Source organism: Nycticebus coucang, chromosome 15, assembly GCF_027406575.1.
Source record: "Nycticebus coucang isolate mNycCou1 chromosome 15, mNycCou1.pri, whole genome shotgun sequence".
Lineage (NCBI taxonomy): Eukaryota > Metazoa > Chordata > Mammalia > Primates > Lorisidae > Nycticebus > Nycticebus coucang.
In genome coordinates this window covers 1,554,643-1,698,821 of record NC_069794.1, presented here as the reverse complement: position 1 = coordinate 1,698,821, position 144,179 = coordinate 1,554,643, and the positions used below count along the sequence as shown (strand labels likewise).

The following is a 144,179-nucleotide window of genomic DNA, read 5'->3' as shown; positions in this document are numbered from 1 at the left end:
GGGCTGGGTGGACAGAGCTCAGACAGGTGGGGTGGGGGTGGCTTTGTTTCTTGAGGTGTCTCCCCCATCATTCCTCTTAGCCTAAAGTCAGCAAGGTCAGACCCCCCTTCTGCCACCTCATGTGTGCCTGTTAGTACACTCTGTGGTCCTCTGCAACTCCTGGACTGCACCCGACAGGCATTGCTTTGCCGTCTCTCTTTATGGCTGGCTGTGCTCTTAGACGCAGAGCCTGGATGTTCTGCCTGGGACGATGCTATCCATTACACTGTCAGCAAAGCGGATGCCGCGCGTGGGCCAAGTGTCAACAGAAGGTGAGGGAGAAAATCAGCCACAATCTAAAGCTAATTACCCTGCCTGAAAGTTAATTAAATACTTGTTAGGAGCAGCAGGGTAGATCCTAATTAAACTTGTCTAATAACAGTGCCCTGACATTTCCTGACACTGGGAATTCCTCCCGGGCTTAAGTAATTCTACAGAGGGCAATAATACCTGTCACGTCGCCGTGTGTGTGTATGGGGGGTGGGGTGGGCAGAGAGACGCAGGCCCAAGTGTTTCCTGCACTGATTTGCCCATGTTGAGCCACCACATGTGTTTACTGTGCACACATGTTGATTTGGGGAAGCCGGGGTCGCTCCTAATGATTTTGTCGTTTTTCTCTTTTGCAAGAGGAAAAGAAAAGGAACAAAACTACCCAGACGCTCCGTGGAAGCCCGACGGTCCACAGAAGCGGTCTGCAGCATTGTCCTGTGTGCTGTGGTATCAGGAGCCTGATTAATGCTTGTTTGTGGTTATGCCTCTTGTGTTATGTAAATAAAGCTGTGGCCCTCTCCTGCCCATTTCTGGGTGGTGGGAGCTGGTGGAGGGAGGGCTGGGGACCCTTCAGCCTGCTGCATGTGCTCTGGGAACATGGGTGCGCTGGGCCCTGCTGGGCAGTGCCCACCTGGAGTCACAAGCTGGGGGTAGGAGCACCCCCCCCTTCCTTCTGCTTGGGCTGTCCTAGGAGTGCAGGGAGTAACAACCCCCTGGAGTGTGGCCAGACACCAGCCAGTGGGAAGGTGAGGAGGCCACTGCCCCCAACTCCTAGGAAAGGGGGGGTGTTTCTGCTTTTAAGCATGAGTGGAAGAAATGGGGGCTGTGGAAAGGGGCCCGGGTCCTGTGTGTGCTAAGCGTGGGAGCCAGAACAGCCGGGGCCCATCGCTGTGCCAGGAACAGGCCACATGGCCCCGAGGAGCTTCAGCTGACACAGGGCCTTCCTCTTGCTGGGAAGCACCCAGCTTGTCCCTTTTTTTAGAAAACACATTTACACTGACACAATTTCAATGCCTAATTTTTTTAAACCCTGACTTTCAGCCAGGTTCTGCTGTTCAGCTGATGGGCTGTGGCACTGTTTTATATAACAGGGGGACGCCCCTTTGGTCTGGCTGTGGCAATCGTGTGAGTAGACCCTGTCCTTCCCAGAAAGCCCAAGCAGCACACTTGCGGCCGTGGAGGAGCCCCAGAGGGCAGGCTGAGAGAGGGGCATGAATGCCCACTCCAGGACACAAGTCACTCGGGAGGTGTGGGAGGATGGAGCCAATTCGTTTCATCTGCACACAGGGCTGTGTTTTGACCCAGCACTGTGAGCTCCAGACCTGTCTCCATCTGCCTTTAAAGGCTGGGACATGAAAGGGTTAAAGCAAGGAGCACTTTCTTATTTTTTGCCTTCTCACCAAACAGTGTGAATTAATGAAAAGATGTAAGCACTCAGATCTTTTCTGGCAAGAATGCTTGTTGAAATAATCAATTAACCTTGGAAGATCAAATTGACAGGGCTTAAGTGCAAAGTTATTTAAGATGCCAGATTATCTAGCCAGATGATTACATTTGTTGCAATGCAAGAAAGCAGCAAGAATGCTTTTGAGAAATTTCAAGGCTTCAGAAAGATTTAATGTTATTTCCCCACAGAATTAATCTGCCCATTAGAACATACTTTAACCTCTTACAAGTAATATCTGGATAACTTCAATTTACCTCTTTCTCTTATTCATACAGTGAAAATGATCCAAAGACAGCAAACATATAAATTAGTTTCAAGCATTTGCTTGCATTTATTTTAAATGGGGTTTGATATTTTTATTTTTCAAATTAAATCAAACCTCGATTTGAATCACATTTTTATTTTAATTCTGATATTCTAATTTTACCAAACTGCCACTTGAACATCCTTAATTTTGCAGTGGACTATACTTGCTGTTGTAGAATCAAGTTGAGGTCATTTTATTCTGGCAATGCCTCTGTGATGAAAGCTATCATTTTAATAACTCCTGGTGCAGTCTGATCATTTTTACAGAAATTAATTGTATCCTGCCCAGGGAAAAAATACGCGCTGAGAAATGCCTTCAGTGGTTACAGCCTTGGTTCAATGGCACTGTCCTGGCTAAGGAGATGTGACACCAGCCAGGGATACCAGCCACCCTCAGGCATGAGGCAGACTGTTTTCTGTTGTATTTACCTTACAAAATGATGTTGGGAGCAGTCAGTTTTTACATGGTGTTTTAACTTACCCCCTTTAAAAAGTCACTGACGAGCTGTAAGTATTGCTCTAATTTGGAACAGTAACTCTGCATAGGACACAATTCCGACTGTATGTGCTCCGATCCTGGGTGGCTCCCTGACAACTTCTTATGAAGGCAGCCGGCTTATTGGTGATTCCTTTAAATAAAGGAATTATTTTCCTAAGCAATTTGTTTTGATTGTGTTACGTTCTAGCTCATCCTCCTCCGCTGTGCTGTAAGAAAAGCTAATCTGCTGGTTTACTATCTCGCCTCACATAAAAGACAAGTGGAAAATGAAATTTTCGAAAAGCTAAACTCCTAATTTTTGTGACAAAATGTGAATGAAAATGATGAACTTATTCATAGGAGATGAGAATTTTGAAATGAATGATTTATGGGTATAAGCATTAAAATATATTAATTTAGCACAGAGGCAAAGGATTTAAATGTTATTTGGTAGCTGAGCCAAGAGGACATGCACAGCCACGCTGTGGTCTAAGGATGTGCTCACCGTGGTGCTGTCGGAGGGAGGCCGAGCGGGCAGCTCTAGGGGCAGATGAGCCCGTTGGCTGTGGGTACCAGCAGAACGCAGGCAGGGGTCCCATCTTGGTAGCATCCACCATTGCGAGTGTACCCCCAAGCCCCATTTGGAGCAGCCCAGGTGGGGCTCATCATTCAGTGTTCTGCATCTGTGAGAACACATCTCCTGCTGCGGTTCTGGGCTCCCCACTGGCACTAGTGACCTCTGGGTTGGGTAGTTCTTTGTTCGGGGACTGCTCTGGCTTCCACCCACTAGATGCCACCCCTCTGTCCCCAGTCGGGACAATCAAAACTGTCCTCAGGTAGTCCCAAATATCTGCTGGGGAAGAAAATAGCCTCTGAACTGAGAACCCCTACTGGAGCCTACAAAAGCCCAGGACCCTGGGTGGTGAGCTGCAAGGAAGCTATGGAAGCACTGGGTCAGGGCCAGTGCCAGGGCTCTGAGCCTAATTTGCATTTATATTTTATGTTTGCAATTTGTATTAAAGGGAACATCCAAAATTCTAAAAGTTCAGGCCCATAAAATCTGGACCTATGTGAAGTCTCAGCACAGTTTCTATCAAGGAAGTTATTTGTCGGAACAAGAACCTGCCCAGCAGGGCCTCGTGCATATGTGCTTGGTTCCCGTGTGCTGGGTAACTGTTCCTCGTGGAGCCCAGAAGATTTGAGCGGAAGAATCAAGCCCACTCACCCACCCCCCATTTGCTTCCTGTGCTCAGAGAGCACCTTTGCAGGATAAAATTTGTGCTGTCACGGAAGTGGCAGGATCCTGTTTTCCTGAATGTAAGGATTTCACACAAATAAAGATTGCCAACAAAAAGCTCTACTTTTTTTTTTTATAAAGCTACCTTTTAGATTAAAAATTCTTGGAGAAATAATCCCAGTCCCTTCCAACATTTTCTTAACTCATAATGAGGAGAGTTGAAACTATATACTTAGGTATTCTGCTGGATCAATGGACAAATAGACAGATGGATGATGGCTGGAGGGAGGGAGGGAGAGATGGATGATGGACAGATGGGTGGGTGGCTGGCTGGATGAACATTTGGAAGAACGAGTGGATGGACGGATGGGTGAATAGTGGATGTTTGGATGGCTGAAAAATGGGTGGATAAAACAAAAAAGAGTCTGCCTTTTCCTTTTTATTTTTTCCTAAAAGAGAATAAGCACACAAAAATCTGTCATCAGCGGTCAGCTATTGTCAGAGGAACAAATCGGGGCTTTGAAAGAGTTTCGCTTCTCATTCTGTACTTTTCTGTGATGTTTGCAACCCCCTTGCTGTGAATGTGAATTGTTTGTGTAGAGTCGGGGTTATCTGGTTGACACGATGATATGCTATTTGTTTTCTTCTTTATACTTTCAATATATTTATGACGAAACTTTGAGAAACAGACTCCCCCCGCCCCAGGCTTCCTGTTGTGTGATGTGGCTCACGCGCTCGCCTTGTTTTTGACCAGCCTGGTGGGCACATCCCCATCCTCATCTGTGCTCACCTACGCCCACTCCTGGATTTCTCTGAGACACTGGGTTTCCTCCTGGTCTCTGGCTGTGCCTTGTCACCCTCCCTGTGCTTGTCCTGCTGGGTCCAAGCCTGCCCTTCTCCTCAACCTCCTGCCTCTTCCTCTACACATAGCTTTAGCTACATCGCCGACTCCGGTGACCTCCAAGCTCTCTCTCAGGCCAGACCTTCCTCCTGAGCTGGGGACCCACCCACACAGGACATATAGGGCTGGTGTGAGAAACATGAGGTGAGGCCTCTGTCCAGCCGTCCCCACGTGGGCACACTTCCACCCCACATTCACCACGCTCTCCTCCTGCCACAAGGGGACGTCCCTCTTGCCAGGACAGGCCCCTCCACACGTCCACTTGCTCCGGCCAGGAAACACAGCACTCACGGCTCAGCCCCAAAGAGTAGCTCACTGCGGACAGGACCAAGGAATCGGATGTCGGTTCCAGTTTCCCTGCCCTTCCCTGGGCACAGAGGGTTGGGATCAGGCTACATGTATAGTATTATGGAATGTGATTCTTACAGTCTTCTTTACATACAATTCACACAAAGAAGGACACTGGAGTTTATGTTTGTAAATAAATGGCAGCGTCTGTGACACGAGTCCCTTGAAGCATCTGCTCCATTCCCTTTGCATATTCATCTTGGTGACTGAATAGCGTGTGACAAAGTTGGAAATGGTGGGCACGATGTTGTCTCTCCAGTTGTTTCTGGGGGGTCTCATGTGTGGCCGGGGCTCGCCCTCTGCACCCTCTGGTCTGGCTCGCCCATTGGCATTCAAGCCCAAGATGCCACAGAAGGTGGGACTCAGTGCTACCAGCACTCCCGAAGGTGGGCTCAGGACCAGGTGTGTGGAAGGTCGGGGTCTGGCGTTGCAGCCTGGCCTCCTGGGCGCTCCCTCAGGCACTGCCATGGGGCCCTCCCAGGTCATGCCTGTAACCTCCAGGGTTAGGAACCATGTGAGAACAGAGTACCCCAAGGACTCCTGTGCAGCCTTTGGGGGCAGGGCGGGGAAACCAGGAGAGGCTGTCTTGGCCCACTGCAGGGATGGGACTCTCAGCACCTGATGGCCTGTGTGGTCTTGATGAGCTGCATGGCCTCTCTGAGCCCCTGTGTCACCTCCGTTGGCCGAGCCTGATGTGTCCCCTTGGGTCATTCTGACAAGTAAGTGGCACACCAGAGAAAGCTCTGGGAGCCCACTTGCCCAGGGAGAGACTCTGTTGGTGACAGCCTTGCTTCCCGCATATAGCTGAGCAGTCTTCTTTGTTCTCCGTGGCTGCGTCCACATTTGCCTATGGACCAAGCAACTTAAGGCGGGGCTTCTGCACCAACCCCCAGGGCTGCTGTGTGGGGCCCTGCAGGGCAGCCCGCGGCTGTCACACACGGTGCTGAGAGGCTTGTCTTTGCACTGGGGACATCTCGCTTCTGTTCGTCATCTGTATCTCTCACCAATACAGCAACACCGGTCAACACTGGCCCATCTGAAATTACCAGGGCTCACTTAGTGCAATTTCCTGGGCCAAATTCCCCAAATAATTTCTCTCTCGTGGCTTTTTTAGTTCTTTAACCTCACTCTCTAACCCACAGTTAATATATGGGCCTGTTGCTGATGGCAAAACAAGGTGCCTCAGGCCCCATTATCCTCTGTGGGCCCAGAGAGCAGGTTGAGGAGCAGAGCATGGCTGTGCAGGGACAGAAAGTGTCTGAGTCTTCAGACAGGCCTGAGCACAGAGCTCCCACCATCCAGGCTGCTGACCAGACAGCTCCCAGCTGCTCAGAAAAATCTCGTCCTTTCTGAGTACACCTGTGCTCCTATGTGCTGTTGCATCCAGCCATCATTTAAAGCCATTTTTGCTTTAAATGTATCCCTGAGCTGGGTAGGCCACGCACGTGGGTATAGCCTTGTGTGGGGACTGAGCTGGGTGGGCCACGCACGTGGGTATAGCCTTGTGTGGGGGCTCAGCTGGGATGCTGTCTGCTCACCAGCTCAGCCCACAGAGGTTCCAGGGGTCTCAGTCTGGTGGGCCCTCAGTCCTGGGCCCAAGTCCCTCAGACATGCAGAAGATGGTACAAATGGAGAGTTTCCCCAGCTCTTCCCGTCACTGGCTATGAGCCAGGCACCATCCCCACATGTGGAGGTGGGTTGAAGCCACAGGCCCTGGGGTTTACCTCTGTGACCACTCCCAGTACAGAGGAAGAAGCTGAGCGAGAATGTTGAGTGACCTGGGCCAGGGTCACGTAGCAGGGGAGGAGCACAGTGAAGGTTTGAACCGAAGGATCAGGCTCCCTCGTCCACCCTGGGACCTTGTCAGTAAACATCAAACCCAGTGTGGTGTTTGCTGAACGGCTGAGCCCAGGTGCCCCCGCTGTCTGGGCATAACTGTAATTCACAGTGTGCTCCTGTTGGGAAGCGGAGGCACCTGGACCAGCCTGCCGAAGACCCACCGTGCGTCCTGCTGCCTGGGACCTGCCCAGACTCTCCTTTCTCTGCCAGCTTCAGCACATCTCTCCTCCGAGCCTCACTTGCCATGATTAGTCACTGGCCACTCAGCTCTGGTCCACTGGAAATGGCACAGCAGAAACAGAGTTATAACAGAGTTAGAACTCAGCCTGGGCAGTGCGGCCAGCTGGTGCTCTAGAGATCCGAGTCTGGTCCCACTTGCTCCCGCAGGTGCCCTCATGAGGCTATGGACTCGAGGAAATGTCCAGAGCAGCAGCAGGGGCCGCGGCCTGCTCTGCCTACGGGGGTGAAGGGCAGCACTGTCCTTGTCCACACTGAGCTCGTGTGTCCTGGGGACAGTGCCACAGTCAGACGCCACCACGAGGTGTCCCCCTGAGGAACAGCAGGGAACCGGCTGCAGCAAGAGGAGAAGGGTGGAAGCTGACCCACCGCGCCCAGGCCTGGGTATATTGGGGAAGCACCTCCGTCACAAGCTCACACTGGCAGCGTTTATCAAGCCCTTATTTTATTCTACCTAACTTATCTTAATTTCGAGCCCCCAAACTTGTTTCCCAGTGAGGAAATCTTGAACCTGAGTCTTCTTGGGCAATTCCAAAATCTTTTGTAAGGTTTTCCCTGTTCTTTGCAGGCCTTTGCTGGGGTAGGGCCTGCGGTCTGGCTGCCCGGTCCAGGTGCTGGGCCCTGGCACAAGGCCTTTTCCAAGGGGTCCCAGGGGTTGCCGGCCCAGCACCATCAGGGCTGTGATGCAGGCCACATATGTGAGTTTGAATTTTCTGGTAGCCACATTTTTTAAAGTAAAATAAGTAAAAGGGATTTAAATAATGTGTTTTATTTAATACCATATATTAAAAATGCATTCTTTTCAATCAAGTAACCGCACCCCTCAATATTGCCCAAGCGACTTAAAAACTCATATCCACACAAAATATTCACAACAGCTTTGTTCACGATTCTCCAAATTTGGAAGCGGCCAGGGTGTCCTTGGTAGGTGAAGAGAGAGACCAACGGGGCACATCGGATGCCAGGGCGCAGTTCAGTGCAGTGCCGTGGAGGGACCGTTAGTGTGTGCTGCCAAGGGAAAGTAGCCGACTGGACACAGCTCCCTACTCCGTCAGCTGCTGGCAGCCCTCTCACCTGTGGGTTCCACATCTGGGAATTCAAACAACCAGAGATCCAAATGCTCTTTTTTTTTTTTTTTTTAAGAAAAGAGTTTATTTAATAGCAAAAGTTTCCCAAGTTTGCTTTTCACACAATGCACCTTGGAGACAATGTGTGGTTAAGAAACAACCTTGTGGAATTCATTTGGTAGGAGCCATAGGTCATGCTAACGGAGAGCGTGATCAGAGGCGGACACCAGGCGTCCATCCCTCCAGGACCTGGCTGGTAGACTCTCCGGATCCTCTCCTGGGAGCACAGTCTCTGGTTTTCATACACACTGCAGGTTGGGTTGTTTATTTTCTTCTAAAAATGCAGCACTTGAACAGGATGAGTAAAATCGTGCTCAGAACCAGAAAGCCACCAGCACTGTTTCCAGGATAACAAGCAAAGAGTGGCACACTCTGTCTCTCAGGAAGCGACGGGGATCTTAATTCCGAGGCCCTTGGCATTTGGCCCCGAGACAGAGATCTGTGAGAAGCCTTTCACCCACCCAGGGTCACAGCTCAGTTGTACCTCTTAGTAACTGCTTGGCGTGACTGAGGAGACCTCTGCAGCCACGGTATGTTCTCTTCACCAGAAGTGGCGGCGTAGCTCCCTGAACACTATTCATCCACGCGCTGAACCAGACTGTTCCCACCAGCCAGCACCTGACTCCAGCTCACAGTGTACCAGGGGTCCTCAAACTTTTTAAACGGGGGGCCAGTTCACTGTCCCTCAGACCGTTGGAGGGCTGGACTGTAGTTTAAAAAAAAACTATGAACAAATTCCTATGCACACTGCACATATCTTATTTTGAAGTAAAAAAAAAACAAAACAGGAACAAATACAATCACACCACCGCATGTGGCCCATGGGCCGTAATTTGAGGACCCCTGCGTAGGCCTTAGATGAGAGCTGTTCCCATGTTGAACTTGAGCAAACCAAACCACCGTGGTTTTCTGCCAAAAATATTCTTTTAAAAAGAAGTTTTATCTGTACTAAACATGTACAGATGTTATTTTTGTCATTATCCCTTAAACAATACAGTGTGACACCTATTTATAAAACATTCACATTGTATTATGGTAGATAATGTAGAGATGATTCAAAGTATAAGAAAAAATAAAAACAAATAACACATAAAGGATGATGTTCACGGGTTTTATGTGAATTCTAGGCCATTTTATTATCAGAGATTTGAGTATCTGCTGACTCTGGTATTGGAGGGTCCTGGAAGCAATCTCCCAGAGATACCAAGGCACGGCTATGTGGCGTCCGGGAGAAACTACAAACACAGCACAGAGTCTAGTGGTCACCCCGGGTGGAGGAGGGAGGCACCGAGTTGTTTATAAGTTCCTACTGTGGGATGAACATGTCACTTTCCACTTGTCAAATCCCATGGAGTACAGCACTCCAGGAGCGGCCCTTGACGTGAACTGTGACTGAGTGACAGTGACTGCCAGCACAGGTCTGTCCTCTGCAGTAACGGACCTGCACCCTGGTGGGGGGGCTTGATAGCGGGGGGGCACACGTGTTTGGATGCAAAGAGGGCTTCTGAGAAAGCTCCCCACTGTAGGGAAAAACAAGCAAACTTGTAAAGCAGTGCAGCTGGCTTTATCCAGAAGCCCTTCTGAGGCCTGTGCTCCGAGAGCTCCATCGGACTGCTCAGCACCCACGTTCAACTCAGTCTGCGCACCAGGTGCAGGATTTGGGTTTGGGTGTAAGAGCACATCTGGTTATAGATTACAGAGGCATAGGCACAAACACAGACACTGTCAGACATTATCGTATGTATAAAAAAACAGGGTAAGGGTCATTTATCTCTTAAAGAGCATAGTGCCTCAGGCAAGAGACTCAGCCAGCCGTTTACCCTGCCCTGTCTTGTCTTCAAAGCATCTTTGGAGAGCCGCCTGTCTCCAGGAGGCCAGGGCCCGTGAGACTCAGCTTCTTTTTCCTGTGAACCTAAAACTCCTCGAAAAGATAGTCTGTTAATGACAGTTATTTAAATCACATTCTTTTCTCACCACACACCCAGTTCAGAGCAGCCCCCAGTGAGGCCAGCGCCCACCTGCCTGGCCTGCTCTGACCCACAGGCTGGTAGTGACCGGAAAGGAAGCCTCCGGCTAGGGGACGAAGCAGAAGGAATGAGCTCTCAAGGCCTGAAATACTGAGTCATCCTCGTCACAGCGGCCCTGGCAGCGGCACTGCACCTAGTTATTCCAGAATCTCACTTCATATGCCAAATCCCTAATGCTGGAGACAGCAGCAGCCAAAGCATGAGCTCCGGGCACAGCTCGCCGCCAGTGCAAGCCAGGCAGGAGGGCAGGTATCTAGTCCTGATTTTGCTTTGTCTTTTTTAAACTCACCAGTGGGCAAACCATTCGCTTCTGAGCATTCAGACCTTTCCACTATGACATTTAGAGTCTCAGAGTCTTTCCCATGGTTTTATTTCATGATAGAATCCACCCCCAGCACCGGATGTGAGGTGCCTCGGGTGTTAGGTATATACTCACTGAACTGAGCGGAACTGTTACTTTAGAAAAGCCCTGTGTTTTTAGGGCAATTAAATAAATAGGTAATAGAAATTCTCTTACTTTGCTATTTAATGTGAGGAGTTAGTTTTAAAAATAGAGCTTTAGAAAAAACACGGATCATAAAACATCAATTACTTTATGTTAGAATAGACAGCTTCACATCTAAAAGCCCTTTATGCAGCAATCTATCAACTGCTTTGTTGAAAATTAAGGTTGTTACTAATGAATAAACCTGACATGGGCCAAAACAGTCAGTGTGCGGATGAGCTGAGCTGAGCAGTGGTGATCCTCACTGCAGCTTCCACACTCAGGTGGGGCTGTCCACGTCCTGGATGAGGCTACAGGTTCTAATCCCAGCTCAGTGTCTGTCAGCATGCCAGAGCCATTCCTCCTCCTATCTCATATGCAGCTAGCAACAGCCTTTTCTTACAGAGTTCTAGAGGCTTCTATGAGAAAGTCCACAGGGTGGAACGCAGCCCTGGGCGTGGGGGGAGGTACACAGTGAGTGCTCAGCAGACGCTAGGAACCGAGGCCATTCTTCCTAGGCACCGAGAGCTCACCTTCCGGGCAGCACGAAAAGACGGAGCCAGCCAGCCATGATCTTCATGGACTACGTGAAAAAGCAAGTAGAATTTTAGGAGGTTGAGAGAAAGAAAATAAAATGGAGAATTTGAAAAAAAAAAAAAAAGTCAAGAAGGAGACTGAGAAGTCCCCATAATAAGAAAGTGTAGACAGCAAAAGAGAAAAGGAGAAACCCCGGCTCGGAGGAGGCAGAGGACGGGCGAGCTCGCCGCGCGCGGAGGGCGGGATGCCAAGGTCTGTAATAAAGAAGTGATTAATTAAGGCAGCCTGGGAGAGGATTAGAACAGAGAGCTTTTGATATTGTGCAGTTAGGAAGGAAGACGGCAAAGAATTTTAAAGCATATGGGAAAAAAGGAAAAAAAAAACGAGAAAGAAGAGCTGGGGAAAAAAGACTGGAGAGCTGATTTTTTAATGAGCCGCTATGTAATTCAGAGAAGCGGGCGGCACTTTGCTAACAATGTGAATTCCTCTTTCTTCTTCTTTGGTTACTTTTCCTAGAGAAACATAAATCCTTGTTTGGAAATCTAAACATACCAGAATGAAATAATGTGAAACAAAATTCAAGAAATACAGTGTGAAACAGCCATGCGTCTTAAGCTCTTGAAGGACTTCAAAATCCAAATGATGATTGCTAAATTCTGTTTGTCATAAAAATTCAGATTCTTGTATAACATATGTGAAAATTCAGACTAAAATGGATAGACTTCTAACAGTCTCTGCTCAACCTTAGTAAGGCTAGTGAACGAGAGATTCTGAGGTTCAGGGTGATGGGGCTTAGGTGGGTGGAGGGTGGAGGGTGGAGTGGGTGAAGTGTTCCTAGCTTCAGGTGTAGACCAGAATTACCCTGCAATTTATACAATATTGTATTTCTAAGTACATATTTCTAAGTGGTCTTCACCAAGGTTTCTGTTGAAGAAGTGGTTGTAGGGACACAGATTTGAGGGTGTGTAAGTAGATGTTTGTAAATCACCACAAGATAACTTCCTGTGGGCCCCCAAAACCTGAAGTGAGATCTAGATTCATGTCCTCCCCCTGCCCCGGCCACTGATCCATCCTTAGAATCTCGGACTGACCCACTAATCACTTACCAAGTAATCAAAAAAGTTAAAAGTATGCGTTTTGTAGACCACTTAAGTTAGATTTATTTGGATCTCAATTTTTCTCTCTGGGAAATGGGAATACTATCAGACCAAGCAATTTGGTCTAAATATTCTACTCTTCCTGGAATCAAGTACTACCTGAGCTCCTGTGGTCTGCACCTGGGTTGAGCATCCCTCACTGTAACATGGGGAGGGTGAGCAGATAGCCCTAAGGCCTCCAGCCTCCCAGGTCAACCCAGGACAGTGGATTTAAGCTGCCTGCCATTCCAGTCATGTAGACCTTGCTGCAGTAATTTTTACTAAAACTGAGAGTGTCCAGACTTCTATTAAGACCAGGAATAGTCATCCCCTTGGCACTACAGCCTGAATCTAGTGTGCTTGGTCACCAGTGCTCAGAGGGTGGCCAGGCACAGGAGGCTGGATACAGTGATTAAGGTGAGGAGCGTCTGCTTCTCTCCCTACAAGAGAAAAGCCTCAGAATAGCTGAGAATGGTTAGGAAAAGACACTGCCCTGATTCCTGCAGGTCCTCAGCTCTGGCTCAACAGCCCGACTCTCTTCACGCTGAGCAGCTTCGTCACCCCACAGGGCAACTCTGTTTCTAGAGACAGAAGCTCTGCGAGGCTGAGCACGAGGTCCTGTCCAGGGCCTGGCCTGGCTTCCCCTGTGTTTCCTCATCTGCTTCCACTGCACCAACAAATTGTAGGACTTTTGTATGTTTTCCTGAATGTAAATTTAGAGGATATCATCACTAAAACCTCAGTCTCATAATCTTTGTGCATGTAGAACTCTTCGGAATTTGTCAAAATGTCAGCTTTCATGCCATTCAAAGAATCCCAATTTTAAAATCGATGCACTGGTATTGATTTCTATTTTCATCATGGGAAGCAAAGAAAAAAAAATTAAAGAAGATTTTTGCAAATGCCCCATGATAAAATATAAATCATGGAAGAATGATTTAGAAAACAGAAATCCTAGATTTCTTTTCATTAGAAAATACAAACAGCACAACCAGTGACCACGTCCGTCTTTTATGAAATTCACATGGTTTCTTGGTGCTGCAGAGGTAAGGCTCCCTGGGATATGAATGGTCAGCCCAGGCCAAGGACAGCCTTGGAGCCACACTCCTGACTCAGACATGTCTGCCTTTCTGGTGGGGAGGGGACACAGGCGAGGTGGGGAAGGTCTGATGTGCACCGTCATGCCAGCACAGCGAGGGGCCGCTGGGCTTTCTCAGTCTGTGTCAAGGAACGCTGACTTGCTGCTGTGGGATGGACGTCAAAACAAGATGCCAGACACCTGGAGAAATTAAGCACAGTGTTCAAGACCCCTGCTGAGTCCCGGCTGCGTGAACACGGCCACTGGTTGTGTTTTCTCTCTGCATGACCAAAACCTCCATTTTGTGCCGTAAAACAGCAACTCGGATCCCCCCAAATATGTTCCTTCTTTGGTATATTTCCAAATGTCAGCCAGTTCTCAGCAGGCCAACAGTCACATGTTAGGTGTGGTTCATCCCTCCACTGTTATGGGGTCAGAGGGCATGGGCTCAGTCAGGAACACGGGAACTGTCTGAGATGTCCCTTTAGAATTTCAACACTGCCCCTTCAGGGAGAGACAACCATCTCTGCATTTCCCCATAACAGGGCCAGAATCATACTTTTGAAGCACAAGCTTCTAAAACATTCTAAAAATGTTTTATCAGGAGAGGGCTTTTACCTCAAGTTGATAAGGGAAATGGAAGTTTACACTTGGTAAACAGCAGGGCCCTTTTCCCAGAACCAAAATGGTGCACATTACTAAAGCAACACTTACCTCTGAATATGATAGTTGAAACAGAAAAAGCACTGTGCACCCACAGGTGGCATGGCCAAGGGGTCTCCACCCTGGGACCAGGGCTGAGGGCCTGTCATCTGCAGCCTCAGCAGCAGCATGAGGAATAATTGGCTCCTGCCAGGGCTGCAGAATCCATACCCAGCCCCCACATGTGGCACATTGAGGCCATGTCAGTTTGCTGTAATTTACGGAAACTGCTCTCAGTGGAGAAGACTGATGCACGTTTCATAGAAGATTCTTGAAATATTTGGGTTAGGCCACACTCCCTCTCCTCCCAGGCAGTGTAGGGGGGAGGGTGATTTGCTGGCCAGTGCTTCCCAAGAGAACCTTCTAGTGGTCTTCCAGGCCTAGATCAAGTTTGCAGGGTGAAGAGGAGAAAGTGGGGCATGCCTGGCCAGGGCCCCAGCTGGCCTCGGCCTCCCTTTCCAAGCTGGGGACAGCTGGGTCCCCACGCCTGGTCAGGGCCCTGGCCGGCCTCGGCCTCCCTCTCCTGAGCTGGGGACTGCTGGGTCCCCATGGCCTTGCTGCTGCCTGCCATTCAGCCCGGCTGCCTTTTTGTTTACACTGCGTGCACAATGGGAGCGCCAGTCCTCCCAATACATCATTTATAAGTGTATTCTACCTCTGAATGTACAGGCAGGACTGGCTGTGGGTGAATAAGCTCTGTGAATATTGCCAAGACACTGTGCTTTGTTCAGCATTATTCTTCACAATGGATACCACACTTTGGAAGTAATTTTAAAAAGGGAATCAAAATAGTGGTACTTTTAGCCTTTGTTTCTTTTATACCACACTGCATTCTCTGTCTCTCATTCAGCCGCTCCCATTATACTGACAAATTAAATAAACCACTCCATTGCAGAAAGGCTCGGGCAGGCAGGGCTTCACTCCACTGCAGCCCCGGGAAGTCGAAATAAACATTGAGGTGGTTTCTGCTAGTAATTCCGGCTAACTTTAGTCATGGAGGAAAAAACCGGGGGGGACTTCAGAACCCGAGTCGGTCAGCGGACCCGAGATCTGGCCTCTGCAGCAGGTCACGGACCACTGCTGGGAGGCCACAGTCCCTGAAGCACTGGAAGCCTCTTCCTGCTGCGTGGCCCTGGAGCATGAATGGTAAGTTCCAGGAGGCCTGGGCGCCAGGGGCTGGTCGGTGGGGGCAGATGGTGGACACCTGCAAAGCCAAGCACCAGGATGTCCTGGACACCCAGAGGCGCCCTTCTGCCGGCAGCACGGCCTCGGCCTCCTCCCAGGCCAGCTGTGCTTGCTGAACTGCTACTCAGGAAGGGGCGAGGCCCGGAGAAGGACAGTGTCTGTCTCTGTCCCTGATCTCTCTTTTAAGCTCTACTTGGCTTTGAGAAGTTTTTGACTCATGCAAGTCACGATCTATTTTTGAAATTCAGTCACAGAGAGAATAAAAGAGGAAAAGGAAAATTAGATGGATAGAATATTTCAGGGTGGTGTTGTGCTTGGTCTCTTTAAGGTCCAAAGATGCCCTAGAACCTTGAACAAAAAGGGTGACGCCCTTAGCTAGTGACCTGAAAGCACTTTTATTTGTTCAAATGAAAATACAAAAAGTTTGTATTTGGGAAGGAAGTGCTTTTGAACTAATAACTAATTATTTTAAAAAGGTAAACTTTCTTTCAAAAGGAATATAGATAGAAGTCATGTTGGTTAAAAATCTGGGTTTGTAACTGTTAGTAAGGTGGGACATGTGGCGTGGGCCTTTCTCGGGGAGCACGTCTGTCTTGATTTGCAGAGATTTTTGGGAACGTTGTAAGAGTGATTCTCCAGTGTCTGTGCTGGAACCCCACGCGCCTTCAGTTCCTTTTCTCACTCCCACTCTTTAAAAAGCAGGTGGAATTGGTGGAAAGAGGGTGGAGAGAGCTTGCTGTCAGGGATCTCAGAGGCAGCCTGATTTCCTTATGAAAACCAGCCCGGGTAAGTGCCAGCCCTGAGGGCGCTTTGAAGACGCCAGCCCCCAGCTAAGATGGCCTCATCTAAAATGCAGGCGTCTCAGGCACGGAGGGGGCTCTGTGTTCCAGCAGAGGCGTCCCCTGGCTGCCGAGTCGGAGGGCACCACAGGCCAAGGGAAATATTGAGCCAAAGTGGTTTGAACAGCGCCATCAGGGTTCATCTTTTATTACCAAAGAAAGACTTGAAAAAGCCCAGGTGAAATTTTCTTCCATTGTCTAGGAAAATTCGCTGCAATTTGCCCCCAGGGAAGTCCAAGTGCCTGTGGCCTGGGCCCCCTCCTTAGCTCCCCTCTGTCCATCTCTCTCCTCCTCTCTCTGCTAAATGTCTCCGGGGTCTCTGGAGAACCGAGGGGCCAAGCAGGGAACGCTGAAGGTCAGGGTTGCCCACTGTGGCCTGACTTTTAAGCTAAAGAGGTTTTTCTTTCTCTTGTTACCGTGTCAGGCCTAATTTGGTGGCATTATGCTAAGGGGTGGGCCTGCTCCTGACAGGAGGGGGTTAAATGAGATTACACGCTTTGGAGGCTGTCAGCGGCCACTGCTGCCTGGGGATGTTAAATTGCGATTTAATGGTCAGCTTTATCTGTATAGTATCAGTGGAAATCTGCTGTTTTCAGCAACTTAATTGGCGCTGTGTTTGCAGGAGTTTTTCGGGGAGGCAGGGGAGCTGAGCAGATTTTAGAGCTGAATTATTCAGAGTTCAAACTGGCAGGATGTCAGTGGAAATCTGTGGCCTGTTTTGTTTTCCTGAAGCACAGAAAGCTTATGAATGGGCAAGATGCTGAATTCTGCTGTGATACCCGAAACTTTCTAAAAATATTCATAGGGTCTGTTGTAGCTCCAAGTTTATTTATAGATGGAATAAACAAAGAGTAACAGTTGCTATCACAACATATGTGCCTGTCGGATTTGTGAGGGGCAGTGAGAGCACAGGGAGGCGGCGGCTCTCCAGTTTTAGCGGATGACTCAGAGAATGGAGCGCGTTCCTGGAGTGAATTTCAGGTGACCGAGGCGGTCAGGCCCAGCACCTCGCTCACTGCAGGGCAGACGGTGCGTGGTGCGCATGCGTGTGTGTGCACATGTGTGGGGCATGCGCATGGGCACACATGTAGGTATGTGGTGCGCATGCGTGTGCGTGCACGTGTGTGAGGCATGGGCACATGTGGGTGCGTGGTGTGCATGCGTGTGCGTGCACGTGCGTGAAGCGTGCACATGGGCACACGTGTTGGTGCGTGGTACGCGTGCATGTGTGTGTGTGGCGTGCACGTGGGCACCCACGTTTGCATGTGCACTGTGTAGTGGGAGCTCCTGCACCTGTGTGCATAGGGGGGCGTGGGTGTATGTGAGCCTGTGTGAGGTGTGAGTGGGTGTGTGTGCACCGGTGGGATGGGCGTGCGCGCCTGTGGGGTGCTCTGGGGCGTGCACATGTGTATACATATGTGGGGGTGGACGCGCACGCGTGCGTGGAGGATGAAGTGCAGTCTTGCTGGTGGCCTCCAAGTGGCAGGGCCGTGCGAGGCGAGGTTGAGCCGCACGAGCCTGTCAACACACTGTCCGGGTCACCCTGCAAGCGGGTCCCGCAGGAAGGGCTTCATCCGGCTGCGGAGCCCGGCGGGCGAGGCCCTGGGCGGGCGGCGCGGCTTCCCTGGTCCCCTCCGCAGAGGCCATGTGGCCGGGTGCGCACAGGTGCTGTGGCCGTGTGACCCCAGGGAGGCCAGGGCACCTGCGCAGAGTCCCTGGAGAAAAAGAAGGAGGAAAGAAAAGAGCAAGTGTGTCCTCAGCAGACATCAGCATTGTCTGTTCCCAGTTAGGGGTCAGTCCGGAAAGTTCAGGATTAGTAAATTTAATATCCTGTCAAAATTCCCATGATAATGAATCCCGCTGGCCGGCTGGCCCGGCAGCCTTGCGGAGATAGCGGCTGATTGATGAGCAGGCGCGCGGGCGGAGGGCGTGCAGGGCTGGGGTGCCCGGCCTCAGTGTCAGGAGCCTCGGAAACGGCTGTAAAAATTGGAAACCTGAGACAGGCTTTTCCCAGCCTCGTGGGGAGGTTTCTTGGCAACATTTTCCACCCGACTAGAATGCAGAGGAGGGAGCGAGGTGCCGCGCAGGAAGAGAGGGTGGGTCTGAGGAAGGGTCCCAGAGGCCGCAGCCCGGCCTGGGAGCGCGCTCCGGGGGTTCCAGGCAGCAGGGGCGATGCAAAATACGACACTCCTGGGTGAGGAACATAAAAACGAGAGGCTTCCTGTGCAATTTGTCCGAGGCTCTGCACCTCTCTAAGCAGCTGTCAGATCTGTACATTATGGTACATTGAATCTGAATGAGGCTCTCAACATCAAAACCTTGCATCCATTATGATATCATCTCCCGCTCTAAGCTGTAATGCTTATTAATTCTGCACCCATACTCTCCGGCTCCAGCAAATATATTCCATCAGCCTAGCATTTAATTTAATTAGTACAGCTGGGCTCTCATTCTCCTTTCTGTGTCAGAGGTATTGTCAGCACGTTCTGCTGTAACACAATTACTGATTGCTTTTAGATAGGCAGAAATATGATTAGGGTATTGGGTGACTGTATCATAAGCCTTATTAGATTCATTTGAAATCTGGAGATAAATAGGAAACTTTTATTTGCAGTGTAATGAGATTATGCTTATTAGGCCAAGGCCTCACAACCTTTTGCAAAGAACACAGTGTATCAGCCGGATTATACTCTGGAACCACACTTTCTGCTCACAGCATCCCAGTTGCGTCTCTGTGCCTTGCAGACTTGCAGACTTAACTGTTGTTGCACTGTGTATGTTTTAGGATTATGGCCGCCTGAGTGTCTCCATCATCAGGAGGACATGGGTGTCCCTTTTCTTTCTCAAAGTCTGATGGAAGATACACATCGTTAAATGGGGTTTCATTTTAAAAGAAAAATTTGGAAAAATCAGTGTGCAGGCTAAAAGAAATTATTCTTTTAAATGTATTTATTTGCTTTTAAATATGTTTGCATTCACTAGATGCCGCTTACAGAGACTGGAATATAACAAACGTCTTCAAAATCCCGACCGCTCAGTCTCTGCTTCAATGTTTAGTGATAAACATTCATCACTGCTGTTATTGTTTTGGTAACAGCTAGCACAAATCCAGGGAATTTATACTTTTTATTGGCATTGACTTGATACTCATAAATTTCTAATATTTGTGGAGGGTTCATGCAGGAACCCTCCCTAACCCAGAAAGAATCAGTTTTGAGCAGTGCAGAGCTGGTGCAAAGAGCTGGAATGATTTCAGATCTTCTGAAAATGGGGTTTAGGAGGGAAATACATTTAACTGAGCTGACCTTGGTCAAGTATACTTAATATTTATGAAATACTGTACTTTTATATAGGAAAATGGTAACACTTTCTCCAGGGTATAAAAGTTTTGGAATGATATATGAATCTTACTTTAGGAAAGATCCAAAATATAAAATATGAATTTGCAGAATACATGCAATTTTTTATACTATAAATTATCTCCTATATTGCTCCCACTCCATTGTATCAGGTTATTTATAGCATTATTTGATTTCAGTAAACCTAAGTAAATTATTTTACTTACTGAATTGATCTGTTGCATAATGCAAGTCCCACTTAAAAAAGGAATGTGTTTTAGTGTTAACACAAAATAAGGAACATTTATTTCTCAATTAAATATATAGACAAATTGGGCGGCACCTGTGGCTCAAGGAGTAGGGCGCCGGTCCCATATGCCGGAGGTGGCGGGTTCAAACCTAGCCCCAGCCAAAAAAATAAATAAATAAATAAATAGTCAAATCAAGATATGTTAAAAGACAAACCTGAGCTGGCTCACCAAAACACGAAGTGAAAAAGGAGATGGAGGAAGGGAAGGGAGCCTGGGGGGTTGCTTAATGAATACAGAGTTTCCCTTGGAGGCAACGGAAAAGTTTTGGAAACAAATACTGGTGATGTGTGTACAACATATGAATATAATTAATGCTACTGAATTGTACATATAAACTTTTTTTAATGGAAAGCTCTGTATTGTATATAATTTACCACAATACAATAAAAAGAAAGGGAAAGAAGAGTCTGGGGGTCAGTGTAAATTACAGGTTCTGGGCCCCCTTGTGGTCTGTGACTTCACACTTTAGCCTGTAAATTTCCCAGAAGTGGTGAGAGCACCTTACACTTGATTGCAAGTCCCATTTTAGTGAGATGTTCACTCATTCCTCCATGTCTGAGTTTCCTACCAAATCAAATATGAAAAACTCCAATGAGGATGTTTATTCTTTCCCCAAAATGGTACATTACAAACATCTTGCTTAACCTTGGCAAGAAGTCTTGGTGGCACAAATTGCATCCAGAATTGAAACCACCTGGCTCCGACCAAGTGCTGCTGCTTAAAGAAGGACAAGACAATTAATAAAAAAAAATAATAATAAATAAATGGAAAAAAAAGGACAAGATGAGTAAGGAATGAATAAAACAAGAAACAGCCAAATGTTCCGATGGCTTTTTATTGCTTGCCTGCACTCAAGGTAATCAAGAGCCCTGCTGTCCACTGCACCTTTAAATGGGACAAGTCAGAGGGGAAGCAGGAGCCAGGGCACAGCGTGGACATGGAGGAGAAGAGCCCGGGGCACAGCGTGGACATGGAGGAGAGGAGCCCGGGGCACAGCGTGGACATGGAGGAGAGGAGCCCGGGGCAAAGCGTGGACATGGAGGAGAGGAGCCCGGGGCACAGCGTGGACATGGAGGAGAGGAGCCCGGGGCACAGCGTGGACATGGAGGAGAGGGGCCCGGGGCACAGCGTGGACATGGAGGAGAGGGGCCCGGGGCACAGCGTGGACATGGAGGAGAGGGGCCCGGGGCACAGCGTGGACATGGCAGGAGAGGAGCCCGGGGCACAGCGTGGACATGGAGGAGAGGAGCCCGGGGCACAGCGTGGACATGGAGGAGAGGGGCCCGGGGCACAGCGTGGACATGGAGGAGAGGAGCCCGGGGCACAGCGTGGACATGGAGGAGAGGGGCCCGGGGCACAGCGTGGACATGGAGGAGAGGAGCCCGGGGCACAGCGTGGACATGGAGGAGAGGGGCCCGGGGCACAGCGTGGACATGGAGGAGAGGAGCCCGGGGCACAGCGTGGACATGGAGGAGAGGAGCCCGGGGCACAGCGTGGACATGGAGCAGAGGGGCCCGGGGCACAGCGTGGACATGGAGGAGAGGGGCCCGGGGCACAGCGTGGACATGGCAGGAGAGGAGCCCGGGGCACAGCGTGGACATGGAGGAGAGGGGCCCGGGGCACAGCGTGGACATGGAGGAGAGGAGCCCGGGGCACAGCGTGGACATGGAGGAGAGGGGCCCGGGGCACAGCGTGGACATGGAGGAGAGGAGCCCGGGGCACAGCGTGGACATGGCAGGAGAGGAGCCCGGGGCACAGCGTGGACATGGAGGAAAGGAGCCCGGGGCACAGCGTGGACATGGAGGAAAGGAGCCCGGGGCACAGCGTGGACATGGAGGAGAGGGGCCCGGGGCACAGCGTGGACATGGAGGAGAGGAGCCCGGGGCACAGCGTGGACATGGAGGAGAGGGGCCCGGGGCACAGCGTGGACATGGAGGAGAGGAGCCCGGGGCACAGCGTGGACATGGCAGGAGAGGAGCCCGGGGCACAGCGTGGACATGGAGGAGAGGAGCCCGGGGCAAAGTGTGGACATGGAGGAGAGGAGCCCGGGGCACAGCGTGGACATGGCAGGAGAGGAGCCCGGGGCACAGCGTGGACATGGAGGAGAGGGGCCCGGGGCACAGCGTGGACATGGAGGAGAGGGGCCCGGGGCACAGCGTGGACATGGAGGAGAGGAGCCCGGGGCACAGCGTGGACATGGAGGAGAGGGGCCCGGGGCACAGCGTGGACATGGAGGAGAGGAGCCCGGGGCACAGCGTGGACATGGCAGGAGAGGAGCCCGGGGCACAGCGTGGACATGGAGGAGAGGAGCCCGGGGCACAGCGTGGACATGGAGGAGAGGAGCCCGGGGCACAGCGTGGACATGGAGGAGAGGGGCCCGGGGCACAGCGTGGACATGGAGGAGAGGAGCCCGGGGCACAGCGTGGACATGGCAGGAGAGGAGCCCGGGGCACAGCGTGGACATGGCAGGAGAGGAGCCCGGGGCACAGCGTGGACATGGAGGAAAGGAGCCCGGGGCACAGCGTGGACATGGAGGAAAGGAGCCCGGGGCACAGCGTGGACATGGAGGAGAGGGGCCCGGGGCACAGCGTGGACATGGAGGAGAGGGGCCCGGGGCACAGCGTGGACATGGAGGAGAGGAGCCCGGGGCACAGCGTGGACATGGCAGGAGAGGAGCCCGGGGCACAGCGTGGACATGGAGGAGAGGAGCCCGGGGCACAGCGTGGACATGGAGGAGAGGGGCCCGGGGCACAGCGTGGACATGGAGGAGAGGAGCCCGGGGCACAGCATGGACATGGCAGGAGAGGAGCCCGGGGCACAGCGTGGACATGGAGGAGAGGAGCCCGGGGCACAGCGTGGACATGGAGGAGAGGGGCCCGGGGCACAGCGTGGACATGGAGGAGAGGAGCCCGGGGCACAGCGTGGACATGGCAGGAGAGGAGCCCGGGGCACAGCGTGGACATGGAGGAGAGGGGCCCGGGGCACAGCGTGGACATGGAGGAGAGGAGCCCGGGGCACAGCGTGGACATGGCAGGAGAGGAGCCCGGGGCACAGCGTGGACATGGAGGAGAGGAGCCCGGGGCACAGCGTGGACATGGAGGAGAGGGGCCCGGGGCACAGCGTGGACATGGAGGAGAGGAGCCCGGGGCACAGCGTGGACATGAAGGAGAGGGGCCCGGGGCACAGCGTGGACATGGAGGAGAGGAGCCCGGGGCACAGCGTGGACATGGAGGAGAGGAGCCCGGGGCACAGCGTGGACATGGAGGAGAGGAGCCCGGGGCACAGCGTGGACATGGAGGAGAGGAGCCCGGGGCACAGCATGGACATGGAGGAGAGGAGCCCGGGGCACAGCGTGGACATGGAGGAGAGGAGCCCGGGGCACAGCCTGGACATGGAGGAGAGGAACTCGGGGCATCCCAGGGAGAGCCTCCTCCACTGCCTGGTGCAGAAAGATTTGGGCTTCACTCCATTGCAGAAAGGCTGGACATGGGAAATGGAAGGGGCCCTGCAAGCACACGTGTGTGTGCCCCAAAGCCTTTTATGTGCCATTTGCAAGTGCTATTGCAATTTCATAATTTAAATATTATGTGAACCACTGAAATACGGGTGCAAAAAGAAAAGAAAAAGAAAGATTTGGCTTTTTCTATGAAAACTATGTTGAGCATTTTGAAAAGACTAGATAAAATCGAATTGCTGTTTAAAATATAGAATTAGTCCAGGGTAAATTATGGGGGGAATCATTGAAATCTAAGACTCTACATTCAGATTGCCTCACAAGTGGTTTTAAATAATCATTCCACTTTAACGAAACTCAGAAGACGCTTCATGGATAGTTGTTTGTGCAGGAAAGAGGCTTCTCTGTAAGACAGTCAGCAGCCCTGAGTTCCAGGCCCTACATCATTTTCCTTTTAGCCTAACCTGGGAGTCATGGAGCAATGGACACACCCAGGAGCCAACGCTACGGCACCAGCTTTCAAGGAAAGAAAAGGCTTTACTGCGTATCATGTGGTGAGGACACAGGAGGCAGCTCTAAAACCTGTGTCTCTGTCTGGGGGAGTCCTGTTCTAGGGCCCTCCCAACTAGTCCCAGGTGATGGCCAGGCAGCTGGGCTGTCGGGGCAGGTGGTAACAATTAGGAGGTCAGAGCCTGCCCCACTGTGTGAGCCTGGGCCGCATGGCTTCAGCCTTTGCTCTCACCATCTGCGCCAACTTATGTGACAGTTAGTGGGTTTGAGCAGGTCCTCTGGTTACAAGGTCAGATGGGTCATGTGTGTAGTGACAGCATCAGACTTCCCTCCCTTTTGTTTTGGCCAAAAGGGAAAGATTTGATAAAAAGGAAATAAAGATAGGTAGTGGGTGATACTCTGTGGGTTTTCTAGTTTGCCATCACAAAGCACCATAGACTGGGTGGCTTACACAGCAGAAATGTATTCTCTCACAGTTCCTGAGGCTGGAGGGCTGAGACGGGTGAGCAGCCGGGCTCTTTCTGAGGCTCTGAGGGAGCCCCTGTTCCAGCCTCCCCAGCTCCCAGTGGTCTGCTCGGGCTCTTTGCCACTCCTGGGCTCACAGAGCATCATCCCAGCTCCAGCCTGTGTGCCCTCACGGTCCTCTCTGTGTATGGTGTCTGCATCCAAATGGTCCTTTCTTATAAGAACATGATCAGATTGCATTGGGATCCACATTAACCCAATATGACTTTATCGTAACTAATTGCATCTTCAAAGACCCATTTCCAAATAAGGTCACATTCTAAGGTGTTTAGGGTTAGTATTCCAACATAGGAATTTGGGGGGGGGATGCAATTCAACCCATAAAACAGCAGAAAATATTTTTTCACAGAGACGCTGAATTTTAGAAAGAAATGTAACAAGAAAAATCACCACACATTACAGTTCTTTGGCTCCTTTAGAACAATGTGACCAAAAGTGACTAAGCCCAAGGCTTTTCTTTTAAACATGGTGACTGTGAATGCCATGTTAGCCTTCTGTTTACCACGAATATACTTCATATGTTCTTTTTTCCTGAAGTAAGCTGGCAAACTCACTATTTCTCACTACAAAAATCAGCATTGGGCTTAAAAGGAAAGGATGATTGGATAGCGTTGGGAAGGAGACATCAGTAGCCACATGGAACCCAGGTCACTCAGAGGACAGGGCAGAACTTGAGAGCTTTGTCAGCAACTGTGAAGTTTGCATTTCCTACAGAGGCCAGGGCTGGGGCTCTCCACCTGGTGAACTCCTCAACACAGCTTCCAAGCTTGGGGAACATAGGTTAAAGTGTGCAAAGTTTCAGTTGTGCAAGAAATCTAAGCCCAGGTGACATACTATGCAGCACAGTGCTCACTGTTAGCAGTCCTGTCCTTCATACTTCAAATTTTGCTAAGAGAGTAGAGTAGATCTTATGTGAAGTGTTTTATCACAACAACAACAACAATGATAATACCAGTAAGAGTAGGGGAAACTTGTAGGTGATGAACTGGTTTGTGGTCTATACTTTTCTCCAAACTCATCAAGTTGCATTAAATATGTAAAGCTTTTTATGTTAAAAAAATTAAGAAGAATACTAAAGCACTTCCCCTGTTTTCTTCTAATAGTTTTGTCATTTCATTTAATGTATAGGTCTTACATTTAAGTCTCTAATCCATTTTAAGTACACTTTTATAGATAGTGAAATGTAAATATCTTAAAAAAAAAAAAAAGTTGCTGAAAATAAATTTACCCTAGCTTGCACTCATTCCCTCAGGGACAAATACCCCACTGCAGATGAACAGAGGATTGTGTAGGTTACCCAGCTCCCCCTCTGTGGTTATGAATGGTTAGTGAGCCAAGCATGTATTCATTTTAGTGGACTCCCAACTCTGCTGAGACCTTACTGTGGTGAGTACCTTACTTCTCTCTTATATCTTGGGTCTAGAATTGTTCTGTGTTGCTTGTTAAACATACAGGTTCCCACCCTTCCTACACTAAGACCCTCTAAATTAACATCCCTAGGGGAAGGGCTGGAAACTATTTATTTTTAAAAAGCATCTTTGTTGTTTGTAACAATTTAGCAAGTTGGGGAAATACCATATTCTCTCCCTTAATTCTCACCACAACTCTTAGGAGGAGGTATTATTAATATTACTCTTGGATACTGATGAAGGAACTTGGTTTAGGGAAGTAATTTGCCCACCATCATATAGATAGTAAACTAGGGAGGCTGTTTTAGGCACCAGCAGCCATTTTAGACACAGTGGCAAAATGAATGGAAGCAATATTTTGGGAGCAGAAGGAGGTTCAGGGTCTCTTATATTTTTTGGTTCACATTCATACACACATACATCCATCATTGTTTAGCTCTGGTGAAGAACAATAACCTTAAGCTATTTTCTACAAGAAATCTCTGAAAGTAGGCCAGACCACAAGGCAGCTGTCATGACATCATGGATGGGGTCAGGGGAGTACTGAATTATGGGAAATTCTCCATCACTGTTACCTATGGGTAACATAGGTTATAAACATCAAGGCAGGCAGCATAACTGTGGTTTTCCTTAATAGTCAGTATAAAAAAAAAATGTGTGTAAAAAGAAATTGCATTATTAGGGACAAAATACGTGTTTACCTCTGAGTAAAATAGTTTTTATCTCTGCCCTTGTTTTACAAGCAAAAGTGTCTAAGAAGGAAATAATAACAGTTTTTTTCTAGAATAGTAGATTAAATGGAAGTGTAATAATTGCCGAATGTTTGATGTAAATTCAAAGGTAGAATCAGAACAGAAGTAACTAGAGTAATTATTAAAGTCTGGATTTCCAAACCCCCCAGGGAATGTTACATGGTCATTCATCTGAGCCTGATGTGTTTCCCATTAAAAACATGTGCTGCCTCTGGAATCTTCCGCTGGTGAGTGCCAGTGTGGGATGACGTCTCTGCCTTGGGGTGGCGTCTCACAGTGATGCTCTGTCTGAAACGACCTGAGGGCACCACCCCAGGAAGCTGGATGTGATAGGATAAGACACAAATGCCGCTAGGATTACCTTCTCTGGTGTTAATGACAACCGTGTATCTTCTTGAATTTTGTACTGAGGTTAGAATGTGAGAGGCAAAGCCTCCTTCAGGACAGGGTACTTAAGTTCAGCCCATGATGGACCTTTATAATTATCTTCTAGAACCCACACTTACTTCTGCCTGAAAATAACTGGTAAAAGATAATCCCCAAACCACATAGGTTGCAAGTTACTCTTAGCTTATTGATTTTCAATCATTTTATGTGAACCCTTAGGCTTTGGTTAAAAAAGGGTCATTGTTTTCTCCATCAGGAATTGAAACGGACAAAGCAATCTACCCTTGGTGGTCTGTAGATACTGAAGCACGCCATCCAGAGTCATGCTTTGATGTTCCCACTTGTGTTCACACCACCACTCTGTGATGAAACTATGTTTATGATCTTTAATTATATCCTTATTTACATACCATAGAAATCAATTCAATAGAAGATCAAATAGGGTCATTTCAGAGTTCATTCATTAATTTATTCATTAATTAACACACCAGTAGAGATTTGAGGGCCAAGATGGCAGACCAGAGGCAGCCCACACATGCTGGCAACTGAGAGTGGTGAGTGGACACTCACCTTTGGCTTGACTGTCCAAGAGAGCATTAGCAGCCTCAAAGAGGCAGCAGGAGGCACCCAGAGTGAAGGTGAGGCATGTGGGGCAGCCTGCTCAGCAGGATCAGAGGTGCCTGGAAAAGGCACCTACATGTGAGGAAGGGACAGGGAAGAGAGAAGCCCAGGGCACCTCACATCCCTCACAAACATTGCAATCTGGCTGCAGGAGAGCCCCCTCCACTATAGCAGGCCTCTGGGCTGACACAGGGAGCTTATTGGAGACTGTGCAGTGGCACTGCTCTTAGGAGAAAGACCAGCAGGGTTCCACCTGCCTCCAAACCCTGGAAATTGTGACTGGTGCTATTTTGGGGTCCCAGCCTCAGAGTACTTCATCTACCTTGGGGTTAGATCCATTGCTGCCACCTCCCCATCACCCCTTTTGGGAGGGGTGCAAGGAGAGAGCAGGGAGGTTGGGTACTCTTGTGATCCCTGTGAGTGAGTGCTATGCACCCTTACTACTTCTGGGACACCCAGAAAGAGAAGGCACCCACATACCTGACACCTGCTGCTACCACCTGTGCAGCCCCACCCAGCCATAGCTCCCATGGAGCCAGCAGAGCACACTTGTAGCCCAAGGTACTGCCACTGCTGTCTTGGTAGCACAGCTGCTGTTGCTGCCAACTGGGCCATGCTGCCACTGATGGAGCTCAATGTGGTGAGTGTCCATGCTGCCACAACCACTGCCACTACTGCCACCAGCCCTGGGCAGGGGGAATGCTCATGTTGCATGCACCAACTACCCACTGTACTCCTGCAACTCCAACCACCTGTGACAACTATGGGGAAATGAGGCAACACAGGAGGACATCAGTGTTACAGTCTCTCAGAATAGGACTCAAGCAAAACCGCCCAGAGACTTTTCCCTCTCTTCACTGAGCATGGCGAGAGGGAAAAGTCCAGGAGAGGAGAAAAGGTGCACCACAAAGCTATCTGTCTTGAGCTGAGAAAGGAGGCTCCAGATGAGAAAGAACCGCACAAGAACTCTTGCAACATGAACAAACAAGCCATTTTGACACCCCAGTGGGTCACACGAGCTTTCCAGCAATGGACTCCAACCAAAAGGAAATCGTTGAAATGTCATATATGGAATTCAGAATTGTACATAGAAGTAAGATCAAGAAATTGATGAGAAAGTTGAAAACCAACACAAAGAAACCAAAAAAATAAAAATAAAAATTCCAGGGCATGAATGAAAAATTCATGAAGAAATAGATAATATAACAGATAATAGATAATATGATAAAAAATAAAACAGAACTAGAAATGAAAGAGACATTTAGGAAATTTTAAAATACAATAAAAACCTTTAACAATAGACAAAGCAGAAAAATGAATTTCAGAGCTTGAAGACAAGGCTTTCAAATTAACCTAGTTAGTCAAAAAAAAAAAAAATCAAGAAAATAAACAATCTCACCAAGAAATATGGGATTGTGTAAGAATCAACGGTATTCCTGTAGAAGGGAAAAAATGGCAAAAAGCTTGGAAAAGCTATTGGAGGAAATAATTGAGGAAAACATTCCTGGTATTGCTAGAGATTTAGGCATCCAGATACAAGAAAGTCAGCGAACACCTAGAAGATTCGTGGCAAATCAGAGTTTATCAAGGCACAGAGTCAAAATGAAGGGAAAAATCTTACAGGATGTAAGATGAAAGAATTAAGTAACTTATAAAGAAAGTTATAGTTCTTTCATCAGACTAGCAACCATCTTCTCAGAGGAAACCTTACAAACCAGAAGGGATTGGGGTCCCATTTTCAGTATTCTTAAATGGACTAACTGCCAACTAAGAATTTTGTATCCTGCAAAACTAAGCTTCATAGATGAAGAAAATATAAAGTTTTTTTTTCCCCAAACAAAAAAACACTAAGGGAATTTGTTATCATTAGACCTGGTCTACAAGTACTTTACATATGGAAGAAAACAATGGATTGCCACCAGTGTAAAAACACCCGAAAGTTACAGCTCACAGTTCTTATAAAATAGCAACACAAGAGAGAAAACAAAACAACTAGGTAACAATTAACATCATGAGCAGAACAATGTCTTACATACCTGTGCTAGCCTTTGATGTAAATGGTCTTAATGCCCCACTTAAAAGGTATAGATTGGCTGAATGGATTAAAAGAAACACAACCTAAATATATGTTGTCTCTAAGAAACCCATTTAAGTCTCAAAGACTTTCATAGACTCAAGAAAAAAAGAGTGGAAAATAATAGTCTGTGCAAACAGATACCAAAAGTGAGCAGCCATTCTCATCTCAGATAAAATAGACCTTAAATCAAAAATGGAAAAACAAAAGAGACAAAGATGGTCATTATATAATGATAAAGGAATCAGTTCATCACAAAGATGTAATAATCCTAAATATACATGCATCTAACACAGGAGCTCCCAGATTCACAACACAAATTCTACTAGATCTAAGGAAAGAAATACACAGTGACATTATAATTGGCGGAGACTTCAATACTCCACTGACAGAACTAGACAGATCATCAAGGCAGAAGATCAACAATAACAATGAAAAAGAAAACATTGTACTTAAGCAGAACTCTAGAACAAATGGACCTAACAGACATTTAAGGACTATTTTACCCCCAAACTTTATAAGATACATTCTTTTCATCAGTACATGGGACATCTTCCAAGATAGATCATATGTTAGGCCCTAAAACTTCTCAGCAAATCGAAAAGTATCAAAATCATTCCGTATGATTCTCAGGCCACAGTGGAATAAAACTAGAAATCAAATCAAAGAGGAACTCTCAAATTTACACAAATACATGGAGATTAAACAATCTGCTGAAGAATGATCCTTGGATAAATGATGAAATCAAGATGGAAATGTAAAAACATTCAAATTGAATGAAAAAGGCAACTCAAGCCTATAAAAATCTCTGGGATAAAGAAAAGGGGGTGCTAAGAGGGAGTTTAAAAGCCCACATCAAAAAGGCAGAAACAACCTAATGTCATACCCCAAGGAACTAGGGGGGGAAAAGAACAAATTAAACCCAAAGCTAGAAGAAAAAAGACATAAGAAAGATCAGAACATAACTAACCAAAATGGAAACAAATTAAAAAAAAAAATACAAAGGATCAATGAAACAGAAAAATGTTGTTTATCTTCTCAGATACCAAAGGAATCTGACCAGTAGCTAGACTAACCACAAGTAGAAGAGAAAGGACTCAAACCAGCTCAATAAGAAATAAAATAGGGACATTACAAATGATAGCACAGAAATATAAAATATCTCTGTGACTACTGTGAAAACTTCTACACACACAAAATAGAGAATCTAGAGGAAATGGATAATTTCTGGAAACAGATAAACTCCCAAGCTTGAATCAGGAAGAAATAGAAATCCTGAACAGACCAATAACAAATATCATGAGAAGCAGAATTGAAACAGCAATAAAAAATCACCCAACAGGAAAAAGGCCCCAGACCAGACAGATCCACAGCAAAATTCTTCCATGCCTATAAAGAAGAAACAGCACGTATTCTTCTGAATCAGATCCATAACGTCAAGAAGGAAGGACTCCTCTCTAACTCATTCTATGAAGCCAGCATCACCCTGATACCAAAGCCAGGAAAGGATGCCACACAAAAAAAAGGAAAAACTACAAATTAACATCCCTTATGAACATCGAGGCAAAAATCCTCAAAATGCTAGCCATCCAAATCCAACAGCACATCAAAAAGGTAATTTATCATAATCAAGTGGATTTCATCCCAGGGATGCAAGGATGGTTCAATATATGCAAGTCAATAAAAGTGATTCACCACATAAACAGAATTAAAAACTAAAACCATACGATCATCTCAATAGATACAGAAAAGGCATTTGATAAAATCCAACAACGCTTCATTATAAAAACCCTCAACAAACTAGGCATAGAAAGAATATACCTCAAAATAATAAAAGCCATATATGATAAACCCACCACAAACATCATATTGAATGAGGTAAAGTTGAAAGCATTCACCAAAGAACTGGAACGAGTCAGGGCTGCCCACTGTCACCACTTCCATCCAGCATAGTACTGGCGGTCCTAGCCAGAGCTGTCAGTCAAGAGAAAGAGATAGAGGGCATTCAGATCAGGAAAGAGAAGATAGAAATATCCCTGTTGCCAATGATATGATCTTGTATCTAGAAAACGCTAAAGACTTCATCAGGACACCTAGAACTGATAAATTCAGTAAAGTCTCACGTTACAAAATTAATGTACACAAATCAGTAACATTTCTGCATACTAAAAACAGTGAAGTGGAGAGTCAAATCAAGAACTCTGTACCATTCACAACAGCTGCAAAGAAAATAAAATGCCTAGAAATGGACTTACCCAAGAAAGGGAAAGATCTCTACAAGGAGAACTATGGAACACTGAGGAAAGAAATCAGAGATGTCACATACACATGGAAAAACATCCAGGCTCAGAGATTGGGACCATCCACGTTGTTAAAACATCCAGAGTGGTTTGTAGATTCAAAGCAATCCCCGTCAGAACACCAAGGTCATTTTTCACAGATGTAGAAAAATAATCCTAAACATCATATAGAACCAAAAGAGAGCTCAAGTAGCCCAAGTGATCCTCAGCAAAAAGAACAAGTGTGAGAGATCACATTACCTGACTTCCAATAATACTATCAATGTTAATATTATGCAAGGTGGTAGTAGCCAAACAAGAGTGATGCTGCGGTAAGGCAGACACCCAGACCCAGGAACAGAGCAGAGAGCACCAACAGAGAGGCGCATGGCTCAACGAAGCAGGCAAAAACATGCCCTGGGGCAGGATGCCTGCTCAGTAAGTGGTGCTGGGAAAATTGGATAGCCACACACAGAAGGGTGAAGCGGAATCCCTCTCTCTCACAATGCACAACACTTAAATAAAGATGAATTAAAGAGTTAAATGCAAGACTTGAAACTGTCAGAATTCTAAAAGAAAATGTAGGAAAATCTCTTCTGAACATTGGCCTGTGCAGAGAATCTGTGGCTAAGACCACAGAAACAAACAGCAACAGCAGACATAAATAAATGAGACTCACTCAGACTAAAAGTTTTCTTCATGGGAAAAGGAGTGATCAGCAGTGTGAATGGAGAGCCCACAGAATGGGAGAAAATATTTCTAGACTATACATCTGACAAAAGGGCTAATATCCAGTACTCAAAGCAGCAAGAGAAAACAACAAATAACCTCATCAAAAAGTGGGTTAAAAGACATAAACAGACATCTCCATCAAAAGGAGATAGAGAAATGGCAAAAATAAATAAATAAAATATGCTCAACGTAACTGATTATCAGGGAAATGTAAATTAAAACTACAATGAAATATCACCTTTCCCCTGTCAGAATAGCTATTAAAAAAGTCAATAAACAATAGATGTTGTCACAAATGTGATGAAAAGGGAACAGTGACACCCTGTCAGTGTTGATGTAAACTAACACTGCCTCTATGGAAAACATTACGGAGATTCCTCAAAGAACTAAAAATAGACCTACCGTTGGATCCCGCAGTCCCACTACTGGGTATCTATCTCTCACCCTCCAAAAAAATTGCTTTATTTAAAAAAGAGACCTGAAAAAATAGGGAATCAATCTAAGTACCCATCAATTGATGAGTGGGAACAAGCACACACACATTGTCCATCCCTAAAAGGGAAGGAGATAACTGTAACGTCTTCTGCAACAACTGGGATGGAATTGGAGACCATTGTCCTAAGAGAAGTATCTCAGTAATAGAAAAACACATAACACTATATGATCATAAAGTGGTGTGTTGGACACCGAAATCCGAGAAGGGAGGAGGATGGGAGGGGATCCAGGTCAGTGTAGGCTATTCTGGCGATGGGTACACTAAAAGTCCTGACTCAGCATATGTAATTCATCCATCTTACAAAAAAAATTGTACCCCCTACATCTATTGAAATTTTTTTAAATAATCCTATCTAGATAACATGTATGTGAAGACTGCATACTTTATAACCAAATTCAGGTAAAACAGTGTAGGTGCACAAGCACCAGCGCAAAGGTCGATCTTGCCTCCCGCCACACAGCCTGGAATTGCAGTTCTGTTCTTTCCTGGTCCCACATTCTGAGGCATGTTAGTTAACCTCCTACTTCCCATTTTCGCATCAGTGAACTGGGGATAAAATTGTACTTGTGTCCCAGGCGTACGGAGCCGAGTCATGGCAGGCATATGATGAGCGCGATACAGCCCTTGCGTGTCCCAAGTCCTCGGCAAATGTGAGCATGGCTGTTAGTGCAGCTGGTTGTACTAATGATCCCAGTCTCTGCTCCATATCATCAGTATGAGAATGTCTCTCTGATCAACAGAGGACATTCTTTCTCTTTTTCTCTTAAAAAGAAGGCGAGCCTCCAGGCACTGCACTAGGAAACGCTGTGAAGGAGTCCCATCCTTTCTGCCCACCTGTGCACTGCGCAGTCCACTGCCACCCAAGGGCAGCTCAGCCCCAGCTTCCCAACCCTGTCTCTGGAGCAGTTGTTGTCAGATCAGCTGGCTGAGGGCACCAGCAGAGAAACTACAGTACATGAATCTTTTAAATAAAAGGAAAAATCGGATTGTATAACTCAGTGAGCACTGACCTTGTCTCAGTATAAACCAACCTGACAATTCAGGTTTACACAGCAGCTGTCGGTAAAACAGATATTTTCCTTCCTTCATATCCAAACTGCAAGAAAATTAAATATGTATCTTTATCCAGCACACTGGATTGGCTGAACCCACAAAAGCATTGGAAATCATTAGCAAGCATAGAGTCTAGCAGGTACTGAAAGCAAAGTAGGCTGCCCCATGCCAATAAACTCCAGGGTTAACAGTTGCTTCAAGTTAATTGGTCCCTAGGTAACTGGTTCTGGGATCAAGTGACAAGCAGAAAGTTCACAAGATGGTCATCTCGGCAGCTGAGAGGTGCCCACAGCAGGCATCAGGTCCAGCTCCTGAAGCCATTTTTATCTTCATTGCTTATATAAACCCCTGAATACTAGTAAATGGCAAAGGAAAAAAGTCACCACCCAAAGGCTCTTGGAAAGTAACACCAGCTCTGCAGCACACTCACCACTCCACCAATGTATGCAGGGGAGCGATGGGGAGGGACGTGCCCTGGTGAATGTAGCTGTGCTGTGCGGTACTTCAGTGAGGAAGACTGCAGAATCCAGAGAAACACAGGGGCAGAGCTCCAGCCTGGAGTTCAGGGGTTCAGAGGATGGAGACAGCATTCTGTGGAGAAGAGTTTGTGATCAGTTGTGAGTCTGAGAGGTTCAATCTCCTAAAGGACAGACTACCCAGCTGTGGCTTCAGATGTGTCTGAAGCTCTGTGTGGCAGAGTAGAAGGGCGACCTCTGGATGTCCTTGGACTGTGCACCAGCATTGCCTTTCAATACGCATGGGTGAGCCACACTGCAAAGGCTTACTGAACACCTATGGCTGAGTGGTCAAGAAAAAGAAAGTGTGGACACAGTTGCTGCCCTGAAGAGAATAGTAAGAAAGTGGGGGTTGGGATACACACTCACGAGAAATAAAACTGAAGTATGTGGGGTGGACGGACAGGAGGACCTTGTGACTGGGACTCAGCACCCAAGGACTGAAGAAAATGCCAGCAATTTATCCTTCATTCCTTCCTTTGGGCTGCAAGAGCTTCCCTGGATCTACAGAGGTAGTTATCTGTGTTTGTGTGAGATCAACAGTCATAGAGATGTGGGACCTCAGTGAAGAGGTGACATCTCCCGTGCAGGGAGCACAGGGCACTCTTCCAAATCCTTCCACACAGCCATTCAGTAAGCCCCTCCTAAGTTGTTTCAAGTGTGATCTGAGTCCAGGCTTTCACCTAAGAATCAAACGCCCTGAGTGACAGCTCTCTGGAAAGAGCATGAAAAGCCGGTGGGAACAGATGGTTGGTCAGTGAGTCTTGTTGTCTTTGCCAATATGATGTTGGCATGATAAGTTCAGATGCTGTTTCAAAAAAAGATGTTGAACTGTTATAATCATATAAAGTACAAGAGCACAGTGATCTGCTTAATTAAACAAAGCTGTGGACTTACGGAGGCTTTGACGTGAACTGTGGCTGATGCTGGTTACATTTCTTATTTCACTCCACATCTTCTAGACACTGACTGCAGAGCGATGGGCTGTCCTTCAGATGTGCTACCAAGAGTTCATAACTCATTTTCCCGGCGACAAGTAACTGAGGAACACTTAGAATGAACCCCTCACCATAGTCCATCCGTACAGGGACTTTAAACATGCCAATATCTAAATTTATCAGCCCTTGAAACCTCAGTAAAATCTGCAATAGTGAGAATGGGGGTAAAACCCAATTGGCTCCCATTGCCTGCCGGGCCACCACCCTCACACTGAGATGGGGTAGCCTGTGGAGGGCAACAGAAGGCTCACCCCTGCCACAGCCACCTGGCCCAGCCTCCCCAGACAGGCCGAGAAATGGGCGCATTTCCCCCGAGCTTCCAGGACGCTGCCCTGTTTGAAAGTTCTCACGGGAACTTCCCGCAGATGGAGCTGCTACTAGCGGGGCATGATGTTCCTTTAACATCTCAGTGATTGGTCCTCTCATTCTAGTACCTTTTCTGATTCAACTTAGTTTTTTGCACCTGGCAGGGATTGGCCAACTGAGGAGATGAAAATGCCCAGATGCGAGCAGGTGGATTTGAGGTCACACCCACTCATGTTGGTGTGTGGCACTGGAGCAAGATGAAGGTCCTGGGTAGTGAAGGAGATCAGCCAATCAGAGATCAGAAATGGGAATGAGCCAATGGGAGGTAGGAATGTGAGTGACCAATGGGAGTTCAGAAACACGAATGGGCCAATCAGAGGTTAGAAATATGAATGGGCCAATGGGAGTTCAGAAAAACAAATGGACCAAGAGGAGGTCAGAAACATGAATGAGTCAATCAGAGCTCATAAATGTGAATGGGCCAATCAGAGATCAGAAATGCAAATGAGCCAGTGGGAGATCAGAAAAGCCAGTGGGTTGGGGGAGTCAGAAAGGCGAATGGGCCAATGGATGGTCAGAAGAGTGAATGGGCCCCGAGAAGGATGAAATGGAATGCAGCAACCACAGACAGCCCCTTCTCAGACAATGCCTAGTGGCTACCACACAGTCTACATTAGGACAGCGTCCAGTGGAGCTGTTGGGGTGGGCCTGCCCCCAGGGCCTTAGAACTATCAGCCTCAGAGAGATGCAGGCAGGAGACTCCACCCTACAGGAGCTGCAGGGGGGACAAGAGCCCAACAAATCCACAGGGGCAGGCGTGCCCAAGGCCTTGGAGGAAACCGCCACCCCATATGCTCAGGATGTAGAGCGTGGAGTCCAACGAGATGGTCCTGGAGCTTTAGGACTTGATGTTGTTTTCCATGTTGGGTTTGGGACTTCCTTGGGGCCAGTTACCCTTCTCCTCTTATCAGTTTCTCCCTTTTGCAGTGAGGCTGTCCTTCCTATGTCCGACCCTCCACTGTATTTTAGAAGCACATAACTTGCTAATTTCACAGGCTCCCAGCTGGAGAGGAATTTTCCTCAGGACAAATTATGCCTCGAGTCTCACCCATATCCACTTCAGATGAGACTCTGAAAGGGGGGCTTCTGAGTTGATTCCAGCATGAGACTTGGTGGCATCTACCAGGATGAAATCAATGTGCATATGAGGACGCGAATGTTGTGGACCATATCTATATTTGAATGTGCATCCCCAACGTGTGTTGGAAGCTTAATCCCCAGTGTAACAGTGTCAGGAGGTGAAGCCTGACGAGAGGTCATTAGGTCAGGAGGCCTCTGCCCTCACGAGTGCATTAGAGCTGTTTTCTGGGGGATTGGGTGCTCTCCTCACCTCCCCGACTTTCTGCGAGGACCCTGGAGCGTGCTCACATAGGCACAGACCGTGTTGTTCAGACAGCACAGCGTGTGGCCCAGGGGAGGAGGGGGTGATGTCAGTTTCCCTGTAATGCTGGTTCTGAACACAGGAATATATTCCAGGGCAATTGATAGATTAGGCAGAAGGTAAATTTGGTGTTTATGTGCGATTTCCTCTGCAGGAAACATTAGATGAGCACAAAGAAAGAAAATGCAACCAGCTGAAAAGAACCACATAGGAACTACACAGCATAGCGCACAGAGGGGGCAGCCCTCTGGGCCCTGGCTCCGCGCCCACTGCACCCAGGGGCAGCCCTCCAAGCCCCAGCTCTGTGCCTACTGCGCCCAGAGGCAGCCCCACCAGCCCCAGCTCCGCACCCACCATGCCCACTGTGTCCAGGGGCAGCCCTCCAAGCCCCAGCTCTGTGCCCACTGTGTCCAGGGGCAGCCCTCCAAGCCCCAGCTCTGTGCCCACTGCGCCCAGGGGCAGCCCCACCAGCCCCAGCTCTGTGCCCACCACGCCCACTGTGTCCAGGGGCAGCCCTCCAAGCCCCAGCTCTGTGCCCACTGCGCCCAGGGGCAGCCCCACCAGCCCCAGCTCTGCACCCACTGCACCCACTGTGTCCAGGGGCAGCCCTCCAAGCCCCAGCTCCATGCCCACTGCGCCCAGGGGCAGCCCTCCAAGCCCCAGCTCTGTGCCCACTGCGCCCAGGGGCAGCCCCACCACCCCCAGCTCTGTGCCCACCACGCCCACGGTGTCCAGGGGCAGCCCTCCAAGCCCCAGCTCTGTGCCCACTGCACCCAGGGGCAGCCCTCCAAGCCCCAGCTCTGTGCCTACTGCGCCCAGGGGCAGCCCCACCAGCCCCAGCTCTGTGCCCACCACGCCCACTGTGTCCAGGGGTAGCCCTCCAAGCCCCAGCTCTGTGCCCACTGCACCCAGGGGCAGCCCTCCAAGCCCCAGCTCTGTGCCTACTGCACCTAGGGCAGCCCCACCAGCCCCAGCTCTGTGCCCACCACACCCACTGTGTCCAGGGGTAGCCCTCCAAGCCCCAGCTCCATGCCCAGTGCGCCCAGGGGCAGCCCCACCAGCCCCAGCTCCACGCCCACCACACCCACTGCACCCACGGTGCATCAGGTCAGTTCCCAGCAAGTCCACACATGGCGGTAACAGGCAGCTGAGACGCTCCCCCAACCGCTGGGGAAGTCTTAGGTGAAATGCGTGGAGGCCGCAGCATCTGTGCTTCCTGACTGTGTGACTGGGTAGAGCTGGGAACGTGCTGTTAAGTTCTGCGGTTTTGCTGCTGTGTCACTGCGGGAGTGTGGAGTGCTGTGTCCCTGGCCTCCGTCCCTCGGTGAAGCTGGAGCGCTGTGCCTTTCCTGAGTGACTTTCACACATGCTCGGGCCAAGTCACAGCATGTGGGGTCAACTAGACCTGGTTCAAATCACCATCTTACACAGCCAAAAAACAAGAACGGTTGGTTCCCTTGTCACACAGGAGCTTGGCAGGATGAGAGCAGATGGCACAGAAGTCCCGTCGCCGGGTGTGTGAGGCTGGGGTGCTGTGCTGCAGCGACAGGCAGCCGCCTGGGCCTGCATCCTGAACGAAGCTTGGAGACGTCTTTGTTGGAGTCTGTTTGCAGCTGGAAGAAAGGAGGGAAGACCAAGCCTATGGTCCCTCAGAGGATGACAGCTGCAAAAGGAAATTTGCTGCTTCAGATATGTGTGTTTTTAGTTTGACCAGATACCTCGGAGGTGGGCTCAGAAGTCCAGATGTACAACAGATGAGTTGCTCTAGGGTGAATTCAGTAAAATTTCTACACTTCAGTGTTCAAGGATTAGGAAATGCCCTACAAAAATGTGGAACGTTATCATGCATAGTACAGTTCCAAAAAGATTTATCTTTTTCTGAATTTATCCAATGACAGATTCCCATATTAATTCAACACATATTTTTGTTTTTCCTATTTCTGTGAAAGCTGCAAGGTAAGCTCTAAGAATACACACCTTATTAACTTACGCAACTTATTTTCAAGGAAATTGTAGTCAAAAGAAAAGACATAAATACCAAATGACAGTAATGAAATCACAAAGGAAAAACACCCGAGGGGCTGTGAGGGTTCCGAGGAAGCAGACACAAGTCACAGCTGCTGTCCGGAGGCAGCGCGGACAGCGAGGAGGGCCTGTGCACCCCAAGGCAGCGTGCTGCCCATTGGTGTAGGACAGAGACCACAGCCAAAGACTGTCCAACTTGAATGCTGCGTGCGGATTCGAAGGCCTTTCCCCGAGGTGTCCAACACCTGATTCTGTTTGTTCAGTTCAAAAATATACGTGAGAAAGACTAGGGAAAGAATAGCAAAAACCTAAAAATACTCCAAATGTACTGTCAACACATGGGTCCAAATTCCCCACACTCCATAAGACTCTCCTCATTCCCCACGCTCCATGGGACACCCGTCCCCACACTCCACCTGACCCTGCTCCCTACAGTTCACAAGTCCCCCGTTCCCCACACTCCCCCTGACCACCCCCCCAACCCCACAGTCCATGTGATTCCTTCCATTCTCTGTACTCGGTGTGACACTCAGCAGTATTTCAAGGTTCATTTCATTTTCACCCACTTTTTTCAAATGCCTCATCTTTATTAATTTACAGTCGATCCTTGCTGTAGATGAGGGAATTTTCCCCCTATTACTGTTAATTTCATGATGTGACATCCAGGTTTCTAGTGTTATTTTGTTGTAAGAGCAACAGGGCAATTTAAATTCACGAAATTTCTTCCATAGGTGCCACATTTACATTGCCTGAGTAATGTCAGTGAATAGAGTTTATCCCTCCCTCCTGACTGAGAGCAGCAGCAGCACAGGTGGCCCTGAATTCTTCAGTGTCGCCCCCAGGCCACCACATAGCAACCGCCAGGCTTCCAAGGGCAAATAGCTCCTTCCAACCCTAAGCAATTGGATGAGGACATCAAAACATGCCTTGTACAACATCTCTAATAGCCATTAGTGTTCAGGCCTCTTACCTCAATCATGAGTGACAGAGCCCTAATTATTAAGGTAATTAGAAGTTATAACACTGGCAATATTAAAGAGAGAACTTCTAGAGCCCATTAACAATGTTACTTTAAGTGATCTGGCTGTGAACTGTTCAAATCTCTAATTACATTATACGTCTAGCTTAAAGGGTGATGTAATTAACTGATGGGAGAGGGGATTAATGTATAGTGGCTACTGGGTAATAGTTGTAAGCACTATTTTCCCAGGAATGGGCTTCAGTAATGTCACTTATTTTTCTTTTACTTTACTATATACAGTATGTAGCTAAAAAATTCCTAGCCTTAATATACTTGTGTGGGTTATATGCACAAATATTTTTTTTGTTTCTTTTCTCTATTTAATTCATTTCTTTATATTTATATATATTCACCTAAATCTGCTTAATGTTAAAGAGAAACACACTTAGTTTATATATAAAGTTAGATTCTCTCTCTTTCTTTTTTTTTTTTTGTAGAGACAGAGTCTCACTTATTGCCATGGTGTCACACAGCTCACAGCAACCTCCAACTCCTGGGCTCAGGCGATTCTCTTGCCTCAGCCTCCTAAGCAGCTGGGACCACAGGCGCCCACCACAATGCCTGGCTTTTTTTTTGTTGCAGTTTAGCCGGGGCTGGGCTTGAACCCGACGCCTTGGGTATATGGGGCTGGCACCCTACCCACTAAGCCACAGGTGCCACTCAAAGTTAGATTCTCTTTTTAGCACATATAAACTTTTAAACGTTATATCTTTCTGTCTACTGTAGGATCAATTTATTATGGTCATGTGAAATTATAAAGGAAATTTTTGGAATATTTTGGTACATAATTGATATACCACTGAAATTTTTTCTTCTGAGAAAAATATTTTCACAAAAGAAAAAATTTGTGACTTGAGTGAGAAATTTTCTATTGTACATATCATTACGTCTTGTAAAGCAATTTATTATTAAATCCATACTTCTTTTTATTTCAGACTCATATTTATTATAAGCCACATTTTACTACAGTGTCTAAATGTGGTGTGTTTAAAAAATTGTGCTTCCAGAAAGGACAATATTTTAAGTTACCTTTATAGAGAGCTTTGCTTTATATTTTACGAGTCATCTTTCATTTGAAAATCATCTACTAATTCATCATACTACATGTAATTTATGAAAATTGAAAATGACATTTCCTTCATTTAAAATCAGTTATCTCCCTATGCCATTCCTGCTGGATTAAGGTTAATGTTGCAATTTCTCTTTCTTCTGGAAATCAGTGATGCCCTTTCCTCCGGCTCTACAGTCTGCCACGCCAGGGCCTTCTTGCTCATTTCCTCTGCAGCCAGTGCTGAGGGTAAGGGAGCCACCCAGAGGGAGGAGCCTTCACCCTTCCTTCCATCGGGCCACAGCTGGGCCCCCTGCCTGGGTGCCCCCCACCTCCAGTAGGGTCCCCTTTCCATACCTGCTTACAGGACAACACATTCTCTACTAATACAGGAGGTTGAGCTGGATCCTGAACTCAGCTGTTGAAAGTGCTCCAGGTTAGCAGGATCAGCTCTGCAGTGATCTATGAGGGGAAGGCAGGAAAAGGAACATGGAACCCACTTTTAGCATCTTGTTAAATTCGTGCTAAAGGACCACGTGAAACCCTGGGCCTCCTTCCCAAAGTCTCCGCCTTCCCTGACACCTCAGGTCTGAGGCACCAATGGAAGCCTCTGAAGTAATGATTCATCAGTGAGGAAAGAGAACAGAGACTTATTTGGGGGACTGGAAGACACTGGTGGTGCAGAATCTAATACATGGAGGACAACTGTGTATGTACCCGATATTTCTGGCAGAGGGACTTGCCCAAATTAGAAAGAGCAGCAGCTGATACGGGACCTGCCTGCTTCCTCCCCACAGCAGACCCTACAGTCACTCACCCAGAAGCCATTCACACACCTTTTGCTCCTTTCTAATGAAAAAAAAAAAAAACTGTTTTTCTGAGTATCCACTCTCCTCCCTGTGATCAGGAACTTCAGGGAAAGAGGCCATCCCAACTCCAAAGGGGGCCTAAATTGCTATGGGGCTTTGTTCCCAGACAGACACAAATGCAGATGTCTGTGTGGAGGCAACTCCAGCTGAGGGAAGCCAAGGGGAGGTCTGTGAAGGGCTCCTGCTTGTGACTTTTTTTGCTCATAAGATGGAACACATGGAAACATACTTCCTGCTCTTCCCTTCAACACCATCATGAGAGAACCTGGGTGCCTGGGGTGGGTGAGCTAATGAGAACACCTCAGCTGAGGCCCAGGCCTGAGGATGGCAGGAAGGAAGAAGAGAAAGAATCCAAGTCCACATTCACTGAATTAAAAGCCCTGGAGCCAGACTTGTTTGGGGCTTCTTGGTGTTTGAGATTAAACAAATAATTTCCTTCACTGTTCAAGACAGTTGGATTGGAGTTTCCGTTCCCTGCAGCCCAAAGCATTCCATTGCAATTTGTGTTTCTTGTTACAGATCATTGCAAGGGGAAAGAAGAGCAGAAAAAGCAATATTGGGCGATTTGTTCAGGATACAGAGCAGAGTAGCACTGCTAATTTCATAAAGCAAGCAGACTTGCGTGTTGATGTCCCATGCTGATGTTCCTCAACTCTAGCAGAGCGCCAGGCGCCTGAGAAGCAGGTGGAGAATGAACGAGTGGGTGAAGAATGCTCAGAGACATAGGAGGAGCGAAGGCTCCGCCATAGCACAAGCTGTCTGGGGAGAGCTTTTCTGGTACAAAACACTCGGTCTTTAGATTATTATTTGCCAGAGAGGGGCAACCTCACAGGTTCCCTGATGTTCAGATGAGATCTTTTCTTCATGAGCAACTGGGCTATGCATCTTGCCCCACTAAGAACCACAATCAATCTTCAGACTAAAATCTTCTAACGATTCAAGTGTCTTCTTCCCACACATAGAGAACGTGTCAGCACGTAACTGCAGCATCAGGAAAACCACTGTGTCACCGTGATTGGCTGTGGAAGAGAATGAGCCCAGACAGGTTGGCACTGTCCCTAGTGACTGATGAACTTCCCGACACATGGAGGGCATTCACTCACCACCACACGCCTGAATGAGTGAGCACCTCTCACTGTGGCCATCTCTGTATTTTGCCATTTCATTCGATCCTCACATCAACCCCAGAAACAGGGATCACTAATACAGATGACTGTGCTGAGCCACAGTTCTTTGGTAACTTGCCCGCGGTTACACCGTGAACAATTCCAGATTTCCAAGTCATGTCTTTCTGACTTTATAGCCAAGCCTTTGTCGTGGCCTTTGGAAATGCATGACAAGAAATTTCGGGATTTGTTTAATTTTTAGACGTTGTCCTCCATTATGCATTTGTTGGCTTTTCTTTTTATAGCACAAGTTGCAATTGGATAAAATATAAATGCCAGCTAATTTTGGATTTTGAAATTAGCTGTCACCAAAATATACAGAACTGAACAAACAAAAACTAAAATTTCTTCAAGTCTTCCCTATGTGGTACATAGACCATGAGCATCCATTCCAGATACTGTTTCAAGAGGAAGGCTGGACCCTCTCTCTCTCTCTCCCTCTCTCTCTGTGAAAGATCGCAGGGCTCTTCCCTGGATTACCAGCACCAGTGAACAGGTGCAAAGTAGGGTCAGCTCTCTACTTTGCAGCCTTTGCCTGCAGCTCATGGAAACTGTTCAGTCCAGCCTGGGCCTTCTGGATGATTTTAAACATGAAAGAAAGGACCCAAATAGTCTGTAGTTCTTTGCTATCAAAGACAAAGCTCTGCAGACAGATGCATGTGGACCTAGAGAAAGCGCCCGTCTTTCTTTGTGGGCTCAGGACTGACTGTCCCTGTGTGGAGTGTCTGTCCTGGCCTGCTATGTGCCTGGGCTTGAAAAAGCAGCTCCATTTCCTCCATGATCTTTACTTCATCAAGGCCATTGCCCCTTTAGATCTGAAAACTTAGATTTTGTCTTGCCCTGGGTGAGAAGCATGGTGGCAACACGCTTCCCGATAAATCTTAACCTCTATTTGCTTTACATGTCTGAGGATAAAATTATTGCGTTATTTCTTAATGACTATAAAACATCAGATAATTAACTGAGAACCCATGAGAAGACCTTGGTGAAAAAGGAAATCCTATGAAGTGTAAAGCATCTTCAAGCTAAAATTAATGAGATTATCGACATTTGAAAATTATGAACTCAGCAGGAGCACTACAACATTTTCATTCCTAAGAGCCTTCTCTCAGCTCTAGCGTTCTGTGTGGGTCTTTGTTTCTGATGGATTCATTCTGAAACACGCCCTGAAAACAGGGGCAGAGCTCAGGACCTGCATGAAGAGCAGAACTGAAATTGAAGGAAGTCACTTGTGCCCTCAGGAGTTGTTTTTTACCTTTTAATATTGCTTTTTTACCTCTTGCAAATAAGTATTGAGTTCAAATGGTATTCCTTCCAAACTAACTCATGCAGAATTGCGTGCTTCCATAACAATTCTAAATTGCCTAAGTGATGTTAAGTGTGTCTGTGACACACAAGTGCGTGTGCGCGCGCTCAGAGGCTCAGGCAAATAATAATGTTATTGAAGGACACGCAGCTTTGATTCCAACAGTTTTTAGCTGTTGTGGGTTGTTTTGCTTTGCTCTGTTCCTTAATTGTTGACAGTCCGAAGCGTCATTCTTTCAAGAAGCCAGTGTTCATCGGTTTTTAGCTTTTCAGTAAGTGAAGTCAAGACAAGGGCCTGAACTACTCAAACTCATGGGCAACCTACCTGGTTAATATTACTGGGAAATAGTCTGGGGGTCACAGGCCAGATCTAGAAACCCAGTACCAGCGCAAGGGAAGAGTAAGATAGAGTTTCTCTTTTCCAGACAGGATACCAGCACCCCAGGGCATCCCGCCCGGATACCGACTTCAGACTCTGACTGTTGAATGTCAGTAGCTTCCTCTCTCCCGACTGACTTAAGTGATCCGTTAATACAGAGTCCAGTAAAGTTCATTTTAATCTCACACACACCCCTGTCTAACAGAGAGAGTCCTGGCAACTTTTTTGTCGGCCAATCTAGGATAAAACAGAGCTGCTGTCATCCTGATAAATTCTATGACATAACAAAATAGAATGTTTGGAACACTTTTTTTCTGATCTGAAAGTACAGGAAATTGAAATTGGCCCCCAATTAAATTAATTTCTTCATCAGCCTCACTGTCCTAAGAGTGATATTCCGACTTTGGCCACCAGGTACTCTGCAAAACTCTGAGGCCCCACAGAGCTTTTGTGTGAACGTCTATAAATATTTACCATGTTAGAAATTAAACCTGATAAAGTCTGAGAATACTGTTAATTCGTTTGAAAATAACAATGACAGAGCCGGGCATGGTGGTTCACACCTGTAACCCCAGCACTCTGGGAGGCCAAGGCAGGTGGATTGCCTGAGTTTACAAGTTCAAGACCAGCCTGAGCCAGAGTGAGACCTGTTCTCTAAAAGTAGCCAGGTGTTGTGGTGAGCGCCTGTAGTCAGTCCCAGCTACTCAGGAGCCTGAGACAAGGGGATCAGTTGAGCCCAAGAGTTTGAAGTTACTATGAGTTAGGAGGCCACAGCACTCTACTGAGAGTGACAAAGTGAGACTCTGTCTCAAGAAAAAAGAATAGTAACATGACAAATTATCACTTTTTATCGCTTTTATGAGAAATAACTCCTTTTTCCAGGAAAAAAAATGCATTTTAGTGAGAAGAGTGGTGTTATTTTAAACTTGGTTTATTAGATGATAGCTAGACTCTCATGCTGCTTTTGTATGAAATCCGTCACTATTATCTCAATCGGTTCAACCATAGGAAGAAAATAAGGCTTACACAGCCACGTAGCCGGAAGAGGAAAGAGCCTGCCAGTAGCACTTTTAGATAATTGTGTGTGTCCCTCTCTGATACAATGTCAAAGTGTAGCAGTGTTAGTGTGGTAAATATTACCTGCAGTGTGGAACCTAAAACCACGTCAGGGAATGTCTGGTGGCTCACTTGGTGTCTCGCACTTTGAATCTTCTATCCGTTCTTGATTGAGGGACATCGTGCACTGGTCATCTGGAAAATATAGCTTCACTGAGTCCCGCAGGACACATTTTGTCATGCAATATTCAAAAGTTACATTCATCAATATCATCACCAATTTCCTCAGAAAGTCCTGTAATTGGGAAGTTGTTAAGGTCATTGTGGCAGATGCAAGTTTTTAAAAATTCAAAGTTTTACTTGAAAAATCAAATGATGTCATTGACAAAAAAAAAAAAATTCTGCCAGTTGTTTTCTATGAAGTGACAACCCATGTCTCCCACTTTGAAGAAAAGCTTTGCCAAACACCGTCACCACGACAGCCAGAGTAAGTCTGTCAGGTGTCTTCAAGTGGAGACGGCGTCCCATCAGAAGGACAGCAGCTGCTTTAGTTTATGACTCAGACGCTCTCATGAGGGCTCTCGGGAGACACTTTGCCCTCCTGTGTGGGTACCCTGGAATGGCACCGCAAAGCACACTGCAAAGCACGTTCTCGCAGGGAGATCATGAATTAATACCCCTTACTGCAGGGCTGATTCTTCAGTCTGATGGCCGCTCTTAACTGCAGGGCTGATTCTGAGGTCTGACGGCCCCTCTCACTGCAGGGCTGATTCTTCGGTCTGATGGCCGCTCTTAACTGCAGGGCTGATTCTGAGGTCTGACGGCCCCTCTCACTGCAGGGCTGATTCTTCAGTCTGATGGCCGCTCTTAACTGCAGGGCTGATTCTGAGGTCCGACGGCCACTCTTACTGCTTTCGCTGTGACTGTGCTGTAATCACTCACATAGGTGGTATCACTGCGTTGACTTGGGCTCAGGTGTGCACACCTTACCCACCAATGATTCTGCACCATTGGTGCAAAAGTCAACATAATAGAAGGACAATAATGTCTTGGTGTGATTATGAAAGCAGTTTTGATCGTGGGACCCCTTGTAAACATTTTGGGTTCCCTCAGTTGCCTACAGAGTACATTTTGAGAATTGCTAATCATGGGTAAAGGTTAAAAAAAAGCAGTTGCATTGATGAAATCATTCAGAACTTCAAGGAAAATGAAAATAACTCAGGCATAGGCCCTACTGGTGGGGAGGGATCTCCAGATGTTGAAAGAGCTGAAACGTGGGATGTGTTTGAGAGCTTTGCCTGGAAAGAACTGGTATGTTCATACAAAGGGCTAAATGGCACCTCAACTGGAGGGCGGATCTAGCATACTGCAGGCTGAGACAGGAAGAGAGCTGGATCTGAGCTGATGCTGTGCACCCTGGTGCCCTGAGGCAATATGTCTGCTCAGCTACAAGGACTGGACTTGCACCTCTGACCTTCAAGGCCTCAGCCCCCTGGGTGGGGTAAGAAAGACCACATACTTCTCCACAAATTTCGAATTGTACTTTCAATAAAAGCCATTATTTCACGTAAGACAAAACTAGGACTATAACTTGCATCCTATAGAAAGTAAGATAGCTTAATAAAAAATCTTAGTAAGAAAAATGTCATATGGGCAAACGAGTAAAATCTACAAAATGGTAACATGCAGGAAATACACATCTCAGACCATAAATCCATTTTTTTAACAGCAAAGACAATAAGAACTAACAATGGCCTGCTCTGCAGTTAATCTTTAGAATTCAATTTACACCTTGGAGGTTTACGCTGTTTTGGGTGAATACAGGCTTTTAAAAGCGTTTTGGCTTTAATTCAGGCAAAAGCCAAACCAGGCTGAGACTGTACGGTGCTGTGAGACCCTCAGACTCATGCCAGAGACAGCATTCTGGTCGCATTTGTTTTAAAGGTTGTGTGTCTGATTATACATCTCTAACACACTTTTTTTTTTTTAATTGAGACAGAGTCTCACTTTGTCACCCTGGGTAAAGTGCTGTGGTGTCATAGCGCACAGCAACCTCAAACTCTGGGGCTCAAGCAATTCTCTTGCCTCAGCTTCCCAAGTAGCTGGGACTACAGGTGCCCAACAGCCACATCACCCAGATTTTTGGTGTCGTCGTTGTTGTTGTAATTGTTGTTTAGCAGGCCCTGGCTATGTTTGAACCCACCAGCCCTGGTGCATGTGGCCAGCACCCTAATCACTGAGCTATGGGCACCCCTGTAACACACTTTCGTGAGACAGAGCAGAGTGGGCCTAAAAAGGGAAAGTAAATTTGTTGCTAATTGTATCAATATGTAAGAATATTGACATTTCTTAATGAGTTTATTCAGAAAATACCTTACACATGATTCAGAAGGTATTTTAAGTCCTGTTTGGCCAGTCTGTGATTACTTTATTCCCATCTTATTCGCCGTCATGGAGACCACACAACTGCAATATAATTACTTATTAAAACTCCTACATTGAAATGAATACTTAGAACTGTCTCAGCTTTGTCTGAACCAATAATTATAATGTATTTACCGTGTTTTTTTATGTCACTGATGCATGGTAAATTGTATGCATGGTGGCTTCACATTTTATCCATCAGGGTGGTTAGTTTACAAATGTGCTAAATCTAATTAGAATATACACAGCCAAGAACACCACCACCCTGGGCACTGCGCCACCCAGAGCCGCCGTCTGATTCCCATTACCCAGACCAGACACAGTGCGTTGGGTCAGCAGACTGGGCAGTGGATCCAGAACAGAAAAGACCCTCTTCCCTGGGAAGTGGCTGGTGAGGAAATTCAGGCACCTGCTGCCAGACGTTTCCCAGGATCCAGGGCCCTGCCGGCTGCCAGCTTCCTGGTGCTGTGTTTGCAGTCCTTGGGGTACAAATCGGGGCTTCTGCAGAGAGGCTTCCTAGGGCCACACATGGGAGCAGGCTGGTCCAACTGGTCGTATGGTGAGCCCACTTCTCAGTGTGGTGTGCACACGTCAGCAAGAGGGAAGACGTGGATGGGACAGGCGAGTGAGACCCGGAGCTTTCACAGAGTGTATATTTCACGTCTAAAGATTGAAGGGTCCCTTCAGAACTCAGCAGATGCCAGAGGAGACTCATGACCTAAAGCCAGGCATTCAGACAGAACCAGAGCAAGCTGGGCTTCCATCCCAGCTCTGCCATTGACAGGATGTGTGACTGGGGGAGATACTCAGTTCCTCTGAGCCTCTGCTTTCCTGTCTGTGAAGTGCGGATAGGGGGAGGCCTGCCTCCCAGGGCTCTCGTGAGGAGGCGCAGAATGATTCGGCCATGAGCAGAGTCACGAGGAGAGTCACTCAGCCCCACCCTGGTGTGGTATGATGACAAGTGCTTACTTAAGTGTGGCAGCTGTCCTCACCGCTGCCCTTTGCGAACGTGATGTGTGAACCCCAACTTGCCCTTTGGAAACCACTATGCTACAAAGCGGGGTGAGCTGACAGCTCAGTTCCCGGTAGGGCCAGGGAGGGGAGAAGTCTCGTGGGCCCACCGTCACGCGACAGGCCCTGCCACCCCACCTGGCCCCTTCACCCTGTGGCCTGGAGAGACACACCCCAGAGACTGGGTCCCAAACCCTTCGTCATGGTGATGGGGCCAGCGCTGAGGAAGAGGATCTGTGAAGCAAGGCATTTCCTAAGGATCACTCTTTCTTCTCTCCTTTGGACTTTGAAAGAACTGATAAATCTAATATTCTATTGAGAAGGTCACTAATCCGGGCGGCAAGGAAGGGTTGCTGTTGGTCCTTTCACTCCGATTCTGGAGGCCAGACCTGCGCTCCAGGATCCTGGGCACCTTTTCCAGGCACATATGGGACCACTCTGCAAGGAGTATGTGCACCATATCTTTCTTAAAAATGTCTTCATTGTGGAAATAAAGCATGTCCTAGAGTAAAAAGACTGCTACAATGAACCCCCCGGAGCCCCTCACTCAAGACAATGAGAAACATTTGGCCCATCACGCTTCCTGTAGAGCCCCCTCCCACTTTCTCCCCCCACTGGCTTATACTCATCCCTGGGATCATTGTTCATCAGTAATAATATTTGAGGATGCGTCTCTGGAAGATAAGGATTTTTAGAAAATATAAGCAATATCATTATTACACCTAAAACTTAACAGAATTCGATAAGTGAGTTCTTTGGACATGACACCAAAAACACAGGTGACAAGAGAAAAAATAGAAAAACTGGACTACACCAAAATTAGACACTTCTGTGCATCAAAGGACACTGTCAGCAGAGTGAAAGGGTCATCTATAGAATGGGAGAAAATATTTATAAGTCATATAACTGCTGAGTGGTTAATAGCCTGTGTACAATTAAGTTCAAGAACTTGCCACCATGCACGTATGTTGACAGCGCTGCACAAACAGCTGGGTGAGGTTTCAGAGCCTTGGTTCATCAGCGTCTCAGACCGGGTTTCAGAGCCTTGGTTCATCAGTGTTCTGTCAACATGTGGTAGCTTCTTCCTGAGAGACATTCATTATTGTTGCCTGTTTTTGTATGTGGTTGCAAGAATGTTAGAGTTTGAATTACAGCAATGAACAAACATTATACTTCTCATTAAACTTGACAAAAGGGGAAGTAAAGTCATGGATGTGTTAGTCCAAGTTTATGGGGATAAGGCCATGAAGAAAACAGCAGTGTGCACATGGATTAAATGCTTCTATGTGGGGAGAGACAGTGTCACTGATGAAGAAAAGTCAGGGCAGCCAGTAATGGGCAGAACTGATGAAAACATTGCAAAAATTCATTGGATTATTTGTCAAAATCATCAGCTGACTGTGAGAGACATAGAAGACCAAGTAAATATCAATAAACAATTAGGAAGGCTTGGCTCCTGTAGCTCAGCAGCGAGGGCGCCAGCCACATACACCCGGGCTGGCAGGTTCGAACCCGGCCCAGGCCAGCAAAACAACAATGACAACTGCAACAGAAAAATAGCCCAGCGTTGTGGTGGGCACCTATAGTCTCGGCTATCCAAGAGGCTGAGGCAAGAGAATCGCTTAAGCCCAAGAATTTGAGGTTGCTGTGAGCTGTGACACCATGGTGCTCTACCAACAGTAACATAGTGAAACTCTGTCTCAAAAAAAAAAAAAAAAATTAGGAAAATCTTAACTGGAAATCTTGGCCAATTCATGGCTCTTGCATCACGACAATGCACCAGCTCACTCAGCACTGACTATGAGGGAGTTTTTAGCCGGTAAACAAATAACTATATTAGAACACCCTCCCATTCCTCTGATCTGGCCTCCAGTGACCTTTTTCTTTACCAAAAGATAAAGGACATGTTGAAAGGAAGATATTTTGATGACATTCAGGACACTGAAAGTAATCCAATGACAGCTTTGATGGCCATTCCAGAAAAAGAGCTCCAAACTGCTTGAAGGGTGGACTAGGCAGTGGCCTTGGTGCACAGCTTCCCAACAGGAACACTTCAGAGCCTTGTGATGTTCAGTAAGGAGGGAGGTATCATTGTTCCTAGGATGGAGTCATGAACCTGATTGTTCAACCTCATGTATGAGAAATTCCTACAACGTAACAGCAAAAAACAAACAACTGATTTTGTTTTTAAATGGGCAAAGGACTTGAATAGACATTTCTCCAAAGAAAGTACACAAATTACTAATCAGTAATCATTAGAGAAGTGCAAATCAAAACCACAGCAAGACACCCCTTCCCATCCGCTAAGATGACTCATATCAGGAAAAGGAATTACAGGACACACGCGTTGGTGAGGATGTGGAGAGATTGGAATATGTGGATACTCTTGCTGGGAGTGTAAAATAACGTAGCAGCTACAGAGCGCAGTGTGGCAATTCCCCCCAAAATTAAAACTCGAATTAGCACATGACACAGTCTATGCCTGAAAGAACTGAAAGTAGGGACTTGAAGAGATACCTGTACACCATGTTCACAGCAGCGGAAGATTCACAGTAGCCAAAAGATAGACGTTATCCAGAGTTCATCAATGGATGAATGGAGGGTATAAACAAAACAAAACAGAATATTATTCAGCCCTGAAAAGGAAGGAAATTCTGACATGTGCTATAAGACGTAACATCACGCTACGTGAAATGAACCAGACACAAGCCGACGAGCATTGTGTGATGTACTTGCGCGCAGTCCCTGGAGCATCGATCCACAGACAGAGGTGGAATCACAGGTGCCGGGGCTGGCGGACGGGGTGGTCGGGGTTTGAAGGGGACAGTTTTAATTTGGTAGCCAAAGTTCTGGAAATGGCTGGATCATACAAGAACCTGAATGTGCTTAATGCTACTAAACCGTACATGTAAAATGGGCTCATGGTGAATTTATGTTACATATATTACCACAATTTGTAAAAGGAAAACAATTGACAAAATTCGCTAATATTATCAAACATCCAGTCAATGTTCACAGTTTCCCAGCTGTCTCACAAATGCCTGTTCCTTTTTTTACCAATATTTGTTCACATCATGATGCAGCCAGGTCTGCACTTCACCCACAGCCAAGGACTTGGGCAGTCAGAGGACACACGGACGCAGTGGGCCTCTGACACCCCTTCTCGCCTCTCATGCTCTTCCCACCCATTTGTTAAAGAAACAAAGCCCTTTCTCCCAGGCCAGACTCCGCACTCTGCCTTCTGCATGACATACTCTTTTGTCCTGTGTATCTTCTCTGATTCATCCTATTTCCAGAGCAGTGTTGTTTTCAGCAATGGTGGAAACTCCCACATCCCTGTCTGATGCAGTGGCCACCAGCCACATGCAGCTACTGAGCCCTCGAAATGTGGCAGGCTGAGTTTTAATTTAATCTCATTTTAAATACCCTTTAAAAGCCAGTTCTAGTGCAGCAAGGTGTTAGAGATGTGATCAGATTTGGGCTCCCTTTTTCCCCACCTGCGCAGCAAGGAGGTAGCACCACCTCACTTCACAGGTAAGCGGACCTCACGGGGAAACGTCAGTGACACTCAGACTCCCAGCCACAGAGTGGTCAGGGACCATGTGGCAGAGGAGAAATGCCGGATGAGGGAGGGCATGCTTCAGTGAAAGGGCCACTGCCTGTAAGCTGAGCCCTACTTAAACAATGAAGAGACCTACTCTTCCTACACCCATCTGAATTAGCAATTAACAAGGTATTGGCTCAGCGCCCATAGCGCAGTGGTTAGGGCACCGGCCATGTGCACCAGGGCTGGTGGGTTCAAACCCGGCCCAGGCCTGCTAAACAACAATGACAACAACAACAACAACAAATATACATATAATATATATAGCCAGGTATTGTATAGCAGGCACCTATAGTCCCAGCTACGTGGGAGGCTGAAGCAAGAGAATCACTTAAGCCCAAGAGTTTGAAGTTGCTGTGAGCTGTGAGCACTCTACCAAGGGTGACATAGTGAGATTCTATCTCAAAGGAAAAAAAAAAAGGCATTAATTAGTGCCCTGCAGGTACTAACCCAAGTCAAGGTAACAGGAATACCTGCTGTGTCCCTGAAGTGGTGCCCTTGGAACCCACCCTCCCTCGCACCTCAGGGCTCCCTCCCACCCTGAAGCTCATTGGTACAACAGCCAGAATCCCACTCACCATGACCGGCCCCCTCCTTTTCCTCTCTGAAATTCTCTTCACAAGAATTCCATTAAAATAAAAAAGCAAAGCTGGGAACCATTTCTAATGTTCTCATTGCAAATGGGGACAGACCGGCTCTGGCACATGAGCCAAGCCTGCCTGGCGAAACCAGTTGGCCCAGGGACGTGTATGCACTGCACCTCAGGCCTGCTCCTCAAGCCCCTGGGAATGCCCCTCTTCCTGGGAGTGGAAGGCGGCTTTGTGGCCCAGTGCTCTGCTGGGAAGCAGCCTCTGGCACTCAATCCCGTCCATCACTGGCACGTGGGTTTCTCTGTTCCTGAATCACCCAGGCAGGGCTCACAACTTGCTATCTCCTGTTGATGTAAAGCACTTCTGCCATGGGGCCCCAGGTACTCAGAGTAAATGTTAACTTTTGCCTTTTCTATTTTTGGTCATTACTTACCAGGTGAAGAAGTCTGTTGACCTTAGAAAGAAACCTGTTGGCTGGATGGAGCTGTCAGTCTACGTTTGAGTGTTGCATTTGAAATCTGAGCAGTTACTGCCCTATAATTGTATATATTTTAGGGCTTGGGGAGTTATATGTACCTTGGCAGCTGTGCCTGGGATCCAGGCAAATCAGGCACTTGCACAAAGCAGCACCACAGGTGGCTGCCATCTCCCCAGGACCGCCCAAGCCACAGGATAGGCCCCTGGTATGTGCAGCCATTGTGGCCCCTGCTGCCTGGCCCCCACCAAAGGTTGTATGTGGGAAGAGACCTGGCCCACAGGGGAAGTGCTGGGAGAGGCAGGAAGCAGGGATGCAAACGGCTGCTGATGGAGGTCCTGCGAAACTGGAACCATTTCCAGAATAAATGGAGGGGACCCCCACCCTCAACCCTGGTCTCTGCCCAGTGGCCCACTGTGTATCTCAGTAATTTTTCTAACTTACAGGGCAGAGAGCGAGTTATGGATCACAGATCCCAAATATTTATGTCTTACAAAGAAGTAATCAAATGAAATAAGGCTCCCGGGTAGCCCTGGTCCAGTAGGACCAATGTCCTTGTAAGACACAGAAATCAACGTGCACGCCAGGAGCACACCCCGTGTGGATGGAGACGGGTCCTGCAGGCTGGGAGGGAGGCGAGGCTCAGACTTCCAGCCTCCAGAGCTGGCCCTGAATTCCTGCTGCCGAAGCCACCCAGCCTGTGGCACTTGCTGCGGGGGTCCCAGAGGACTAATTCAGGGGTGTCTTACCTGTCATCCCCAGTGAGCCCATGTCCTAAAGATGCCCTGCTGACCATCTCCTCTTGGTACCTTCCCTGCCCACATCCTGGGACAGCAATTCTGACAGCCCTATTGCAAAGCCAAGCAGCTCTCATGCACATACACACAGACACACATATACACACAGACACGCACACAGATACAACACACACAGACTCACATATACACACAGACACACAGACTCGTACACAGACACACATATATACATGGACATATATACACACACGTGCATGAGGCTCCCCTGAAAGGTCCTGCATGGGGTGTTTTCACTGCCATGAACCTTCTCAGCTCTTCCCCACCAAGCATCTGGCCCTCTGTAGAAAAGGACACTGCTCCCGGTGCCCTCTGGGCTGCTCCCGGCCACTGCTGTGAGCAGGTGCTGCTGCACGTGGTTCTCACCTGTGCAGAGCGAGGCTTCACGCACTTTCACAGCCCTGGGAATCCAAGTGCGTCTTTCTCTGTTTTCTATGACCATCTCCAGCCCCAGCCCACCCACAGCTGAAGACAGTCTATCAGAGTCCAAGTTTTCTCAGCCATCCCAGCAAGATTTCTGTGTTTTCAGGCTTCTTCCTCCACTGTCCGACCCAGTGCTGCAGGCCCCAGGACCTGTGTTCCTGGGGTTTACTCTGTTTCTCCACCACCACACCTCAGGTGCAGGGAAGGCAGAGCCTGCCCCACTGCTCAGGGCAGGCTGGGCACAGCATTCAGCCCTGCAGACCCCCCCACCCACCTCGCCCTTCTCCATGCTTTTCAACCCCTCTCTTGACCTCTCCCTGTGCTTGTAATTCCCTCTGAGAAGAACTGGCAGTTGCCTGGAGCTCTAGAAAAGAGAGAAGTCGGGGCCTGCATCCTCCAGCCTCTCCCTGGAGCTGTGGATCTGCAGTGCTGTGTGCCTACCAGGGCTGCAGGCCAGTCAGTGGGTGCCTGAGTTTCATCCCCTTCCCGTTGTGGCTGGGGTGGGGGGCATAGCTTTCTAGGCCCCTTACTCCTGCCCACATTCATATGTGCCCCTCACTTACGCCCTCGCCTTGCCCCCTGTCTGGCAGGTGCCCACACCGCCCCCTTTTCCCACCTGGCAGTAGAGTCAATATCAAGTCTAAGGTAGGACATTCTTCCCAAATTTACCAGTCACGGATTATACAGGGCATAACAGTTCTCTCAATCTTTTGTTTCTGCTGGGATCCAAAAAACTACTGGAAAACCAAAAGGTAGACTACACCTAGGGTAAAATGTGTGAGTCTGTACCTGATCACTTCTCCACACTGCTGTCAGTCCTGTGATCATCTGACATCACGTCCTGGGTTTCTCGTTAGTTGAGAATATCCTAGAAAGGGGGAAGATTGGTCTTCCATTTCCATATGTGCTTCTGCAGAAAGGTGTGGCCACGCTACTCTAGCTGTGGCCAAACAAACAAGCAGACGAGGACTGTGAACAGCGGTTAAGTTCAGGCAGGGCAGGGCAGGCTCTGGCAACAGAAAAGTCCTACCAATGGGCGAGCCGAGCAGCCAGGGCTGCAAGGTGGACCATTCAGGAAGCCCCAGCAATTGCACCAGCATCACTCTGTTTACACCAGCAGACCACCTGACTTGATGTGCGGGCTTGATCGTCCGGCTCTGTCTCTGGCAGGTGCAACGCTTTTCTGTGTATGATACAGTCACTGTGGTCAGGACCACAGAAACAGCCCTTGTCATTTGTGAAGCCATTCTGGGGAATGGCTGGTATTTTCCAAGGCCAATTTGATACTGAAAAAGTTTTCTCTTAGTGCAGCGGTTCTCAACCTGTGGGTCATGCCCAAAGGAACTGTATTAAAGGGTCACGGCATTAGGAAGGTTGAGAACCACTGTCTTAGTATCAGAGACAAAATGGAACAGATACAGAAACAGATGTTTCTGTTTGGAAATGTCTTGAAATTTTCTGGAAAGGAAAATTTAAATTTAGCATTTTTAAATTTTTTAAAAGAGGGCTCTGGGACTTTTTCTTAATAGTCAGCAAAATTTTATCTGGATCAAATGTAACTTTTGGGGTAAAAGTGAGACCATCTCCAGAGTTTTCCAGGCATTTACTCTGCATGACTCTCTGAGATCCGGGCTTACTGGCAAATGCTTCTCCTTCATTTTTCAGTTATGTTCAAAGATGTGTCTAAAAAGATGAATACTGATCAGCGATCAGCGTATGTTTCAAATGAGGAAAAGGTCCCAGAAATCCTAATTCAGTCATTGACATAGAGTGAGTGTACATCTGTACATTGAGCCGAGTGCTTGCTAATCACATTTGAGTGAGTCCAACGATTCCAGGCAGATGGTGTCACGTTTGCAGACTGTCCCAGTATGAGAATGACAGAGCTCCAGTTGTCCCTCTTTGTTTGAAACCTCCCCATCATATCTTCCCATTCTCTGTTGAATCCAGCAAAGTCCTCTTGGACGGCACTTGCCCAGGTCAACAGGATGACTTCACTCTGTGGACCCCGTGGTCAGCTCTCAGCCTTCATCCGCCTTGACCTGTCAGGAGCCCCGGGCAAAGTGATGCTTCCTTTCTTCCTGAAGCACAATTGTCACTGGCTTCCTGCTTCCCTGCCACCTCAGTCCCCTCTGCAGGGCCATCCTCCCTTTTCTGACCTGTAAATACCTGGCTTGCCTGAGCCATCCCCATGTTCCCAGGTGGGCTCTGCCTTGCAGCCTGGGAGCTTCCAAGCAGCCAGCCCCCCACCAGTTCCCACATCCCAGGCTAGAGCCCCTTCACTTAGCTGCATGAGCGTGGCAGCTCGGGCATCTGTGCTCAGCTGCAGAGCCAGCATCTCAGCATTCACTTAGCCAGAACATGCCCCCAGCAGGATACCCCAACCTGGATTCCCCTCCTAGGTGAACAGCCATCCTGGTCTTCAGGATTCTGAGTCTGAAAATCCTGCAGTCATTAGCGTCCCCTTTTCCCTGATGCCTCCTTCTCAGTCCATCAGCACAACTGAGAATCCTCACCAAGTCCCATGAGGGCCGCCCTCCACACGGCCTCACCAATCCTACCCCTTGCCATGATCCTTTCCCCTTTCCTTTCTCTGCTCTGAGTTTTCCACCTGGCTTCCTCCTTCCTGGGACTCCAAGCCTCTTGGAGCTTTAGTTTCTGATGTCCATCCCTGTCCAGAAAGCTCTTCACTCAGCACCAGAGCATGTCTTCTTGTGCTCTGTGAGTCACGTATCACATACCTGCGTTCCCTCCCTGACCCCGCTCTGTTTCCACTTGAAGCACCTGTCACTGGTGACACACAGCATTCTCTTTCTCCCCACAGCATGTCAGCTCCAGAGCAGGAGCCTTAACTATCCACCCTTGGCCTCCACACTGCAAGCCACAGACTCAGCAAAGAGAATGTGGAAAACTAACAAAAAAAAATTGAGTTACGTTCACTCCTGCCACCATCAGCTGAGAAAAGTAAGTCTATCCATCCTCCTGCACCCTAAGCCAGTCTTGGAACCCCTCACTTCACTGGTCTCTGCTGTAAAGCGGGCAGGGCATTACAAGTTACAAATGCACATTTTCTTCCCGACATAATGGTTATGAGAAGTGCTTTAGATATTGCTTTGGAGGAAATCTAAGGTGTGTTTTTCCCAGGTAAGGAACCCTGTTAGAAAGTTGTGTGAGCAGACCAGCCTCAAAGTGTCTACTCCCGCCAAGTTCAGGGTGGCCGTTCAACATGACTCTTTAGATTTAAATAGAATAAAGGTTAAAATTCGCTCCTTCTCTTGCCACAACAGTGGACAGTCCAGATAACAGAACTTTCTCATCATCTCAGAAAGTTTTTTAGAAAGATCAACTCTAAACCCTGATTACCTTGAATTATTCTGTCTCCAATTATTTGGGGGATAAATTGGGGCTATTTAATGCAGAGAGAAAAAATAATTCATCGTTTTGAAATACTGTTTCATAGTAACAAAAATGAGCAGATTCATAAAAAATTATTTCAATACCCCATCTCACCATCTGGTAACATGAATGTGTACAGTGTAACAAAACTATACCAACTGATGCCAGCCTCACATCTGGAGCTCACATCCAATCCTTCCTCTGAGCTTGCTGCCGGGAGTCACCACTTCCAACCGACTGTGGGCAACGGTGATGTGCGCTGGTGTCAGCCTGTCACACAGATGCCGCCTGCAGGGCGGGATCCCAAGCCCAGACCTGGCATCACAGACAGACGCAGAACACAGCTACCAAAGGTAGATTGGCTTTTATCTTTCTCCCTTCTCTGTTTTTACCTAAAAATATATGGGAACGTCCTATTCTGTAGTTCTCACATCTAAGTGGCCTTCAAGATGTGGGACGGATGCGCCCCAGGCCCCCTGGATATGCGGCCCCAGCCTCTGGCCTTGTGCCAGAGGCTTCAGAGCCCCACGCCCCTCAGCTGTACCCAGAGCTGCGCGTCCGCCCCTGGCTCAGGCTCAGCCTAAAACCACAGGTGCCGCGTGCTGACATTACAGGGAGGAGCGCGCTCCCTGCACCGGAGGCTGGGTCTCTCTAGTGCCCCTGGCCCTATTTGCACTTGACTCTACCCAGCGTGGGGCATCAGAGGAAGGATAAATCAGTTCCGCTTCCAGTCCTGCTCTGAGGGAGGGTCCCTCCATTCTCGGGGCTGGGAGCATGTTCCCGTCCCACCCACTCCCACCTCCTCAGGGCCCAGCGTGGGCGCCCAGATGTCCATCCTCTTCACCCAACGCTGTGCACGCCAGACCCCGTCACCGCCACCCCTGCTGGTCTCTCCGCTATCCCTTCTGCCTTCCTGGGTCTGTTTTCCACCTAGCGGCACGAGGACCCCCGGTCTGTGCACCGCTCACACCACTCTGCTGTGAGGCCCCCCAGGTCTTCCCAGGGGCTTCTGACCGGAGCACACGCAGAAGCACTGGTCCCCAGGGTGCGGCCTGTCCCAAGGGTGCGGCGGGTCCCCAGGGCGCAGCTGGCGCAGCTCGGAAAGCCGCGCCCCCACCCCCCCAACCCCTTCCCAGGCCTTGGCGCCCTTCCCGGGGGCGGCTCGTCTGTACGGCCTGCACTCTTTGGTTGGCTTGTCCTGTTGGACACCACGTTTCACGTCCACTCGCCTAGGGCGCCCCGCGTTTTGCTCTGCGCGCTCTGGGATGGTACTCAGCCGGTGGTTTTCAGCCCGTGTGCTGCGGCACCCTGCTGCGCCGCAAGAAACTTTAAAGATCATTAATTAGATTATTTTCAAAAGAATTTCAAAGCACAATAAGTACATCCTTTACCCTTTTTTTTTTTTTTTTTTGGATCGACATAATTTATGTGGGCCGTGGAAGTTTAACTATAGGTTGAAGTGTGAGGAGAGATGAAAAGGTCCAGAAGCGCCATCCCTGGGTTGACAGTGGAAGCCCCAGGTGAGCGAGGACTGAGGAAGGGGACCGGTGACTCTCAGACGGGGCCTGTGCCCTCAGGACTCTCCAGAGTGAGTTGAAGCCATCACTTTGATCCACTCTGCATTATTTATGTATTTATTTATTTATTTGTGAGACAGAGGCTGGTTAGAGTAGAGTGTTGAGGTGTCACAGTTCACAGCAACCGCAGCCTACTGGGCTCCAGTGATCCTCCTGCCTCAGCCTCCTGAGTAGCTGGGACTGCAGGTGCCCACCAGGATGTTGGCCGCTAGTTTAGAGATGGGGTGTCACTCTTGCTCAGGCGTATCTTGAACCCCTGCACTCAAACAATCCACCGCCTGGGCCTCCCAGAGCGTGAGGATGGCAGGCGGCCTCCGCCCTGGCTGACATTTCAGTTTAAAGCACCTGTGCCAGGGCTGGAGGCTGGTCCCTCGGCCAACGCAGCAGGAAGTCATCAAGGAACGGAGACACCTGGTTCCCTTCGGCTCTGCTGTGGGAACCCAAGTTTCTGAACAGGGATCCTTTAGATTTGGATCCCTCCTTCTCTGCTTATCTCTCAGAAAGTTGAACAGCCTCATTTATGACAACGGCCTTGTGCTCCTCAGAGAGAAACTTCATAGGCTGAGATTACCTGACACAAACTCGACCCCATTAAGCAGAAGACTAAGCACTGGAGAGGACGGGAGAAGCTGCCTTCCCTGCATCCCACAAGGGCATCGGTGGTCTGCTGAGCCAGATCATGGCAGCCCTCCCTGGGAAACTGTCAAGTGCTCACTTTCATACACAAAAAATATAAGTCGGAAATAAAGGATAGAATGTGTGTATAACGTAGACCACACTGCCTTTCACTAGACTGTGCAACTATTCCTTGGAAAGAGGTTTAATTTTCTGCTATGTTAATATTTTTAATATCTTTTAGGAAAGACCAAATCATTGTCTTTTTAAGACCAGTGACATTCTCAGAAAATACGTGGGATTCAGTTTAATATATGTGAAAACTCTGCCCCGATTGAAAGTCTCCCTGGACCCTTAGAATGCCCAACATGGACGATTTAGGCTGATGTGAGGGTGGGGGTGGAAGGGTGATACTATCTGTTGGAAAAACAATGAATTGAACCAAAATATGGGACTGAGACAGTTTCCTATGAAATTAGCATGCTTTATTTCCTTAGAAGATGAACTGTTAAAATCTGGCTTAAGAGTAAAAAAAAATCTGCAGCCCAACAAGATGTTGTATTAAAGTGAGGGAAGAAAGACTCCTACGTGTTCCACCTTGGGAGGTACAGGAGGGCGGGAGAAGGCGTCAGGCAGCCCCTCACCTCAGCCATGGCACCCGGCCTCCGTCCTCACTGCCTTATCCAATTCATGTCTCTGTGAGGGGGTGAATTGCCCCCAGTGGGAAGAGAGTTCACTTGGAAATAGGGTTTGTACAGTTGTAGTTGGCTAAGATGAGGCCCTACTGGCTTAGGAAGGATGCTTAGTCCAGTATGACTGTGACCTTGTACAAGAAGAAAGACCCAGGAGGGAGGTGGCTGTGAAGACAGACCCTCAGGGAGAAGGGCACAGGATAACAGAGGCAGAGCGTGGAGTGCCACAGGTGCAGGCCAGGGGCACAGGCATGGGGAGGCCAGGAAGGACTCTACACCCTCAGAGGGACCGGCCCTGCCCACAGCTTGATTCTACACTTCCAACTCCAGACTGATGGGGAGTAAACCTCTGTTGTCTGAAGCCACCAGGAAAACCTGTGCCATCCATGGGGCCCCCTCCCCAGGGGAGGGAAGGAATCTGTTCCCAGCTCACAGAACACAGACAGCAGGAACAGTCGTCCTCCACTGCACAGGCCCCACTTCCAGCCGGTGTCCCCTTGGCCCTACGAGGCCCCAGAAGTGCCGTGCAGGTTCCAGCCACCTCTCTGGCCCCTGAGAACCAAAGTGGCCCCAGGTGCTGCGTTCCTGTCTCTGGTTCTAGTCCTCTACCGGATCGGGGGCCTGTGATTGATTACTACCCTCTTAATCTTTGATGCTTTAAAAATCGATTTTGTTTAGTTTACAGTGTGCCTCATCTTTTGGGTTATCCTCTGTGGAAGGGTTATTGCCAATACCTGGTCTGCAAGTACTGGAAATAGCAATTCCTTCAGTAAGAAATTCCAGTGCAGATAAAACTGTGTTCAATTTTTTTCATTTAAAAAAATCCTCTTACAGCCCTTTAAAACTTTACTGAGTGATAGGGATTCATATTATTGACTTACTTAATCCTCACTGCAACTATTTCAGATGGTATACTATTATCCATATTTTAAAAACGAAGAATTGTGGCCCAACGACATGAAATAGGCCCGGTGCGGTGGCTCATGCCTACAATCTCAGCTGGTGTCTAAGGTGGGAGGATTGCCTGAGCTCAGGAGTTCAAGACCAGCCTGAGCAAGAAGGAGTGAGATCCTATCTCTAAAAATAGCCAGGCTTTGTAGCGGTAGTTGTGCCTGTAGTCCCAGCTACTTGGAAGGCTCAGGCAGGAGGATCACTTGAGCCCAGGAGTTTGAGTTTGCTGTGAGCTATCAAGCCATAGCACTCTACCCAGGGCCACAGAGTGAGACTCTGCAAAAAAAAAAAAAAAAGACATACACTAGCTTGACCCAAAACACACAATGATTAAGGAACAGAGCTATAATTTAAACACAGCCCTGGCTAACTTCAAAATCCATTCTCTTTAGCTCTGCATTAGAGACAGGATTGAAGACTGATATTTTAATCTGTGTTTTGTGCAAGCAAAAAGGTATTCTTCATGAGATGAGTGGCAACCAGGAACAGTCGAGAAATCAATGAGTATGTTTTCACTGCATATTTCGTATAAATTACTCCAACCATAAAATTTGACTGCTTATAAATAAAAGCTTAAGAAAGCCAGAGAGAAGAGAAGTAAAATTAATGTAGAGGCTGTGTCTGGTCTTTAGCCTAAGCCCCCGTCCTTGCTTCCCAGCCCATAACAGCATCTCACAGGTTTCACTTGGTCCAGTTCTTCACTCTCCTCAGTGTCTGCATGACAGGAGAGTTGCAACCCAGCTGTCCAGTTATTTCAGGAAGTACGTAGGATTAAAGCAAGTTTGCATTTTTTTTGAGACAAAGCCTCTAGCTGTCGCCCTGGGTAGAATGCTATAGTGTCACAGCTCACAGCAACCTCCAACTCCTAGGCTCAAGTGAGTCTCCTGCCTCAGCCTCCCCAGTAGCTGGGACTACAGGCGCCCGCCACAATGCCCAGCTATTTTTTAGTTGCAGCCATCGTTGTTTGGGGGGCCCAGGCTGTATTCGAATCCACCAGCTCAGGTATCTGTGGCTGGTGCCTTAGCTGCTTGAGCCACAGGCGCCAAGCCACAATTTTTTTTTTTTTTTTTTTTTAGTTGCAGCTGTCATTGTTTTTTAGCAGGCCTGGGCCGGACTTGAACCCACCAGCCTCAGTGTATGTGGCCAGCGCCCTACTCACTGAGATATAGGCACCATGCCAAGTTTACATTTTTAAATCAGTAAAACTAGTTTATACTTTAGCCAAGATGAAGCAGCACAAGACGATAGTAATTAATATACATTAAATAATCCCTGCGCTGATATGCTAAACTAACATCCAACGCAGTCAGACCCCAAAATAACTCATGAATTTGTCTTAGATAGTGAACTTGGAAGAAACTCATAATGCATTTTTTATCATTATTGTAAAACATAAAACAATCTTTGTGTGTGAAACTGAGTATAAACTCACATTCCAAAAGAGTATCAAAGACAGTATAAAAATTCTCATTTCTCTTTTTGGATTCATTGCCTGAGCCTGCCACAAAGAAGTACACACGCTGTTTCTCTAAAACTACTTCCCAAAACTACTCTATTCAGTCTCAGAGGCTGGTTGAAAAGCCTGTGTGTGCAGCAGCTCTTCCCAGGGCCCTTTCCATGCACCCCAGTTCACCTCCACCTCCCCAGCCCACCCCCCATGCCTATCTTCTGCTCTGGAAAAGCTCCCAGGTGGTGCTCGGGTGTGGGCACAGAGGGTTTCATTTTCAAGAAACAAAGTTTTGATGGGCAGCCCTTGGATAATATGGAGATATCAGTAATGGTACTAATAAAAAAGAATGTTTAATCATACTCCATTATTTGCTTACGTGTAAGTAAATCCGTCACTATAAGTTAGAGAACATTTTTAGTTCAGTCTGACCTTTCGATAACATTTTCCATCACTGTAAATGACTGTCCAGCTGGTACATGAAACACATTTTTCAGATTTTTTTATTGGTACATAGAACTTCAGTTTTTGAGAATACATCTCATGGAAGGCTGGAAGAAAAGTAGAGATCATGGCCTCAAGGAAAAGACCTTGGTAAGTGTATCTCTCATCAGAAGAGAATGAGAGAGCTCTGTGTGTGTGTATATATGGGATACCGCTAAACTTATGAGGATGGTAAAGCAAAATTGTGTTTTAATTGTTAAGTAGCAAAAAAAAAAAAAATAGAGAAAGAGGAACGAAAAGAAAGAAGGAAGAAAGAAAAATAGAAAGAAAGAGCAAAAGGAAAGTGGATGTCCCCATGAACAATAGTGTATTTATTCTAATGTTGTATTTCTTTTTTTCCAAGTACAGAATTCAACGATATAGCATGCTTTCTTTCATTCCATATTGTAACTCATTTGAAATGGAGACCTCATAACCAAAAATAGTCAATTATCCAGAGAAGATGGGAACAGAAGGGAGGGGAGGAAGAAAGAAAAAACAGCTTCCACTGCCCTTACTTACAGTGGGTGTTTGGCTACTATTTTTTTATTCTTGAAAGAAATGCATCTTTATTTTCTCATTGTACATAGAGGTCCAGAGTCAAGTAACTATTCAGTTCTAATGTCTTTTTCATGAACTTCTTTTGAGGAGAAATGATTTCAAATGCCCTTGGGCAGCAATATGAAAGATAACACTCAGTTTATGTTGCAAACAGATGTCAGTCTGTAAATATGGGCCAGATTCTTCATTCAACATTTCTTCCCCTCGTCTTTAATGCATTCAAGGACTCTTAGGAAGATTGGGGAGTCCATCAGTAGAGAAACAACTTATTAAGACAAAGAAGGTAGAATATGTATTGTAACTTGGAAGAATACTATCATTCTCAAACATAGCCCAGTTTCAGACTGAAAGGTCATAGGCATTTCATCTTCATGAAATGTGATAAGATAGAGTTCGGACATTCAGAAAGTTCACTAAGTGCTTCAGCTCACAGTGTTATCACACATGATCAGTATCAACTCCATGTTGCCTCTCTCTCTTTCATCATTGCTTTCTCTGTAAATAAACATTCCTTGTGCTGGAATTAGCAAAGCCAAACTCTGTTCTATCTCCATGACCATCTGTCAAGGCTACACTAATTTATCTTTTAAGCAAATTACAGGAAGAAAGACACAGAGTCGTACTTGACACCGTTGTGGCTCCTCACTTCCCTGTGGATGCTGGCACCCCCGTGCCCTTTCTTCCTGATGGGCAGCCTTTAGGATTTGTTGTGGTGCAGGCCTGCTGGCTACAAATCCTGTCAGCTTTCACTGATGGAAAGTTGTCAATTTTCAGCTTTCCTGTGGAGGAGATGCTTGTTTCATGTAGAACTGACGTGGGTGGACGGGCTTCTGACTTTGTTCTTCTCTCACTGTAAAAACAGCTTCCACTGCCCTCTGGCCTCCCATCGTATTTCATGAGAAGTCAGCTGTGCCCTGCACATGTGTCTTTTTCTCTGGTTAATTTTAAGATTTTCCCTTTATCTTTGTTTTTGGCAGTTTAACTACAATGTGCCTAGGTGTGTTTGTACTACATTTTATGCATTCCTATTGCAGTTTGATTTAGTTCTTAAATCTCTAAGTCATGTTTTTCATCAAATTAAGCAACTATCTGGCTACTATTTTCTCATAAAAAATGTATGCCTCAATTTCACTTGTTTCTCCTTAATAGGCTTCCAGTTACCCATATGTCCCTGAAACTCTATTCAATTTTTCCTTTATTTTTATCTCTGTTTTTCATGTTGGATGTTATCTGTTGATATATTCAAATTAACTACTGTCGAGCCTACCTAGTTATTTTTTATTGCAGTTGCTGTACTTTTTAAGTTTCATCACTTCCCATTGTTTCTTTATCATATCTATTTCTTTGCTAAGATTCTCTTCTGTTCACTTAGGATTGTAGTCTCTCTTAATTCTTTGAATATGTTACAATAGCTGCAGTAAGATCTTTGCAAGTGCGACATCTAGCCTGTCTCAGGATCAGTTTCTGTTGACTGCTTTTTCTCTTGACCATGGATCTCATTTTCCTATTTCTAAAATTCCTGGTGATTTTTTTAATTTGATACTGGACTTTGTGGATAGTATATTGTAGAGACTCTGGATTCTATTCTTCTCTTCTTTTCGGTTTTGCCTCTTATAATAACAAATAGCTTAATGACTGAATGATCACTGTGAACTTGGTGTTATGCTTTGTTAGTGCCTATCTGTGAGAGGCCAAAGTGTTTCCCAAGCCCCTCTAACTTGGGCAGACTTAACTTCACTCTCTGTATACCTTGTGTATCTTTACAGGCATTGGTATTTGATTTTGTTGTGGCAGGACTAAAACACGTCTGCCTTACGCTAGCTTGTGATCCAACTCCCAAGGACTCTGTCTGGTATCACACCTGGATGCCACAGGTGTTCAAGTCATGTTAACTACTAGAAGATCGCTCCTCCCTGCAGGACTGGAACTCTGATAGCATTCCACTGTTCAGCCTCAAGTTTTCCGGTTTCACTCTCAATCCCCTCCAGCTTCTACCTGACAAGTCTTGGTCAGCATCTGACAACCTGGCCAAAAGCCACAAACCTCTTGTCACATGGCTCTCCTCTTTCTACTGTTACACTCTATAAACTGCACCACTTAAGGTACACAGAATTTTGATTTCTGCTTTCTCAACCTAAAAGGACCACCATGTTCTGCTTATATCCCATCTGTCTGCACCATGGCCAGGAAATTGGTCTCAGGCAGAACCCAGGGCATGGGACACACCTCATGCATTTTCCTCGTTTTAGAGGACATGTGTGAATGCCTATTGTCCACTGTGGGAAGACAATGGCTTCATATACTATGTCAGATTTTATAGTTGTTCATAGCTGTATTCCAGTACCAGTTTTCTCTGTCCCAGACAGCTGCCCTTTAACTACTTATCTGCATCTATCCAACAAATACTTATGGAGTGATTACAAGGTGGTAGGCACTAGGAACATAGTGTTGAACAAACATCATTATCCTTGCCCTCGGGAAGCTTATAGTCTATGGGGGAAATATCAGATATTAAACAACCACAGAAATAAATCTGGGTTTAAAATTCTGATAGATGTTATGTGTTAAAAGTAAGCAGTACTTTTACCCTAATTTAGACGGGGGAGAGAATGTCTTTGGACAAGTAACTTGAGAGATGACTAGGTGAGACAAAAAGCTGTAAGAGATAAAGAGCGTCTGACACCCAGACAAGGGATTAGGGTTGGGGTCAGAGGAGCCCCTGAGGCAGGGATGGAAGTGTGTTGGGCTGGAGTCTGGTGCCTAGAGTTGGAAGGCCAAAGTGAGGTGAGAAAGGTAGGCAGACTGCTAAGAACCTGGATTGTACCCTCAGAGGAAGGGAACAGCACTGAAATGTCTCCACCAAGATCAAGTTCAGAAAACTGTCAGGTGCAGGTGTCACAACTCTGACTGCTGATAACACATCTGTTGTGTCTGAGTCTTCCAGGAAAACAAGAATAGATAACCCTTTCAGAGAACATCAAGACTAGTTGAGGACATTTACCGTAGGAAAAAAATCAATGTATAGCAGGTCAGTATTTATTGACACAAGAGTCTCAATAGTTAATTCTTCCCTTTCAGATCTTCAGATAATGACATCCTGCCTTTTAGACCTTACCAGCTAGTTCTTTCACTCTAACGTGTTTGATTTCATGTAGCAAGGACCAGCTGGGTGAAGAAAGCAGAATTAAGTGGATTAGGCTAGAACTCTAGGGTGCATTTAAGACAAAAGTGAAGTAGATATTAAGAATTAAGACTAGTCAAAAGGTAAAAAGAATTAAGAACAGTCAAGAAAGAAAAAGCATCCCACAGGAGAAAGAAATGGTTTTATTGCCTACTATTCTTAGGCAATTATTGGAAATATTTCCAGAATCTTTGGGGGATCCCTGATATAAACATGCAAATTAATAAATGTCTATTGATGTCAAGGTTATCCTTATGTTTCACTCTTTGATTTAACCTTACACATCCTGAAGTTGTTGACGGGCAAATAAGCCAAGCATAAATTCATGAGCCTGCTCAGGCTTTGCATGGTCACCAAATCGCTTATTTGTAGTAACTCACATTAGGCAGTTTTTGCCCAATATAGATTAAATATTGATCAATCTGGTCAATTTTGGCCTAAATTATTTAGCAATTAAAATATTTATTTGGGGGTGGAGGGGAAGGAGTTAATGCTCACAGGCATGTCATACTTTTGAAACTATTGCAAAAGGAGCTAGGCCAATTAAAAATTTAAAGCAATTGTGATACAGTAAAGGCGTGCATCTTTTCTGTGGAAGATACCAAAAAGATTCGTGACTGTCTGTGTGTGTGTGTGTGTGTGTGTCCTCACTGTAAGCAGCTACTCGCCCACAGGCATGTTCATATATAACCTAGTTTCACAGTGTCACCTCACATATATTTTACTCAGCTAAATTACTGAAAATAAAATGTATAGCATGATATATTGCAACCATATATTGTGTACAGTTTGTATATAAAAAAGAAAGAATGATTAAAAGTCGATGAGAGACTGTTTATAAATCTTGATTGCTTCATAATTTTTACTTTGAGCAACATTTTTATCATAATTATAGGCTTTCTTAAAGCATTTATGCAGATTGTTGTTACTCAAAAGGGGGTTTATTCCATTTTGGTATAAACTACACTTTTTTTCTTTATGAAATCACTCTTTGAGTTTCTAATACTCAGTACTCTGCAGAGCTACAGAAATTCAGATAGCCGGAAGCACTTGTCTCCACAGGGGTGTCACTGGGGCCCTCTGTCATATGCCCGCCTTATCACCCCCTAACATGGATTAGAATCAAAGTTCTCTATAATGATAAACATGTTTAGAAGCTTCAGATTCCTCTTTGAACACTAATGTTCCTAAGAGGCTAGTACATTTTTATACCCACTTCACAGATCAAGAAATTAAATCCTGGAGTTTCAAACCATCACAAAATATTCAATTATTCAATTCTAGAACCGTAAAGCATTAGATCGGGAAAGGGTATTCAGAGCCAATGAGTTCTGATGCTTTACTGCCTTTGAGCTTGGAAAATTGAGAACCAGAAGGTGACGTAATCTGCGCAGCAACTCATCCCAACAGCTGTGAGTTCAACAAGCAACAGCTGAACTGGAGTTCAGATGGAATGGTACAGAGGCCTTAGCACCACGTGGGCTCAGTCCCAGAAAAAAAAAACATTTCACCACTTTTCCTCCTGTGGAATCTTCACTTTCACTGTATGATCCAGGGGGGGAAAGGAAAGAAGAAAAAATTCATCACCAGAAACAAAAACAAAAGCAAAGAAAGTTTTAAGAAGTGTGTACCAGGTGAGAAGGGAGAACACCAGAGGACAGAGAACAGCTGGCCCCAGGAGACAGCCAGAGGTCTCCCCCCAGATGCCACTCCTGAGGACAGGTCCCCCCCAGATGCCACCCCTGAGGACAAAGACGAGCCTGCCTGGGGCTCATTCCCACCTGCTGGGCCTGATGCAGCCTGGCACAAGGTGGAGACCAGTAAAATGTCATGAGTGAATAAATGAATGGCTCAGGTGAGAGGCTCCCCAAACGAGGGGTGAAACCTCCAGATCCTATAGTTTTGAAATAGGGAATATGTATTCAATTTGTTTCTAATTCAAGTCAATCAACAAGGCTTACCCATTCAGGTTATAAGATACAGCCACTATTTCCACAAAAGAGCCAGTTGGATTCCACGTGTGACAGCGTGTAATGGAGGCTGCATTTTGACAATAGGCTGTAGATGTTTAAGAAGTTCTAAGAAGAGAGAATTCATCTTGGACTGGAGAATTCAAAGGGAAGTGCTGACACATCCACGCAGCCTGAGCCGAGGGTGCTGCAAATAAAAGCCTGTGGCCAGGAGATGTGCCCGACATGCAGATATGCCCTAGCCAGCCCAGTCAAGAAACAAAATGTTCTCTGACTGCTCTCTAGGGAAGTCCATGTGAATGGGTCTCTCCAGAGAACCAAGGGAGAGAAAGTTGGGTAACATGGTAATTTTTCAAGTGCTAGATCTCAGGTGATTTCACATTCATTCGGTCATGTGTTGTCACAATCACCCTACAATGTAGGACTCAATATCTCACATGGAGGATAAGGAAACTGAGCATTAAAGAAGTTAACTGGCCTGGCCAGGAGCACACAGCACTGAGCAGCATGCGCAGCCAGGCTCCAGCACAGCCCTCAGGCCCACATTGCAGTCTCTTCACTCATAAACAACTATCCAAACACCTGCTGAGTACCAGCCACCACATGGGCCTTCAAGGCCTGCTAAACAAAGGCTTCAAAGTATGGTCAGGGCTACTCACGTGCGCATTGCCCAAACAGGCATAATCGATAAATATTAGAAACTTTACAAACTTGTTTTAACTTTTTAGATGAGATTTGTTTTAGTTACGAATTTATTAATGACTGAGGACATTTATTTATATATAATAGCTATAGTGTAACACTGCATATCGTAACATCTGAAATGTAGCTTGCTGGTGCCATAGATGGTCAATGCTATATACACGCGTGTTTCAGCAGAAGCCCCCTCCTTAGTGTGGCGTAGCTTGCTGGTGCCATATATGGTCAATGCTATATACACGCGTGTTTCAGCAGAAGCCCCCTCCTTAGTGTGGCGTAGCTTGCTGGTGCCATAGATGATCAATGCTATATACACGCGTGTTTCAGCAGAAGCCCCCTCCTTAGTGTGGCGTAGCTTGCTGGTGCCATATATGGTCAATGCTATATACACGCGTGTTTCAGCAGAAGCCCCCTCCTTAGTGTGGCAGTTATTCCAGTTCTCCCCCTCCACACTAACTCTTGGGTGACATATTCCAGTAATTGCAGCTGTGCCGCTACATTCAAGGGCCAGGATAAAATGAACTATTTGACCCTGTTTGGTTCTGATTTGGAGAAGATTTTGATAGCCCAATTATGTTCCCATCCAGCTGTTTGCAGACTTGGTCCTAATTGCATCTGGCTTGCTACATGGGTTGGGTGCTGAGACAGGTGGGGCTGGGAGCTGGGAGGGGAGTACGCTTCAGTTAAACACAAGTACAGACATTTAACATGCCCAAGAAATTCATTATTTCAAGGTTCACCAGTTGGTTCAGTTTAAATCCTTGCATAAAATATTACCGTGAGAGTGCAATTCTTACCTCCAGTAAAGAATAGGTAGTTCTTGAATTTGGAGAATATTTTTTGAAGGGTGAATTCCAGCAACATGAAAGAAAACCACCAGGTCCAGCAAATAGGGCCTGGACAGGAAGGTCGCCATTGGCTCTGACAGATTCCTGTCTTTCCTCACCATGGGTTTAGGATGTTATTTCACCTCTTGGAATCCCACCTGTAGTGGCAGAGTCATCCTGAGAGATGCCCTCCTTCAACCTGAAGCATCTTCCTCCTAGAGCTGTCCTCCTACCCCCGGGGTCTGCACGTGTTACACTGCACCCCAGCTATACTGTTCTGTCCACCACATACTTACTGCACATCTGGTGCAGTGAGCAAGTGTCACTTATCCCTCCCTGAAAAGACTGACATTCTTTATATCTTAATAAGGAGCTGCTTGGGGCCCAGCTCCACCTCTCAGCAGGAAGGGGGACAACACTGCACCAGGACAGGGATGCTCCCACCTCAGCCCACCTTCCCAGAATGCAGTGCACTTCAGAAGACGGGGTAGGATTCTAGGCTCGGATACCTTTACATGCAAAAATTGTGAACTCAGGCCAGAAAGTGAAAATACATGACATTCCTGTATGTTTAGAATTAATCCCAAGGACCTGTGGAAACTACTTTTTAAAATCTAATACTTGTCGCTTTCCATTATAATTAAAATCAACGGTGCAGAGAGGTGTCAGTTATCTTTACAACTCACCCCCTTCTCCACCCAGTAGAATATTTGTTCCGTATATTTGTAAAGGATTGTGGAGGTCATAAAGAGTTTCATTATATTCTAACAATGAAAATATTAGAAACCAGGATTTCACTTCAGCATTTATTAACTGTATGCACTTTCAGGCCACCTAAGAATGGGTCTCAGGCTGATTATATAGTAAAGCAAATTAAAATGAGTGTGTTGACCTATATTTATTATAAAATAGATATTAGACTAAAGATGCATAGTCATTTTTAAAGCACCTATACTGGAGGAATACCCAATGCAAAACAAAGTCACTTGGGACAGCCCTGGGAATTGTTTTTTAAATGAATCTGCGTAAGGACTAGTTTTCCTATCGTCACATTTTGTGGTAAAATCAAAATGTAGCTTGGCCTCCCAGACTTAAGTTTAAGTTTCAGAAATGAAAGCTGGAAGGATGGTTATTCAAAGGAAGGGAGAAATGTGGGTTATGTTATAAATCTAACACAATCCGTATTATAAAAACCTAACAATCGGTAATCTGTTAGGATGTGGGCATTGCCTCTAAAAACATAGTAATGGGACGCGATGCTGTAAATATGGGCGCTCTGTGCGCGCGTAAGGCATTATCAAGAGACAAAAATTTGGGAAGACATTTAAAAGATGAATAAAGCTCTGTGTGAGTAACTGTAAGTATTCTTCACCGTTTTGCCTGGAGAGTAGAATTGGGATGGAGGTGGGGGGGGGGGGAGGGCGAGACTGACTCCAGGGCTCTGCCTTCGGGCGCCTGAACAAAGGAGACGTTCTTCTGCGCCTCCGCCCTCCCTGCCTCGCTGTGCGAAGCCTCCTTGTTCTTTTGCCCACGTCGCTCTTCACTAGCCCCGAGGAAAAGCTAATTTCTAATTTCCACCCGGACGCTCAACTCTGCAGCGCCCCTGGGCACCTGGCTCTGGGCCTCGCGACCCGGCCGCGTCGCCAGCTCGACTCCGACAGCGGGGCTTCCATCGCGGCCTCCCCAGTCTGGAGAGGGCTGCGGGAAAGGGGCCTCGCCCGGCGGACAGGGGCGCCCAGAGCGCACCCGCGCGAAACAGGCGCGGGGTCCGCAGAGGGCAGCCCCGGTCTGCCTGGGGGCAGCGGGGTGCGGGTCTCCCCTTCGCCTCCGCCGATGCGTCCTTGGTTTTATAAACGCCGAGGTCGCCTCTGCAGCGCCCAGGGCCCGGCCACAACTTTCAGGAGCGCTCGCCTTGGCTGGGCCGCATACTCATGTACACACCAGTCCCCGTGCCGAGACCTCGACGCGGGTTAAAACTCCACTTCACAACCCCCATTGATACAGGTTTGACATCTGTTTGCCAGAGTGTTTCGCACTTAGCCTAACACCCGCTATTAAGTGACAAAATTGTGGCAGCCTGTCAAAGCCGGCTGACTGGCAGCTGCTCGGCTTACAAAAACCATTCAAATATTTGCAGGTTGTGAAGCTTTATGCAGTGTTGTACCCAATCTTTCAGTGATTTAACATGTAAAATATAAGTCAAAGTTTTAAATCTGGATTCCAAAATGTTTCCATTTTCCTTACAAAAGGAAAGAGCTTTCAGGGTGTCTGCTGGAATGGGTCCAATTCCAACGCGTCTTCCATTTCCCGCCCGGAGATTCCTGCACAAAACTGATTTTTTTTAAAATGTCAAGGACCAAACTTTCTCTTCCTGTTGATGACTGAACTAAATTACCTTAAACTTCAGGGGAACACAGCTTCTCAAAAGTAGAGTAAAAAAAAAAACTCCCCCAATAAAGAAATGTACGTGCATTATTTTGCATTTGACAGACCAATGTGTCTTTGGGGGGAAGCCGCTGCTGGGAAGAGTTTTCTGATCGACATTCGAGCTCTCTGGCCACTTCCAAAACACGAAGTCCTCTTCTTGTGCTTTTAAATAGCTTAGTCCGATTAAGAAATAATTTGCAAATGACACAATGTTTCTCTCGATTAAGATCCATTGAGTAAAAGTCATGTGGGTTTTTTGTCTGTGAGATTAGAGCCAGACAGACAAGGATCGCCAGCAAACTGCAGCTGCCGGCAATGAAAAAGAAATTACCCGGCGTTTGTCCGAGAGAGACCTGGGGGTAGTAAGCGCACCGCGCTCAACTTGGTAGATTCCTCTCCTTTGGGTCGGAGGGGGTCACAGGTCCCTAGGGCAAATGTGGGGTCAACATTTTCAAGAAAGCAGCTATTTCTCTTTTGATACATTTCCAAGGAGTTTTGGGGGGAGGCGGTCTCAAATCCGAAGGGCTGAGAGAGTCACACAGTTGGGGGCGGGGGAACAGAGAGAGCGGCGACCGAGGGAGTGCGACGCGTGATCCTCCAGCCCCGGCTACTCCGGGAGGCCTCCGCCTCCGCCTTCTGCCGCGTTGAGCGCGGCGCTTCGGGCAGGGCTGGCGGCCCGGACTCCCGGAGGCGGGGGCTCCGCCTCAGAGGGTGACAGAGCAGGGAGGGTCCAAACCCCGCGGGGGTGGCAGAGCCGCCCCCACTCCGCAGTCCCGGGGCTCCCCACCCGCAGGAAGGGCCGGAGCTGGGGGCGCGGGGCCCAGGCGACTTCTACCTGGATATCTTTGTGTCCACAACGCTAATCTTTAGACGCTGCGTTCCTGTGCCAGCTGCCTTAGTCTCTAGGGCACTTGTGTGGGGGGTGGAGGACGAATTGAAGAGAGCGCGGCAAAGGAAAAAGGAGGGGAACAAGCCAGCGAGAGCTGTCCCCCGGGGAGGCCTGCACCGGTAGCGCCCACAGCCAAGTTGTCCCCTCGGTGAGGCGACAAAGCTCGAACGCCGTCCCCAAGGCCCTGAGAGAAAAGATCCCAAAGCGAAGACGGTGGGGTGGGGATGGGGGTGCGGCGTTGACAGACCCCAGGAGATGACCGAGTTGATTCAGGACTTGAGGACGTGTGGGGGGGTGACATCCTCCCCACCCCCAGGGATCGGGAAAGACGAGCAGAGTTAGGTAGCCCGGTGATGACAGAAGTGCCAACTATTTTAGGGGTGGTGCTGGGAGACTTCCGAGGCACTTGGGGTGCAGGGCTGGAGGGATGTGTGGGTCGCGGCCGCCGCACTGGGCGGGAATCGCGGCGGCCAGGCCGGCGGCGGGGGCGGGCCAGGGACCTGCGGCGGGAGGCAGGGGGCGGGCGAGGGGGGAGTGGGGGGCCCGGGGAGCGGAGAGGAGAGGAGGACGGAGATGCGGCTCCACCTCCCAGCTCAAAACAGCGTCCCAGCTGCTCGCGAACCAACTGCTCAATGCTATTCACTGTCGAGTAGGAACAAAAAAGTGGCTATTTATTAGAATACTTGTTTGGTATTGTTCGGCGCCGCACAAAAGACGTTTCATTATGTGGAGGGATTCCCCCTGTTTCCAGAGAGAAACAATGACTTGAAATTGTCTTTAAAGTCTTTTCTATCAATAATAAATTTCATTTTCTTGTCTCTCGCCGGCAGTGTGCGTGTGTGCGCGCGCGCGCGCGCGGCGAGGAGAGAACGGCGTGAGCGAGTGAGTGTGCGAGCGGCGCGCGTGTGAGTGCGCGTGAGTGTGCGTGCCCGTGGCGCGGGCGCCCGCGGCTGCGGGGCTGGCGCTGCCTGGAGCCCGGCCGGGCCAGGGGCCCGGGCCGCGGCGAGCTCGTTGTGCGGAGGGGGCTGCCACCCGGCCCGGAGTGCGTTGGGGCGCCAGGAAGTGCCCGAGGGCGGAGCGCTGGGGGCGAGGCTGCGCCGGACCCACTGTGGGGACCGCTGGAGCTGGCGGAGGAACTAACTGTAAGTGTGTCCCGAACTTGCGTGGGGTTTCAGCCCGCCCGGGGCTGGGGAACCGGGCGGGACAGGCGTTGGGGAGGGGCGCGGCGTCTCCACCATGACTCTCCGTATGGGAGCGTGGGGTGTCCCGGCAGCATTCGGTTCTCAGAAGAGAACAGGTGGGTACCTGTAGTCACCATGGCGTGCGGACTGCCTGTGGGGGCACGTTTGTCATTTTCTTATCCATAAGTGAACTCCTCCCGCATCCTCGGCTTTTTGCATTGGCAACAACCCCGTGCACCCAGGCTCTGTTTCTCTTTGGGTAGCCCTTTCGGGAGAGGGGCATCAAACCAGCGGATTTGAGGGAAAGGTTCGCGTCCACAGCAGCTCCCTCGGACTTCAGTCCCCACTACCCCAACCCCCTCTGCGTCCCCGCCGAGGCCCAGTGTCGCGTTCCCCCTCTCGCCCTTGGTTGCACTAGGCTGCGCCAAGAACTCAATCCGAGCGTTGAAATTACGTTTTAAAAATTAACATGTTGAAGCGTGTGCCATTTAGTGAGAGGTGCTTTGGGCAAAGAATCAATTTAACTTTGAGTGAGCGACGGACTTGACTGTATTAATTCTGTAACCAGGAAAAAAAAAAATCTGTGAGCAGCAAGTCCTGGACTTGCAGAGAACGCCCTCGGGCCTGGTGAGGGTCTGCGAGGCCCACTGCCGCGGCCGGCGCCTCCACGTCGCCGGTGGGTGGAGGGAGCCCCCAGGTGGGGTCTGGAGTGCCCCAAAGCCCCGCCTGCTGAGTGGGCCGCCTTAGGAGAGGTGACCTCTGCCCGGGCACCCAGCCCCTTCGGCGCATCCTCCCTCCTCCGGCGAAATATCACCCGGTCGGCTTCCTGTTGCACCGCGCGCCTCCGTCCCGCGTGAGCAGACAGCAGTGTCCCCCACCAGCGCGTGCCTCCGCCCGCTCTTTCTGCGGTTTGAGCCCCTGCTGGAGAGGAAAGTCAGGGAGTTTCAAAGGTGAAATGGATTTTCGGCGGTGGCCGTTGCTGGCGTCCATGGGTAGGGCGGGGCTGGTCCGGCGGTCATCGATCGGGGTTGGGACCCGGCTGGCCTCCTCCCCTGGCAAGAAACAGGTGTTTGAACGCGATAGCGGCCGCCAGTCAATTAACCCATTAAAAGCTCCCTTTATGCATCGATCTCCTGGGGTGTAGTGGGGCCGGCGTTCTGGGAGCTTCTTTGTGAAAAGAGGGGCTGGGAGGAGGCGGCAGTACGCTGACGGCACCCCGTTGGCTCAGAGGATCCCTAGAAGTCCCCGCCACCTCTACGGACAGTGAGGCTTCCCAGGCAGCCGGGACCAAGCGTTTCCCTTCCGCTGCTGTTGGAGAGAGGAGTCCTCTCTGTTCTCCCCCGGACTAGGTTACCCCAGGCCTGCTCTGCGGGCCCTAGGGCCAGCAGGGTCGATAACGCCCCGGACAGAGGAGGGGTAAGCGCCCAACGCCGGCCAGTCCCTCCAGAAGCTCGGCTGTGGTGCGGGTGTGATCCAGGCCAGCCACAGGAAGGGAGTCTGTCGCCACCAGCAGCCCCTGACGCCGTCGGGCTCCCTTCTCCCGGCAGGGCAGCGTCTCTCCTGGATTCAGCAGCGACAGGCGACCCAGGCTGGCTGGCTGGGCCAGTGCATGCAGGCACACAGGGGACACGGCGCGCGTCCAGTGGGGAGAAACGGGTGGCTAGTGCTGGGGCCCTGGTTATCTCTATGGGGAGACGGGACAGAGCCTGACTTGCGGGCGTGGGAGGCGGCGGGGGAGGCAGCAACCAGGGATAGGATTGGCGTGGCTGGGCCCTGGGCAGCTGGGCCGGCTGAGGGGAGTCTCCCTCCTTGCAAGGATAAGGCAGACTCAAAACCTTGTGGTCAGACTGTGCTGGTCAGAGGAAGGAGGCTCCAGGGGGAGGCCAGTCTATGCGTGGGCAGAGAATAGAGCCGCCAGAGGAGGCAGGCTGTAAACATCCTCTTCTCCAGAAACAGCTACGCCTGTGTCTTCTGAGCCTGGAACATAAGTTTAGATAGCTGAAATACAAATGCATGGAGTTCCTTCCCTGAAACCCAAATCCTCTCTGGAGGTCCTTTGTCTGTTTAGGGGCCCTGCCACTCCCTAAAGCCGGTGGTTCTAGTCTGTCCACAAAGGGGGAGTTGGCACCCAGGAGCTAGGAGGGTGCATTTCTGCCAGCAGGGCGATGTGCAACTCTCCCTTTAGCCAGTTTTGTAAAATATTTACCTATGCGTGCCTACTTTTTTCTCACTGGCCCTAAGTTAATATTTAGGGTTCAAACAGAGTCTAAAGTAGGGCTCTACTTGTCTCTACTCCGCCAAACCTCCTTCTACCTAATTTACTCCACTCTCCCCCAAACTAGTGACATGTGGCCCTATGTGGCCAGCTGATGGCCTTCCCCACTCCTTCTGCCTGGAGGCTGATGGCCTGGCTGTGTAATACAACCATGTTCCCAAAAGGTTTTTGTGCCCAGGCAGTAGCCAGGCCTCCACCCCACAGCAAGGAAATCTGACTTCTGCTACCAGAACAGCTGGTTGCTGTCTCTTGGAGGTAAAATAAGTGGTGTTCAAATGGGGCTGGGGCCGCTGTCAGCTCAGCCTGCAGGGCCATAGTGCAGGTCTGAAACCCCATTCAGAGCCTGAAGATTTCAACAGAACCACCTTCCCCCATGTGCTGTTTTCTGCAGTTAGCAAGCCATGTCACTGAAAGGGCTTGAAATTGTGTCAAAGTGATGTTTTAATCTCATTGAAAAGTGTATTAAAGGACAAGATGTAATTTATGTGAGATGCTTCGATGAAAGCAGAGATTGGAGTGGATGGTCTTTCACTGGTGTGAACTCGGGTCATGTTTATATTGAAGCCTGTGTAGCTAATCTAATTTGCAATAACAGGGATGGCCTGTAAGAAAAAGCATCTCTGATTTCACTTTATTTCTTTTCATATAGAAATTCCTTATGACTTGTCTCCTCTTGTGAGTGATGTCTTCGCCGTTTGGGGGGCTGCGTTTACCCCTCACTGCTGCTCTTTCTTGCACAGCCGCTGGTCGTTGACTGTCTGGGACATGAGCGGCCACCACGTCGCCTCAGTTTTCAATCCCTTCAGAGCGAGCAGGAGAGCATCCCTAGCGTGTCAGAATCCACCTTCTCCGCATGCCAGCGAACAGCACCAGGGCTTGTCTGTCTGAGAATTTTGGCTTCTGCAGTTTATTTCAGGAGTGTGGCTTAATCAGATGTCCCACATACTTGGAAGTTAATGTTTTATAAATCTTAATGTGAATAGTTACAAAGCTGCACCATATTCACAAAAGTTTGCTCTTGCACTGACTCTACATACAGCTTAGAAAGAAACAAAACGCACTCACCGCTCAGATGAGGGGCTCAGTATTATTATCATGTCCAACACAAGCATTCTTTATCAATAAAAAAACAACGTGCGTTAGAAAATTACAACTTTTGTACGATGTAAAAAGGTGTATTCAAACTGTTAATTACGGGGGTTTGTGTACATGAAACTTTAGCAGTGACCCATTTAATTTTGCGTAATTACCGACAACACAAGACAAGGACGGATCACAATGCAGTATATTTATCTGGAAGGAGAATATTGCACTGACGTAGTTAAACCAAAGAGCGAGAGAAAAAGAACTAAGGATGTATAGAAATATAAAACATACACATAAAATCACACCCTGAAAACACTGGGGTTAAAACTTCTGAAGGTGCGGCTTTTCTTAAGAGCCCATTCAAATTTTGGAGGCAGCGACCTTTCCCTCAAAATCCAAGGCTCAAGAACCATCTCCTCTGCTTGGTCAAGTCCCAGCCCCACCAGTTCACTACCTCCAGTGCAGCTTATGTGGACCCTGCTAATCAGGCAGGTGGATGAGTGTCAGGAGCTGTCTGTCCCAGGGCGAGCACGCACCACACCTAGGAAGGGGCTGGGCGATGCAGGCTGCGGAGCTCGAGTTTTGGGTGACCCTGAATCTTCTCTGGCACAGAGCATACTTGGCAAGGAGGGACGGAGGAGTGAGTGGAGAGTCACTGAAGACCCCGCACAACCACTTCCCGCCAGCGAGTCTGAACGCCTCTTTCCTTCTCCTCATTGCAGGACCCTTGGAGACCGGTGGAGGAAGTGGAAACCTTGGGCTCTGGCTCTCTAATCACCAATCTTCCTCTGCAGCCCCTGGGCCAGGCATTGGCTCATCCAAGACCCAAGAGGCCATGTCTCCAGACACTAGGCCTGGGCCCCCACTGGAGCCGCCTCCTCCCCCCCGACCCCTCAATAATGGCCAGAGTGTGAGAGGGCTGTGGGCAGCGGGCAGCGGGTCGTGCCCAGAGGCGCCTGGCGCTCCGCACGCCCACCGCGCCCTCAGAGCCGGAGGCTGATTCTCGGCCAGGGGCGCGGTGCCTGACCCGCAGGTACCCAGACGCTGTGAGGGGTGGGTGCCCGGCTAGAGCTCCTGTCTTAAAGGCCGCCGATGGAACCGCGCTACAGCTGTGCCCAGCCCACCGGTCTGCCCGATTGGTTCGCGCTGAGTGGGTACAGGTGGAGAGACTCCCGCCGCGCCAGGTTGTACGGTCAGGTAGGCCTGGATAGGATTCTCAGCAAAGAAGGGGCCTGGCAGGCCAGGGGCAGGTGGCTTGGCACCAGGCGCTTCCCCAGCTCCGCCGGCGTTTCTCGCTGGCTGCCTCCTGAGTGCCGACGGCCCCGTAGGAGCGGAGGGCGCGGTGTCCTCTTGGGTTCCAGTCTTTCCTTGCGGTGTCTTCTGTTTCATTCATAAACCTGGTGGCTACAGACGCAGCTTGAATATTGACGTCTCTCCCCCAACTGCTCCGCCGTTAACCCAATTACAGAATTCATCAAGAACTGTGTTGAATTATCTCTTTCCATACAGTATCAGCATTAGCCTAATTAAAAGCTATAATGTCTGATATAATGATTAAATCGTTAGCTCTGCTGTAGGGAAGCAATATTTTGTTTTCCCTTCAATTAGAAGCTGATTGAGGTTTTCAGAGCAGGTCAGCTGTGAAATTTGAATTATATGTGTGAGCAGTGCTCACAGGGTGAGCCCCTACTCGAAAGCTCCCAGAGCTTCTCCAAACGCTTTCACCCGGAGAGCTGGGAGGCGCACACCACCGCGCGCGCGCGCACAGTGCTGGTACTGCTCGACTGGGAACGTTCGGGTCCCCACACTAACCGCTGGGAAGAGGTCTTGGTTACTTTCCAGAGGAAGGATTTCACTGACCCTTTCCCCCACAGATGCCACTGGACCAGTTCCCCAAACCAGGACGCGTTCTTAGGTCGCAGGAAAGGACTGTGTGCTTACACACTGGGAGCGAATGCGCGGCCCTGCTCTGCTGAGTCTCTCAGGCACAGGGGTTGCTCCAAGTTCCCTACCTGCGAGTGGTTTTTTCTCTTCTCCTCCCACGCACCCCCTTTACCTTGACTGGGTTTATTTTAATTTATATTCTTTGAAAGCAAAAAGCAATCAACACCAACAAAAAAACTTTACAGCTACTTTGGCTCCTTTCACATTGTTTCAGAACAGCGGAGCCCAGTTAGCCCGGGCGCAGAGGAAGGACCCAGCAGAGACTAGCGCTCTCCAACAGCCGTAACCCGTGCGCCCTGGAGCGCAACGACCCCAACGCGCTCCCAGCCCTGGAAAAGGCCTCTGGCTATAGGAGCAGGCCAGGGACGCCGGGCGGCAGAGGGCCGAGGGTCCCCGAGTCTCCGCGAGGGCGGCGGCGGCCAGCAGACGGCGATCGCGACCCGCTCCACGCACGGTCAGCGCAGACGCGCCGCGGGCCTCGGCTGGAGCCCAGAGCCAGGGCCTGCGCCCTCTAAGATTCTCGCCTCTTAGAGCTGGAAAAAGAAACCCGGCCCCTGCGCCACGCCCCTCTCCGCCACCTCCCGGGCGGCCCTAGCCCGGCCTTGCGCGGTCCCCTCCAGAAACGCGCGCTCTCCTCCCACCTCGCGCTCCAGCTGCGCCTTCCGTTGGCCACGGTGACCTCGAACGGATCTTCCTCTCTCCCGCGCTTTCCTTGCCTACTTCTTCAGACTCCTCTTTCTGTCTCAGAATTTCCTGCCAGAAACTGCCTGCTCCCTCACTAGTCGCCTCCCTTTCACCGTGGTGTCCACCTTGAGGCGCCGCCTGAGCCCGGAAGGCTGCTCCCCGGAGGTCCTGGGAGGCGCCCCTACGCGGCCTCGTGCAGGCCCATGAAGCTGCTGGACCTAACCTGTGGAAGGGCAACAGGTCGTGGTCTGGCCACATCTCGGGGAACCGTGTCACCTGGACAGACGGTCTAAGCTAGAGCAAGGGAAGACAGGAGGAGTTCGTGTTCTCTGTCCCCCAGAACGTGTCCAGTCTCCTTGCTTGGAGCTTGAGAACTGAGAGTGGCCTGGAAGGTCCATCTCCGGGTGCCTGAAAGCCAGCTTTCACCTAAAGGGGCTGGGAATTCCATCCACAGGGGACTCTCTCTGCTTCTGAGATGTGTCTCGAGCATAATCATGGGGGTGGAGGGAATAAATTAACCGTTTTAGTTACTCCACATTTGCAGTTTAATCTAGAGGTGTTATACATAAAACTCATGATTCAGTTTTTTGAAAGCCAACAATTCCTGTAGTATGGCTTAAATCTATCACATATGGAGGCATGTGCATGCATGATGTGTGTGTATCCACACTTACACATGTGCATCCGTGTGTGAATGTAATTCCTTCTACTGGTGGCTTGGATCTGGGTTTTCCTTGAGGATAATGGCCGCAGGTTAAATAAAACAACAAAATACATCTTTATCCACATTTCAAAGTTGATGTTCTCGATGGCTTTTTTTTTTTTAGCAACGAGGCACAAGGAAATTTCTGAGTTGCTAAAGAAAATATTTGGTCAATCAGCAATGAAAGTAATCCTTAGTCTGGGGCTCTAGACTTTCTCTGACATTCCTTGAAAATGGGGATATGAGTCTTCAAATCCTCAAGAATCTAGACTTCCAGGAAAGTAACCAGCTTGAAGGAGGCCTCTGCCAAGAGAAGTGGGGAAGGAGGTACTTTTCAAACTGGTTTTGGGCAGTTTTCTCTCTTTTTAAAGAGTCACTGCCGAGAGAGGTTAGAAGGAGCAGAACACTGAGGCTCCCAGAAGCCACAGCCCACACAGAACTAACATGGCTGCTCAGGCCCGAGCCAGGCCAGAGGGCACAGGGGGCTGGCCTGAGGCGCCCTGCCACTGCCAATCATCTATTACCTGGCAACAAGTTGCAGCGACAGCTCAGGTTTAATACCTGTGCAGGTGGGCATACGCTATGAGCGTGCACCTGCTTGGGCCCAAGAAACATCTCACTAAAAAGGGCTTTGGGGAGTGGCCTGAATGCTGAGCACTAACGTGATCTCATACAATGCTACACCACTTGCCTCCTATTTAGATGCTCTGAAAAACAAGGGTAATGTCGTATTTGGAAACAATTTTCAGGACTATGGTAGAGAGAAACTAGACCATTTCAAAGTCAGCTATCCAAGTTCCCCAAAGCATAAAGCATTCCTGTGAAGCACGCTGGAGTGCAGGGTGTTTATAAAATAAATGGCCCCATTGATATGGAAAATAATGTGCCAAGCCTGATTCATACAAAGCATTTTCAGGGGGTCTTAAGCTATTTAGTTTAAAATCTAAATTGAAAAGCATAGGAAAGAAATCTTTCAAGTGCTAAGTGGATAATATACTTTATAATTTGTAAACCATTTCCTTTATTTCAGTCTTGCTGACTTTCCCCAATACACTGGCTCTCGCTGCACACCCATCACCTCCCAAATTATCAAAGAAAACTGGGCCTATAGCATTCCTAAACAATATTCTTGTTCCTTTTTTTGTTCATTCACAATGTAACCGGTATTTGTAGGTAGCGCGTGAAGCAGATCAAAAGATTTAACAAACTCAATTGGTGCAATAAGGTAGTTGAAAACCAAGTTTATAACCTGGATATTTGGTGAAAAATAAACATGAAATGATGTTTCCTTTTAATATAATTGCATATTATTTGATGAGTTTACTATTAAGTGCTGAATGGCCTGACATGAAAGCGGTTTAATCTGCAGAGATCAATTTGCTGTCGCACTGTACACCGCAGCAACCCTGCAATAAAAAAACCTACAGTAATAATCACAGTAATTGAGAGGAAGGAAAGCATTATTCCTGTACCTTGAACAAGCAATAGGATCAAGAAATCCACAACCTCAGAGTTTTTTAATAGAAAAAAAGAGGTGTCACATGTCCTCTGTCCAACACACTTAACCACCCTTACCACACCCTGGGTGTTACTGCCATGGGGATGTGAGCATTTCTACTGCGTGGTCAGCCACGTGGCGCTTGGTAAAGGCTCCCCTTTACCCATCCCCATCTCCTTAAAGCACCCTCAGCTCAGGGTGGACACAGGAGGAACACCTGGGCTCAAGGAGTTTTCTAGAAGTCTTCGGGCCACTTACATATGGCTCTGGTGGAAATGGGAGAGAGCACAATAGCATTGAGGTTGGGTTTGGCAACTTCTTGTGTCCCTAAGCAAAGACATTTTGAGGTTTAAAAATTACACAGCTACTTGGAGGCTGAGGCAGGAGGATTGCTTGAGTACAGGAGTTTGAGGTTGCTGTGAGCTATGATGATTCCAATGCACCCTACCCAGGGTGACCCATTGAGAAATAAAAAGTTAAAAGCCTCATAGAAATAAAAAGTTAAAAGAACTATAACAGCAGATGAATGCCTTGATCATTCTATGAACCCAGCCTTGCCTTTGCATAATGCAGGAAATGGCATCTGTGGCCTGGTCATGAGGCCCCACCTTTCCGTTCGGTTTCTGGTGGGCCCCGCGCGTTCACACAGTTTTCCCAGTTTTTAGGCAACAGCTTGTGGAAGATTAGCTCCAGAAAAGCGTGGGCTAGATCATTCTTTTGCGATTTCAACAAACTTTTTCAAGTGCTGTCGAGTAACTATTCGAGATAGATCTTGGTTTCAGCCTTCCTAGAAATTCCTTTTCAAGAGTAGGAAGCCGGGTTGGGAAGAGAACGCGACTGGAACTCCCAGGCCCATTAATCCCACCCCCCAGAGTGCAGGGCTGGCGGTGGAGGAAGCTGTGGAGCCAGGCCCGACACAACTGCTCCCGCGATGCGGGAATTCTGGGGCACGGGCTGTGCAGGCCTTGGCTGCGAGGGGGCACTGCAGAACTTCACTACTTGCGGCGCAGCGGGAAAGAGGGGGGAGGACTGGGCTTCCCGATCCTGGCGGGAGAAACCTCAGGTTATGGCCCGCGGACCTTGTCCTCTGTGTCCAGGGGAACGTCCCTCCTTTTCAGCACCCCGAGCAAAAGACGACGTCCCGGCCTCCATCTCCAACTTTCCCTCCTCTCCAGGCGCAGAGTTGGCTGGTGGAGACACAGTAAGAGCTAGGTCTTCCTGCGCTCGTTTAACACAGCCCGGGGCTGTATTCTCTACCCCCAGACCCCGGCGATTCTTTCTTGGTCTTAGGTTTTAAACTCAAGCCTTAATGATTCCGAGCGCGCGGGCGGAGAGAAGCTAGGAGGGCGAGTTCGGGGTTCGCCGCCACCTCCGCCGGCGCGCGCGCTCAGGAAGCGGGGTGGCTGTGTCTCCCCCCGCCCTCCCCGGCCTCCTCCCCCCCTCCTTCCTGCCCCTGCTCCCCTCGCCTTCCTCCCCTCCTCCCTGCTCTGCCGCCCGCGCCCAGTGTATCTACTCCCTCCCCACGTCACTCGCCAGCGCGCCATGCAAATCACCGCCGCCGCCGGCTCCCATTGGCCGCGGCGCGCTCATTTAACGGCAGCCCGGGCCCGGCGTATGGCTGCTGGGCCCCGCGCGCCGCCGGCCCCGCGTGCGCCTCCGCTCCGAGCGCAGGGCTCCGGGCAGGCAGCAGGCAGCCAGTCCCGGCCTCGGCGGCCCCGGCTCTCTGGGCCTCTCCGCCCGCCCGTGCCCCTTCCGCTGTCCTTGGCCCCCCTCCCTGGCTGCAGCTCCATCGCCCGCTCCGGGCCCCCTACCACTTCCCCCTCGGCAACTGGCTCCCCCCGAGCGCCCAGGACCAGCACATGCCCAGCGCACGCGGCGCGCCGCCCTGCTAGAAGTTACAGCCCCAGAGTTGGAGGCCGCTGAGGACCCAGCACGGGAAGAAGGAGGTAGCGCGCGGCGGCGGTCGGCGCAGAGGAGACGGCAAACCCCGGGCCGGGCCCAGCGCACCGCTCTGGCCCGGAAAGTGGAACCGCAACTTGATCACTACTGCACCTGTTTGTACCTCTCCGCCGAGGGCGACTGGGCTGTGGTGGCGGCGAAGACCGCGACCCTGGCCGTCGGCCTCTTTGGCAAGTGGTTTGTGCATGAGGAGGAACTTTACACCTGACAGCCTGACCAGCACTGAGGGCGCGCGTTTTTGCTTCTTTTTTTGCTGTTGTTGCCTCCACCGCCCTCCCATCTTCTTTCTGCTCTAGGAACCCCCCCCGTCTCCCTGCGTCTGAACTCTTCTCCATCACCCTCACCTGGCCGTCTGTGCTCCAGGCTCTCCTCGTGGTGCCAGTGAACCCGCGAGCCGCCCCGATGTACAGCATGATGATGGAGACCGACCTACACTCGCCCGGGGGGACCCAGGCCCCCACGAACCTCTCGGGCCCGGCCGGGGCGGGCGGCGGAGGCGGAGGGGGCGGCGGCGGGGGCGGCGGCGGCGCGAGCGCCAAGGCCAACCAGGACCGGGTCAAGCGGCCCATGAACGCTTTCATGGTGTGGTCTCGCGGGCAGCGGCGCAAGATGGCCCAGGAGAACCCCAAGATGCACAACTCCGAGATCAGCAAGCGGCTGGGGGCCGAATGGAAGGTCATGTCCGAGGCCGAGAAGCGGCCATTCATCGACGAGGCCAAGCGGCTCCGCGCGCTGCACATGAAGGAGCACCCGGATTACAAGTACCGGCCGCGCCGCAAGACCAAGACGCTGCTCAAGAAGGACAAGTACTCGCTGGCGGGCGGGCTCCTCGCAGCCGGCGCGGGAGGCGGCGGCGCGGCCGTGGCCATGGGCGTGGGCGTGGGCGCGGCGGCCGTGGGCCAGCGCCTCGAAAGCCCGGGTGGCGCCGCGGGCGGCGGCTACGCGCACGTCAACGGCTGGGCGAACGGTGCCTACCCCGGCTCGGTGGCGGCGGCCGCGGCGGCCGCGGCCATGATGCAAGAGGCGCAGCTGGCCTACGGGCAGCACCCTGGCGCGGGCGGCGCGCACCCGCACGCGCACCCTGCGCACCCTCATCCGCACCACCCGCACGCGCACCCGCACAACCCGCAGCCCATGCACCGCTATGACATGGGCGCCCTGCAGTACAGCCCCATTTCCAACTCGCAAGGCTACATGAGCGCGTCGCCCTCGGGCTACGGCGGCCTCCCCTACGGCGCTGCGGCCGCTGCAGCCGCTGCCGCGGGCGGCGCCCACCAGAACTCGGCTGTGGCAGCGGCGGCGGCGGCAGCGGCCGCGTCGTCGGGGGCCCTGGGCGCGCTGGGTTCGCTGGTCAAGTCGGAGCCCAGCGGCAGCCCGCCAGCCCCGGCGCACTCGCGGGCGCCGTGTCCTGGGGACCTGCGGGAGATGATCAGCATGTACTTGCCCGCCGGCGAGGGTGGCGACCCGGCCGCGGCGGCGGCGGCTGCGGCTCAGAGCCGGCTGCACTCGCTTCCGCAGCACTACCAGGGCGCGGGCGCGGGCGTCAACGGCACGGTGCCCCTGACGCATATCTAGCGCCGCCGGGGACACTTCGGTCACCGCTGAGCTCTCGGCCCGCACTGGGGCTTCCGCCGGACCCGGCGTGGCCTTGCTTTTGTACAGACTTGTCCACGTTCTTGTAAAATGAAAACGCTGGAGACGGACACCAAGTGACACATCCCCCCGCTCACCTTTCCAGGAATTCCTGGTGCCACAGGCTCTGACACAAGGCTTGCATTTTAGACTGGACTTGGGCGTTTTATTGAGACTTTTTGTACAGTATTTATCATCCACGGAGGAGGAGACAAAAGGACAAAAAAAAAAAAAAGAACCAAGCGAGGGAGCGATGCCAACTTTTGTATGTCGGCCGGCGCGCTTTCATCCCTGGCTGCGTGGGTTACCCCAGACCAGTAAGGGGAGCTGGTCCAATTTGTTTAAATGTAGTAGGCAGTTCCAAACATCACCAAGGTTTTTGTAGTTGCTACCGCGCTTTCGGGTTGGTTTGTTAATTTATACAAAGAGGTTACCACCACCACCACCACCCTTCAGGTGGCAGAGTTATATTCTGGGTTTTGTAAAACTTTCTGTATCTCAGCATTTCCTTTTTTTTTTTTTTTTTTTTTTTGGTTTTGTATTATTTCTTGTAAATGCATTGTGAAATTTTATTTTAGGCCTTGCAGTGCGGGGAGGAGGAGTCAGATTATGTACATAGTTTCCCAAAAAAAGCCTTTCTTCTAAAAAATGAAAGAATCCCCCCAACATTGTCTTGAATTTTTTTTTTTAGTCAATAAATTTAAGAGAGGAAAAGCCCACTTTCTCCCATAAACTTGAAACGTGCTAATTTTATACGCACGTTTTTGAGTTCAGAGTACAATTAGTAACTCTGTAGGAGCAGGAAGAAATTATCAGCATGGAAGAAGGATGGGGCCCCAGGAGTCTGGGGGTGGGTTTCATGGAGCTTTATTCAATGGAAGGAAAGTCTAAGTTAAAAATCTATAAATTATTGTGTAGAGCTAAGGCGTTAATGTGGAATGAGGAATAATTACAAAAATAACTTCTTATGGTCTGGCCTGGAATGGCTGGGCAAGGCCGGGTTTGGGTTTCCCTGCAGCAAGCTTTGCCCTCCACCCTGCCTGGCATCTGCAGGGCATTTTGGTCCGGAGGAGGAAAGGAAGACCCCATGGTGGAAGCAGGCCAAGGATTGGGGCAAAGACTGTGGGGGCCCCCAATTCCTCAGCAATTAAGGTTGCCAGCAGAATTTATTTGAAAATTGTTCAAAGAATCACACTTTGCTGAACCAAAATGTGTGGCAGCTGAGCCCCCATCATGCTTCTGCCTCCTTCTCTTTGGGAACTGGGCAAACTAATTTTGCTAGATTTTCTGTCTCACGCAAAAAAGTATCCACGGCCCTCCTTCCCCCACGTGAACTGGGATGCAAGTTGCTAACAGATGTGAACGAAAAAATGCCGTGTTTATTATTCCTTACGAGATCTTGAGGTTGTTTGATGCTTTAAATTTTTTAATTATATTTTTTTCTAGGTGTTTATTGGTACATTGCAGTTTTTCTGAAATTTAAAGTTTTCTGTAAAACTTTGTCTTCAAGTAATCTGACAGCATTAAATATTGCATTTAAAAGTTATCCTGTAGCAAATACATTTTGCAATTAATCATGATGTTAAGATGAAATTATATTTTTGGAAAAAAAAAAAAACTCTGTAAGTCCAGCTTGAAATATGTTGATTTCTGCAGCCTTAGGCTTCTCCCCTCTGCTCAGCCTCTGTTCTGGTCCTGGAATGAGCGTGGACTATCCGTCCAAAAGTGGGCCTGAGCCATCAGTTTAATGAGAACCAAATTCAGCCTGCATTTGAGAATAGCTTTAAGTATAATGCTAATCTGACGGTTGATATGTGTAATTTTTTTGGAATCATTTTGATAATTTTGCTTAAACCACTCATTCGTTAAAGTGATAGCAAAATATCCAAGAATAATGTCCACTGCTTTCTAACAAGATAATAAAAGTCCCCCATCTTTTCTTTTTCTTCATTTTATTTTTCCTTTGAGCAATCTGATGCTTTGTGAAACGGTTACTTCTAAGAATGTGTGCAAAGGGATTGCTGATCGGGACAACACTTGGAATGGTGTGGCAACAAGTGCCACTCCAATGCCCTCTAGGAGAAACTTCTGGAAATTCCATAGAGCTCTGTGAACTCACCAGGAGCTTCCAGAGCCATGCTCACTCTGAAATGTCCAGACTTGAAGAATTCTCTCTACTGCCCACTCTCAGCCTGTGACCCACCTCACCCATCTGTGTGCTAGGCTTTCTGGGTCCAGCTATTGGCACCTAAATCTGGGCTATTCACACATGTTAATAACTTGGGGGCTCTCTTAAAACAACGAGTTTTGCCAGTGTGCCTAGGACACTGGGCAAAGCTGTGGGTTGCTCTCCACGGGGCGGAGTTACAGTTTGGCAATTCCTGCGCCCACAATCAATGCCAGTGCTCCAACCATCTTATTTTCTTTCTGTTGATTAGAATGACACAGAAGAAGCATATAAATTCTTTTTTCTTTTGAAGCATATAAATTCTTTAACGACTCAATTTGAAAGCAACACGGGAGGGGAGGAAAAGAGATTAGTTGGGATTTGTCTCAGGATTGAGATCCTATCCTTGTGTCTCCAATTTAAATTACTGGAGAAACTATTGCTCTAGGGCTGGGTATTTCACGCCACTGGAATCCGTCTGTCCAGCTGCTGCGCACAGTACTCGGCCAGACGCCTGGAGCACGGTCGTTATTATACTACGGCTGCGTTCGCTCTCCAGACCCCAGGGTGGTGTTCAGAGAGCCAGACGGGACCTCGCGAGGCCTGCAGCAAAGTTCGCGGAGTCTGACTCCTTCACACGTCTGCGCTCTGGGCCCAGCCCGGACTTCTCCACACGGGGTGCGGTGGTTGGTCTGCTTGGTGGTTTTTAGTTCGGTTTGATTTCCTTTCGTTTGATTTTAACCTTGTTTTGTTTTGGTTTTCACCCCGCTGGCCCCTTTGTTGTCTTTAAGACTTTGACACCCTCCTCGCCAAGGAAACCCACTGGCAGCTGGATGGAACGAATTACTTTGGAAGGAGAGTTTCGCTCACCGCCGCCTGACGTGCAGATGGGTGTCGGGATCGTGAGTGATAGGTCTATTAAAGTCGTGCGTGTGGGAGAAGAATCGCTCATCTCCACGCATTCTAAGACTGGGCACCGCAGATTTCTGTCTCCAGAAAATTTCGGTTAATTCAAGGACTTCATCCTAGACGGTCCGGGTCCGGCCCCGCGGAGTGCCCCCCAGGTTTAGCCGCAGCCCGCACCCTCCTCCACCCCCATCCCCAACGCGTCCGCAGCCTGAGACTGCAGAAGTGTCACAACAGAATTTAATCACGGGTTTGATTCCTTGGAAACTTCTGGAAAGCAGACTTGGCCTTGGCGCAGCTCCCTTTCCAGAATAACTATTAGGCCGCATTGAAAGGCCGGGCCAGATGGGGAAGGATGAGGGGGGCGCGGGCCCACGAGGCGAGGAGCAGAAGTGGTACAGGAGCCCCCCTCTCCGGTCCTGCAGTGTGGGGGTGGCGGGTGGGCGGGCGCTGAGGCCCAGGCCGCGAGGTAGGGACACAGGGACCCTCACTCTCGCCCCCAGCTCCTGCTCTGTGCCCCGGCTCGGAACCGCCTCCCCGGGCTCTAAGGCGAGGCGGGGGCGTAGAGAGGAGCTGGTCCCGCCTCTCCCAGCGCCCGCCCTTCCTCTCCAGCTGCGCGCCCCCAGGACCCCGCAGGCCCGCCCCTGGATCCCTGCAGCCCAGGCCGGGGCCTGGGCACTCTCTCGCCCCCACTGCGCCTCGCCCCGCCGTCCTGTCCCAGCTGCCCTGCCCGGCTTCGGGCCCTGGTGGAGCACCACTCCTCAAGGCTTCCCTCTCGCCCTGCGTCCATCAACTTCACCTTCTTCACTCCCCACTCTCGCGCCCTTCCACTGCGACCCCAGGTCGATTTGCTTTTCGTTCACTTCCCTTTTTCCACCCTGGCCTTTGTCCGTCCCTCTCGCCCTGTGCTCCTCCAGCTCCCCGGCTCGGCCCCAGAACGCTGCGTCCCAGGGTGGAGGGGGGACCTGGCAGGTGCCTGATAGCAGCCGCGTCCGCGCGGGCTCCGGACTGGGGGTCTGGGGGGCCTGGGGACCTGGGGCGCTGTCCCGGAGCCCGCCTGGCTCGGGCCTGGCCTGGCCCTGGAGGCCAGGAGGGGTGTCCGCCGCCAGCGGGGAGTGGGGAGGGGGTGTCGGAGATTAAGATGACTGAAGCGAGAGACGAGGGCAGAGTGTTTTTCTGTTTAAGGAGAGCAGGATTAGCGAAGAGAAAGTCCTGACCCGGGGTCAGCAGCAAGTCAAACCCTTTTACAATCAGCCAGCGGAACAAGCGCGTCTCGGCTGGGCCGCAACAAGTGGCAGCTAAGAGAGGGGGAGGGGAGGCAGGGCTCGCCCCTGGCCAGTCCCCGGAGGGTGGCGGGGGAGGGGCGGGCGAGAGCCTCTGAACCGCGGGGACAGTCCCCGAGCTGGCGCCGAGGGGGCCGCAGCACAGGACCCTCCCCGGTGCTGGCGGGGCTTGGTGGTGCGGGACGCGCTGCCCAGCCAATGCCTTCTCCTTGGTAAACACCTGCATCGCCCTGTCCGCGAGGACGGAGATGCTCCGCGCTCTGCCGGGAGGTTCTGCCTTATAACCGCGAGCAATTTCCATAAGAAACGGAAAAATCAAAAGGCCGAGTCTGCGCGTTTTCCCAGTGACTTCCTCTCTAGGCTCTGCAGGAAACCTCGCCTTATCTTAGATTCTTTGCAGCCCTTGATCTATGTTTTTGGGGGGCGTGTGTGACGCAGTCTTGGGGGGATAAGCTGCTGGGGCCGTTTGTCAGGAGCCCGCGGTCCCTCCTCACGCGCCCGGGCAAAGGAAGGAGCCTGGAGTTTGTGGGGAAGGTCAGAAGTGAGGTTTGGGACGAGGGAAGAAAGCAGATAAATTTGACTTCCTTAGAGGCAAGGTTGGGAATAGGAGCTGAAATAGCGCCCTGGAGAGTTTTAACAGACACGAAAAATGTATGAAAAACCCAAGTGATGCCTATGAGGACAAAGAAAAAACTTTTAATAATAAAAATAAAAAGAACAGAATTGCCATATTTCCTTTTGATTTGACTTTTCACTTGTGGACGGGAAGACACCATCAGAGAGAGCAGTTTTTGAAGGAGAATGAGCTGAGGTCTCCGTGGCTTGTCCTGGATGACGTCGGTGGGCTGTGCTGGAAAATGGGTTCTGGGTTCAAAATCAAACAACAGAAAGCTGCTTGGCAAGACTCTCCGTGTGACCTACCTGGGAAAATGTGTCTGTGGCAGAAACGCTGGACCTTGTGAGTCATTCTTAACGCCCTACAGGCGGCTGGGAAGGATTTAATTGCCCTCTGCCACTTCAGAACCACCATGTGGGTCCATAAAAGATGTTGTTTGTGAGGAGCACCAGGTCATCACATGCAAAGCCTGGAAATAGTCAGCCAGTCAAATCAGTGGAAAAAATCAGCTTTTGTTAGATTTTGCAGTTTCAGGAATTAGGCATTCACTGCAGAGCTGCAGTTTTGAGAAATTGCAGTGTCAGGCGTGTTCCCAATGGGGAAATATTGTGAGTGTGGAGGAACGTAAGACTGGGTCTGACAATGGGGAAACTGACAAGAGTCATCACCCAGACATTGTTTTCCCTCTGAGCACCCCGGAAATGCTAACTAGAGATGAGATTTAGTGGCAGCAATAGCTCTCTGTGAGTCCTCCACACTGGTGAGATACAAAAACAAAAGTCTTCAGCAGCTGAAGAACTGACCCAGGATTTCAGGCACTGAGTCCCGGGCTCCTAGGGCAGAGGTTCTCACAGGTGTGTGAAGCCCTGTGAACAGTGTGGGAGTGATATCAAATTCAATCTGGAAAAACGCTGCGCGGAGGCCAACTTGTCTTTTTATCTCTAAGTAACAGAGTAGGAGGAGATCTAGGTGAGCATGTTTTAAAAGTAAGAAAGGATTTAGCAACCTCATTCTTTAAGCAATTCAACGTAGAGGGGGAAATTCCAGCAAGTGGAGAGCCTGGACTTCAGCAGTGACAGTGTCCATGTGCAGAAGCAGGAGCCCCATGTGTTGCGTTCCAGCTGAAGAGGGAAGTTTATCCCTGTGGAAACTGGCCACGTGTCACCCTTGTCAGTGGCGCTGATCACAGGCAACTGTGTGTCCTTGGGCGAATGCCCTTACCTCTGAGTCTGCTGCTTGAGATGGAAAACAGAAATGATAAAACCAGCAGCACAGGGACGCATGGTCCAAGGTGCACATGGCACCTCACAAATAATGAAGCCCTCGAGAACTGGGGGCGGGGGGGAGACCACAGGAGGAACTGGACACAAAGTGTCAAATTTGGCCTAGGTAGGAAACAATGGTAATTATACAAACCACACCCTGCCCCTTCTTTGGTGTTAGTGATGATTTCTCATTGAAGTTACTTGGCAATTACCATGTTCATTCTTTCCTCTGCTTAACCAACTCTTGTTATAAGTACATTATATGTCCAGGTTATTCTAGAAGGATGTGATATGTGTCCAGCCTGTTACCAGGCGCCAGGAATGTAAGAATTGTCCGACAAGCCCCTCCATCTGGTGGGTGCAGCCCAATTGTCACACAGGAAGGTAGGACATCGAGGTCACAGTTGTGTGACAGAGATACAGGCCAGATGCTGCTCAAGTGTTCTTGCCAAATTTAGGGAAATCAGGGAAGGCTGTGCTGGGGCTGGAGACCTCCCCACGCTTCTAGCAAAACTCTGTGGGTAGGTCTCCTATGAGATGCCCACGCTGTCTCTGTTTTCTGTGTGGGTGGACGAAGCTTGCCACATGAACATCAGCAAAGTGCGTATGATAAAATAACTGCTTTGTTTTGAATGGATGGCTGCTTCCTCCAGATTGGTAGAGATTTTTCTCTGGGGTGTAGGCCTTTAGTGGCAGGATGCATGGGGTTACCAGCAGCACTGCTAACAAACTTGGATTCTCTGACCCAGAGCTGGCACTGGGGTTCTGCTGGGCCCCAGGGATCTGCCCTTTCTTAGGCATGTCCTAGGAGATTTTGAGGCAAATCCTGGGTGACACTTGGAAGACCTGTGTTAGGCGATGGGCCTGAGTGTGATTTGGTAAGTAGCTGCTGAAGCTGTGTCTAGATCATTTAAATGTGAATAGGAATTTATTATTTATAGAGTGCTCTCACTTAATTGTTCAAATTAGATGATTTTTGAAAAAAACTTAGTGAGAGAAGATACAATTTTTGAGTTGGATTGTTAGAATCTTGTGAATGGAAAAAAAGATGGACTGATTTACTGGTTTTATTTTCGACTTTCCAAATGGTTATTTTTTGACTGTAAACACATTTTGATTCTCCCAAAGAGCAGTCAATGTGGAACCCAGGAAGCAAACACCACACACATTTTTTTGTTTAAAGAATGGACTAAACAGAGTCATATATTTTGTCTTACCGATTTCTAATTTTACCAAACTGGTTTGTATTTACATAGACGAGGTCTGTACCACTCTTATGAATATAGTGTGAGCTAATTCCTGTCAACTAGTTGAATGATATTTTACCAGCATTTGGAAAGTTGGTGTACTAGCCCCACAAAATGACTAAGATGGTTTTGCCCCCAAAATCATAACTATAATAATCACAACTACAGACATGCTACTTAGCCACCAAGTTCCTTGATATTGTCATCTACAGAAAGGGGATGCCTTGTAAAGCGGTTTGATAAACTAGGGATTTCAAATACCTTTGAGAGGAAGAGGTCGTGCATATAGAGGGCTCTACCATCATGAACAGAATAAACTATCTTATATCAACAGTACTTTATCTACAAAGCATTTAATTCAGCATTGTGGAAGTTACTACGGCTGCCCATCATAGTAAAGACGGCATTCATCACATTTATGGATCCAAGTTTAAAGTGCGCTTGCAGAAGAACTCATTATCTGTTTGAACAGCATGTAAGAAAATAAATTTTAAATAAGAGCTAGACAAGTTCTTTAAAAATTTTAAAATATTCATTAAAATTATTATTTTCATCTTTCAAACTGAGAATACAACTAGAAATATATTCATGTTTTTCATCAATGCCATTGATAGAATTTAGATAACTAAATTATTCATTTGCTAAGGGATACCACATAAAATTCTTAAACTAATTAAACTAACACTTTTTTATTCCAAAATGAGTGTATTACCTGTAGTACCTATTTGCAGAAAAATAAAATTATATTTAAAGTCACAGCTCAAATTGAATCATATGTGTGCATTAAGACATGATATAAGCAAAACCAGACAACTTTAAGTCAATCTATGAACTGTAATTTCAGTATCAATTGGAATAGCTTACATTTTTATGTTTTTGAAACAGTTATGATGATACTAAGTTTGAGAAAAACAGGACATTTACAAAAACACTTTATGGTGAATTCTTCACTTTAGGACTTTTTTTTTTTTTTTTTTTAATTAACAGCCAAAATAAGGTGAACCCTTCGAGCCTGCTCTGTGGTGCATGGTGTGACCAGGGTGCTCCTCAGCCCTGGGCAGGACAGCTGTCCCTGGGTGGAGTCGTTTCTGAGGAAGCACATGGCAGGTACTTCCAACATCACCACACCTCCTTGAAAACAGCAACTGTGTCTACCTTGATTTTTTTTTTTTTTTTAATTTTAATTTCCAGCATCAACACAATTCTGGGCACTTAGTAGAGGAACAGTCAGTACTGAGCAAGTTGAATTTGCACAGCAGGGCTGCCATGTGGATCATGGGATCAAGGCAGGGAGAGGCTGCCCCCCTTGGTCAGTGGGAAGTTTCTTTGTCTTTTGAGGTCACAGAGTGGGATGGAGGACAGTGTACCCCGGGAACCTTCCCAGTAGCACCGTAAATGCCAGCACTTCTCAGCTGTCCTGTTTCTCATGGTCATTATGGGGGTAAAGGAAGCAGAGCTCAGTCCTGAGGGTTGATGCCCGGGGAAAGAAAATTTGTTGAATAGGCTCCTTCTGCTGGGTGGGGCATGAACTCGGCCCCTCAGGTGGCAGGAGAGCATGGGGTTCCAGCCCCGCAGGTGACTTGCAGGTTTGCATGATCCAAGCACTGGGACGCCCCAGCCCGGGTCCCACTCAGGGTTCCCCAGGGTGACTGCACTGTTCTGCACATCGTAGGTACCAGGAAGGCTTATGTATTGTGCTGTGTTGTGTTACATTGTGTTGTGCTGTGTTACATTGTGTTGTGCTGTGTTTGTTACATTGTGTTGTGTTATATTGTGTTGTGCTGAGGCGTGTAACATTGTGCTGTATTGTGTTATACTGTGTGTTGTGTTGTACTGTGTGTTGTGTTACATTGTGCTGAGCTGTGTTGTATTGTGTGTTTTGCTGAGCTGTGTTACGTTGTGCTGTGTGTTGTGCCGTGTTGCGTTGTGTTATATTGTGTTGTGTTGTACTGTGCTGAGCTGTGTTGTACTGAGTGTTGTGTTACATTGTGCTGTGCTGTGCTGTGTTGTACTGCGTGTTGTGCCGTGCTGTGTTGCATTGTGTTGTGTTGTGTTGTGTCATCCTGAGCTGTGTTGTACTGTGTGTTGTGTTGTACCGAGTGTTGTGCTGTGCTGTGCTGTGTTGTACTGTGTGTTGTGTTACATCGTGCTGTGCTGTGCTGTGCTGTGTACTGCGTGTTGTGCTGTGCTGGGTTACACTGCGTGTTGTGTTGTGCTGTGTTGTGTTGTACTGAGTGTTGTGTTACATTGTGCTGTGCTGTACTGTGTTGTACTGCGTGTTGTGCTGTGCTGGATTACACTGCCTGATATGCTGTGCTGGGTTACACTGCGTGTTGTGCCGTGCTGTGTTGCATTGTGTTATATTGTGTTGTGTTGTGTCGTCCTGAGCTGTGTTGTACTGTATGTTGTGTTGTACTGTGCTGTGCTATGTTGTACTGAGTGTTGTGCTGTGCTGGGTTACACTGCATGTTGTGCTGTGCTGTACCCTGTCACATACTAAGGCAGGATTTCCTTCTCAGCAGTGGAGGAGCAGAACCTCACCTGGAGCCCAGGTGGGGCAGCAGAGGCCACCCTGTCCCAACGAGCTGGCTTTGGGCCCTGCAAGCCCATGGATAGCCGTGGACACAAGCTGGAGCTGACCCACCTGCCCGTCTCCAGAAGCCAGACTCATCCTGCTTTGCACCATGCCCTGTTGCGTTGCATATTTGACCGTGTAACTTGCATATGTTTGAAATACATAACACTAGAAATTTATTTTTGATAATCCATACTGTATAGGAGGTGTATGTGACGCCTACCCTGGAGGTCACATGGCCCGTGTCAGCCTTGTCCCAGCTCCTGTGGTTTCCCAGACTGTGAGCTCAGAGACACCACCGAGGTAGCTTTAAAATTTTGAGGAAAACACAGTGATGCCAGGCATTCTTAGATGCCATGTCAACTATAGCTGGGGTACTTGGAAGTCCCCAGGTGGGTTTGCCGGCAGATCCCACTGGGAAGCCCATCCTGTCTGTCAGCCGAGCGACTCCGCCGGGAACAGCCGCACAGCCCTGAGCGGTGTCAGGCCCACCGGGCCCTGTGCAGAGGCCACCACGCTATGACGTGCACCGTCAGTAAGGAGTTATGGCTTTTTAAAGAAAGCAGACAAAAATTATTTTTCTTTCAATTTATGTGTGTTTAAAAATGCCTGCTAACTTATGAGGACAGAAATTAAGTTGCTTGAACATAGTTACTTAAACAGAACTGTTAGCCCTGTCTTTCAGCCTGACACTGAGGGTGTCCTAAAATTTTACACTGTTCAAGTTGGTATTGATTTTGTAGCCTATAGATTGATACAGAATTATTTATTCTTGCTTCTATTGTGTGTCTGTGCAAGTGCATCATTTAGTTTAACCAACAGCTTTGATACAATTTTATTTTTCTGCAAAATAGTTGCTGTAGGTGATACATTCATTTTAGAATATAAAGTGTTGGCTAATTATTTCAAGAATTTTATAAACTTCCCCATGGTGTGGATAATTTTGTTTGTTACTAACATTTCATAGTCAGTATTTAAAATTAAGAATACATTTCTAGTAGTAGTCTCAGTTTAGACTAAAACAAATGATTAATTTTAAAATATAAGCAAGACAACTTTCACATTAATATCTTACTGAGATTAAATTTGAATCTAACCAAATTTAAATCTATGCAACTTAGAGAGAATTAGAGATGCCAAGAGGCTAACACACACACTTGTGTGTCAAAGAATTGCTGCAATGTGTGTTTTGGTTGCAAATGTTCCTGCACCAGGATTTCTACTGTCTGTTTAAAAAAGATGCTTCACCTAATAGTTTTGATCATCAGCTAAGTTCAATAGGAACAATGCTGTTCCAGTTGTTTCCTTTTCTATTCTTTCTTTCCTTCCTTCTTTCCTTCTTTCTTTCTTTCTTTCTTTCTTTCTTTCTTTCTTTCTTTCTTTCTTTCTTTCTTTCTTTCTTTCTTTCCTTCTTTCCTTCCTTCCTTCCTTCCTTCCTTCCTTCCTTCCTTCCTTCCTTCTCTCCTTCCTTCCCTCCCTTCTTTTCTTTTCTTTTCTCTTTTCTTTTCTTTTCTTTTCTTTTCTTTCTTGGATTTCCTTCTCTCTATATAAACCACCTGGTGACAATGTCTGTAGTTCTGAACGTTGTGGGTCACATACAAGGAAAGTTTATGTAATAAAAGTAAAAACAACAATAGTACCAAAGATGTGTGGTAATGATAGAAGTGTCCAGTCCAGTGTGCAGAGGTGGCAGTTCAAAAAGTAGTAGGACAGGTCGTGACCAGTGGTTCATGCCTATAATCCCAGCACTTTGGGAGGCTGGGACAGGAGGGTTGCTTGAGGCCAGGAGTTTGAGATAAGCCTGAGCAAGATAGACCCCACCCACCCACCTTGCACCCCCATCCATCTCTACAGAAAATAATCCCAGCACTCTGGGAGGCCCAGGCAGGAGGATCACTTGAGCCCAGGAGTTTGAGGCTACGGTGAGCTATCATGATGCCACAGCCCTCTAGCCTGGACATCACAGTGAGTCCCTGTCTCAACACAAAAAACAAATATAAACAAAAAAACCCAAAACAAAAGAAAAAAAAGTAGAGGGTCAGTACTGAGTTACTTCTGTTATTTTTGATTAATCTTTTTTCCAAATAATTTTTTTTGTCTTCTGTGCTTATCAAACGCATACAAATATGAGGAAATGCTCCTCTGAAAGTGACAGTGCTCAGTCAGGTGCATTAAACTAGATTTTTCAAAAGCTTTCCATTGTTTTAAAATTCATTTTCTGAAAAACAGAAAAATAAACTGCAATTCATTTTCTTCTTTTTTGTCTTTTTGTTTGGCTGAATAAAGTTGAGGAAGACTAAGAAAAACACAGGGCAGTGGGGGCGAGGCATGCAGGTGAGAGCGGGAAGGCACCTTGCACTGGGACTGGCACTTGGTTGGACCCAATTTGAGCAGAGAGTGAAAGGCATCAGGCTTCATTACCTGTTCATAAGCAGGCTCTGTGGAAATGTGTGACATGGTTTTGGTTCTCGCTATAAAGGGGCCCTTCAATCAGTTCATTCCCATCCAAGTCAGAACTCTGGTGTAGCCACTTAACTGCAAATGTACTAGATAGGATTCAATATTTGGGGTGTATGCCTTAGTATCTGTCACAGGGACCAGACTGTAGGAACTAATCGAGAATTTAATTTAGGCAAAGAAATACGTGGAACATTAAGGAAATGATTAGAACAGAGTGTTACCTAGAAGCTAGAAGTAGATCTAAAGTAGAGGGAGTGAAGGATGAGTTCCACGGGGAAGACCAAATGTTAGAGAGACAAGATCTTGGTGACAAGGCCACCCTACCCCAGAGAGATGCTGCCTGTTGTTCGCTGCCTCTGGACTGAGCCCCAGCTGGAAGGCGTGGGGTAGAGGTTGAGAACAAATGCTGAGCACAGAGGCCACAGCCTCTGGGTGCACTTTCATAGGATTATTTTAATTAGGGACACTGGTCATCCTGCCTGTGCATTCCAAATAACTCCAAACTGCATTACTTTCTGGGGACTGCTGTAAAAACACTACTACAAGCTTGGGGGCTGAGAGAACAAAAATGCATTCTCTTGCAGTGCTGGAACAAAGCCCATGACCAGAGTGTCGGCAGGGATGGCCCCTTCCAGACCTGCTGGGTGAATCTGTCTCAGGCCTCTCCCCTGGCGCTGAGTGTTGCTGGCCACCCTGGGCAGCACACGCATCTCCCAGGCCTTTGCCCCATCCGGTCTCCCTGTGTGCAGGCTGGTGTCAGAATTTCCCTTTTTAAATAAAACAACAGTTGTTGGGTTAGGCTCGACTCTAACAACTTTGTCTTAACCTGGTCTTCTGCAAAGACTCTATTTCCACATAAGGGCACATCTGAGGGGCTGGGTTAGGGCTTCAGCATCCTTTTGGGAAACCCCACTCAAAGGGTGACTGATGATGACATTAATCAATTTTCTTGCCTAATAATTATTGCGCATTCGGAAGGGCCCGGTTCTGCTAGAAAATCAAGTAGTTTAGTCTGTGGCCTTTCCAAGATTCTAGCCATTCCTGAGATCAATTTATAAACAAGAGCTTTTAATCCATGTTACTACCAACCGTTACCTTCGAAAGACCCTGAACATGTTCTGGATCAGTTGTCCACATAGTGGCCCTGGGGAAGCTACAGGGCCAGAGGGGACGTACTTGGCCACCATAAGGCTTCATGTAGTGGCCACACTGGCTCGTGAAATCCACCCAGACAGCAAGCTGCCTCCATTGTGGGGGAAAGGAACTGAATGACTCCGGGGTGCCAGACTTTACCGCATTTTTCTTTTTAATTCAATTTATCTTGCTAAATTCAATGAATTTTGTAAACCACCTTCATTCCTTTGGAAGAATACAGTGTAAAAGAGATTAATTACTGCACAGTTCACACATATAATCTCATTTAATCCTCGCCACATCTCTGAGATACAAGTATTTTCTCTTTTTATAGAATTAAGAGACTAAGAGCGGCTAAGTCATCCACCAAAGGGCATGTTTCTAACGAGGAGAAAATTCAGGATAAAAATCTCAAGCTACCATATTCTCCCATTAATAATTAATATGAGATATGTGAACTAATTCAACAAGGCAGACAGTATCATAAGGCTTGTAAGGAAAATGTTAGTCCCCCCCACCCACATGGCAATTTTTCTCACACAGGTATCTCCATGTTTCTGATGTGTGTGTTTATATTGCCTGACTGAAGGCGTTACCTGCTCAGACCTCAGCGGAGATCACACAGCTGTCCTGCCCTTGCACATTCTGTCTTTCCAGGGACGTACATCACGGGTTTTGTAGAATCAATCCTCAGTGTTCAACTTATTTTGGCCATGGACACATCCTGTCCGTATCTGATTCTATTTCCATTCTTGAGAAAACTGTTTTGCCTAAAGTTTATGGTCTTCTTTTGTGAGAGGAGTTGTTATTCATTTACTTAGTTCTTTATGTTCCTAACACAAATTCTTCCCAAACTCTACATCAGCATTAGGGGACACTTTATTTTTTTTTAATTTATTTAATTTTCATATATATGTAAGTGTAATTTCACATTTATTCTTGCTGAATATTTTCAATATACATAGAATTGCCAGTTGATGTAGTTTGTTGTTGTTATTTTTGTTGTTGTTTCAGTTTTTGGCCGAGGCTGGGTATTAACCTGCCATCTCTGGCATAGGGGCCTGGCATCCTACTCCTTTGAGCCACAGGCACTGCCCCTAGGGACACTTTATTTATTTAGAGACAGAGTCTCACTTTTTGTTGCACTCAGTAGAGTGCTATACCGTCATAGCTCACAGCAACCTCACACTCTTTGGCTCAAGCAATCCTCCTGCCTCAGCCTACCAAGTAGCTGGGACTACAGGCACCCACCACAATCCTAGTTTTAGAGACAGGGTCTCCATCTTGCTCAGGCTGGTCTTGAACCTGTGAACTCAAGCAACTCATCCACCTAAGCCTCCCAAAGTGCTGGGATTATAGACACGAGCCACAGCACCCGGCCTCCAAGGGACACTTTTGAAAGTACCTTCTGTAAGGTTCAGTATAACAGGGATGGTATCAGCAGCATTTCTCTTTGGGCCCAGCCCTGCAGGGCCCTCTGCCCGCCTGCTCTAATTGAACTGGCTCCTCTCAGAATGCTGCACACCTGTCATCATGTCACCTCACTTTGCCTCTCTTCCAAGGGTCTTCCAGTGTCTAGATGCCACGTTTTTTTTTTCACTTTTGATTTCCTTTCTTTCTTTGGTAAGTTAAGTATTCTGAAAGGCTGTACAACATTAGAGTAATAGTTTAGCTAGGTATAGGATTCCAGGTAAGAAATACTTGGCACCCTCTATATAAATACACCCCTGAAATAATGAGGTACCCACCACCCTCGAAAGCTTCCGTCCTCTCTTTGAAACCCTCTCTCCTACCTTTCTCCCCCCACAGACAGCCACTGACATGCTTTTTGTCACTGTCGACTGGTTTGCTTTTCCTGGAATTTTATATAAAATCTTTTCTGTCTGGCTTCTTTCTCTTGGCACAGTGACTCTGAGGTAGTCCATATTCAGTGTGTATCAGCAGGGCACTGCTGTTATTGTCGGGGAGTCTTCTGCTGCGTGGATCTACAATCACATCTCCACCTGTGAAGGACGTGCATTTCCAATGTTCGGCTGTCAGGAATTTGTATGCAAGTCTTTGTATAGACAATCCTTTCATTTCTCTTGAGTCAAATAGCTAGGAATGGAGAGGCTGTGTAATATTATAGCTGTGTTTAACTTTATTTTTTTTGAGACAAAGTCTCACTTGTTGCCCTTGGTAGAGTGCCGTGGCATCACAGCTCATAGCAACCTCCAACTCTTGGGCTTAAGCAATTCTCTTGCTCCCAAGTAACTGGGACTACAGGAGCCTGCCACAACACCCAGCTATTTTTTTTGTTGCAGTTGTCATTGTTTAGCTGGCCTGGGCCGGATTCAAACCTGCCAACCTCAGTGTATGTGGCTGGCACTGTACCCACGGCTATAGGCGCCGAGCCAGGTGTGTTTAACTTTTTAAGAAATCTCAAAACTGTTTTTCAAAGTATTTGTACTATTTTATATTCCCACCCGCTGTGTGTGACAGTTCTGGTCCCTCCACATGCACCCCAACAATGGTGTTTCAATCGTAACCCTACCACCAGATGTGCAGCAGTGTTCCATTATGGTTTTAACTTACTTTTCCCTAACGACTAATTAAGTGGAACATCTTTTCACATGCTTATTAGCCACCCATATAGCTTCTTCGGTGAAATTGCTGTTCAAATTTTTTGCCCATTATTATTCCATTGGGTTTTGAGACTTTTTAATATATTCTGGATACAAGTCAGAAATCTGTTTTGCAAATACGTACTTTCTCAGTCTGTGGTCTGCCTGCTCAGCTTCTTAGCAATGTCTTTTGAAGAAGGAAAGTTTTAAACGTTGATGAAGTCTGGTTTATTGGTACCATCTTTCTTTTATAGCTTGTGCTTTTTGGGTTGTATTTAAGAACTCCTAAAATATTATCTGATGATTCCATCTGCAAATGTGCTATCTAATTCAATACCCATGAGCTACATGTAGCTACTTAAATTTGACATTTAATTCATTAAAGTTAAATAACGTAAGTAATGTCGTCAGTCACTAGTCACATGTTGAGTGCTCAGTAGTCCTATCCGCCCAGTGGATATTAGTAGTCCTATCCGCCCAGTGTTATCCGCCTCAGTAGTCCTATCCGCCCAGTGTTATCCTGCTCAGTAAACGCAGAGAATGTTTTTACTAATGAAAGTTCTATTGAAAAATGCTCTAACATTCTGTAGCGTTTAGCCCTCACATTTAGGGTTTTGCTGAATTTTGAAGTTGTTTGTGTGTATCATGAAATAAGGGTTAATTGTTTTGCATATTGTTACTCATCATTCTGTATCATTTTTAAAAAAGATTATCCTTTCCTCATAAAATTGCTTTGGTACCTTTGTCAAAAATCAGTTGACCATATACACGTGGGTTTCCGTCTGGACTCTGCTCTGCTGCGGCTGTTAGTGTATCACTGGGCCAACACCACACGCTCGTAATTAGGGTATCTTCACAGTAAGTGTTGAAAACAGGGAGTGTAAATCCTTTCTGTTCCTGTTTTTCAAAGTTGTTTTGGTTCTTTTATGTCTTTTGCATTTATATATGATTTTTTATAGGCTTGTTACTTCTAAAAAAAAACACCAAAAGGCTTCTGCAGTTTAATTGAAATTTCATGGAATCTATAGACAAATTTAGATAGCTTAACAATATTGAGTCTTCCAATCCATCAACATGTTGTACTACCTCTACTTATTCAAATCTTCCTTAATTTCACATAGTAACACTTTATAATTTTTGGTGCATAGATCTTGTACATTTTTTTGTCATACTCATTCCAAACTATTTTATTTTTAGATTTTGACATAGACAATTCTGACATCTGCAAATAAAGACCTTTTTCTTTCTTCCTTCCTATATTAGAAAGGAAGAAATTAAAGTTTTATATTAAATTTATAAAAACAGTTTTATAAAAACTTTTACATTAAAACTTTAAATTAATATATTCTTCTCTTATTGCACTGGCGAGTCCCTCCATTACGGTGTTGGAGAGGCGCATTCTCTCCTGTTCCTGATCTTGGGGGAATGTTCAGTGGCTCCCCACTAAGTGTAGTGTCAGCAGGCGGTAGTCCGTGCTCTCATGATTGCTGAGCCTCTACAGGTGAGCTCTTTTTTGTTTAGTTTCCTTTTTAAAAAATTTGATGTGTAGTCTTTTCTGTACAAGCTATTTTAAACTTTGCTTTCTCCCTATTCTTGATTTTTGAAACAGCAAGGTGACATGCATTGCTGTACATCTTTTTGCAATTATTATGGTGGAAATTTGGTGTACGCTTTAATCCCGAAAGCCATATCTTTCAATTCTGGGGAATTCCATGAATGGTTTCTTTAAAATTTCCTTCTCACTACTGTTCTCTGTTCTCCCTGGAATTCCGATTAATTAGAGGTCACAACTTCTGCATCATCCTCTGATTTTTCATATCTTTTTTCTTTTTATTTTCTCTTTCGCTATCTCTTTAGGTTCTGTTTCCTTAAAGTATTCCTAAAAGTTTCTCGCTTTTCTCTTTCATTTATTGCATTGATTTTTTTGTTCAGCAATCACATTCTTATATCCCAGGACTTATTTTGTTGTCTGAGTTTTTCTTTATGTCTTTTTGTTTTCGATATTAAGCTGATTTTATTTTATGAACTACATATCCTTCTAAATTTTCTTTTTTTTTCTTCCTGCTTGTTCCCAATGCTTTGGGCTTCTCCCAGGCCTTTGCCTGTTAGTTTTGGACCCAGCCTCACATGCGGAGGCTCTCCACAGATGCCTCGTTATTTTTTCCTGTTGGTTAATATTTCTGAGTGGGACATCAGAAGATGACTCCAAAGTTCTGGGAGGGGCTAACACCTAAGGGGCTTCCCTGTAGCCTGAAACTTGAATGTTTCATTGCAAGAATGTCCAAATGTCAGTTATCTATAGCTTTGTTATTTTTTTTTTAATTTCAGATTCTAACTTTGTTTCCTCTCTCTCTCTCTTCTTTTTGAATCTTTTTTGTTTCTCTAGAGAAAGCTTTACAACTGTCCACGAGCATTCTTGGAACTCGTGACTCAGTACAGCAGCTTTCCCGAGCTCTGTCTCCAGGCCTGCTCTTCCCCCTCCCTCCACTCTGCTTGCTGTCTCTTCATCTGGTGTCTCTTTGGTTCAGTTTTCTGTAAATGAACATGCTGTACTGGGGGAGGAGCCGTGTGGCACCCTGGGTGCAGGAGGTGGGGGTTCTGGGTCTGGGGGTTTCGTGCACAGATTCAATCCATTCCTGCTTAGCCCAATCATTTCAGGAATTGGAACTTCACCTGGGACCTCCCTGCTTCTATAGGAAAAGTTAGCTAGTGTCTTAGAATACCACACCCTTTAGGCTCTGGTTTTTGGCTTTGTCTCCCTTTTCAGAGACAGAGGCTTGCACTGTTACTCAGGCTGAGGACAGTGGCATCATCACAGCTCACTGCAGCCCTGACGTCCTGGGCTCAAGGAATTCTCTCACCTCAGACTCCTGGGTAGCTGTTCCTTCGAATTTTGTAGTGATGGGCGTCTCACTATGTTGCCCAGGTTGGTCTTCAACTCCTGGCCTCAAAAGATCCTCCCATCTCAGCCTCCCACAGTGCCAGGTGGCAGGTGTGAGCTGCCGTGCCCAGCCTGGGTTGTGGCTTCTTTGAGTCTGCCTACTCAACCCTTATTTCTCATCTCCAAAAAACTTACTGCTGTTTCCTCTTGTTTATTGTGTTACTAATTCTCATGTTAATGGTGTCATAAGAAGAAAAAACAATAAATGTATATGTTGAAACCACCGACTTTAGGAGAACCAGGCCGCTGCCATCATACCTAATGGCTTTCAGTGGACAATGGCCCAGCTTCAGTGGCGGTCTAGAGACTGTCTCTGGAGGCTTTGCTTCACTGGCTTATGATCCCTTTCAAGGTTTTGCTTTGCTAATCATATTGGCATTTTTCTCTTCTTTTCATAGGTCTGGGACGTTTACTGCATTGTCTCACAAAATTCTCTCTTCTCCCTTTGCGTCCCTACATCCTTGAGTTTGGATAGAAAACCAGAGCCAGGCTGACTTCCTCCACCTCTTCCCCCAGTGTGGAGTCTCTCCCCTTCACGGGGCACTGAGCGTGGTGCACAGAAGAACGGACACACGCAGAGTCTAGAACAGGGTTTCTCAACCTTTTTTATCTCACAGCACACTGGAACCTGTAGTTAAACTTCTTCAGCACACAAATTACACTGATCAAAAAAAAATATTTACTTACTTTGCTTTGAACTTCTTTTGAAAATAGTATAATTAATGATCAACCATGGCACACGGGTTGAAAATCACTGGTTTAGAGGAAGGGGTAGAACTCTGCAAAGCCAAGATGCATCAGGGAAACCCGCTTCCTGAGCTGGTGGGAGGTGGACCTCGGGTCCTGCAGGTGGAAAGGCGTCCGGATCTCCCTGCTCCCTCCTTATCTCCACCTCTAGATTTTTAGCTTCAGTCATCCCTGAGTACTCAGTGTAAAGCACCTGCTTAGGGGGGTTCTTAATTCCAAAGGTGAAATGTCTCCCTGCTGGTTGCAATTGTTCTGAATTTGGAATTGTGGCTTAATGTGACCTGCGACCCCATCTTTCACCCTTTGAACTGGATTTTCAAGGAATAAGTTCACGTTATTCCTTTGTCATGGGAGGAGGGAGAGGGTGTAACTCCACAGAGGTGGCGGAGCCTCCCACACTGAGCACAGCGAGAACAGTACTGAAGCCAAAACAGAACCTCAGAACAAAGTGTTTCCGCAAAGGACACTGCTTTGGGTTCTTGGAAAGAAGGAACCACGATGACAGAACACCAGCAACAAGGGTGGCAACAGCACCAGCAAGGCCGTCATCCGGCAGATGAGGGCGGCAAGACCACCCCACAAGACGCAGCCCCAGAGAGGGCGATGGGACCTCTGTGCAGCTACGTGAGAGGCAGCGAGGACTCTTATTCCTCTCATTCCACACACGTGGAGTTTACCTCGTGGCTAGTCACAGATAGCTAGAAACTGCCATGGAAAGGCCTTCACAAAAATTAAGTGACTCGTGGGCCTTATTCAAAATGTTCAAAAACCGATCTACACTGCTGGTGGGAATGCACACTAATACATTCCTTCTGGAAGGATGTTTGGAGAACACTTAGAGACCTAAAAATAGACCTGCCATTCGATCCTATAATTCCTTTACTAGGTTTATACCCAGAAGACCAAAAATCACAATATAACAAAGACATCTGTACCAGAATGTTTATTGCAGCCCAATTCATAATCGCTAAGTCATGGAAGAAGCCCAAGTGCCCACCGACCCACGAATGGACTAGCAAACTGTGGTACATGTATACCATGGAATATTATGCAGCCTTAAAGAAAGATGGAGACTTTACCTCTTTCATGTTTACATGGATGGAGCTGGAACATATTCTTCTTAGCAAAGTATCTCAGGAGTGGAAGAAAAAGTATCCAATGTACTCAGCCCTACTATGAAGCTAAATTATAGCTTTCACATGAAGGCTATAACCCAACTATAGCACAAGACTATGGGGAAAGGGCTAACGAAGAGGAAGGGAGGGGGGAGGGCCACACCTACGGTGCATCTTAGAATGGGTACAGGCGAAAGTTACTAAACGCAGAATACAAATGCCTACATATAGTAACTAAGAAAATGCCATGAAGGTTACATTGAACAGTTTGATGAGAATATTTCAGATTGTATATGAAACCCGCACATTGTACCCCTTGATTGCACTAATGTACACAGCTATGATTTAACAATAAAAATTAAAAAAATGTTCAAAAACCGAAAATATGCACAGTATTTATGAAGGTATCAATTCACTGATCCCTTCTCTAACGCAAAGACAAAGAGCCTATGGCTGGACCAAAGGCCCCCAGACAAAGTCTGATGAAACTGTTGTGGCCAAAAATCCATGTGCTTAACACATCCTGTGAACACAAAAAGGGGGCCCGGGTTCAGGGATCTGTATATCAAACACGCAGGAAAAGCCGTTCGTACTTTGGAACTTTACGAAGTTTAGAATTTGGATAAAGAATAAATAAGGAAAACACTTTCTCAAAATACTCATATATGGCTATACTTAAATACAACTGTTCCCTTCTCCTCACCAGTACATGATGTGGAAAACAGAATAATGCCTAGTCCTGGGACTATTCAGACAGTTCCTACATAATCTGAAACGTGTTTTACATGGCATGTAAAGGGCACGGGTACCCCATCTCCTGACGTATCTTCTGTCAATGCATAAAAAATAAAAACAATTTGGCTTGGATTATAAAATAAAATGAAGAATTTAATTAAGCAGAAAGAACAATCCTTTCTAACATAATATTACAAAATCTTTTAAAATTATATTCTATAGACATAATCTCCTGCAAAGAGATGTTTAGTTTGAGATACAAGAAAGTGAGAAATTGATTCAATGACTACATCAGCTCTAGCAGGATTAAGAGTCAGTCTTCAATCCAGGACTGAAAAGGAGACCAAACAAGATTTCTGACATCAAATATTCCTCTTTGGGTTCCTTCTAGAATGCCTCTAAATCTGATTTTCATAAAATGAACTCAATAAGCCAAATCTGTATTTACTTTATGTTATTATATGAGGGAAGTTTCTGTGACCTCAAAGGGAGAGCACATATTTCAGTGAGTTTATGATTAAAATCTTATTATCATTTATTTGCAAGGAAAAAAAGAATTAATGATCCAGAGCCCTCTAGAAACCACAGGTTTGCCTGTGGAAAGCCTTATGACTCAATCCTAACTTCACAACCTACTGGTGTATGTGGAGCAAGTTGTTCCCAGGCTGTGTCCGCAGATATCCACCCCTCAGATTCACGCAGCGAGCAGAGAGGCTGCTGTGTCCAAAGCTCGAAAGTACTAAAACATGACATTTTGAATCATCTGAAAAATGCAATTTGCTTTTAATGAAATAAAGTAAAAATGGAAAAATATTTTCTACATTTAAAAAGAGCATAGCTGATCAATTGAACTCGTCACAAAAGGAAAAATGAAATAACCATCCACACAAGGCATGCAGGAGCTGATTGAAAAGAATGTTAAAACTTGGTTTGGATATTTGTGTATTTTTCTAGCATTTCTTAAGATGTAATCACATACTAGAATTATCAGGGATGTTTCCAAAAAATATGGGTTTCCGAGTTCCAGCCAGAAGAGACACCACCTTGATACAACTGAATTGAGGGTGGGTGTGTCTCAGAGACGTCCCCTGGGAACAAACCCTCCAAATAACTGTTTTGCACGTGAAACTTTGAGAACCACCATGTTCAAACACCGTGTTCACTTCTTTCTTAACATATTAACTAAAGAAATGAAGAAATAAACTCCTGCCTGGATGTCCCCAGTGCATAGACAACTCCTATGGAGTCACTGAATTATTCCAAACTCTAGAAGTTAATTCTATCAAAATACAAAAATTAGATTTTTGCAAAACTGACTTTAAAACCATAAATGTCTTCCTCAAGACCTTAGAACTTTGCTATGATCACTTGAAATTTGGCAGCTGCTACTGAGGAACTGAGTTTTTAATTTAAATAAATTTAAATAACCACATGGCTAGTGGCCACCACAGAGAACAGTGCAGGTACTGGCCATGTCCATCATGACAGGGGGGTCTGTGCAACAGCGCTATCCTCGAGAGGGATGGAGTGACCTTAAGAGGAGCAGGGCATGTTCGTGAAACTCCTTGCCTTTTGTGAGAAAGCTGCTTGTCTTATCTTGTATTTTATATGTGGGTGAAAAATATATTTTTTGTATTCTGCGTTATATTTATGGACAAGACATAAATATGTGGTTTGCCATAATGATTCCCATAAATGATTGGGAAGTTTATAGGCAAAATGGAAATACGTTGTTTTCAATTGTGCTTTTCAGTTCTAGAATTCCCAAGTGTTTTACTCTCAGTCATTCTGCCTCTCTGTTGGTACCCATCTGTCCCACGGTTTGTATGCATTTTCCTTTGTCTTTCAGCCTGTTTATGCGTCTGTGTTACCGTCCATCATCTCTGACGTTGGGTCTGCTTCTGTTGACTGATTTGTCTCCTATTCACATTTTCTCATATTTTCTTGCTTCTTCACCTATCTGGTAATTTCTTATTATGTGCTGGAAAGACTCAGTAGATGACACATTGTCGAGTTTTGAGTTTAATTCCGAGTTACCAGCTCAAACCCTCTAAGTCTTGGCATCGTCACAAAGCCAGGTTTTTAGCAGCTGCTATGATAAAAAAGCAAGCGCCACACAAAAATCAAAGTAGAACAGGAAAGGACAGTGGTAGTGGAGAGATGTGATCCCAGTAGCGGGCACATACAGGGCGTTACTAAGACATTGAGATTATTTAAGAATGTAATTAAAATACCACTCTCCTGTCTTTACTTTCGCAATTTATTCCTTGAAATAACAGTTATTTATCCTGTGTGAAGTCCTGCAGTCTGGGTTGGGGATCACGCCCATGGAGTGATTTTTCCTTCCCTCTTTCCTGCATCTGATGGGGAGCTGGACACGGGGCCCAGTGCTCCTCAGGGTGTGTCTGGGGACAGGGAAGGCGACATTTCTCCTGTCATCCCTGTCAGTAGCCAGTCATGGTCAATGTGTGAGTCCATGGGTTAACTGGCACTTGCAGAATGGTTTAATTCTATCATCCCTCATAATTTAATGGCTGTAATACTTCTACAAAGAAAAACCATGTCACCTTGCCTGGTTACCTAGCAGTGGAATTAGTATAGATCATCATAATGTGGATATGAGATTCTTCCCCTTTACTTACTAGTTTTCAAAATAATCAGTTGGTTCCTTTCATGCATTTTATTTTACACATTCAGAAACATTATTCTGAGAAGGGGCTTGTGGGCTTTGCCTGACTTTCAAAGTTGTAGATCTTACAAGATGGGGAGGACCCTGGTTCAGTCTACGGCAGCAGAGTCAGGGCTGGATCAGCATCTGGAGCTCACGAGGACAAGGAGGATGGTGTTCATTCTGAACGGCGACCTGACTTAAAAGGAGGTAAATCAGAGTAAATCCAAAGTCTTTGGATCTTTTCCCAATTTCAGCTCTCCTGAAGTCCACCACTGTGCCACCTCCTCTGTCTAGCCAGGTCCCAAGGGCATCAATGGGGCAAACTGCAACAGCCCCTTGTCTTTACAATCCAGGTGATCTTCAAAGTAATCCACCGACCCCCACTTTATTGCCTCCCACAGCACTTGGCCATTCTCTGGTGCCTCTGGCGGGTGTGAGGCCCACCACGGGGTGTGCTCCTGTCTGTGGACCCCTGCGGTGGTCGGCTGCTGCAGAGACAGCAGCAGCCTGGAGGCAGACGGTCTGAGTCAGACGCTGGTTGTGCCACCTGTGGCTTCAGAAACCCAGGCAAATTCTTTACGTCTTTGAGCTTCAGGTTCTTCAAATAGAAAATGGCAAAAATGACATCTAACTTGAAGGATTATTTTGAGAACTAAAGAAGGAAACATTCTTGAGAGACTGATACACTATGGACCCTCAAAGATTTGGTTTTTTTTTTTTTAGGTTTTTTTTTTTTTATTGTTGGGGATTCATTGAGGGTACAATAAGCCAGGTTACACTGATTGCAATTGTTAGGTAAAGTCCCTCTTGCAATCATGTCTTGCCCCCATAAAGTGTGACACACACCAAGGCCCCACCCACCTCCCTCCATCCTGGATGGAAGTGGAAGACATTATTCTTGGTAAAGCATCACAAGAATGGAGAAGCATGAATCCTATGTACTCAATTTTGATATGAGGACAATTAATGACAATTAAGGTTGGGGGGGGGAATCAAATATTTGTTAATTCTGACTTAATTCCCAAAGAGTACAGGATTTGTTAATTAGGTCTTTGGTACAGGCCATAATAGCAGAAACAAAAGTTACTGTGCTGTGAGATATGTACGGTGCAGTCCTGTGACAGCAGGTCCCCACCCGTCAGCTCCCTCCTTCCCTCCGCCTCTGTTTCTGTCTCTCTCTCTCTCTCTCTCTTCCTTCCTTTTCCTTCTTTTCTCTCTCTCTCTCCCTCCCTCTCTTTTTCTCCATCTGCCCTACCAATCTCTCTCTCACTCAAGGTATGGGGCAGAGCTCAGGCTGAGTCAGGGCTGTCTGACTCTGAATGCTTCTTCTTATCAACCACATCCCTCCTACAACATGGGTTATCTCCCCTGGCCTGTCACTAGGCTGCCCCATTCAAGACTTTTCAACACAGTTGGCATCTCAGTACCCTGGGCTTGAAGGGGGTGTATCCTGCTCTAGTCCATTAGCCCTTGGGTTTCCTCATCTGCTCTTGGGAGCTGCTACCTCCACCTGTCAGCCACTCTCACGAACAGACTCAGCACCAGACCCTGTTTTTCTCCCTCAGGTGACTTGGCTGCTGCCTCCCGGAGACGTGGCTCATCCTGCCTGTGCTCCACTCCTCAGGGTCGTGGCTCTCGGGAGCTTTGCAGGCACGGGAATGTAGGTCTGGATGTCCCAGCTGTGCTGCTCAGAACCTTTGTCTCCTTTTCTGTAATGTGGGCATGAGAAGCCTCCAGCTCAGCTTTGTTCTGAGGACAGAAAACATTTACTGTGTCTCACGAGAACTATTAACAAATCAGGGATGGGACAAGCGTGGCTCCTCTCCTCCCCCACACCAGCCATCCCCTGTCTGAGTGAGGCTTCTCCTTTGCTCTGAAGTCACCTCATTTTGGGTCTACAGTCACCCCCAAGAATGTGGCACAGCAGCGTGGTGAAAGCAGATGTTGGAGTCACATCTGCCTGATCCAAATCTGAGGGTGATACTGTGCAATTTGCAATTAGGAAAAGGGACAGGGTGGCCGTGAAGGTAAAGACTGAGCCACACCCAAGCACACTGTGCCACAAACTGTGTCCTGACAGTGCCGTCGACTCGTGGGATCTGTTGGCATAACTCCCCGCAACAGCTCACAGCAAATTCCCTGTCCCCCTCTGTACCATCCACACAAAAATCCCTGAGAGTCAGCCACCCTACCCTTCTCAGAGCTCTGCAGTCCATGGTGCGGATGGCACATAAAGTCCCGGCACACTGACAGCAGTGACAGCGTGAGCAGGTGCCCAGGGCTCACCCTGGCAGGCAGAGTTCCGTGAGCCGCAGCCTACTCAGGGGCTCCGGCTCTTACCTGCCCCCGCCACCACTCAGACGGAGGTCAGGCCAGTCCACATCCCCCTCTCAGCCTTGGAGAGCACATCCCAACACCTACTGCTGTCCCCACAGGGCAAGTCCCCAGGCCTGAGCTCTCAGCTGAGTTCCCAGCTCTGGAGGAAGCCAGTTGTAGTAAGCAAAAGTGAAATGTGATCATTTCACAGAATCAGAAACCAGAAAGAGGTTCAGACTTCAGAAGAACAATTTTTAAAATGCATTTGTGTGCATAACATCCATTGCAGTTGATGCTGGGGGAGTCAGTGACTAATAAAAATGTCATTTCCTGTGATTTTTATAAATTACAGCAAATATGCCAGTAATCACCCACATTAGCTGCTGAGATGCAGGCAGCCGGCTGCAGCAGAGGCTGGGACCTCACGAGGCCTCGCGAGGTGGACCCCACAGGTGCAAATTGACACCTACGAAAACAGTAGTTAACACATGCTAGAATTTGGGGAAAGAGAAAAGTGTTAAAATCAATGTGTCAAGCAGACAAATTTGGACTTCTCCATGAGGCTCTGTCATGTCAAACAGGAAATAGCTATAAATTACTTGTAATAGTAAAAATCTTGTCATTTATAACCTTTAAAGCAACGAGCTCATTTAACACATCAACTCATAGATCATAACCCAGGAGTCAGCCTGGGCATTTATGTCACTTTTGATGTGCAGAAGAGGGGCAATGCCTGATTTGCAAAAGACCCCACAGTGTCCTCTCAGCTCCTGAGACCTCCAGTGAGCCAGACCAATAACTGCCTGGGACTCGGTGCAATGAATGTGTCAAGATATGGAATCTGTTTCTGCTCCTGCAAAGAATTAAGACATGATTGGAATGTCATGCCCTGGGTACTTTCATAATGAATAATTCCAAATAAATCCCACCATTATTCTGTTTATTTGTTTTACTTAGAAGCTATTTGAAGTCATTGGAGCTGAAAGTGTGTTTCAACATGCCAAGCACATTTACAGTATCTTGTAATCATCTTGCTAACAAGTTCAAGGTAAACAATGCCTGGAGTTCTGTGTTCATTTCAGATACCTCTGTAGATCGTGCTCAGAGAGAAGAAATCATGGCTGGAGACATATTTTCAAAGAGGCTACAACGTCCCCATTGAAGTGGTCCAGGAGAGTGAGCCAGGAAGATGAACGCGCAAAACGGTCTCCCACATTATTTGAAAGTGCAGAGGGAACTAGGTAATTTATGAAAGAGATGGTCGCTTACATTTGCATATGCTATGAATAAATATTTGTTTATTAATGATACATGGTGTGTGGGGAGAGGCCACATAGGACAAATAAAAGCAAAGAGCAAACTTACCATTCCCCCCTGTTAAAAAAGCCTCCAGAGAGGCCATGAGAGCTCCAAGAGGCCCCACCCGGGCACATAGTTGGCTGCATGAGCTATACAGGAGAACAGACGCCTTCTGCTGCTCTGCCCTGGCCCTCTGCACCCATATTCTTTCCTGCGCCCCGTTCTCTCCTGCACCCCGTTCTCTCCTGTGCCCCCATTCTCTCCTGCGCCCCATTCTCTCCTGTGCCCCCGTTCTCTCCTGTGCCCCCGTTCTCTCCTGCGCCCCGTTCTCTCCTGCGCCCCCGTTCTCTCCTGCGCCCCATTCTCTCCTGTGCCCCCGTTCTCTCCTGTGCCCCCGTTCTCTCCTGTGCCCCCGTTCTCTCCTGTGCCCCCGTTCTCTCCTGCGCCCCGTTCTCTCCTGAGCCCCGTTCTCTCCTGAGCCCCCTTCTCTCCTGCGCCCCGTTCTCTCCTGCGCCCCCGTTCTCTCCTGAGCCCCCTTCTCTCCTGAGCCCCCATTCTCTCCTGAGCTCCATTCTCTCCTGAGCCCCCATTCTCTCCTGAGCCCGATTCTCTCCTGCGCCCCGTTCTCTCCTGCACACCATTCTCACCTGTGCCCTCTCCGGGAGGGCTCACCTGTGCCAGGGGCCACAAGTGCTGTCTGCTGCATCTTGATTCAGACCCTACCCACGAGCACATGGGCCCTGGGTGCTGTCCTGCGCGTGCGTGCACACACGCCTTCATGGGTGAGCAAGCTCACACACAGGCACATCCGGCCTCAGAAGGTATGGGTGTCCTGGCGGCCTCATTGAGAATTGTTAGGTCTGGCTGATAACTTCCTCCCCCATCTGCTTTCCCACATCCCGCCAGGGTGCACTTCTAGAGTGGGGAAAAGCAGTCTCTGTGTCCGCCTGTATGAACGCAAGCTAACTTCAAAAGAAGCACTGAATTTTTTTTTTCTTTTTTTGTAGACACAGAGTCTCACTGTACTGCCCTCGGTAGAGTGCCGTGGCATCACACAGCTCACAGCAACCTCCAACTCCTGGGCTTAAGCGATTCTCCTGCCTCAGCCTCCCGAGCAGCTGGGACTACAGGCGCCCGCCACAACGCCCGGCTATTTTTTTGTTGCAGTTCGGCGGGGGCCGGGTTTGAACCCGCCACCCCCGGTATATGGGGCCAGCGCCTTACCGACTGAGCCACAGGCGCCGCCCATGGAAGCACTGAATTTTTTTAAGATAAAATTTAAAAGGTGGGCTCCACTGGTAATCAGTTTAACTGGTTCCTTGTATTTAAGTGGTTACTTTAAAATGGTTGATTTTTCCCTGAACTTAATCCTATTTTCAAAATAATGGTTAGTTTTTCACATATTTAGCGGTGGTCTCAAGCGTGGTGAGAAGAGCACAGATGGGTAGAGTTTAGGCACTATTTAGATGAAAATCCTGTAATTCAGGGAGAAAAGCTGATTCAGGGATCAAATTACTCAGAGTCACCACATCCAATTTGGAGCACCAAAGCCAAAACCAAACAGAACCAGACAGACCGAGGTTAGTCGCTTTGCCCTGGCGGACACCAGACATACATGTGTGAAGCGACACAGTGGTCTTTTCATATCTGAATGTGTCAAATCAAGGGAACAACTGGGATTCTTTCTCTTACTTAGATAATTTTTGGAAAAAACCCCAGCAACCTACAATGTTTACTTCAATTGCTAGATTATTGATGATGGGAGAATATTACTGGTTTTAGCTTTTCTTTCTCCTTTTGGTAAATTGAATGAATAAATGTTTAAATTCTACATTTCTAAACTATGTATAACTACAGAATATGTGTTTCACGTGTTAATACATGATTATTAACACATTTATTAATTTACAGCAAAGTTAATTTCTGTAGAATAATGGGTAATTTCGAAAACATTGGGGCAAAGCGTTACAAATGATATTTGACTAACTCAGCTATGCATACTATATTTGGGAGGGTTTAAGATACACATTTTAAATATTTTTATCTCTGGAATTTAAATGCACCATTGTATCAATAACAACTTAAAATTATAATTGACAGAGTTTTTTCTTCCATTGTGGCATGGAAAATAAAGATGTGTTTTTTAGTGAGTGACATCTTAATCTGGTTGAAATAGAGAAAAAAGTGCATGCGTGTAGAAGTAGTCTTCAAATAATTTCTTGCCCAGATGGTCTAAGGTGAAGAAAAATTGTGTCAAAGATCAGCTGTTCTGGGTGGCTCAACAGAGTAGGGCGCCAACCCCATATGCAGGAGGTGGCGGGTCCAAACCCAGCCCTAGCCCCCACCCAAAAAAAGAAAATCATCTGTTCTCCCCTAATATGTAGGAATTATCAATTATATACTCAGACGTCCACATAATTCTTTTGTCTTTATAGTAGGTAGTCCATATGTGTCTGCAATGTGTGTTCAACAGAGAATTTCTGTTTCTTTGCCCAAATGAAAATCCTAGACCAGTGGTTCTCAACCTGTGGGTCACAACCCACAGGAACTGTATTGAAGGGCATGGCATTAGGAAGGTTGAGAACCACTGCCCTAGAAGATTCTCAAAGAATGAATCAAGTTTCCCAGCTGGTTCTAAACCTGAAAATAAGCACCTCCCCACAAAAAGTCAAGTACCACTGAATGGTGTTTAGTTAACATTACATGTATACATTTATAAATAAGCATGCAAATTTGCAGCAAAATACTGTGCTACATTTGTGTTTGCTCTCTAAAAACTTGACAAGGCAGTGATTATAAATCTACCTCTGACCCCTCACCCAATCCACACAATATTTCTAGTCTGGGCTCCTTCTAGGTCTTTTCTCAGAGCCAGAAATCTTGGAGAGGGATTCAAAGTATTCATTCAGTTGGAGGTGGTGTGGGAGAGTGGGGCAGAGTGAAAGAACATGTTTTTCTGTTTTGGTTTCTTTTGTTTGTTTTAGTTTAAATGATCAGGATTCCAGACAGAAGAAACATCCCCGTGAGGTTGTGCTGGACACCTACTGCTCCCCGCGAGCACAAGGCTGTGGGACACGCAGAGACACACACATGGCAGTGAGTATCTCACTTCTTTTTTTTTTTTTTTTTTTTTTTTTTTTGTAGAGACAGAGTCTCACTGTACCGCCCTCGGGTAGAGTGCCGTGGCGTCACACGGCTCACAGCAACCTCTAACTCTTGGGCTTACGTGATTCTCCTGCCTCAGCCTCCCGAGCAGCTGGGACTACAGGCGCCTGCCACAACGCCCGGCTATTTTTTTGTTGCAGTTTGGCCGGGGCTGGGTTTGAACCCGCCACCCTCGGCATATGGGGCCGGCACCCTACTCACTGAGCCACAGGCGCCGCCCGAGTATCTCACTTCTTTATCCTCCCACTCAGGAGGCCACTGAAGGCCTGAGGTCGAGACTGCTTCCCTTCCAGCCCAGACACTGTTCTCTGTACCTCATCTCATTCTTTCTGGCACCATCCTATTGCACAAGTTAAAGGGAATTACCTATTACTTCAATTATTTGTTTCTTATCAACTGATGTTAAACTACAAGGATTTGCATTGACAGGACACAAAAAAAGAGCAAGTCATGGCACGTCGCCAAATGAAAGAGTAATGTCCTGGTGAATTCAGCCTAAATAATTTACTGCTATATAAAAGTGGGAAAGTGGAAGGTGAACCCTTTGACCAATAAATCTCTCCTGCCCATGAAACCCTTATCTGGTCTCCTCCAATATATTCCACACGAGGAAGCATCATCATTGGCTCTGGTTTGTTATTTGTAAACCTTGATCTTCTGCACTTGGTGTCCTAAATATGGATAATTAGCATCAGTTTATCATGCTTGTGCATATTTCCTCTTCTCTCCAAACATGCCTGCTCCCATTGGCTGCCATTCTGCTACAGAAGATTATGGAGACAGATTGCAGGGAATGAATGTGCTCAACGCGATTAGGAGGGAATAGAAATAGCGACTTGGCCAATAAATTCCTCGTGAGAGCCTTATCATGCAATTACACGTTGACTTGCTTCACACTCTCCCAGCCTCTTAATCCAACACCCCCACCAGGAATAAAATTTCACTAATTTCTGAATTGCTGCATATCCTCCTGACTTGTTACTGAGAATGGTTGGAAGGAGAGACATGGCTGAAAACAACATGTCAAACTTTACAATAAAAAGTAAACTTTAGATGTAAAAATGGGTGGTAGGAAGGCGGAACGTTTAAAGTGTTCAGCAGCTGTGAATGAGTGTGCGCAGTCTTGGCACAGAGAGGTATTTAACTCTTCTTTGAGTACCAACTCTCTCATTGGTTCACCTTTGAGGATTCAGAACTGAAGGGTTTCCTCCATCTTAAATAGGACCATGTGATGAATTTGAGAATAGGGCAAAGCACTCACTGATTTTCTTCCTTCTTATTACTGATAACAGTTATGACACCCCAAAGCAATTCTGGGCAAATCACTTGACCTTTGGAAGTGCCATCTGCTTCTTGCTCCAACAGGCTGTTGTACACACGCAGCACTCCCAGCTGACTCTCACTAATGTGTACACACAGGAGAAGTCTTGCCCACTCCTGGGCCTTCCAGAAGGATGTGAACAAGAGCTCTTTAATAGGGCATCTACAGGGGGAGCTCTCTTCTCTCCACTCTCTGCCTGCTAATGTTATTCTCCCCAGGGCTTTATAATAAGTTAGGTATCTAGAGAGGCTCATTAAGCCTTTAGATCCACCAGGGGACTATTTATAGCACAGACAGGAGTTAGAGGACGCAGTGCCCCTGCACAAGGCAGGCGCTGCTACAGGGAAGGAGGCCCTGCAGGACCGAACTTCTGTTTACTGGAAGGAAGGGAAATTGAGATCCAATATTAACATGATACATTTGTGCTTGCAGAAAAGGAAAGCATCCAACTCATGGTAGGAAGAATTAACTAGCTAAAGAAATGCACAACAGCAGTAAAGAGAGTTTTTGCACGTAGATCAGAATGCTGCCTTCACAGCCCTGAGAACAGCTGGAAAAAGGACTCAGAGTTTCCTTCTCAGAGGCCTGCTTGCGGGCACTGAGGTCAGAGAGAGCCCCTGCCTTCACCCAGGAGGTGCATGCGTCCCCCAGCCTCTCTCTCCCCAGCCTCTGCCCCAGGACCACAGGAGACAGGAGCCCTGGGGAGCTGAGGGCGGCAGGCTGCAGGGGAGGGGCAGGGGTTGGCCTTCTGCAAGCTGCTTGTCTCCTGCTGACCCCCAGGGATTTCCTTTTCTGGAAAGAAAGCCAGCCTGAAACTGTCATGTACCTTGATTGAGAGGAAGAACCCAAGGATCTGGCAGCCACTTGTCTGGAGGGCTAGAGACCCCTGGTAAGAGATAACACCTCATGGCAGGGCTGTTTTCCTGCCCAGCTGTGGACATGTGTGGTGGGGTGGCCTCGGCTACTCAAGCCGGGCCAGCACCTCTGTTCCTGCAGTCACCTGACCGGAGCAGAGGCACACTGAGCTGTCAGAGCCCCCCCTTGCCTGCCTCTTCTCTCCCAAAGCCCTTGAAATCCAGCAGGCCCTGCTTCAGCAGTGGGAGGAGGCAGGGCCCTGTGGATGGGAAGGGGGAATGGGGTCAGTGAAGGCGGAGAGCTGGTTCCTTGTTCTTGTTCCTGGAAGAAATCTTTTGAAGGCTTTGCAGGACTAGCTTTGGGAACTCCTAGGTTTGGCTTCATCTAACGCCCCTCTTCAAGCCAGGAGCACAGCCAGATGACTCAGACCCTTCCCCACACCCCAGGCCACAGGCCCAGAGCCGCCCTGGGCGTGGAGCACAGCTCAGCCACGGGGAGTGGGACCCCCACCTGGGGCCGGCCAGAATCAGATGAGGAGTTATTAATAACTCTTCTCCCTCCCTGCGCCGTGCTGCCTGAGTCCTGAGCTCTGTGGGGGGTTGGGGGGAGCCGTTTGCCATTAATCTGGGAACAAACGGCTCACCTCGGCGACTGGTATTTTCGCTTTTCTTTTCTCACTTTTCTCAGTGTGGGGAAAGCAGCGAGGCCCGCGCGGAGCGATTGTGAGGGCTCTGCTGGAATTTGGCAGCGCGGAGGCTTGGAGAGCAGCCCCATGCTGGCTCCTATTCAGCGGGCCGGTTTTCCGCGAGCTTTGGAAGTTTCACTCAGCCGTGCACTCAATGGCTTCACAAAGCTGATTACAAGCTTCAGCGCATTCCTGAAGGAGCCAAAAGCGACGCAGGTGCAAACGAGCCGAGGGAGCCCCTTATCCCGGTGACAGAATGCGACGAGCTGGGGAAGGCTTGGACCACACAAATCCAAGGCTCACCAGGCAGCAGAAAGCCTGCCTTGGGAACCGGGGGTCATTATCTGCCCCATTCAGTGGGGCCCGGGGACCTGGGGGCTCGGGGAGGCCGGCCCGGCGGGAGCGCCACCGCGCCAGTGTGCCCGGCGACCGCGGGTCCCCCGCTGGGCTCCAGCGGCTGCGACTCTGGGACCCAGGCTGTGCGTTTGCAACCACAGCAGTCAATGAAATCTCTACTCGGACAGGCCAGTGTCAACCTCATAGGGACCCAGAGAAAGAGCGCGGCAGGAGGCTGCGTGGTGTGAGGACAGAGAGTAACTTCTGTTCCTTCGGCCACATGCCCTGTTCCGACCGGACCTCTGGTGTGGCTTGTCGCCCGGGGCTGCAGGCTGCAGACGCTGGGCTCCAAGGGTCGCTGTGCAACCCCCCCCCCCCCGCCCAGCCCACCATTAGTCTCGGTCCCTGGTGGAGAGGCGTCCTACGCAGCACAGTGGCAGCGACACGGGCCGCGCGCAGCCGGGCCGAGCCGGGGCGGCCGAGCCGGGGACGAGGGTCCAAGCACACCTGGCGTGGCCGAGGACGATTTAGCCGCGAGCCTGATTTTGCAGTGGGGGAGGGTCCGACCTGCCCGAGCAACTCACCGAGTCGCTCGCCCTCAAGGGCCGAAGAGCAGGGGCTGCGGGCGATACGCGGCGGGCGGAGGAAGAAGGGCAGCACTGGTCAGCTCCCGGACCAAGACGGGGCTTGGGGGAGATGGTGGCTGCAGGACGGTGGAGGGAGCGCTGGGGGAGGAGCTGGGACTCTCGAGCACCGGGAGGCCGCTGCTTGTCTCAGCCTCCCGGAGAGACCTGCCCTGGAGTCTCTGCGGGGACCAGCCCGGGATGCCCCTTCGCTGGTCCTCTCTGCCTGCGTCCGGTCCCAGCCGCGTGCCCGCCAAGGCTTCGGCCCTGCCCGTGGCGCGATGGGCTTGGTGCGCCCCGGGGTCCCCACGGGCAGGGCGCGGGCGGGCAGGACGCAGCCGACACTCTTTTGTCTGGTAACTAATTTGAGTTAATGCGATCTTTATGTAAAGCTAACAGCGGATAATTGTCTATTTTCTCGCCAACAATCTCCATCACAATCACTTATCTGGAAACCTGCGGCTGGATTAATCGTTTATTCCCCAGATGAGCGTCGCCGCAATCCGCAGCAGACGTGGGTGGGGACCTAGAAACTCTCCGGGGACTGGGAAGGGGCGGTCCGGGCGGCCAGGGCTGCCACCCCCAGTGCGCGCGCAGGTGTTGCGGCCCGGTGGCGAGGGTTGCGGGGCCCCCTTCTCCAGGACCTGCTTCTTCCCGGAGCCTAGGGGGGCGGAGGGCGGAGGAGGAAGGTGGGGAAAGGAAGGCAGCGCCTCCCTGGTTCCACCGGGCTAGGCCCCCAGCCGTCCGGCCCTCCCGCAGCTGAGGAGCGGCGGTTTGTGAGGGAATCCGGCGGCTTGGAAGAGACGGTGTCCTGAGACACACACACACACACACACACACACACACGGTCTGGGTTCCCACCCTCAGGATCCAGATGTCTGCATATTACTGGCAATATTTATACTCCCCAAGATTGAAATCGCCTAGGGAGAAATTTTGGACGGGAAACCAGTCTCCGAGCTCCAGTGCTAAGGGTAGAGATTGGCAGATGGCTCATCCGCCCTCGGGGGAAGGGAAACTTGTGTTACAAAGACTTGTCTTTCTGAGCTGAAGTCAAAACACCAGCTTCGAGTGGAAATCACTTTGGAGGCGGTAGAGGTGCTGTGCGTCTGGGACTCCGCCTGCGGTGATGTGTCCCACGACCAACCTCTGAAACCAAGTGCTGCTTTTGGCCGGGAACTTGGAAGTAAGCCATCTTGATGCCACCTACTTCCGCGGTTGGAATTTGCTACCCAAAGGGCGGCAATCACCAGGTTTTCAAAATGGTGTTTCTGGAAAGTAACAACTTTAGTTATTTAGTGACCGCTTTTGACTGCAGAGAATGAAACTATTGGCTGCCCCACTGGCAGTAAAACTTTTAAACTTTGAAGAGTGAAAGTGTACAAGGAAATGACACAATTTCATTGAAGTTTTGCATACACGACATTCGGGACTTTGGAAATAACCGTTAAAAACCCTGGTCTTTAATTTGCCCTGCACCTGCAGATGAGTCCCACCTGGAGAGCTGAGCCGCTGTCTCCTGTGGCGCTCCGAGTCATTCCTCTTCATCTCTCACCTGAGTCTGGTCGCCTCGGCCACCTCGCAGTGATCCGTGAACAAAGCGGCTGCCCGCGGCAGCCCCGCCGGTCAATCAGGCGGAACCGTCTATGCAAATGCGGCCGCGCCGAGCGCCGGGAACACTGCGCCCTTTGTCCTGCGCGTTCCGAGCGCCAAGCAGCTGCGCAGGCCGGTCGCCCCCGACCCGCGGTTGCCACACTAATGTCATCGTTGCAAAACATCAGATTTTGAAAACTATACACTCCGAATTCATTAGCGGCCTTCTCAGGGAAGGTTTCTTTCCCGTGACAAGTTCCAAAGTCCTTTCTGTTGGTGGGGGGTAGGCAGCGGAGGGGGCCGGGCGGACCGAGTGTTCGCAAGCGACCCGCTGTGATCCACAACTTCCTCTCTCGGGCTGATTCCCAAACTTTGAAAACCTTCCCTGGAGTTACGAGCTCCGGATATTCCCGCTTTCCTTCTCCGCGGAGCCGCCTGGACGTGGCGTGTGGTTGGGCGCCAGGCGCGGGAAGCGCGGGGAACCGGCGGTCACCATCTGTTTTCACCGTGGCACCGGTGTTAGTCTGCGGTGTTTGCTTCAGGAGAGCTCAGGCCGACACACATCAGAGCGCTTGTGCACCCTGCGGCGAGTGAGCTAAGACAGGAGCAGTCACAGACAGCTCTAGAACTTTCCTCTCACTCCCTCTCTCTCCTTTACGCGTCCCTGTCAGGAGCACCTTCCTTTACATTTAGAACTAAGGTGCCCGCAGTGGCAGTGGTGGTGTCAGTGGTGGCCCCGCTGTGTGCTAAGCCGAGACCCAGGAACACCCCAAGGCTCCGGCACCTGCCACAACGTCTCTGGAGCTGTCCCCCTGCCCATGGACCTCGCCAACTGTTCTGGTCCGACATCCTCTTCCCACCTCTGCAGGTAAAAAGTCTCCCAGGAGCAGCAGTGCCCCTGGAGAAAGCCACCGGGTCAGCTGGCCCCCAGCTGAGAGTTACACTCTGCAGAGTCTCCCTCAGGCCTGGGCCCCCCAGAGCCTGCCTGTTCCTTGGCCCAAGTTTCAGAGGGGGCCAAATACTGTGCGAGAACAAGGGGGAGGGGAGGCTCAGCCAGGCTATGGGAGGGACACCTGGACAGGCCCCACGCCCCAGAGGAGGATGAGGGACAAGGTAGGTGCACAGGGCAGAGTCTTGGCCAGGCCCGTCACCAACTTCAGGGTGTGGGCAGCCCGACGCATACTCCAAAGATGTGCTGGGGGTGAAGCATCACCTCTACCCTGGTGGCTCCCCAGCTCTGTGGCTGGGGAACGTCCTGGGCCGACCAGGCCTCTCTTGGAAAAGGCCTCTCCAGGGAGGGGTGTGTGTGAGTTGACCTGTCCTGTCCTGGGGGAGCTGGTGACCCTGAGCTTGCTTGCCCTTCTGACACACATGCTCTACGCACATGCTCAGAGAATCAGAATGTCTCTGACACAAAACGGGGTCTCACACATTCACCCCTCACAGGTGACTCACACGCTAGAGTCACACATGTCCCTCCTACACATGACTCTCACATGCACCCCCCCTCACACACGACTCACGCACTAGAGTCACACATGTCTCCCCTCACACTTGACTCACGTACTACGAGTCACACATTCACTCTTACACGGGAGTCTCACACACACTGCCATCCACTTGTCTCCACGGTGACCAGTGGCTGGTAGGGCCACCTGGCTCCCTGCAGGGCAGACCCCTGGTAGCCGGGAGATACTCCCAGTCTACGCAGTGATGAATTCCTGTAGAGACTCAGCATCCACAGCACAGAGGGAGGACGAGGACACTTTTCTTTCTCAACTTTAATGGTTCTTTTTCTTCTGAGCTCTTGGAGTCAGGTCCTGCCTAAAGATGTGGGAGGGGCTGGACAACCACTCTGCAGCCGGTGTGTCCAGCCCACACCTGCTCCTGTGCAGCTGCCGGCTGTCCTTTGAGGGCCGCCTGGACTTGTACTGTCCACCATGGCAGCCACACACCAGCAGTGGCCACTGGGTACCTGGAATGTGGCCATTCCAAATTGCTGTGAGTGCAGCGTTGGAAAAACATGTGAAATACTTCATTTGTCATTTCAAAAGATTGATTACAGGTTGAAATGATAATATTTTGGCTATATTAGGTTAAATAAAATATATTATTGAAATTAATTTCATCTGCTTTTCACTTTTAAAAAATGCAGCAATTAGGAAATTTAAAGTTATTGAGGTGGCACCTTTGTGTCGCTGGCATCCTATGTCTGTGGGGCAGCTGTGGCTTCTCACTGACCCTTCAGAAAATGAAAAAGGAAAAACAAAAATGGCGGAAAAGGCAGAGCCACCATGAGGCAGGAGGCCCGTGGCGCTTCTGCAACATAGCACATCATCAGAGCGGCTTTTCCTTCTGAGAATGCTGGGGAGGTGGGCATTGCACATTGGATTTTATTGCTTGATTCATTTTCTTCCCATTTTAACTTTAATTCCATCTAATTACTGTATTGTGATCTCAGCCAGCAATCTTAAATGAACTCTCCAGTAACTTTTGAAGAGTCTTGTTACACATGTTGGATAATGATGAGATGTAAATTACTACAGGTTATTGTATAATGTCTACACAGTTCTAAAGCAACCTCTTTCCTGTTATTTTCAAATTTCAGGTCAGCATTTTGGTGCTTTCTTGCTTTAATTTTTCCATGCAAATGTGTCCCCACCACCAGCTTCCATCACTGCAACCCAAAACAAAACAAACGAAGGACAAACTTAAGCAAGAATTTACATCTGGTGAAAATGTGTATAAACAATGAAGAATGGAATTTCTTCCAGATTTTTTATTCCTATGATTGACTCACAGCTTCGAAAATCTGTGAAGTGATACTTTGGTCATGGAGGTTCCAAGAAAACACATTTGCAAACTTTTTACTTTAAATGAGATATTTAAAAATATTTAACATAATATTTCAAACTTTGATTTATAGAAGTGATGTTATAAAAATTAGAAATTACATTTTCCCTGTTGATAATAGTGTGTGAGAAGAGATTGCTCCAAGAGTATTATTTTTAATAAATTTAGTATAACTACAACACAAAAATTCTGCATGCACATAGGCTTGGTATATACTCATTACATTTTGGTGTACTTATCTTCAGGGTTGTATAGTTAATGAAAAACAATCTGGCAAAACATGAGGTTAAGTTTACTTTCCCAATAAATTGGAAATGTCTTATAGATAATTTTGAATAAAATTAAAAAATTATTTTAACATAAAAAGAACAGTCCTCTTGTTTATTATTAGTATGTCCATTTACTGATCTATTTTTTACTAAATGAATCTAACTAAGGGAAAAATAAAATGTAAAATACCGAGTATGATTAAGGTTTCTTGGGGAAACTAATTGAAATGGTTTAATTTTGTTGTTAACTCTTTATGGAGACTCTCGCTCATTATTTGAGGCTTCTGTGGCTGGGTATAGTGGCTTATACTTACAATTTCAGCACTTTGGGAGAAAGCAGAAGAATTACTTGAGGCCAGGAGTTTAGAGACCAGGCTGGGCAATATAGTGAGACCCCATTTCTACAAAACATTTTTTAAAAAGTAATTGCTCATGTTCTATAGTCTGGGAGGCTGAGGTGGGAAGATTGGTTGAGCCCAGGAGTTGGGGGCTACAGTGAGCTGTGAGATGCCATTGTACTCCAGCCTGGACAACAGAGCAGGACCTTGTCTTTTAAAATTCTTTTTGAATAATTAAAAAAATCGTGGGCTTGTGTTCAATTAGTAAGAAATGCTAGTAGAAACGTTGCCAAAAATAAAAATAACAAAAAGTTTAGCATATGTCTTATTAAAGAGCCATCAAGATCCCGTCAGAAGCATAAATAATCTGACTTTGGCTATGTGGGATGACGTGTTTATTAGTACAATGAAATGGTTTATTTTGTAAAAGCTCATTTTGTTCTCCTTGAACTCACTGTGGTAATTAAGTGTACGAAATGAACAGGGAGGATTTAGCCACTACCTGCCAAACTCCACTCTTCTCCTTGTTCAAAATCATTTAAAAGGAAAAATTATAAATAGGCACAGAAAAGAGAAGCCCAGGGATCAGGTGAACACCGCACCTGCAGCGGAGCTCCCACTTGCCCGCTCTGCCCTTCCTTTACGTGGGAAACCATGTGGCGCGACTTCCTGTGTTCCATCGTCTCCTAACACCAAAGAGAGTCGTTTGCCTTCTGTTTTTCTTCCCCCCCCCACAAAAAGCCTACAATGTCTATATACTTTCAAATATTCACAGGCAAGATATTCTGGACAAATAATCTAAGATTAACTAAATTAGGTCAATGTTCATACAAGGCCAGTGTGATATGTCCCTTGTGTTGAAATTATCTAGTGTCAGTTACATTGATTGAAAAAGCACTACAGACCCAAAAGAGAGAGGGAAAACTTATTACAAGATGTCTCAAAAGAAGATAAGAAAACAACAAAGTCTTCTTGTAAATGAGGGACCTTATCAAGATTTTAATATGGCAGTAAGCAAATTATAACAGTTTTTGCAACTTAGACAACTTATATGGGAAAACAGATGTTTCTAAAGTTCCCATAATTCTAAGCCAGTTACATAGTTTGCACGTTGGTCTATTGTTGCAAGGTCCTTTGTTCTTTTCCTCAAGATACATCCCGTGTAAGGGCAAAACCCCATCAAGATTCAGGGCACACTTACTGACGCCGGACACGTCCCAGGGCAGAGCGTGCTCAGGACGCTGGCCCCGGTGCTCACCTGTGTATTTCTTAGATCCTCTCCACACATTGTTTCTCTTCTTCTGAAAACTACCCTGTTCCCCGAAAATAGACAGTGTCTTATTTTAAGGTGTGCTCCCAAACATGCGCTAGGTCTTATTTTCAGGGGACGTCTTATCTTTCCTATAAGTAGGTCTTATTTTCGGAGGATGTCTTATTTACGGGGAAACAGGGTAGTATTAATGTGACCGAAGTTCTTAGAGCTAAAGCCACATTTGCTGGAGTTGGCAGATCTCAGCCTGGTTTCCGGGCAGCCTCTTTAGTGATTTTACAGGTTGCCTCTCTGTGGCATCATTGAGATTAGCAACCTTTTGTCAGTCAAAGTTCACTAAGTTGTTGTTCCTGATACCATTCATTATATTCTCTTTGTTACTGTAAAAGTTGTTTAGCAAGTTGATAGTCTGACATGATGAACAGAATGGCTGTCAGTACATATTTTTAAAAACAGACTAGTCTGTAGCCTGCAGCCCAGAGAGGACGCCCTCACAGTCCTGCATTTGGGACACATTCCGGGAAGCAGTGACAATGTTCACCTTCATGTTTAGGTCTAAACCACAATTTCAGTGTAAAAGCACTAGCCTGGGCACACAATACACTGTAAAAAATAAAACTGATGTCTGCTCTGAGAGATGTCTGGATAAAAATAAAACTGATGTCTGGATCTGAGAGACACAGAGAGAGGAGGGAGGAAGGGGTGAGGGAAAGGAAAAAAAAAAAGAAAAGAAAATAGTGACTAATTCTCACATAAATTGAATTTAATTTTGACACAAAGTACATTGTTTGAACAATAATTTTTAATTCAACATGTTAATATGTTGTTTAGGATATTGCATCCTCATTTAGAAGTGAAATTTGTTTGTAATTTCCCTTTATAACAATATATTTTTTTCCAATTTTAATATCAGGTGTATCCAGATGAAGTAGAATGATTTTGAAGTATTTCTTCTTTTTCTATTGTCTATAAGATTTGGCATGATCTGTTTTTTGAAATTATCTTCTATTTTTATTTATAAAAATAAATATTCTCTATTTTTTGAGACTTTGGAAAGAAAAAAAGAAGTTAACTGATGACTCCATACTGAACCTCAGAGTCAAAGCATTCTATGATAGACATACTTTCATCTGACAATGTGAATGTTACTTTTTTTGCATTATTATTATTATTGCTCAATATTTCGTTGCAGCCATCGTCTGATTTCTTTTCCGATTGTACTTATGTTCGTTCATTCCTTACAAGGTTTTGTTTTTAGTCCTTCTCTTAAACATTGTTATTGTCATTAAATTTTAAGCCTCTTTACTTTTGTGAAGGCAAAAAGTGGAAACCAAATAAACACATGTATATGTATAGAGAAAATTAAAAAAAAAAAAAAAACTGATGAAGAAACCCAAACAGCCATTCTCCCGGGCTCCTCTCCAAGGAGGGGATGGAGAGAAGGGCCACAGAGCTCCTTCTGTGAGAGGGTTTTTCAGCCATCTGCAGTGTGGTCTTTTATCACTAGTCTCAAAAAATGAATTGACACCTTCCTGGGGGTTCGCTCATAGGCAACACAGTAACTTACATTCCTTTGACCAGACAGGCAAAGTCTATAGGGAAAGAATTTAATTCAGCAGGTGTTTGTCAAATATCTATTGCATTTATGGAACTTGGCAAAGTGTAGGATACAAAAATGAAAAAGATGTTGGTCATGATTCATGCTCTCAAGAAATTTGCAGCCTTGTAGCAAAAAGACAGTAAACACAAAGAAAGCTATAAATAGGAGAGCCCTTCAGTGTGACACGTGCAGCTGCAGTAACGTGGTAGGAACACTGAGGAGAGGCCACGCCACCCTGGGAGGCCTCAAAGAAAGAGTGGCGGGAAAGGCATTGTAAGTGGGAACAGCAGGCGTGGAGGCACAGAGGAGGGCAGCCGAGGGGCCTTCGAGGAAGAGCAGACTGCCTGGACCACCGCACCAACTGACAGACACTAATGCTTTTTTTTTTTTTTTTTTTTTTTTTTATTGTTGGGGATTCATTGAGGGTACAATAAGTCAGTTACACTGATTGCAATTGTTAGGTAAAGTCCCTCTTGCAATCATGTCTTGCCCCCATAAAGTGTGACACACACTAAGGCCCCACCCTCCTCCCTCCATCCCTCTTTCAAATGTTTATTTATTTATTTTTTTTTTTTGGCCGGGGCTGGGTTTGAACCCACCACCTCCGGCATATGGGACCAGCGCCCTACTCCTTGAGCCACAGGCGCCATCCAGACACTAATGCTTTAATGACGCTGTGGAGGAAAGGATGACGGGGGGGTCTGGTCAGAGAAGCTTCTGGGAGGGAGGGGGAACCTTCTCAGGACTAAACATAGGGTACAGGTGGAACAAGTGGCGGGTGAGAGACTGTCAGCAGAGGGGTGCGATGGGGTGGGTGCCCACGGTATGGGAGGGGGCTGGAGCCAACCTGAAGCATGTAAGCAGAGGGCAGCCTGGTCAAGCGTGGAGGCCTGGGCGGCTGGAGGAGCAGAGACCTGACTTCAGGCAGTGGGGGAGTGTCTCTGTCTCCCTCTGTCTAGCTCTGTGTCACTGGGGTGCAACATCTTACTGCATGGTCCATCCGGGGACATCTCTCTGCCAGGGCTGTTGTAACCAGGTCTCTGAGTGTGCCATGGCCCATAGAATTGGCCCTTGAGGGAATTCTGAAAGCAACTGTGCTCTAGGAGACAGAGAGAGAGAGGGGCAGAGACACAGAGAGACAGAGATGGAGACAGAGAGACAGAGAGAGAGAGGGGCAGAGAGACAGAGATGAAGACAGAGAGAGAGGGGCAGAGACACAGAGAGACAGAGATGGAGACAGAGAGAGAGTGACAGAGAGACAGAGAGAGAGACAGAGAGAGAGAGACAGAGATGGAGACAGAGAGACAGAGAGAGAGGGGCAGAGACACAGAGAGACAGAGATGGAGACAGAGAGACAGAGAGAGAGAGGGGCAGAGAGACAGAGATAGAGACAGAGAGAGAGACAGAGATGGAGACAGAGACAGAGAGGGGCAGAGACACAGAGAGACAGAGATGGAGACAGAGAGACAGAGAGAGGGGCAGAGAGACAGAGAGAGAGAGGGGCAGAGAGACAGAGAGACAGAGATGGAGACAGAGAGAGAGGGGCAGAGACACAGAGAGACAGAGATGGAGACAGAGAGACAGAGAGAGAGAGGGGCAGAGAGACAGAGATAGAGACAGAGAGAGAGACAGAGATGGAGACAGAGACAGAGACAGAGAGGGGCAGAGATACAGAGAGACAGAGATGGAGACAGAGAGACAGAGAGAGGGGCAGAGAGACAGAGAGACAGAGAGAGAGGGGCAGAGACACAGAGAGACAGAGATAGAGACAGAGAGAGAGCGAGAGAGATAGAGACAGAGACAGAGAGGGGCAGAGACACAGAGAGACAGAGATGGAGACAGAGAGAGAGTGGCAGAGAGACAGAGAGAGAGAGACAGAGATGGAGACAGAGAGAGAGAGGGGCAGAGACACAGAGAGACAGAGATGGAGACAGAGACAGAGAGAGACAAAGATAGAGACAGAGAGAGAGGGGCAGAGAGACAGAGATGGAGACAGAGAGAGAGACAGAGACAGAGAGAGAGGGGCAGAGATGGAGGCAGAGAGACAGGGAGACAGAGACAGAGATGGAGACAGAGAGACGGGGGGGCAGAGACAGAGAGACAGAGATGGAGACAGAGAGAGAGAGACGGAGACAGAGAGAGAGAGACAGAGACAGAGAGAGAGAGAGATGAAGGAGAGAGACAGAGTCAGAGACAGAGGCCCAGGGGTGCATTAGCGTAGGAGGTGCGGGGCCATCCTCGTGATTCTTGGAGGTGGCCCCTTGCCCAGCACACATGACCCCAGGGCTCATCTGTCCTCCACAGCCCAGTTCCTTGGGTCACATTTTCACTTTGCTCTCCCCTCTGGTCAGTCCCCATCTGCCACGTGACCTCCTTCTCCCTTCTGCCCAGGACCTGGTCCCTGGACGGCCTCACTTCCTCGCGTCCTTGTATCAGCTCTCTCTCTGATGCCAGCTGGTCATTAAGGCCCCTGGCCCTGTGTCAGGGTGGCCCCTGTCCTCTGGTGTCCACAGCTGAGCACATCACTGCTTCCTGCAGCTCTGTCTTCCCATCCGGAAGGTGAGGTCCACCTGGAAAGACTCCCTCCCAAGGCCCATGGCTGACAGGTGTGTCCCAGATGCCCAGTGTGTGCTGGTTGAATGGAGAGGAAATGAACCTCTCCTGAGGGTGACGAGACGGTAAGAGACAATCAGGAGGAAGGGAGCTTCTGAGAGGGGAAAGGCTGGTCACAGTCTGGGCAGCACCCCACCCTGGAGCACATGGGCCTGGCTTCAGAGCTGGGAGGAGGCCAGCTGGCATCCCCTGCCCTGAGCTACGAGGTGCAGGTATGGTGAAGGCCTACCCAGCCCCCAGATGTGATAAAGTTTTCTTCTGAGAGTACAGGCAGCTGCTGCAAAGGCCGGATGGCCAGTCCAAGGCAGCACAGAACAACTGTGAGCCGTCTGCCCGGCACACTCTGCGTGCTGTGTGCTGTGCCAGTGGGCCACGCACAGGTAGCCTGAGGCTTTGCATATTGGGTAAGAGGTAAGAATACTTCCCTAAGCTGATTTTTCTTTTTTAAAAATTTCAGATTAATACAAGGCATAGAAATGATTATGTTACAACGTTTGTGTTTGTTAGGTGAGGTCCTGTTGTAGTTGTGCTCCTCACCCGGGAGGTGTGCCCCATACCCTACATTGTACCTGTTAGGTGGCAACACGCTGAACCCCCCTCTCTCCTTCCCTCTCCCCTCCTAAGCTTTTTGGTGAAAAATAGAATTTCCCAAACTAATATCTTGATAAAATGCAAAATGCTTTTCCTACCCTGATGAGCTTTTAAGTACAACATTGGTAATACAAGTACAAATATATAATTCATGTTTAAATGTTTATAGATGTCACTTTCTCTTGATTTGTCAAAGAATGAAAGAAATAAAAACTTACTGAAATTAGAATATTTCAGAAAACATCTCAGTAATTTTTGTATTCTGCCTGGGAAAAATATTTCCCCTGGGGTCAGCGCCCGTAACTCAGTGGTTAGGGTGCCAGCCACTTGCACCGAGGCTAGCGGGTTCGAACCCAGCCCGGGCCTGCTAAATAACAATGACAACTGTAACAACAACTAAAAGTATCTGGGCATTGTGGCAAGTGCCTATAGTCCCAGTTACTTAGGCAGTTGAGGCAAAAGAATTGCTCAAGCCCAATAGTTTGAGGTTGTTGTGAGCTGTGACGCCACAGCACTCTACCGAGGGCAACATAGTGAGACTCTGTCTTTAAAAAATATATATATTTCCCCTCAAGCCTTGTGAGCAAGGGCCTTGAAATGCCTATGACTTAACAGTGTCATACCCAAAGAAAATTGTGTCACAGACCTAATATGCACCAATAGAAGTCACGCGTCTACTTAAGTTGATAGCGTTTCCCCTTCAGATTTAGTTGGCAGGAGAGCAGAGCACAGGGCGGACTAGTCCAGGAGACAGAGGGGCCAAGGCAGTCCTGCTGCACGGGGACAGGTGCACGGGGCCTGCTCAGAGGCTGCGGTCCCAGAGCTTGGCGCTGACACCGTCCAGCCTTCACTCCTTGCCAGGCACCATCCTAGTCTTCAGCAAACCACCTGCTGGGGCTCCGTGTCTCTGTGGTGACCACGTTCATCGGAGGAAGCAGCAAGTGTTGCATTCAGGTTTTGTGTCCAGGCAATGTGGCCCCCAAAGCTCCCTCTCAGTGGCTCTGCTCTGCTGTGTCACAGACATTTGGAGAAATGCAGACATTTGCACAAACAGGGAGGGGATGTGCATGTCACCCATCAGGGCTCATAGAAGGAGAACGACAGAGGGAGGAAGCTGGGGGCAGCAGTGGGCCAAGGAGACCAAGAAGTGTGGCAAGCCCAGGGGCAAGGGAGATGCAGGGACAATGCTGCTCTCTCCATCTCAATGCCATACCTCCAGCTTCCAAGACTGTGAGCCCCGATTTCTGTTGTCTGAGTCCCCAGTATCCCCCGAACACACTCACATGCCGTGGTGCACAGGCCCTCCACACCTGCACCCCTGAGCAGGGCCAGAGTATGGGCTCCTGTGAGCACCCTACTCCTGTGAGCACCCTACTTCCCATGCCATAGGGCCAGGCTGGGGTGGGCAGGAGACAGCACAGCCAGCAAGGTGCTCCAAGGGGTCGGAGGAAGGGATGGCTTCTATGGTGAGGGAAGCCTGGAGGGAAATCAGAATGGCTGGTGCAGTGGTGGCAGTGGCCTGGGGGTTCTCGGGAGAGGACACAGACCTCTGCACCTGTGCCAGGGTCCTGTGACCAGGCCCAGCCAGAGCCTGCAGGTAGAGGGCCAGGGGAAGGCATCTCACCTTCTCTACCTGTAAGGCGGGAGGCCAAGCAGGGACAATGTGCCTCTGTATAGAGTGCAGCTGTGGTGAGCCCTGGCAGGTCTGAACAGAAACAGGACATGGGGTGTTCATCATTCAGATGAAGGGCTGCCAGCTGAGCCGGCCGTAGGCAGCAAGCTGGCGGGTAGGGGGGTGGGGGTGGGGGTGGAGAGCTGGGTCTGGCCCTCCTGCCTCCAGGGTCTTCAAGGGGTGCAGGGATTCCTGCCCACATTCTTGGTAAACAGCAACGTCTTTTTCCGTGTGCAGGATAGGAGAGATGGTGAGGACGCTCTTTGTACAGGTGTGCCCAGCTGTCTGTTTTGTTTGAATTTTCAAGTTGACATCCCCGCTGGCATTGTCTTTCCATGTGCCACTGAGCCAGCTCTGAGGATCGGGTCCCGGCTCTCCTGCCTCCTCATCTCTCCTGTGCTCAGCCCAGGGGACCGAGGAGCAGTGGGATGGGTGTGTAACCGTGTTGACAGCAAGCGCGGCTCCCTGAGCATGGTGGGAGGCCGCATCGGCTGTGCAAGGACAGGCATGGGTCTGGTAGCAGGCAGAGGTGATTTCCGATCTGATTGCATCTACGCAGGGCAGAGTAATTGCCAATCAGTCAGGAGGAGATTCGATTCAGAGCTGTGTCCTCCTGGCTCGGCCTCAGCTTGGAATAATTCTAAACCAGGGCGGCTCTGACAACTGCCACTCCTTAGGCTGCAGAGAGGCCCACGTGTTTTAATATGAGCTCCCAGACCCCCGCTGGGCCTGCAAGCCCCAATCAGGGGGTTCTCGCTTAGATTGCCGGGGAGCCCGGGGTGACCTCAGGATCCCTAATGAGCTTGGCAGCGGGGCGACATGGGGGCAGCGCTGTGGCCTCCTCATGGGCAGTCAGCTCTGACACCTCTGCAAAGTGCAGCTGCCTGCACAGATGTGGGGACTCACGGAGGGGGACATGTGTCCCATCCTCTCACAGTCCCCTCTCAACCCCCAGTAAAATCACACATTCTGAATTTAAATATGAAGAATAATAAACGAGAAATGAAATCAAAACTTCTCATGTATTGAATGCACCCTGTGCAGCAGACAGGACTTAAAAGAGATTCACGTAGACACATTTCAAAGTGGGCAATTTGGATATGAACACTCAAATGGTATCAGTGACTTTGGGGAGTGTGTGTCAGCATCACACACACGGCTGAGAAGCAGCCATGGTCCACTGGGGAGGCCCCAGGGACGCTGGATTTCCCCCTCCTCTTCTAGGACACCCCACCTCTGGAAAGCCCCCCCAGCCCTGTACCATTTAGAGGCTCCCCCAGCTCATCAAGTCACACTGTGATCATGGCTGCCTTTCTGTCCCTTTCCCTGCCTCCAGGCTGGAACCTGCCTCAATGTGACTGAACCTTCAGCACCTAGGACAGTGCCTGCCTCACTGACCCCAAAGAGAGGGAAGGAGGGAGGGGGTGGGGAGAAGGGAAGATGGATGGAAGGAAGCAAAGAGAGAAGGAGGAAGGGAGGGAGAAAGGGAGGGAGGAAGGAGAGAGGGAGGGAGGGAGGGAGGAAGGAGGGAGGTGGAAGGAAAGTGTAACCAGGCAGAGAGCAGGATGGGCCTCGGCCTGAGCTGCCTCCCGTCTGCGGCTCCATAGGAGGAGGAGCCCCAAGACAGTGCAGCAGGAGCAGATGGGGGCACATAGGCGGTGGGCTGAGGGCCAGCAGGCCCCACCACTGGCTGCTTCCCTGAGGCCCTGCTTCTGCATGGGGTGCCTGAGACCAGCTCTTCCTTTAAGGGTCGGAGTCTGTTCCAGCCACTGGCTGGTGTGATTTTGTTATTTTTATTTTGCCATCCTTTACCTCCATTCTCTATAAAAAGGGGGGCAACCTTTAGGATTGGTTGAGGATGGGTATAAGTAAATGATTGCCAACAATTTAAAGGGCCCAAAGGCAGTTTTCCTGACAATGTGGGGTGGCCCCGAATGCCAGGATACATCTAGGCCTGTCCCAAACGTCACGGCTATCCAGGTGCTCACAACAGAATCAGGCTGTGGGACACCAGCTCCAGAGGCACTTCCCATGAAATTGGGAGGACCTCTGCCTTTTACTCTACCAACGTATCAGCACTTAGTCTGCAGCTGAGAGGCCTGGAGCCCAGGGCTGTGCAGCCTCTGTTCACAGCCTTGAGCTGGGAAGCTCTGAATTGGTGCAAAAGACTTTCTGGTGGAGAGTAATGTGAAATTTCACTTTTGGTGAAAAGTCACGGACCCAGCTGGGGTCGTTCTGGCTTTCCTCAGCCCCTGTCTGGGACAGACCGTGTCCACTTTGCTCCACAGGACACTCCCCATTCAGATACTGTTCTATCAGAAAGAGGGTAGACATGTACTTAGGGAGGTTCCGGAAACCTCCAGGTACAGAGATTAATTACAGCCACTTGTAGATTTCTTGAAAATGACTGTGTAAGAGAAAGCCATGGAGCTGCCCGTGATCAGGAGTGAGGTGTGTGGACATGCGGGTGAGCGCTCCTGGCCCTTGGTTGTCTGAATTAGTAACAGCAAACATCATGCAGCTATTTTAAGAGATAACAGGAACAAGTGGGGAACATAAAGAGTGACTGCTGTTTCCATGCAGATTTCAGAACTCCAAGCTCTGTCCTGCAGAGGCTGCAGTGTGCGTGTTTGTGGGAAAATCAAGAGTCTTTCCCCCCTTTTACAATTTTTGGTCTCAGAAGGCAGCATTGTGCGGGAGCAGGAGAGGTGTGGTGGGGGGCACGCTGACATCTCAAGGCCCAGCAGGTCTTCGACCTTCTCAACCTGGGAGGGGGAACTCACATTCGCCACTGCAGACCCTAGGGCAGCCCAGTGCAGCCCTGCCAAGGCAAGGCCTGTCCACCACACCTGCACCAGAGGAAGAGGCGGAATGTACCCAGGACCACGCAGAAAGAGCTGGGGCTTTCTGGCTGAAGCCGCCTTTTCAATGCCAGCTGCTCGACCCCCCACCACACCCCCACAGAGCACGCTGGCCCACAGCACAAGACCTGGAGATTTTTTATTTGAGAATTTCATACTCAAGTTCATAAAGCAAAGAATAGTTAATTTCTTACAATCGTATTTTCAGCCCTTCCCTTGGTATGCATTGATTACACACACATGATTTTAGAAACTAAACATGGACTTCTAATAATAATCCTTGGAAGTTCCTTAGAATAAAGACATTTTTTTCTTTATGCCTAGGAGCATTTTCTTTTATTTTGTACCTGATGCCTCATTTTCTAAGGGTGCATCAGGTCATGAACTAGGGGGTATTTGTTCTTGCGGGGATGACGTGAGTTACCCCATGAGTCCATTGTCCTGCTTTTAAGGATAAGGTAACCTTAGCTTCTTTAATGTTTCACAGATCAAATTTTTCTTCATTATATCAGTTTTTTGATGTATCTCAATGCCAAACATATCAGATAAGTTTCGTCCCAAGACTGACTCTCATACATAACATCTAAACTCAGAGTGTTCTCACAGGACAGCAAAGGTTCTCTGGTTTCTGCTTTACCTTTGTTTAGCTAATGCAATGGCTTCCTACTGCTATAAAAAATCACCCCAAACTTACCCAAACATTTATCATCTCATGGATTCTGTGGGTCGACAATTTGGGAGTAGCTCAGCTTGGTGGCTCCCCCTCGGGCTCTGTCACAAGGGCTGTTGAAAGTGTTGAGGAGGCTGCAGCCATCCCAGGCGTGGCCGAGGCAACACTGTGCAGGAGAAATGGCTGGGGATGTTTGGGAGAGTGATGTTTAATATCCATTTTGAGTTCTTACTTGTCCTGTGCAGCGTCTTCAGAGAGGGAGACTCCTAATATAGATAAAGACTTATAGCCACAAGTGATTACAAAAACATTTGAATAAACTAGAACCCAGTGAAGATTCCCTAAACCAGCAACCCTTTAGGAATTCTGCTACACACCCCAGCACAGGGGCGGGCATCTGGGCAGAAATGCAGTAACAAGGGAAGAAGCATCCACTGTGGGGAAGGCTCTGCTGACTGCACTTTGAGACCCAGAGGAAACCAGTGCAGCACCATGAGACGCCCAGTGCAGCAGCTGGCAGGTGAAGCCTCAGCAGGGGGAGTGCCAGGGAATAGAGACATGGGGTATGGGGGCTAGAGGGACCTCATTTCTTATTTTAAGGGGACTCTAGAAGGAGATCAAACTTGAGAGTCTCCAGCACATGATAACTTGGGCTTAAAAAACAAAACAAAACAAACTAAGGGGAAAATGCATGCACAGAAAACATGAAGAAACCATTGAAATTCCCATTGTAGTTATCTTTGGATAAGGATATAGGTAACTTTTCCTTATTTTAAATTTGAATTTTAGAAAAAATTGTGTGTAAGTATTTTATAGAAAAAATAATTAGTTTTTCATTGTACTTTTTTTTTGAGATAGAGTCTTACTCTGTCACTCTGGGTAGAGTGCCGTGGCATCATAGCTCACAGCCACCTCAAGCTCCTGGGCTCGAGTGATCCTCCTGCCTCAGCCTCCCAAGTAGCTGGGACTACCGACGCTGACCATAACGCCCGGCTAGTTTTTGTCTGTTTTTTTGTTTTTAAGAGACAGGGTCTCACTCTTGCTCAGGCTGCTCTGGAACTCCTGAGCTCGAGAAATCCACCAGCTTTGGCCTCCCAGAATGTTAGAATTACAGGGGTGAGGAAACACGCCTGCCTTCATTGTACATTTTTTAGGAAACTTTTTTAAATTCATGCACCTTAAAATTTACTTGTTCTGATGCACAGCTCTGAGTTGTGACAAGGCACGGAGTCCAGTAGCCACCAGCACAGAAGGGCAGGGGCTGCCCTCTCCCTTGGAATCCTCTCAATTTTGATATTTTTAACCGCCCAGCTGCTGGTTCCACTCATTTTCTCTATGGCTTCCTGTCTCCACTCCATTGTCACCTGAGATATGACGCGCCTCCTTCTGTTCACCCCGCGTTAGTTTGCTGTTATTTTTCTAGCTTCTTAAGGTGAAAGGCTATATCCTTGATTTGAGACATCATTTCTTTTCAAATGTAAAAATGTAAATCTTTAATTTTTGGTCTAAATGCAGTTCTAACTGCATACTTCCAATTTTGATATGTTTTTATTTCATTCAAGTAGAAACATTTCTAAGTCTCTTTGATTCTTCTTCTTCTTTTTTTCAGACAGAGTCTCACTTTGTTGCACTGGGTAGAGTGCTATGGCATCACAGCTCACAGTAATCTCCAACTTTTGGGCTTAAGCGATTCTCTTGCCTCAGCCTCCCAAGTAGCTGGAACTACAGGCGCCCGCCACAACGCCTGGCTATTTTTTTGTTCCAGTTGTCATTGTGGTTTAGCAGGCCTAGGCTGGGTTTGAACCCCCTGCCTTGGTGTATGTGGCCGGTGCCCTAACCACATCAGGCCCCGAGCCTGATTCTTCCTTCTCGACCTAAGGGTCATTTAGAAATATGTTGTTTAATATCCAAATACTTGGGCATTTTCTAGGTGTCTTTTTGTTGTTAACATCCTTTTTAATTCTATTATGTTTAAGCAAGATAATTCACGATTTCAGTTCTTGTACATTTTAAAAGGTCTGTTCAGTGGCATACCACGCGGTCTATCCCGGTGAATGCCTCGTGCCCTGGCCACGTGGTGCCGTCAGCTGTTGGATCACCTGGCTAGTGGGGCTGTTCAAGTCTTCTCTGTCCTTGGTGGTTTTCTGTCTCCTTTGTCTACTGATAGCGGAATATCCAGGGGGTGACATCTTTTGATGTGTTTGTCTCTGAAAATTGGCCAAGTTTTTTTTGTGTGCTGAGTAACTCTGGATGGCCCCCTGGACATTCTGGATAACACGTTCTGGACTTGGTGGAAGTCTTCATAAGGACATGGAGTAACTCTGGATGGCACCCTGGACATTCTGGATAACACGTTCTGGACTTGGTGGAAGTCTTCATAGGGACGTGGAGTAACTCTGGATGGCACCCTGGACGTTCTGGATAACACGTTCTGGACTTGGTGGAAGTCTTCGCAGGGACGTGGACTCTTGTTTGTGTCTTGCTTACAGTCAGTCCACCTGGTTGGGTTCAGACTATACATTTCTCTTGACTTCTGTGGGCAACGATCTCAGGCCACTTAAGTTCCCAAAGCCTTTCCAACTGTCAGGGTCTTCCCCTTATCGGCACCACGTGAGGGGCAGCTCACATCCATGCTGTCCCCGTACCGTCCCCACGGCCTATGCCTCCTGTCACGACACAGAGAATCTCAGCGGGGACAAAATGGGGAACAACATGTCACATAATTTAACGGATATTTCAAAATAGCCAGGAGAGAAGATGTGAAATGTTCCCAATACAAAGAAGGATTAATGTGAGGTACCCCAAATTCGGGCATCCCAAATGCCCAGACGTGATCATTACGCATCAGATCCTGTAATTACGTACAATTACTACATATCAGTAAGACAAGAGACTGAAAGAAGGTTAATAACATTTAGAAACCAAATAAAAATACTCATATGATCTGGAAGACACACAAATCACACACAGACTCGCCAGAAATTCCTGGATGGTATTAACTGAAAGTTTCATTAAATCGTTTAGTTAATTAAAAGGCTCATCTACAATTCAGGATGAAATAAGAGTTCCTTTAAAAGCTCATCCTCCCATCAGAGGAAATGAAATTAATTAAGTTCCTGGAACTTGGTCCTCTAGATATTTCCAGATGTTGGTGAGAGCTGAAGCTTTGCAGAAAGGGAAGCGTCAGAGGGGGAGGGTGGATCTTCCTCGCTCAAGGTGCAAAGTCCCAGGTATGGTTGTTATTTCTTAACCAAGTGTTTTCAAAGATGCTAGTGGTGAGTTTGGCGTGGGGATAAAAACTAGTTTGTGACCCACACTAGCCAACAATTCTGTCACTCCTGTGTCTGCAGTAGCAGAATTTTCAACATACAAAATAAGGAACCTGAAGTGCTGCAAACTCACAGGGAATCTTTTTAACGATCCCCACAAGAATTGCCCACAGCGCTGTTTTGTTATTATGCACACCCCAACTTCCTCTTTGAGAGCTGGCATCAGGGTCACTTACTTCCTCCTGTGCAGTCCACCTGGCCAGCTCACCAGCCTCAGCAGCTCCCCCAAGTGCTGCCCATGTCCACCCACCTCAGGGTCTGTCCTGTGAGCAGGCATATGGACGGGGAGGACCCTTGGAGGGCACATCCTCTACAGTCAGGTATCTGGTGACACCGCTGTCTTCCTGCTGTGGTTGGAGATAACATGTGGACAACGTTGAGGTTACTGTGTCCCCTTGAGGATGCTAAGTCTGTGTGCTAATAGGGGTCTTGGTGCCACTGCCTGTGCCTCCCAGCAGACTGAGTGAGCGCGTCGCGTGCACACCCAGAGAGGTCTGCACATGGTCAGAATGTAGCATGTTTTAGATTAAGGAACAAACACATCTCTGTAATCCCACGTCCTGTGCAACACCTGAGGGTGACCATGCTATAAATTAAGCTTGGATCCCTACAGGTACATGCAGATGGTTACGTGAAGACTGTGGCTTTGGAGAACACAGGCAGAACATCCTCCTTTGTCCCCTGTGCACTACTATGTTGCCACCCTGCACTCACAGCCGCCTCTTCAGATGCACAGGGTTCATTTGCACAAACACGTACATGAAGTGGCAGGAACAGGGTCACACGCACAGAGACATCGTGGGTGGGTGTGCCTTTGTCTTGAGACCCGGGGCGGAGGCAATCATGACCATGAGGAGGGCCTTTTGGGGCAGTTAGTGAGTGACCAGAGGAGTTTAACAACCTGGAGTGAAATCAAAGGCCCTTAAGAAAAAAAGTAAATGAAAATGGCCAGTTGGTCATTAATCACCAGGAGTTGTCTGACCTGGGGGGTGGGGGCAGTCTTACTGCTATTATAAACTATACAAATGTAAAGAAGAAAGTAATTACCTCCTTTATATACTGAAAAGTTAAATGTTGAACTGCTCGTTACCATGGACACACTGGACTGTTTACAACGTCAGTCTTTTCCTGGTCATTAAGGGCTGATGCGGC

At 48.0% G+C, this 144,179-nt stretch overlaps 1 protein-coding gene and 1 long non-coding RNA gene across 2 annotated transcripts; both read left to right on the top strand.

The window, feature by feature from the left end:
• The first annotated feature begins 76,189 nt into the window (after positions 1-76,189).
• Positions 76,190-128,147, top strand: LOC128566842 (uncharacterized). Its single transcript, XR_008374652.1, has 4 exons — positions 76,190-76,483; positions 116,167-116,325; positions 119,368-119,479; positions 127,570-128,147. It is a non-coding gene; the product is annotated as an uncharacterized LOC128566842 (long non-coding RNA).
• Positions 86,348-90,223, top strand: SOX1 (SRY-box transcription factor 1). The gene has a single exon (XM_053563917.1). It carries the CDS (start codon positions 87,074-87,076, stop codon positions 88,244-88,246), a length of 1,173 nt encoding a protein of 390 aa, XP_053419892.1. The 5' UTR covers positions 86,348-87,073; the 3' UTR covers positions 88,247-90,223.
• Positions 128,148-144,179: the final 16,032 nt, after the last annotated feature.

Bases quoted from the DNA above. Each gene is read 5' to 3' on its own strand.
- SOX1 (XM_053563917.1), top strand. From the start codon at position 87,074: ATGTACAGCATGATGATGGAGACCGACCTACACTCGCCCGGGGGGACC.